A 144,179-nucleotide genomic window follows, 5' to 3' on the forward strand; every position below is an offset into this window, starting at 1 on the left:
ACGTCCGAGCAGCAATATTTCAGCTATATTCAGACAATGAACATGAAATGGATGATAAAATGAACATGAAATGATAAAAAAAAGGATGGGTCACAAGGATAATAGGGTTGACAAATTTTGATTGCCACTAGAAAAAGGGGGGATGGGTAAGGTCGGGCAATTTAGCCTCCTGTGGCGGAGCACAAAGGTTCCTACTCCTATTGAATACCACAGCAGGGTTCTTTAACGTGCGTGGAACGTGGCATCTTTCCCAACACGGTGCACCACTATGGTTTGCGGTCAGGTTTTCCGTATTATAGCCTGACAACCCCAGCATGTAACATACCAGGGGTACCCCGACCTTACCCATCCCCCCCTTTTTCCAGTGGTAATCAAAATTAGTCGACCCTATTATCCTTGTGACCCATCCTTTCTTTTTTTTCATTTCATGTTCATTGTCTGAATATAGCTGAAATATTGCTGCTCGGACGTTAAACCCCAACAAACAAACAAACAATTGACTGCTTTTAGCCAAGTTATGCTTACAGGGCATCTCACCCTTTAAATATCATTTACAAATCACTCAGATCCCAATTATTCAGGCTATTGTAACAATATCCATTGTTCGTCTTTTAATTTAGGTTTTATTTCATATTAAATTTTTAATAAAAAAATGTGTTTTTTTTTTTTATTTAAAATTTCATGAATACAAAAATATCAATAAATGATATATAATAGCAATGTAAAAATTGTTTTAAAAAAAGAACAAGAATAGAAAAAGTACAAAAAAATATTTTTCACGATAACAATTGCTTGTATATTTCGGAAACATCGGTCTCATGTTGTTCAGCTAATTTTTCGGTCTTTAGATGTATGTAATATTGCCGGGAGTGATGTCATAAGCATAAAAATGGCGGGAACAGAGAACCAGAGACTATACGATAGAAAAATACTAATATCTTCCTTTTTTGATCTTTGCAATGTAATACTTTGCATTGTTACCTTTTTCGACTATCTGAATCTACTTAATCCTACTTGTAAAAGTGGCGAACTTACACTTTTAAATGCAGTCAATAATGAATAAAGGAAGAATTTTGCACATGCCTAAAACTGGTTCTGTGTAGAAGCACCATCTGTTCGGAGTGAACATTGGTTACATATTTAGCGTACTCTGAATATGACTTCTCACCACTACTTGTACTAAATATGGCATTCATCTTATGATTTACTGACTACTTATGATTTGCCAACGTCTATACGTATCTTTGACCTGAAAATAAAGGATAATTCTAAAATAAACAATGAAGCTGATGTTAGTATAACTGAATAATGTCATACTGGAAACAACATTTTTTTTATTTTAGTTTTCATTAATTTAACTATTTCAATTATGAACGTATGAAAATATCTTAACCATACAAATCTTGACATACACATAACGAAATGGTTCCTAAAAATATGAACTTTGCTCATTTTTTACAACATTTGTCAAGCATTGTAAAATTATTATTTTAATTGTAACAAACTCTCTGACTTGCTTCTTTGCCAAACCAGATTACTTTGTATCAGTCGCTTTGATACTTTTATCCCATTGCCTTTGATTCGGAAAGATGCCACGTTCCTCGCACGTTAAAGAACACTGCTGTGGTATTCGATAGTAGTAGGAACCTTTGCGCTCCGCCACAGGAGGCTAAATTGCCCGACCTTACCCATCCCCCTTTTTTTCCAGTGGCAATCAAAATTTGTCGACCCTATTATCCTTGTGACCCATCCTTTTTTTTTCATTTCATGTTCATTTTATCATCCATTTCATGTTCATTGTCTGAATATAGCTGAAATATTGCTGCTCGGACGTTAAACCCCAACAATCAATCATTAAAAATCGATTCAAATAATTCCAAACAAAAATTTGAAAAAAAGTTTTTATTTGAAAAAATCATATTTTGGTTTCAATTGACCAGAAAATAAGTTCAGGAATGTTTCTTATTCTGAACAGGATGTACGAAATAGACGGTTTGTGCCAGTTTGAATCATATTGTATAAATCGCTTCCCGGTTTACAAGAGTTATTACTGGAAAGATTGATTGATTGTTGGGGTTTAACGTCCGAGCAGCAATATTTCAGCTATATCCAGAAAATCAACATGAAATGATGATGAAATGAAAAACGGGATGGGACACAAGGACAGTAAGGTCGACAAATTTTGATTGCCACTAGCTAAAGGGAGGGATGGGTAAGGTCGGGCAATTTAGCCTCCTGTGGCTGAGCGCACAGGTTCCTACTCCTATCGAATACCACAGCAGGGTTCTTTAACGTGCGAGAAACGTGGCATCTCTCCCGACACGGTGCACCACTGTGGTTTGCAGTCAGGTTTTCCGTATTATAGCCTGACAACCCCAGCATATAACATGCCAGGGGTACCCCATTCCACCACCTGGAGCACACATCCCAGCTGTTGGCCCCGTGCAGGTCCGGGTGTTAAAAGAATAGGCCTGCAGCAGCGCTAAGCTTGTCGTAAAAGGCGACTAAACAGTGCTCAGAAACCTAGCCGGGGGCTAGGCGCTCTGCCCACAGAGCAACTGGGATGTGTGCCCCAGGTGGTGGAATGGGGTACCCCTGGCGTGTTACATGCTGGGGTTGTCAGGCTATAATACGGAAAATCTGACCGCAAACCATAGTGGTGCACCGTGTTGGGAAAGATGCAACGTTTCTTGCACGTTAAAGAACACTGCTGTGGTATTCGGTAGGAGTAGGAATCTTTGCGCTCCGCCACAGGAGGCTAAATTGCCCGACCTTACCTATCCCCCTTTTTCCAGTGGCAATCAAAATTTGTCGACCCTATTATCCTTGTGACCCATCCCTTTTTTTTCATTTCATGTTCATTTTATCATCCATTTCATGTTCATTGTCTGAATAAAGCTGAAATATTGCTGCTCGGACGTTAAACCCCAACAAACAAACAAACAATCTAACACTGCAATAATCAACCATTCAATCGATAACGCAATTGAAAAATCCAAAAAGTATTTAAAATTATACATTATTAAATAAACCGATGTCGTGAAAGATTGATTGTTGGGGTTTAACGCCCGAGCAGCAATATTTCAGGTATATTCAGGCGATGAACATAAAGTGGATGGCAAAATGTTTGTTTGTTGGGGTTTAACGTCCGAGCAGCAATATTTCAGCTATATTCAGACGATGAACATGAAATTGACGATAAAACGAACATGAAATTGACGATAAAACAAACATGAAATTGACGATGAAATGATGAGGAAATGACAAAGGGATGGGACACAAGGATAATAGGGTCGACAAACCTTGATTGCTACTGGAAATAGGGAGAAGTGGGCAGGGTCGGGCAATTTGGCCTCCTGTGGCGGAGCCCTATGGATCCCTCTCCGGGAAAATACCACAGTAGGGTTTTTTAACGTGCGAGGAACGTGGCATCATTCCCAACACGGTGCACCGCTATGGTTTGCGGTCAGTTTGTTTGTTTGTTTGTTGGGGTTTCACGTCCAAGCAGCAATATTTCAGCTATATTCAGACAATGAACATGAAATGGATGATAAAATGAACATGAAATGAAAAAAAAAAGGATGGGACACAAGGATAATAGGGTCGACAAATTTTTATTGCCACTAGAAAAAGGGGGGATGGGTAAAGTCGGGCAATTTAGCCTCCTGTGGCGGAGCACAAAGGTTCCTACTCCTATCGAATACCACAGCAGGGTTCCTTAACGTGCGAGGAACGTAGCATCTTTCCCAACACGATGCACCACTATGGTTTGCGGTCAGGTTTTCCGTATTATAGCCTGACAACCCCAGCATGTAACACGCCAGGGGTACCCCATTCCACCACCTGGGGCACACATCCCAGTTGCTCTGTGGGCAGAGCGCCTAGCCCCCGGCTAGGTTTTTGAGCACTATTTAGTCGCCTTTTACGACAAGCTTAGCGCTGCTGCAGGCCTATTGACACCCGGACCTGCACGGGGCCTCGTTATATGGATATCTGCCTCAATATTTTTAAAAATATAGTTAAATCATATCGTTTTCATGTTTGATTTTGAACTAGGTTTTGGATATTATCCTACCTTTCTAATATTCAGCGTCTCCTCTCTTTATGTTTGTTTGTTGGGGTTTAATGTCCGAGGAGCAATATTTCAGCTATATTCAGACAATGAACATGAAATGGATGATAAAATGAACATGAAATGAAAAAAAAAGATGGGTCACAAGGATAATAGGGTCGACAAATTTTGATTGCCACTGGAAAAAGGGGCATGGGTAAGGTCGGGCAATTTAGCCTCCTGTGGCGGAGCGCAAAGGTTCCTACTCCTATCGAATACCACAGCAGGGTTCTTTAACGTGCGAGGAACGTGGCATCTTTCCCAACACGGTGCACCACTATGGTTTGCGGTCAGGTTTTCCGTATTATAGCCTGACAACCCCAGCATGTAACACGCCAGGGGTACCCCATTCCACCACCTGGGGCACACATCCCAGTTGCTCTGTGGGCAGAGCGCCTAGCCCCCGGCTAGGTTTCTGAGCACTATTTAGTCGCCTTTTACGACAAGCTTAGCGCTGCTGCAGGCCTATTCTTTTAACACCTGGACCTGCACGGGGCTCTCCTCTCTTTAGCCAACATGTACAACAGAGAATATTATTATACTTAATATTCTTACACAACCGAGTTTGAAATTTGCATTTTTAAATTTACATTTTTCAGAACCTAAAACGGATGCAATAAAATTGAATTCACAATAAGTGTGAATTCTTTTATCTGTTGAAAAATTAACATATGCTGTACGTATTGGTTAATTTTCGTGTGTCTGGATTTAGATGTTACAAAGAGATGTAGATATAGAATGCGTTAAAACTACTGACAAAACTTGTCTTGAACGAATTTAGTTTGGAATGAAGGAAATATTCGTTGTATACAATTTTACCATGGTTAAAAATAGTTTAAACTGTGTCCAAGTGATTATAAAAACTAACTGGTTTAGCTTTCAGGGTTATTCTTTTTATCCTTGTGACCCATCCTTTTTTTTTTTTCATTTCATATTCATTTTATCATCCATTTCATGTTCATTGTCTGAATATAGCTGAAATATTGCTGCTCGGACGTTAAACGCCAACAAACAAACAAATATTCTTTTTACAAAATCTAAAATGTATATTAACATTTTAAATATGTAATTCGACCCGTCCAGGTCCGGGGTCAAAAGAATATGTCTGCAGCAGCGCTAAACTTGTCGAAAAACTGGACCAAATAGTGCTGAGAACCTTAGCCGGGGCCTAGGGCACTCTGCCCACAGAGCAACTGGGATAGGTACCCCTGGCGTGTGACATGCTGGGGTTGTCAATCGGTGCACCGTGTTGGGTTTGTTTGTTTGTTTGTTGGGGTTTGACGTCCGAACAGCAATATTTCAGCTATATTCAGACGATGAACATGAAATTGATGATAAAATGAACATGAAATGGTGATGAAATGAAAAAGGGATCGGACACAAGGACAATGGGGTCGACAAATTTAGATTGCCACTGGAAATAGGGAGATGTGGGTAGGGTCGGGCAATTTAGCCTCCTGTGGCGGTGCCGTATGGTTCCTACTCCGGGAGAATACCACAGTAGGGTTCTTTAACGTGCGAGGAACGTGGCATCTTTCCCAACACGATGCACCACTATAGTTTGCGGTCAGGTTCTCTGTATTATAGCCTGACAAACCCAGCATGCAACACGCCAGGGGTACCCCATTCCACCACCTGGGGCACACATCCCCAGTTGCTCTGTGGGTAGAGCGCCCTAGCCCCCGGCTAGGGTTCTGAGCACTATTTAGTCGCCTTTTACGACAAGCTTAGGGCTGCTGAAGGCCTAATCTTTTAACACCCGGACCTGCACGGGGCAGAATGGTAGAAAATATTTAAATGTCAAGAGGGTGTGATTTGTACTGACAGACTAAACTTATGAAAAATGATCTCATAACAGACGAGCGAAATAATGGTAAAACAGTGCATCCCCTCCTTCTATCGGAAATCAAATTAACTGCAAACTTAAAAATTACTCCTTAGATGCTGTTATTTTAATAATCAGAAATGAGTTGTGGATGCAACTTTTGTAAAACTTTGGAGTAAAATGAAACATTTTTTTCCGTAGAGTTTATTTTAAATCAACAATACAATGACAACTAGTAATGTAAAAATGTGGAATAAGCTATTATTATTTTAGATTTTGCAATGTTAGTACATATAACATCTTTGATTTTTTTTAATGTAAATTTTTCTTTCAATGCCCAGATTCACTGTTTCAGAGACTTTTGAAACATAACCAAACAAAGGGTAATCAAGGGAACCAAGGTTATAGCGGCAATCAAACGAATGTAACCCAGGGACACAGATCAAATAGGGAAAGCACACACACACACCAGAGAACATAAAATAACCAAAATGATTTTTACAAAGCAACAAAGGTTTTGTTTTTATTGTGCTAGTTTAAACATCCTGCTTCGCACTTTCTATTCTCAAAAAGAGTAATCAAGGGAACTAAGGTTATAGCGGCAGTCAAAAGAATGTAATCCAGGGACAAAGACCAGACATGGAAAACAGACATACAAAACAAAGAACATAAAGTAAATAAAAGTATACATACAAAGTAACAAACGTAAATAAGCAACGCGGACTCCACTAAAAACTGGGAGCATGGACCAAGTGCACCGGCAAGGTAAGCGTAAAAAAAAATTATTTTCCGAATGGTAAAGGTCTTATTAAGAACAAATTTTGTACTAAGTTGAAAAAAAAATACATTTGTCGCAATGATACGGCTACAGTCTCATCAACATTTTATGACCACCTGCTGTTTTAATACTGCAGGATTTCAGTGAGTTTTTCTACCATGATAAGAACAGTCTGTCAGCACGTAGAATTATACTGACAAGATATATACAATATATACTATCTATTTTTGTTTACAAAACTGCATTCGAGAAGTAACTAAAGGTAATATAGAGTTAAAACATACCTATACGTTAAACGACCATCAAAGACACTATTACACAGGTATTGGTCGATATCTTCTCCTTTTATAATATTCCAGTTCTCTATTCCCACTATAAGACTGCTCAACCAAGCAACAGCACCGACATTTGCGAGGATATAAATGAATGCATAGAATTCATTTCTGTGACTCTATTTTTTACATCACTGCTATGATTTATTTCAAAAACTTTAATGAGATATTTATCTTTTTTGATTCCCCCCTGTGGATCGCTATCCTTGTCGTGGTAGGGGGGCTTGCGTGCCTCAGTGATCCTAAGAGCTATGCCAGCTGGAGTTTTTTCTCCTGGTAGGGTTACCCATGCTGGAAAGGTCAAAGGTTAGAGGCCAGACTAAAGCGATCCGAACATCGACCGTGGGCCCGGTGTTTAAAATAAAAAGTGGGTTCACCTACTTGTTTGCCGTGAGTTGCAACCCGTGAGTTATTGGTGGGCGAGGAGGTCCTAGTGGATGAAGGTCGTATCTAGACTCCAGTCGTGACGTAACCCCCGTGTCATCGATGGCTGGATGATCGAGGATACGGCTGTATATGCCACTCGGCTCTTAGGTCATCTAAACGGGAGATCGGATGGACCCGGTTCGATCAATCGGCTGGTCACGCCATGCCCTTCATTTGTCCACCTGCTTTACTGATGGCATTTTGTTAAATCCAATGTTTCAAATATTTTCAAAAGCTTACAAATGGCAAATGAAGAAGGCGGTGGCTCATGGGTCAATCGAGTAGTACGCTGTCTATGCGCCATTGATAGATACGCTCTGTTCGAGTATGTCGTCTCTGGAATCCCTGATGCTATCTGCTGGAAATCCGTAGAGTCCTAGCATCGCCCGTGTTGGCACTCGGTGGCTGGTGGGGAACAGAGACGATGAAACTTACTAAAACTTAACATGGCGACAAAAAACAACGGGGAGTCCAATGTTTCCTATTCAAAAAAACGAAAAAGTGATGTCTGCAATTCTTCTGACGAAAGTGATAAAAACTGGCCAAGATTTATTGTAATTTCTGCAAAAGATAAAGACAAAAATGTTAATGACCTTTCTCCTTTTTTAATACAGAAAACTATCAAGGGTGTAGCTGGTGATGTTAAAGATACAAAGAAAATAAGATCAGGAATTTTAATTGAATGCCTCAGACCTGGCCAATCATCAAATTTGTTAAAATTAACCAGGATTGGTGACCTTGATGTGGTTTCATCTGCACACAAGTCACTAAATCAGTCACAGGGTGTCCTTAAATACCGGGGTCGAGACCTCGACGCCTTGACTGATGAAGAGATCTGTGAAAAGATTTACTTCTCGACGTGCAGATGCAACCACACCAATGAGAACAATCCTGTTAACATTTAGTTCCACTTCAGTGCCATCTCATGTCTACATTGGTCCATACAGGACAGCTGTCAGTCTGTATATTCCTAACCCACTTCGGTGTTTTAAATGCCAGAAGTTTGGGCATGGAAAGGGCCAGTGTAGAGGAAAACTGTTTTGTTTCCGATGCTCTGAAGAAGGACACGAGGGAATCGACTGCAGAAAAGATCTGAAATGCAGAAACTGTGAGGAAGCTCACATGTCATCATCTAAAGATTGCCCTCTTTATAAGAAAGAAAAAGATATTTTAAAGATAAAAACTGAAAACAAAATTTCATATAGTGAAGCTCGCCAGAAGTGGTCCCTTTCCAACAATTTTCTTGCATCTGGCAAAACATCTTATGCTAGTGTTGCAAAGCGTGCTTGTCTGTCCTCGACTGTTGAGGTGCAGACGATCATGAGTTGGAAAGAGGATATCAATGGTCTTGCCAAACTGCCCACTGAGGTATCCACCAAAATAATGAAACCATCCAAAAAATTTTTAGAGGAAATTAAAAAGGCCAGAGCTAAGAAATCTCACCAATGTTCCCAGACTCAGTCATCCCAAAATTCCGGATCATCTTCAAAATCATCTCCATCATCACAACAGTCATCGTCTTCCAAATCTCAACAGAAGAATGTCCAACCCCCAAAAAAGTTGGGGAATTTCCGTGTGGAGGACTTGGAGAAATCCAAGTCTAGGCGACAGATTGTGTCGCCTGTGGTGTCGGACTCGGATTCCGAATCTGACATGGAAACAACAGATCATGGACTTTGTCCAGGTGAAAACTGGCTGGGTCCCGACCTTGATCAGATTGACCAAACAGATCCTGTTGCCATGAAAAAATACAAGGAGCAGCGCGCTCAGTCAATTCGAATTGACCTTAATGGTGGCACTCGTACTAGAAGGTCATCGAGTCGTGGTCGCGGATCCAAGTCAGAGAAAATATCCCCCATTCGTCACCCATAAAAATGGCCAAATTACTTCAATGGAATTGTCGAGGTTTAAAGGCTAATATTTTGGAATTAACTCTTCTTGTTCAGTCTATTTTACCAGTTGCATTATGTCTCCAGGAGACTCATTTAAAAGAAACGGATCAAATTTCCGTAAAAGGATATACAATGTATAGTACATTTGCTGAGGCAAATGAACGAGCTGCTGGTGGATCTACCATTTTTATTAGGGACAGAGTAATACATAGTTCAGTTCCTTCAACTACCGATCTACAAGCAGTGGCCGTTCGGTTATCCCTTGATAAAACCATAACCGTTTGTTCCATTTACATTCCCCCAAATTCAATTTTGTGCAGAAATAAATTAGTTGATGTGGTTAAGCAGTTGCCCAAACCATTTATTATTTTGGGTGACTTTAATGCTCATCATCCTTTATGGGGAAGTAATCATACGAATGATAAAGGTAAAAAAGTTGAGGAGCTCCTTCAGCAAGAAGATTTGTGCATATTTAATGACGGATCTTCAACGTTCCTTCATTCAGGCAATGGATCGTATTCTTCTATTGATTTAAGCATTTGTGATCCTCTCGTACTTTCAGAGTTTACATGGCGAGTTCATGATGACTTGTGCGGGAGTGATCATTTTCCAATTATTTTGGAGCATTTATCCTCCAAAACGGAGGAACGTCAACCTCGTTTTAAACTTGAGAAAGCAGATTGGGCTTCATTTGAAGCCCACTGTCTTGAAGAATTACGATTAGAAACGATGAGGGATGTTGAAGATCCCATTTTATTATTTAATGAAAGACTGACATCAATTGCTAATAAAACAATACCTAAAACCTCGACAAATCCAAAAAGGCCTAGTAAACCATGGTTTACTGATGAGTGCGACAAAGCGATCGAAGAACGCAACAAGGCCCATCGCCGGTTTGACAAAAATCCTACACCAGCAAATCTGTCAAACTTCCGAATATTTCGAGCAAAAGCTCGACGTACATGTAAACAAGCCAGACGAACCTCTTGGAAAAATTTTGTTTCTAGTATTAAATCTCACACTCCCCTCAATAAAGTATGGAATTTTATTAGAAAAGTAAAAGGAAAAAATTCGAATTCTTCAGTGAAACACCTTAAAGTTGGTAATACCACTCTAACCACCGAAAAAGATATCGCCAATAAGCTAGCTGAAACATTCGCTAAACATTCATCCTCAACTAACTACAAACCGGATTTTCAAAAAATTAAATCATCTGCAGAAAAGACAAAATTAAACTTCAAGTCAAATAATGCTGAATCCTACAACTCTCAATTTTCTATAGAGGAACTAAAATCGTCACTGGCTAAAGCCCACGATACAGCTAGTGGGCTAGATAATATTCACTATCAACTTTTGAAACATCTTCCTGATCCATCTCTACATACACTTCTTGCGTTAATGAACGAGATATGGACTTCTGGTAACGTTCCGTCCATCTGGAAAACGGCTTCAGTTGTCCCTATTCCAAAACCAGGAAAGGATCATACGGATCCTTCAAATTATCGCCCGATCGCATTGACAAGCTGCGTCTGCAAGACTATGGAACGAATGGTCAATGATCGCCTTGTGTGGTTCCTTGAGAAGCACAACTTACTCACTAATATTCAGTGTGGTTTTAGGCAAGGCAGAAGTACTCTTGACCATTTAGTTCGGTTTGAAACGCTCACCAGAAATGCATTTGCTAAAAAAGAACATGTAGTGTCGGTCTTTTTCGATTTAGAAAAAGCCTATGACACGACGTGGAAATATGGTATTTTAAAAGATATATTTGATATGGGGTTGAAAGGAAGACTTCCTCTGTTCTTGTCTAATTTTTTGTCAGATCGTCATTTTAATGTGAGGGTAAATTCGACTTTTTCTGAGGAGAAGGAACAGGAAATGGGTGTTCCTCAGGGAAGTATTCTTTCTGTCACTCTCTTCAGTATTAAAATTAATAGTTTAGCCCAAGTTTTGAAGGACAATATTGACGGTTCCTTGTATGTAGACGACTTTTTGATCTGCTACAGGGGACAAAATATGAGTAATATTGAAAGGCAGTTACAACTTTGCCTCAAAAGAATTGAGCAATGGGCTTTGGAGAATGGGTTTAAGTTTTCTACATCTAAAACTGTTGGTATGCACTTTTGTCGAAAGCGAAAGCTGCATCCGGACCCAGATCTCTTTCTTTATGGTAATAAAATCAAAATAGTAGAAGAAACAAAATTCCTTGGATTACTTTTTGATAGTAAACTTTCTTTTCTTCCCCATATCAAATTACTTAAATCTAGGTGTCTTAAGGCACTAGATATTTTAAAAATGGTGTCCAGTACCGATTGGGGTGCTGATACCTCAATTTTATTAAATTTATATAGATCTTTGGTTAGGTCTAAACTTGATTATGGATCTATTGTTTATGGTTCCGCCAAAAAATCTTACCTTAAAATTTTAGACGCTGTTCACCACCAGGGGTTGCGACTTTGCCTTGGTGCCTTCAGAACCTCTCCTATTGAGAGCCTTTATGCCGAGGGAAATGAACCATCCCTTGGAGACAGACGTTTGAAATTAGGTCTTCAATATGTAAGTAAACTTATGGCCTACCCAGATAGCCCTGCCTACGACTGTGTCATTAATCCTATTAATGTCGACATTTATCGAAAACATGAAAGCAAAACCCCTCCTTTTGGAATTCGAATAAAACCTCATTTGGAAGCAATTCATCTGGAGACCAATGCAGTGACACCTGTTGTTACTTCAAAATGCCCTCCATGGGAGCTTCCACATCCTTCTTTCATTTTTGATCTGCGTGAATATAAAAAGTCCGATACCAATCCTTTATTTTTACAACAAACATTTTCTGAAATTAAAGCAAATTATCCGGATTTTTCGACGGTGTATACAGACGGCTCAAAAGATGGTGATAGCGTTGCATGTGCTGCTGTCCATGGTGACAGAACTGTAACTGAACGGTTGCCATCGAGCGCTTCCATATTCACAGCTGAAGCTCGAGCCATATTGTTAGCCCTTAAATTGATTACTCAATCTAATTTGTCACAGTTTATTATTTGTTCTGACTCTTTGAGCTGTCTTTTGGCAATTAAGAATCACAAACTGAAAAACACTCTTATTTTACAAATTTTGTATTTTATTCATCGACTTCGGGAATTTGATAAAGAGATTGTTTTTCTCTGGGTACCCAGTCATGTTGGTATTCAGGGGAATTCAGTTGTAGACAGGGTTGCCAAAAAGGCATTAAATGAAATAATAAAGGACGTTAGTTTGCCATACACCGATTTTAAACCTTTAATAAGGAAATATATTTTAAAGATGTGGCAGGACCGTTGGGACGGTCTTGAACACAACAAACTCAATTCCATAAAACCCGATCTAGGCGTTCATCAATCCGGGTCGGGCAATCGCAAAGAGCAAGTGGTCATGACTAGATGCCGCATTGGACATTCTAGATTTACACATGGCCATTTGCTTGTTGGTGATCCTCCACCTGAGTGTATCCCATGTGATTGCCCTTTCTCTATCAAATATGTTCTTCTAGATTGTGTGGATTTTGCCAACATCAGGCAAAATTATTTTGACTGCGCCAATATGTTTGATTTGTTCAAGACCGTTTCATCTGAAAACATCATCGATTTCTTGCGGGACATCAGTTTATTTAATAAAATCTAAATTGGATACCTTCCTTAATTTTTCAATATTTTAAATGTTTTATCGAATTTATGTTTCTATATGTATTTTATGTCTTAGGTTCACCTTTTATGTACCTTTTTATATGTAAATAGCTGCTTCTTTTTAATTTCATTATTTTATGAAGAGACTTTGATCTTAATTTTAATATTTTCCTTGCATTAAATGTTCTTGCCGTGATATGGCCCTGGTCGCCGAAACGGCAATAAACAGCAATAATCAATCAATCAATCAATCAATCTTTTTTGATTTAATCACATGTCAAATGGTATAACTGCATGTAGGTAATTGTCACAGTTGGAAAGCACTTTCCATAGGATTTAAATTTGAAATATCTTTTTATTTAAATATTACTGGACCGAAACTACTCCATGAATTACCAAAGGTATTCACTAGCTTAGTAGTCATACTTTTCCGACTTGAATCATATCAGATTTAGTTCAACTGAATTTGCGCCAAAGGTGTGTTCAATGAATAAACACGTAGCAGCGCTAAGCTTGCTTTAAAAGACAACTAAATTGTACTAAGAACCCTGGCCGAGGGCTAGAACACTATGTTCACAGAGCAACTGGGTGGTATGCCCCAGGTGGTGGAATGGGATAACCCTGGCATGCAATATATTTGGGTCGTCCGGCCATTATACGGATAATATGCCCGCAGACTTTAGTGGGGCGTTATGTCAGGAAAAATGCACCCAAAAGAACCCTTCTGTGGTATTATATCGGAGTAGGAACCATTTGACTCTGCCACAGTAAGCTAAATTGCCCGACCCTACACACCTCTCCCTATTTCTAACATTTTCCCACCCCATTATCCTTGTGTCCAATCCCGCTTTTTATTTCATCATCATTTCATGTTCATTTTATCATCCATTTCATGTTCATCACCCTGATGTAACTGAAGTATTGCTTCTTGGCGTTTAATCCCAACAATCAATCAATCAATCAATCAATCAATCGATCATATCATGTTCATCTTATCACCCATTTCATGTTCGTCGAAGTAATGTTTCCATGTGTAATTTAAGTGTTAGATTTGCCTTTTACGTACCTTTTTATATGTAAATAGCATTTTGTTTTAATTTTAATATTTTATGAAGAGACTTGTATCTCGCTTTTAATATTTTCATATTGTTAATTTTTATTGCTGTGATATGGCCCTGGTCGCCGAAACGGCATTAAAACATAACAATCAATCAATCAATAATCTTCTGAATACAGCTGAAATATTACTGCTCAGGCGTTAAACTCCAATAATCAATCAATTAATCAAACCAGTTAGTCATTTGGGCGCGGACACTTGGCCAATTATGTCCTACTAAGCTGCAAAAGGCCGTTTGAGTTTATGTATCTCATTGTCTGAATCAAAATTGATATCGTCACATTAATCACGTTATCAACCGCCTTGTGCTTTTATAGGATGTATTTAATTTTTATAGATAGTGACACTTTATTCATTGCATTGATTAAGTAGGTTTTGTTTTATAGGATTTCCGACTGATTTTGTTGCAAATTTTTTTTTGTACTTTACGTTATACTGATTCTTCCTACAAGTTGCTTTTTTATGACAATAAAGATTTTATTCCAAGTTCCCATTTTTAAAAGTTGTTATAGTTTTACTATCTGCGGTCATCATCAATGGAACATAGCCTTATTGTAATAAAACCGTTTTCAGCTCGACTATTACCTGTCCGTATTATCACTTTTTGTTCCCTATCTTCCGTTTTCCTTTCAGGTAGAAGAGCTTACCCTACCGGTGCACCTGGTCCAATGACCCTGTTTTAGTCGAGTCCGAGTTGCTTATTTGCTTTTGTTACTTTGTATGTATGATTTTAGTTATTTTATGTTCTTTGTTGTGTATGTCTGTTTTCCATGTCTGGTCTTCGTCCCAGGATTACATTCTTTTGATTGCCGCTATAACCTTGATTCCCTTGATTACCCTTTCAATTAAGCATGTTTGCGAAAAGATAATCTAAACATTTGTGTTGTCTTAACGAGGTGGACATGTGATTAGGTCACAACTCTTACAAAATATTGGAATGTTATATTACATCAATCTCATGTAAGCATCAAAGTAACTCGGACTGATGCCATTCTGTTTCATGTGAAAGCTTGATAGTGTTTGGTGAAATTGAATATGATACAAATATATCACTGATTTCAAGAGTTATGTCCCTTTCCCTAAGTTTTCTTCCTTAATTTAACTGTAAAACATACGCATGCTCTTCAAAAATATAGAGTAAAAAAAAAAACAAAATATTGGAAGCAATATCTTGAACAGTTCTAACATTTTTAACATTTATCAAATTTCTCAAAAATAATTTCATTCTATTAATCTTCCAAAAGCTTTTTAAGGATATTTGTTTGAAGTTATCATATATTTTATACCGGACTTTATTGATTCATATTTATTTCATAAAAAAGTAGTTTGCCTGGCAACACTAAATGCAAATCCACTATTGTCATTATCGAACCGTTACAAACTGTCAATTCAAAACAGCTATTGCAATAAAACATTTGAAGGTAACTACGACAAAGACAACACTAACAAGTATGTACATATACAAAGACAATGAAATGGATTAATCATGTAATATGATAAAAACGCCATGAAATATCCGACGTTGTTTGTGTGTTTCAACGTTAAAATTAAGGTTTTAGCAGTATGCTAATTGGGCGTACTAAAAGCGGTGTAAACAAATTCAGTGGATCAATTATAAATTAGGGTAGAGACCCAATGATGCATCCGAGGTTATCAAATTGTTTTGACATTATAATGAATATTGCATTAAAAGCACGTGTTTCTAAAGACGGTTCCTTATAGCGAGTTATACATGTACTAGCGATATGCGAATTTTGGCAAATTTAAAGCGGTATGTTTAAAAGCGTCAAAATAAAGTTCACGTAGTATTTACTCTGCGTTTAACTACAGTGAAACACTTAGCATCTTTCAAAATTCGAAACGAAAAGTTTTTGGCATACTTTTTGTCTTATAACTGCCAAATTTTACACCCGTCAAAATAAACCACCGAGCGGAACCAGCAGTGTAGCTGCGGTTGAAACATTAAATAATATTGATTACATTTATTGCTGAATATATAGTAATGAAATAGATTAAAAAGGTTTACATGTATTTATATCAAGTAGGCAATAAAGATTTTCACATAAATGTAATTTCTCAATACAGTAAGTTTGATGTTTAGAACGTTTTTCATGTATATCTGATTAAGCATGTATCAAACGTTTAATGACCAATTCGAAGTATTTAAATATTATATAAATAGAATATGTGTTACTTGCTACCACGGCAACTCACCAAATGATCAAAGTGAGGGTAACCAAAATGTGTGTTATGACATACATTTCAAATAGTTTTAAAGACGGCTGCTACTTAAAGCCCTCCTATAAGTGCATATGGTACAAACTTTAACTTACGTTCAATAAAGTCAGATGCCAAATTTGCAATCAATTCATCTTTTAAGAGTCGACATAATTTCCACGAACTCGGACGGACGGAAACATTTATTTCAATATTCCATGTACTCGTTGAGTTTGAGTATGATTTTAGAACCAGTTGTTATCATTTGATAGATCAGTCTCTGTACGTATTGTTGGGGTTTAACGTCCGAGCAGCAATATTTCAGCTATATTCAGACAATGAACATGAAATGAAAAAAAAAGGATGGGTCACAAGGAAAACAGGGTCGGCAAATTTTGATTGCCACTAGAAAAAGGGGGGATGGGTAAGGTCGGGCAATTTAGCCTCCTGTGGCGGAGCGCAAAAGTTCCTACTCCTAACGAATACCACAGCAGGGTTCTTTAACGTGCGAGGAACGTGGCATCTTTCCCAACACGATGCACCACTATGGTTTGCGGTCAGGTTTTCCGTATTATAGCCTGACAAGCCCAGCATATAACATGCCAGGGGTACCCCATTCCACCACCTGGGGCACACATCCCCGTTGCTCTGTGGGCAGATCGTCCTAGCCCCCGGCTAGGGTTCTGAGCACTATTTAGTCGCCTTAAACGACAAGCTTAGCGCTGCTGCAGGCCTATTCTTTTAACACCCGGACTTGCACGGGGCCAAAAAAAAAAAAAAAAAAAAAAAAAAAAAAAAAAAAAAAAGGCCTTTGAAATGTTTTAAGTGGGACTTTGTATTAGACAAGAGTATGGTTTCTGCATTATGTTTGTTATCTTGGGTATCTTGTAAAACATTTGTTGTTTCCCGCCTTTCGCGAATGCGAGGGAGTATATAATTCGGGTTTCTGTCCGTACGTCCGTCCGTCCGAAATTGGTTTCCGGAGCGTATTGATTTTGTGGTCAAAAGTCTTCATGAAACGGATTTTTGAATTGAAATTTGGTTTCCGGAGCGTACATTTTGAACGCCATAGAATTTCACCAACATTGGATAGTTGAAGGTATATTGGGTAGGGAAAACACCTAAAGAATTTGTGGTCAGTAACTTGAAGGTCAAGGTCACACAGACTTGACATAATATAATTTCTAGGCAAAAATTGGTTTCCGTAGCGTAACCTTTCGGACACCTTCATAGAATTACACCAAACTTGCAGAGTTGAAGATCATGGGGACAGAAAGGCACCTATGGAATTAGCCAGTAGATTAAAGGTCACACGGACTTCCAAAAAATATAATTGTGGGGCGAAAATTGGTTTGCGAAGCTTTAACGTTTGCTTGCTTTTATAGAATTTCATCAAACTTGGAGAGTTGAAGGCTTATTGAGTAAGGAAGACACCTATTGATTTTGAGATGAATAGGTTTAAGTTTAAGGTCGCACTGACTTAACAAAATATAATTTTGCATAATTCCATGAAATTGTACTTTTGTTGCGAGGCTGGGGACCTGGAGCACTGCTCTTGTTTAATATGTCTTTTAATATACAGAAAACAATGTGCTTCCAGAATGGGCATATTCATAAGTTTTACTTAAGAATAGTAGGTACCAATTATTACATGTTTTAGCATCTTATTTTAAGTGCCTTGTGGTTTTGGCCTTTAGCTATTCCAAATTTTCACTTTAAATGACTTTAAACACCACATGTGTTTCTTTGTTAAGGTTTTCTACTTAAATTAACTTGAAAGAAATAAAAAGTCTTACCTGAATGAATCTGACGCTTATTTGAATCATAAACAGTTTGTTTCCCGATAGTCTATCAGGGAAATCCATTTCTTACAAATTCTTTAACTGATCTCCAGTTGAGAACTTTAGACTAGGATGTTATCCGTTAGTTTTGTATTGTTGACGCTGTCCGTATTTGTCTTGATGAGTAAGTATAAGGTCCGTATGGAGACTTATTTCTGCCATCAAGATGTTGAGCTGTCGAGATAATTATCAAAACATGTCGACATAATTATTTCGACAAGTCGGCTTAATTTTCTTGGAAAGTCGACTTAATGCCATTTTTATGTCGATTTGTCACGAAAAATATCTCGATAAGTCGACATATTTTTCTCGACAAGTCGACATCAAATATCTCAAATTCTCATCCTGAGGTCGAGATGTTGCTCGTAGCTGCCACCGTGAAGTTGCATTTTCCAGATAATCATGTTAACTTTTCGGGATTAAGAAGTCGGATTGTCGAGATAATGATCTGAAAAAGTCGATTTCAATCTCTATTTTCACAACATGTCTACATAGCTATCTCGACAAGTCGACCAGCTCAATTATTTATTATCAAGTCATGTTTACATAATTTTCTCGACAAGGCGACATACATATTCGAATTTTCGGCAAGATGTTTATCTCGTAATTTTACCACGGTGAAGGCACACGTGCAGTGCTAGTACCGCCATGGATAATCAGGTAGGTGAAAAATGTCATGTCACTCCCTCTCCCTCTCCTGGATATTACTTCTATATTTTTTGTACAAAGCGTGGGGAAGCAGGTCCGAAAATGGTGTTCAAATTAAGGTAGCTAGGAGGACGCCAGAGAAATTCAAATGACATTTATCAAAAATGATTAAAAAAAATGTCAACAATTTTTTATTTTAAAGTAAAATAAAGAAAGGTTACCAGGAGTGTTTGGGTCCGGAAGGGAGGGGGTGCATTACAATAGGTAATATACTAGTACATGTATGTGCCGCAAAACAGGGTCTTGTTTTATCCAAATAATAAACAAGGTCGTTCGTTTAACCTTATGTCATAAGCAGGGTTTCGACTTAAATCATTGATACTTTATTGCAAAAACGGGTTGTTGCTGACGTGAATGACAGTCAGCGTAGATAAAAAAAAATTAAAATGTAAGTACTGTTCATTTTTTTAAAAGTTATCACTATATTTGAACATTCCAACATCTTATCTATAACCTGAATGCATTAATAAAAAAGGTTAAATGGGTGTAATCATGGTTAGTATCAAGATAATTAGATAAATTTAGATTAATTGCAACTCTTGGCTTCATAGATCGCCTCTGATGAGTTTTAAATAGACAACACAGTCATGCGTAGCAAAAAATCCTTTTGCTTACAGTGTCAGTCCCCTTGCTTTGTATACCCTCACTCCAGAACTAATCATGGTAAGGCGGCAAGAGACTTTTAACCTTTTTTATTAATGCATTTAGAACGAGTTCATATTTCTAAAAAAAAATTATGACAAATATATGTGCATATTACAGATATGGGTTCCATAACAACGCATGGAAAGTTTTTATAATTTGCTACTTAGGGAAACCACAAAAATACTTCATATAAATGGTTAAAATGTCCAAAAATACTTCAAGTGATCAAGGGGCCAGTTGGGGGTAACGATTTGCCAATCAAGGCTAAACCAAGTCTTCAAACCCTGCTAACAGTCATCTGGAAATCGTTTTGTTTGTTTTGTAAGTAGGTCATCAGATTGGGAATAACCCCATAGGAATATATCCCAACTGGGATGTTATACAGGTTGGGTGTAATCATGGTAAAGATATCAAAATTGCAACTCTTGGCTTCATATATAGAGGTCTCTGGTGAGTTTAAAATAGACAACACATATGTGTCAGGCGTAGCAAATATTTTGTTGTTGCCTGAAATTTTATTGCAGTTTCGATTTTTAAAGGTAAAAATTGTCAATTTTTAACAGGTTTGTCATATTTTTGCATGATTGAGAAATTTTTTTTTTGCTTTTGCATTTTCTGCCATTACTTCTCAGCTCTTCAAGTTCAGTATCTTAAATTATACATGTTTATTGTAGTTTTGATTTCATGGAACGTCTCAAGGTTTTGTTCTTTTTTCTCATTCAAGGATAAAGTACAGATTCCGCTAAAAATATACAGTCAAAATAGAATGACAAGAAAAGCAGTTGTCGTGCACTCATTTCAAGACTTGATTAACAAATATAAGTACATTTTAGCTCACCTCACGAAGGGGGCCCCGTGCAGGTCCGGGTGTTAAAAGAATAGGCCTGCAGCAGCGCTAAGCTTGTCGTATAAGGCGACTAAATAGTGCTCAGAAACCTAGCCGGGGGCTAGGCGCTCTGCCCACAGAGCAACTGGGATGTGTGCCCCAGGTGGTGGAATGGGGTACCCCTGGCGTGTTATATGCTGGGGTTGTCAGGCTATAATACGGAAAACCTGACCGCAACCATAGTGGTGCACCGTGTTGGGAAAGATGCCACGTTCCTCGCACGTTAAAGAACCCTGCTGTGGTATTCGATAGGAGTAGGAACCTTTGCGCTCCGCCACAGGAGGCTAAATTGCCCGACCTTACCCATCCCCCTTTTTCCAGTGGCAATCAAAATTTGTCGACCCTATTATCCTTGTGACCCACCCTTTTTTTTCATTTCATGTTCATTTAATCATTCATTTCATGTTCGTTGTCTGAATATAGCTGAAATATCGCTGCTCGGACGTTAAACCCCAACAAACAAACAAAAACACGAAGGGGAGGGGGCTTATGTGATACCCCTGGCATTGGCGTCCGCACCCACTTAGAGAAGAATGGTTAAGATCCATACACGCTTACTTGCAAATGCCACATCAATAATATTGGTATGGTAGGTGCACCTAGTGATGCTAAGCACAACGCATGCTTCGGATGCTGGCTGCAACCTATATTTTCTGGATGGATGACCACTTACAGAAGAATGGTTAAAGACTGGCAAGTGGCACATAAATGATACTGGTATGGTAGGTGCATCTAGTGATGCTAAGCACAATGCATGCTTTGGATGCTGGCTGTGATCTATATTTTCTGGATGGATGACCACTTACATTACCAATATTTTACTGCTGAAAAATAGTTACTTTATACTTAATAACAAGGAGAGTTAATCGACATGTTAGGACGCTGCCTGTCAAAAGGAAAGCTTTAAGCACAATGCAGGCTTTGAATGCAGACTGCGATCTCCTTTTTCTTCGTGGATGACCAAATAAAACATTGAAAGGTTTAAGTCCATTCCTGCTTATCAAAAATACTATGTAACAAGGTGAGCAGACAGATTACCTATGTTTTTTTTCATGTATTTATATAGTTCACAAAATCACAACAATTTAGTACCCAATGAAATGGAAATTTTTCATCGATTTGAATGATAAAGTTGTCTAAACCACAAATTTATGCATCCACAAACCTTAAACAGATTTCTCGACTTCTGTTAAAGGGAAATCTGACATATTAGGTATGTGACTGACTAGGTGACTTGAGCCCCCTTCTAGGGTCAAAGGCACAATAACTTCCTGTTAACCATTAGCCTTAGTATTTTTATACCCTGCCACATCAAGTGGTGAGATATTATGTTATATCCTCCGTTTGGTTCGGTGTCTGTCTGTTCATCTGTCCCCCGCACAGTTTCCAGATGATAACTTGAAAACGTGTCAAGGGATTTGAATTGTATTTTGCACAGCTGTAAAGTACAATTAGATAAAGGTCAAGTTTCATTTCCAGGTTAATCTGAGAAATGTTTTTTGAGTTGGGTCACTTTGAAGAACTAAAGTGAATGTATTTTTGAGTGTCTATGTGATAAGTTTAAAGCACCTCAAGGCCTTTAAGGGATTGCCTTATATTTTACACAGCTGTAAAATGCAATAAAATAAAGACCAAGTTAAATTTTCAGCTTAATCTGAAAAATATTTAAAATTTCATGTAATTATTGACTTTGAATTTTGGATTTTACATGGCAGAATATCATATTATGTCCCATTAGATGCCCTATTTTTTCAGGATGTATTTACCTTATTGTAAATATCTTAATAAATTTCTCCGCTGCTACATGAGGGATACTTCCATAATTATTTTCAAAATTTTCAGACTTTAGTTAAGTATAGTTAAGTATAATTCAGATGTTTTTCATAATGTTCCAGTATAGTACAAATAAGTACAATTGAGTACCAAACCTAAATTGTTCTGCAGACTTTATTTTAACATCAACTGCCTGCAAAGAATGAAAAAATATGTTGACCTGGCCAACTCTTTGCAACCTATTTTTTCATACTTTGCAAGGCAGTTGAAGTTGAAATAAACTGAACAATTTTTTGAATAATTTGTATAGAAATATAGAGAAAATATTGCATATTTACACCCAGGGTAACCTATTTTTTGAGACAATTAAATTCCATAACTGCTTTGGATATTAGGTTCCTTTTGGTGCATATCAGATGTTAGGAGTTTTAAATTATAGCGGAAAAAAATGTAAAAATTTTTAAAGTTAGTTTGGCCAAATTTATGAATTAAAAATGAGTAATTCATTTGTACAGTAAGAAATATAAACTGAAATTGGAGAATCTGAAGAAAACATTGATGAAAATGATTTTAAAAATAACTAGTTTGATGATGCTTAATAATGTTTAATCTTTTTCAAATACATGTAGGTTCCACTGGCCAAAAGGCAAAATAATTATTCCAATCAAACAAGATTACCCAGTCTTTTCAAAAGAAACTTTTTAATCTAAAACAAAACAAAAGTTAAGCAGCTTTCATTAAAAGACATTGAAATTTATGTAAATTATATCTTTTGTTTTGTAAGATACATGTAGTATATAAAGGGAACTGAAGGAAGTAATTGAACCAGATGCACAAAAAGATACTGAATGATTTATGTAGTTTTCAATTCAGGCAAAGAAAAATTCATGACTGGTGATGAACCATTAGCAATAGTATTAAACAGTGATGGGGTGGAAATAGACGAGGATTATTTTCTACTGTTAGCAGGAAATACAGAGTTAATGCTCCTGCAAGGAGATGAAAGATGGGTTCCACAATATGTTCCTCATGGTAATTTATTTGCTAGCCAAGTGTTATAATATATATTTTAGATTTGTAATGGGATTTCCTGTGGACACAATTGGTAGATACCTGTACCAATTAAGACATGACAATTATTAAGTGTCCAGCAAAGTTTGTGTTCAACTTTATAATGTTACTCATTGTTTTGTTTATCTCACTATCCAAAACTAGAACTTTGGGCCCATACTTAGACCAGTACATATATATTTTAGGCTTTAAATTTGTTATGGATATATCATGTACATATGCATGTACATTATTCTGTGCTTGGTATCATGTTTTCTTTTGTTAATTTCTCAATGATAATTACAAATCATTTATTTTAAAAACATTTTAAATAGAACCACCAAAATTTTAATGGTAACATGACAACTACATGTAGTTATAATTAGCTCACATGACCCAAAGAATCATGTGAACTATTGCCATCACTTGAGGTCTGTCATCTGTCGCCCCGTGCAGGTCCGGGTGTTAAAAGAATAGGCCTGCAGCAGCGCTAAGCTTGTCGTATAAGGCGACTAAATAGTGCTCAGAACCCTAGCCGGGGGCTAGGACGATCTGCCCACAGAGCAACTGGGATGTGTGCCCCAAGTGGTGGAATGGGGTACCCCTGGCATGTTACATGCTGGGGTTGTCAGGCTATAATACGGAAAACCTGACCGCAAACCATAGTGGTGCACCGTGTTGGGAAAGATGCCACGTTCCTCGCACGTTAAAGAACCCTGCTGTGGTATTCGATAGGAGTAGGAACCTTTGCGCTCCGCCACAGGAGGCTAAATTGCCCGACCTTACCCATCCCCCTTTTTCCAGTGGCAGTCAAAATTTGTCGACCCTATTATCCTTGTGACCCATCCTTTTTTTTTCATTTCATGTTCATTTTATCATCCATTTCATGTTCATTGTCTGAATATAGCTGAAATATTGCTGCTCGGACGTTAAACCCCAACAAACAAACAAACCGTCATCTGTCCATTAACTTTTCTTTACATTAAAGATCTTCTTTTCTAAAACCACAGAAGGAATTCATTTATAACTTGAATACTTCATTATTAGGATGTCTTGTACAAAGTTTTTGAAATATATTGCTTCTGACCAACCAAGATGGCCACCATAGCTAAAGATAGAATATAACTCTTAAAATGCTGATTTGGCTACATTTGTACTTGATTGTCACCAATTGAACCCATCATTTTAGAATAAATATCAATAGAAAGGTTTAACAAAGAAATCCTATATGTGGAATAAGAATTGGGTGAGGCATTAGAATATATATAATGCAGACAAATACAAGTCCAGGAACCATGTGATCATTTGTTTCTCACATTTTTTTGTGTGCACAAAATCTCTGATTTCCATTCAAATTTTTAACTAGTTATTTTTTAAATAGATGATGTTTTTGAGGCAAATTGTACAGTTTGAGTCAGGTGAGCATTTCAAGCTCCTAGGAGCCTCTTGTTATATTTACAGGTGTATGTTCAGAGCAGACTTCTTGTTCCACAAGTACAGATGCAAACAGCTTACTAGAAATTGTTAAGCTTGTAAGGACAAAGAAAAATGGAAAAGAACACTCCATTTCTGTATGTACCTTATACTGTTGAAATTTCTGAATTATTAGCTCACCTACCCAAAGGGTCAGATGAGCTATTGCCATCACTTGGCGACCTTTTTCCACCTGTCATATGTTGTCTATTAACTTTTCTTTAAGAATCTTCTTCTCTGAAACCACTGAAGGGATAGCGTTGAATTTTTGTATGCCACATGTCTATAATGTCCCCTACCAAGTTCGTGAAATTTATGGCTGCTGTGTCTTAAAAAAGAAAAAGGGATCAAAACGTAGTTTTTGGCTTATAGTTCAAAAAGTATAATAGATAGAGGAACACCGAAGCAACTTTTCTTCTTCAGCATAAAAAGCTCTGCAAAATTTAGTGGAAGTTGGAACTCCTTAGAGTTATTGCCCTTTAGTCATAAAAACTCATTGTCTTAAGATCCAGTGAAGGGATTGTTTTGAAACTTTGCTGCAAAATAAAAAAAATAGTGAAATGTATGGCCGACCACCAACCAAGATGGCCAGCATAGCTAAATATAGAACATAGGGGTCAAATGCTTATTTGGCTAAATGTTGCCACCAACCATTGCTTAGAAGTGAAAAATGATATGTTTTAGTAGTAAAATTGATATGCTTAGTTGAATGTCAACGACCAAAACTTTTTCTGAGCAGCCATTTTCAAGATTGCTACCCTTTTCCCTGCCAAATTAATAAGTAAGTCAGATTTTTAAGAAACATGGTATACCAAGTTGAATGCTGATGAAACATTATTTTCTGATTAGCCATTTTCAAGTTGGTCATTTAATTGCATATATTTTCATGTTGCTCATGATTCAATGAAATTTGGTATACATCGAAAACATGGTATGCTAAGTTGAATGGCAGTGACAATATTTTTTTAATTTGACATTTCCCTTCAAATTTTCAACTTGTCATTTTTTCAATAACTGACAATTTTTAGTCAAATTGTGCACTTTGAGTCAGATGAGCGATTCAGGCTTCTAAGGGCCTCTTCTTTAAATCCTAAGATTATTCTATTTTCAGACATAAGGTGCTCTTAGTTTAGAATTTGGCACCCTGTTTGTCATTTTTTTTAATTTTATATTGTGCTCATCTTCCAGTTTACTGGTGCCTTACAACTTCTGACTTGAGCATCTCTGATGAGTGTTTAACATGTTTAAGGAGGTACATGACCCTTGAGCAATTTTTTCTTGTCATTGAATTTTCTTTAAAACTAAATATGTCATGACATGTTTTTGGAATTTTGACTTCCCAACTCATTTTCATAATAAATAACTCCAAGGGTTGGTTGAATTTCATTGAAATGTTGAAGAAAATGGAAAATTTCAATAAAAAAATGGGTGTTAATAAAAATTTTGTCATTGAAATTTTGTTAGTTTTTTACATTGACTAGTACATTGCATTAGAAAAAAAGAGGATGTTTCGTTTTCAAAAGTAATCAAAATTGGCATATTTGGACACAAATTACCTCCCTTAGCAATATTGCAGGAAAATTCAATCAGTTAATGACATTTTTAACCAACTGAAATAAACAGTTACTAGAAAAATTGTTCATTTTCTCCAAGATCAAAACCAAAGTCACAGACACAAAATTAAGAATGTTTTAACAACTATTTTGAAACCTGGAAATCTTTTCTATAATAATTCTTCAATAGTCTGAAGTTTTATTTTGATCAATGTCATGCACCTCCTTATTGGATATAACACAAGACAGTGAAAGTTTTAACTTGTTTATATGAAACTGTTTTGTATTTTGGCATTTTTTTTTCACAAAACTTTGAGAAATGGTTTATTATTGTACAGACTTGGATGTAATTGATTTTCAGTTAATTTCTTCAAAAGGTATAAATTTTCAGGAAGTTAAAGGTAAAGGTGAAGATTGTTGTAACCACCACAATATATTTTGGAAGGTGTGGGGGTACTGTGATCTTGCTCACTGTGGTTCTTTCATTTTCTTTAATATAATTGCCAAATCTGTTGTAAAAAAATTGTATACCTTGTCCTATTTTGTGAAAAAATAAAACTAAAAGAACTACACCTCTTTATGTCATATGTATATTATTCTTATTTGGCTAAATAGGAAGACACCACAAAGAAAAGCTTATGTGAAGATTAGTTTAGGATGGTGTATTATGATGGTTTTCGTTATGTACAGATAAGAAGTCAAAATGGGGATGGAACTAGAGTTGTTGATTTCAGATGGGATAGCACATATGGAGATATACTTCAAAAAGGAAAGTAATTGTTTTTCCCAAATAGTAAGTTAAATAAAAGTTATTAGAAAGCCCTGTGAGCTTCTGTCATCACTTGATACCTCTACTAATTTTTTTCAAAATCTAGAAAACACTTGGTTAAATATACTAAAATTTAGTGCAGCTGTTTTCTATTGTGTCTTTTACAAAATTATTGATTGGTTTCAAAAACATGGGTGTCATAGCTGTGATTAAATGCAGTTTTTGTCACAAAGTGGGTGAAGTGGATTGAACATTAGGTGGCAGGCAGGTGTGGAAAAATATTTTTAACAGATTTCTTACTTTTACTCTGAAGGGGTTGGTTTCCAGTTTGATACACAGCACAAACACGGTGACTTGTACCATTCCTCCTCTTTCCATGTTGGTACACATCTTCTCCTCTTGCAACTAACACGATTTTAAGTGTCCATGCTCGAGTAATGGATTTTTTTCTTTTTAAATTTTTTCCAATAATGTACCTAAATTGTACTATAGTATAGTTAGTTTTTTTTCCGGACCACACATTTCATGATTTTTAACAAAAACGGGGGTATTCCATTTAAGATGACTTTCAATTCTCTAAAACAAATGTATGACAAACCTAAATTTAGTGAGTTTTTATTTTCGTGACTGTAAGGTCATTAGAAATATAGCAAAATATAGCATCTTGCAAAATTACTGGCTACATTAAAACCTATTGTCATAATTGTAAAGGCTTAAATTCATAAGGTAAGTGTTAGGTACATCCAAATTGACTACAAAGCACAAATTGTTCAGAATCAAACTTTTTGACATGACCTCTAAAAGTGTTGGATTAAAAATACATTTTTTAATGTTTTCGCATTATAAATTGAAAACCTTTGGAGATAATAAAAAGCTTTTGCTTGCTTAAATGTCAAGCTAATTCATTTGGTAAAATTGTTTTATGTTTTGGTAGAAATTATTGCCCCCCTGTGGATCGCTATCCTTGTCGTGGTAGGGGGGCTTGCGTGCCTCAGTGATCCTAAGAGCTATGCCAGCTGGAGTTTTTTCTCCTGGTAGGGTTACCCATGCTGGAAAGGTCAAAGGTTAGAGGCCAGACTAAAGCGATCCGAACATCGACCGTGGGCCCGGTGTTTAAAATAAAAAGTGGGTTCACCTACTTGTTTGCCGTGAGTTGCAACCCGTGAGTTATTGGTGGGCGAGGAGGTCCTAGTGGATGAAGGTCGTATCTAGACTCCAGTCGTGACGTAACCCCCGTGTCATCGATGGCTGGATGATCGAGGATACGGCTGTATATGCTACTCGGCTCTTAGGTCATCTAAACGGGAGATCGGATGGACCCGGTTCGATCAATCGGCTGGTCACGCCATGCCCTTCATTTGTCCACCTGCTTTACTGATGGCATTTTGTTAAATCCAATGTTTCTAAGATTTTCAAAAGCTTACAAATGGCAAATGAAGAAGGCGGTGGCTCATGGGTCAATCGAGTAGTACGCTGTCTATGCGCCATTGATAGATACGCTCTGTTCGAGTATGTCGTCTCTGGAATCCCTGATGCTATCTGCTGGAAATCCGTAGAGTCCTAGCATCGCCCGTGTTGGCACTCGGTGGCGGGTGGGGAACAGAGACGATGAAACTTACTAAAACTTAACATGGCGACATAAAACAACGGGGAGTCCAATGTTTCTTCTTCAAAAAAACGAAAAAGTGATGTCTGCAATTCTTCTGACGAAAGTGATAAAAACTGGCCAAGATTTATTGTAATCTCTGCAAAAGATAAAGACAAAAATGTTAATGACCTTTCTCCTTTTTTAATACAGAAAACTATCAAGGGTGTAGCTGGTGATGTTAAAGATACAAAGAAAATAAGATCAGGAATTTTAATTGAATGCCTCAGACCTGGCCAATCATCAAATTTGTTAAAAATTGTTAAAATCAACCAGGATTGGTGACCTTGATGTGGTTTCATCTGCACACAAGTCACTAAATCAGTCACAGGGTGTCCCTAAATACCGGGGTCGAGACCTCGACGCCTTGACTGATGAAGAGATCTGTGAGGAACTGAAATCACAAGGCGTTAAGTCAGTGAAAAGGTTTACTTCTCGACGTGCAGATGCAACCACACCAATGAGAACAATCCTGTTAACATTTAGTTCCACTTCAGTGCCATCTCATGTCTACATTGGTCCATACAGGACAGCTGTCAGTCTGTATATTCCTAACCCACTTCGGTGTTTTAAATGCCAGAAGTTTGGGCATGGAAAGGGCCAGTGTAGAGGAAAACTGTTTTGTTTCCGATGCTCTGAAGAAGGACACGAGGGAATCGACTGCAGAAAAGATATGAAATGCAGAAACTGTGAGGAAGCTCACATGTCATCATCTAAAGATTGCCGTCTTTATAAGAAAGAAAAAAGATATTTTAAAGATAAAAACTGAAAACAAAATTTCATATAGTGAAGCTCGCCAGAAGTGGTCCCTTTCCAACAATTTTCTTGCATCTGGCAAAACATCTTATGCTAGTGTTGCAAAGCGTGTTTGTCTGTCCTCGACTGTTGAGGTGCAGACAATCATGAGTTGGAAAGAGGATATCAGTGGTCTTGCCAAACTGCCCACTGAGGTATTCACCAAAATAATGAAACCATCCAAAAAATGTTTAGAGGAAATTAAAAAGGCCAGAGCTAAGAAATCTCACCAATGTTCCCAGACTCAGTCATCCCAAAATTCCGGATCATCTTCAAAATCATCTCCATCATCACAACAGTCATCGTCTTCCAAATCTCAACAGAAGAATGTCCAACCCCCCAAAAAGTTGGGGAATTTTCGTGTGGAGGACTTGGAGAAATCCAAGTCTAGGCGACAGATTGTGTCGCCTGTGGTGTCGGACTCGGATTCCGAATCTGACATGGAAACAACAGATCATGGACTTTGTCCAGGTGAAAACTGGCTGGGTCCCGACCTTGATCAGATTGACCAAACAGACCCTGTTGCCATGAAAAAATACAAGGAGCAGCGCGCTCAGTCAATTCGAATTGACCTTAATGGTGGCACTCGTACTAGAAGGTCATCGAGTAGTGGTCGCGGATCCAAGTCAGAGAAAATATCCCCCATTCGTCACCCATAAAAATGGCCAAATTACTTCAATGGAATTGTCGAGGTTTAAAGGCTAATATTTTGGAATTAACTCTTCTTGTTCAGTCTATTTTACCAGTTGCATTATGTCTCCAGGAGACTCATTTAAAAGAAACGGATCAAATTTCCGTAAAAGGATATACAATGTATAGTACATTTGCTGAGGCAAATGAACGAGCTGCTGGTGGATCTACCATTTTTATTAGGGACAGAGTAATACATAGTTCAGTTCCTTTAACTACCGATCTACAAGCAGTGGCCGTTCGGTTATCCCTTGATAAAACCATAACCGTTTGTTCCATTTACATTCCCCCAAATTCAATTTTGTGCAGAAATAAATTAGTTGATTTGGTTAAGCAGTTGCCCAAACCATTTATTATTTTGGGTGACTTTAATGCTCATAATCCTTTATGGGGAAGTAATCATACGAATGATAAAGGTAAAAAAGTTGAGGAGCTCCTTCAACAAGAAGATTTGTGCATATTTAATGACGGATCTTCAACGTTCCTTCATTCAGGCAATGGATCGTATTCTTCTATTGATTTAAGCATTTGTGATCCTCTCGTACTTTCAGAGTTTACATGGCAAATTCATGATGACTTGTGCGGGAGTGATCATTTTCCAATTATTTTGGAGCATTTATCCTCGAAAACGGAGGAACGTCAACCTCGTTTTAAACTTGAGAAAGCAGATTGGGCTTCATTTGAAGCCCACTGTCTTGAAGAATTACGATTAGAAACGATGAAGGATGTTGAAGATCCCATTTTATTATTTAATGAAAGACTGACATCAATTGCTAATAAAACAATACCTAAAACCTCTGCAAATCCAAAAAGGCCTAGTAAACCATGGTTTACTGATGAGTGCGACAAAGCGATCGAAGAACGCAACAAGGCCCATCGCCGGTTTGACAAAAATCCTACACCAGCAAATCTGTCAAACTTCCGAATATTTCGAGCAAAAGCTCGACGTACATGTAAACAAGCCAGACGAACCTCTTGGAAAAATTTTGTTTCTAGTATTAAATCTCACACTCCCCTCAATAAAGTATGGAATTTTATTAGAAAAGTACAAGGAAAAAATTCGAATTCTTCAGTGAAACACCTTAAAGTTGGTAATACCACTCTAACCAACGAAAAAGATATCGCCAATAAGCTAGCTGAAACATTCGCTAAACATTCATCCTCAACTAACTACAAACCGGATTTTCAAAAAATTAAATCATCTGCAGAAAAGACAAAATTAAACTTCAAGTCAAATAATGCTGAATCCTACAACTCTCAATTTTCTATAGAGGAACTAAAATCGTCACTGGCTAAAGCCCACGATACCGCTAGTGGGCTAGATAATATTCACTATCAACTTTTGAAACATCTTCCTGATCCATCTCTACATACACTTCTTACGTTAATGAACGAGATATGGACTTCTGGTAACGTTCCGTCCATCTGGAAAACGGCTTCAGTAGTCCCTATTCCAAAACCAGGAAAAGATCATACGGATCCTTCAAATTATCGCCCGATCGCATTGACAAGCTGCGTCTGCAAGACAATAGAACGAATGGTCAATGATCGCCTGGTGTGGTTCCTTGAGAAGCACAACTTACTCACTAATATTCAGTGTGGTTTTAGGCAAGGCAGAAGTACTCTTGACCATTTAGTCCGGTTTGAAACGCTCATCAGAAATGCATTTGCTAAAAATGAACATGTTGTGTCGGTCTTTTTCGATTAAGAAAAAGCCTATGACACGACGTGGAAATATGGTATTTTAAAAGATATATTTGATATGGGGTTGAAAGGAAGACTTCCTCTGTTCTTGTCTAATTTTTTGTCAGATCGTCATTTTAATGTGAGGGTAAATTCGACTTTTTCTGAGGAGAAGGAACAGGAAATGGGAGTTCCTCAGGGAAGTATTCTTTCTGTCACTCTCTTCAGTATTAAAATTAATAGTTTAGCCCAAGTTTTGAAGGACAATATTGACGGTTCCTTGTATGTAGACGACTATTTGATCTGCTACAGGGGACAAAATATGAGTAATATTGAAAGGCAGTTACAACTTTGCCTCAAAAGAATTGAGAAATGGGCTTTGGAGAATCGGTTTAAGTTTTCTACATCTAAAACTGTTGGTATGCACTTTTGTCGAAAGCGAAAGCTGCATCCGGACCCAGATCTCTTTCTTTATGGTAATAAAATCAAAATAGTAGAAGAAACAAAATTCCTTGGATTACTTTTTGATAGTAAACTTTCTTTTCTTCCCCATATCAAATTACTTAAATCTAGGTGTCTTAAGGCACTAGATATTTTAAAAATGGTGTCCAGTACCGATTGGGGTGCTGATACCTCAATTTTATTAAATTTATATAGATCTTTGGTTAGGTCTAAACTTGATTATGGATCTATTGTTTATGGTTCCGCCAAAAAATCTTACCTTAAAATTTTAGACGCTGTTCACCACCAGGGGTTGCGACTTTGCCTTGGTGCCTTCAGAACCTCTCCTATTGAGAGCCTTTATGCCGAAGCAAATGAACCCTCCCTTGGAGACCGACGTTTGAAATTAGGTCTTCAATATGTAAGTAAACGTATGGCCTACCCAGATAGCCCTGCCTACGACTTTGTCATTAATCCTATTTATGTCGACATTTATCGAAAACATGAAAGCAAAACCCCTCCTTTTGAAATTCGAATAAAACCTCATTTGGAAGCAATTCATCTGGAGACCAATGCAGTGACACCTGCTGTTACTTCGAAATGCCCTCCATGGGAGCTTCCACACCCTTCTTTCATTTTTGATCTGCGTGAATATAAAAAGTCCGATACCAATCCTTTATTTTTAGAAGAAAAATTTTCTGAAATTAAAGCAAATTATCCAGTTTTTTTGACGGTGTATACAGATGGCTCAAAAGATGGCGATAGCGTTGCATGTGCTGCTGTCCATGGTGACAGAACTGTAACTGAACGGTTGCCATCAAGCGTTTCCATATTCACAGCTGAAGCTCGAGCCATATTGTTAGCACTTAAATTGATTACTCAATCTAATCTGTCACAGTTTATTATTTGTTCTGACTCTTTGAGCTGTCTTTTGGCAATTAAGAATCACAAACTGAAAAACACTCTTATCTTACAAATTTTATATTTTATTCATCGACTTCGGGAATTCGATATAGTGATTGTTTTTCTCTGGGTACCCAGTCATGTTGGTATTCAGGGGAATTCAGTTGTAGACAGGGTTGCCAAGAAGGCATTAAATGAAATAATAAAGGACGTTAGTTTGCCATACACCGATTTTAAACCTTTAATAAGGAAATATATCTTAAAGATGTGGCAGGACCGATGGGACGGTCTTGAACACAACAAGCTCAATTCCATAAAACCCGATCTAGGCGTTCATCAATCCGGGTCGAGCAATCGCAAAGAGCAAGTGGTCATGACTAGATGCCGCATTGGACATTCTAGATTTACACATGGTCATTTGCTTGTTGGTGATCCTCCACCTGAGTGTATCCCATGTGATTGCCCTTTCTCTATCAAAGATGTTCTTCTAGATTGTGTGGATTTTGCCAACACCAGGCAAAATTATTTTGACTGCGCCAATATGTTTGATTTGTTCAAGACCGTTTCATCTGAAAACATCATCGATTTCTTGCGGGACATCGGTTTATTTAATAAAATCTAAATTGGATACCTTCCTTAGTTTTTCAATATTTTAAATGTTGTATCGAATTTATGTTTCTATATGTATTTTATGTCTTAGGTTCAACTTTTATGTACCTTTTTATATGTAAATAGCTGCTTGTTTTAATTTCATTATTTTATGAAGAGACTGATCTTAATTTTAATATTTTCCTTGCATTAAATGTTCTTGCCGTGATATGGCCCTGGTCGCCGAAACGGCAATAAACAACAACAATCAATCATAGAAATTATTGCTCTTGAAATATCAGGACTGTGCTGTGGAAGTTTTCGCCTTAAAATTTTAAACCAATTTACAAATATATTATTAAAAAAAATGCTCTGCTTGCTCAAATGTTCATTTGGTTGTCATTTACAGTGTCTCTTAAGTCAGGAAAGTGATGCAGGATTTTGGGAGGCTCTTGTTTTTTGGAAGGGTTTAATGATTTCTAATAGCTGTCAATATGTTCTGTAAAATTTTATAAGATTGTAGATTTATCCTGTAGTTTTAGAGATGCTTTGATCTGGAGGGTTAAGTGGACAATTGTCATCACTATTGGTCAAAGCATTTTCAAAACTTGTTCAATGTTGTCTATTACCTTGTCTTTCAAAATATCGTATCTTCAGAGTAATTAAGGCCCCCTGGGCCAATGTTTTGTCTATTTCATGTAAAATAATAAATTAAAAATATGAAAATTGAAAACCTCTTAGAATTATAATTTATATTTAAATTTAATAATAATTTGAATGAAAGGTATTAAACATTTTAGATAATGATAAGATGCTGAATAAGTGTATGTGACACAACCCCTATAAGCAGTGATTTTAAAATTCAGTTTAATACTGTTCATAGGCACAAGCCGCACATTGTTGATTTCTTATTGCAAATAAATGTAAATTGCTAAAGGTTTCATGCACAATGCCAATTTTATGCAGGAATAAAACATATGATTCTGGCTAGCTTTGTTCACATGTCATGTTGCTCACATCTTGTGATACTATCTTCAATTGTTATGGGAAATAACAAGACATTCGGTTGGTAAGGTGTAATGCGAATGATAACATTGGGATAAGATAAAGAGCTACATTATATTTACTTTATATATACTTTATACATTTTGTATTTATTTTTTTCTTGTCAGGATTTTGAATTACCTGACCTGCTAGGAACTGGAATGGACGATGACCCAGTAGTGGTTACAGATAGTAGTTCTGATGATGCCCTACCTGATACTGCCATTTTTAATTCTCCAATTAGCAACCAAGAACAAGGAGCTGACATCCCAGTATTGAATTCCCAAAATAGTCAAGAAGTCCTACCTGGAATTCCTGCATTAAATTCTCCACATATTAATCCAGTAACAGTATCCAGTGATCCTGATCGGACATTACCTTTTAACCAGGACCATAGCTATGGTTCAGAATCTTCACCAGTGGTAACATTTATTTATTAATTTCCTCAAACGAAGTGGGGGGTGTTGGTGACATTGATTTGAACATTTTAAGCTCATCTGACCCAAAGGTTCATGTAAGCTATTGCCATAGCTTGTTGTCTCTTTTGTCTGTCGTCTGTATGTAATCTTCTATAAAACCACTGAAGGGATTGCTTTGAAATTTTGCACACATCGAATTATCTCTAGAATGTTCTCTATCACGATTGCACCAATCATGGCTGCTGACCAACCAACATGGTCGCTGTGGCTATAAGTTGATGGCTTGCATCTTCTCACCTGATTGTCACCAATCCTATTTATCATTTAGGATAGAAACAAATTATTGTCTAATCATTTTAGATAGAAACAAATTATTGTTTTATAATAGAAAGGTTTAACAAAGAAATCTTGGATGCGGTAAGGAACCAGAAAAGTATTAGTGATATTAATCATGAATAATGCAAACAAATACCATGAACATTTGTTTCACGCTTCTTTCATGTTCAAAATTCCCAATGGAGATTTTTAGAAGTTGGCAATTAGTGACAATGGCCATATTCTATCCAAATTTTTAACCAGTGATTTTTAAAATAGCTAGCATTTTTAGGCTTTGATTCATGTGAGCGATTCAGGCTTCTAGGAGCCTCTAGTTATTCTTCTAACCACTAAATTGTTCTTGGTGTCCTCTGAAATGGTTGAAATAATTGCTACTATACTTGGCACCAAAAAAAGACCCACCTGAAGTTGTGCAACATCGACACAGAACCGTTGGTCGTTCGACGTTTCAAAATGGCAATCGACAAAATTTTGAAAAAAAAAATATAAAAAAATTCCTAAAAATCAGCCGCTCAACCAATCAATTCCAAGTTGGTAGAAATATAGAACATAAAGATGATAAAATGTCTAACTAAGGACACATATTAACAAGTCCAGGTGGGCTGCCATTTCAAAATTGCAGACCTAATACATAAAAAGAACTGAAAAAAAATCTTCAAAAATCAGTTGCTCAACTAATAAATTCCAAACTTGGCTGAGTAACAGGACATGGTTTATCTGACTATCTACATATAATATCAACTTACGATCGTTGGCCATTTTTAAATGGTGACCATTTAATATTTTTTAAAGTTTGGAAAAAAAATCTACAATTCAGTGGGTCAACAGAATGATTATAAACTTGGTTGTAGAAATAGGACATGATATACTTGTCTTTTCTATATAATGTCAACTTCTGACCGGTGGCAATTTTCAAAATGACCGACATTAAAACTCTATAAGGTTATTGTACCGCCAGGGGATAGTGATTGGGGTGTCTGTACTTTTGTCAATCCTAGGGGTTACTAAACTCTTATACACAACTCCTCCTACACCACTGCTTTCAATTAAATTTGAAATGAAACTTTAAAGGCTATAATATGATCTGTTATTGCACTGAAATTATGATAAAAATATGATTGCTTACTGGTACAAAAAATGTAATTGATACATTGGTGAAACCATAAAGATATGGGTTAGATACATGTTATATTTAAGATTATTTTTTATTACAGGTTGTGAAGGCTCCACCAATTCCAAAGTGTACTGTTTGTACAGACAGATTTTGTGATTCTTTTCTAAGTTGCGGTCATATAATTTGTTTCATTTGTGCTGCAGAATTGGAGGAGAGGGGGTCAAAATGCCCAGTGTGCCGAAAATTTTTTTTACAAGTATCTAAACTCTTTTATTAAAAGAAAAACAATGATCCGAGATGAGCAAGAAGAAATTGCTTTAAATTAATAACAACTTTTATTTCTACTGGTACTTTTTTTAAATACTGTTTTGTACTTAATTATTGTAGTTACATGTATTAATTATTTTAGGTTGTTTTACAGAAAAGAATCTGTGATAAACATTATTTTACACTTTTAAAGCCTAACTGTGTTATCTTAGTTAATTAACTTAGAAGATGTAAAAACTTCAACAATTATTGTTTGCCAATTTTTTATGTTCCAGAGAAGACTAGTGGTATCAAGTTGTAACCTATATTTGTACATACACATAATTGTATGCTTTTTTTACAGTAGTTTACTAATGCCATAACTTGCATAATTTATCATTTTAAGTCTGAATATTTCTAATCTTTCCCAAAAAAATACAATTCATATTACAATAAACGATAAAAAAATCAATTTTGTTCATTTTGACCCATACTTTAAAGAAATGATTGTGTTTATATACTACTTGTATATGCTCACCTAACCTGCAATGACAAGAAAGGTCATTTGAGCTATTGCTATCATTTGTACACCATCCTCTCCAAATATTGCACAAATCATGATCACTGACCAATGGACATATAGAGAGTGACTACAAATAAAACATGGCTGTCAACACAAAGTTTTTGACTTTTAACTCGAAAAATATTATAGACAGAGGAAAACGTAAGGTAATGTACTCCTTCAGCTTGATAGGCTCTACAAAACTATCCACTGGATGGCCCCTTGAAGGAGTAATTTCCACTTAATTGTCAAAATGGGCAATTTTACAGTTTTTAGCTAACCTGAAGAGTCGAATGAGCTTTTGTCATCATTTGGAGCACGTCTGTCAAAAAACATGGCTGCTGTTGCAAAAAATAGAACATAGGAGTCAAAAAGCAGGTTTTGCAAATAACTCAAAAATGGTTAGGTTTAGCCAAATTCTGGCAAATGGCAATTATGATATCTACCATTAAACAATTTTTTGTAAAAATCTAATAACCAATGTTGGAGTTATTGCCATCTCTACATACACTTCTTGCGTTAATGAACGAGATATGGACTTCTGGTAACGTTCCGTCCATTTGGAAAACGGCTTCAGTAGTCCCTATTCCAAAACCAGGAAAAGATCATACGGATCCTTCAAATTATCGCCCGATCGCATTGACAAGCTGCGTCTGCAAGACAATGGAACGAATGGTCAATGATCGCCTTGTGTGGTTCCTTGAGAAGCACAGCTTACTAATATTCAGTGTGGTTTTAGGCAAGGCAGAAGTACTCTTGACCATTTAGTCCGGTTTGAAACGCTCATCAGAAATGCATTTGCTAAAAATGAACATGTTGTGTCGGTCTTTTTCGATTTAGAAAAAGCCTATGACACGACGTGGAAATATGGTATTTTAAAAGATATATTTGATATGGGGTTGAAAGGAAGACTTCCTCTGTTCTTGTCTAATTTTTTGTCAGATCGTCATTTTAATGTGAGGGTAAATTCGACTTTTTCTGAGGAGAAGGAACAGGAAATGGGAGTTCCTCAGGGAAGTATTCTTTCTGTCACTCTCTTCAGTATTAAAATTAATATTTTAGCCCAAGTTTTGAAGGACAATATTGACGGTTCCTTGTATGTAAACGACTTTTTGATCTGCTACAGGGGATAAAATATGAGTAATATTGAAAGGCAGTTACAACTTTGCCTCAAAAGAATTGAGAAATGGGCTTTGGAGAATGGGTTTAAGTTTTCTACCTCTAAAATTGTTGGTATGCACTTTTGTCTTAAGCGAAAGCTGCATCCGGACCCAGAGCTCTTTCTTTATTGTAGTAAAATCAAAATAGTAGAAGAAACAAAATTCCTTGGATTACTTTTTGATAGTAAACTTTCTTTTCTTCCCCATATCAAATTACTTAAATCTAGGTGTCTTAAGGCACTAGATATTTTAAAAATGGTGTCCAGTACCGATTGGGGTGCTGATACCTCAATTTTATTAAATTTATATAGATCTTTGGTTAGGTCTAAACTTGATTATGGATCTATTGTTTATGGTTCCGCCAAAAAATCTTACCTTAAAATTTTAGACGCTGTTCACCACCAGGGGTTGCGACTTTGCCTTGGTGCCTTCAGAACCTCTCCTATTGAGAGCCTTTATGCCGAAGCAAATGAACCCTCCCTTGGAGACAGACGTTTGAAATTAGGTCTTCAATATGTAAGTAAACTTATGGCCTACCCAGATAGCCCTGCCTACGACTGTGTCATTAATCCTATTTATGTCGACATTTATCGAAAACATGAAAGTAAAACCCCTCCTTTTGGAATTCGAATAAAACCTCATTTGGAAGCAATTCATTTGGAGACCAATGCAGTGACACCGGTTGTTACTTCGAAATGCCCTCCATGGGAGCTTCCACACCCTTCTTTCATTTTTGATCTGCGTGAATATAAAAAGTCCGATACCAATCCTTTATTTTTACAAGAAAAATTTTCTGAAATTAAAGCAAATTATCCAGATTTTTTGACGGTGTATACAGATGGCTCAAAAGATGGCGATAGCGTTGCATGTGCTGCTGTCCATGGTGACAGAACTGTAACTGAACGGTTGCCATCAAGCGCTTCCATATTCACAGCTGAAGCTCGAGCCATATTGTTAGCACTTAAATTGATTACTCAATCTAATCTGTCACAGTTTATTATTTGTTCTGACTCTTTGAGCTGTCTTTTGGCAATTAAGAATCACAAACTGAAAAACACTCTTATCTTACAAATTTTATATTTTATTCATTGACTTCGGGAATTCGATATAGAGATTGTTTTTCTCTGGGTACCCAGTAATGTTGGTATTCAGGGGAATTCAGTTGTAGACAGGGTTGCCAAGAAGGCATTAAATGAAATAATAAAGAACGTTAGTTTGCCATACACCGATTTGAAACCTTTAATAAGGAAATATATTTTAAAGATGTGGCAGGACCGATGGGACGGTCTTGAACACAACAAACTCAATTCCATAAAACCCGATCTAGGCGTTCATCAATCCGGGTCGGGCAATCGCAAAGAGCAAGTGGTCATGACTAGATGCCACATTGGACATTCTAGATTTACACATGGCCATTTGCTTGTTGGTGATCCTCCACCTGAGTGTATCCCATGTGATTGCCCTTTCTCTATCAAAGATGTTCTTCTAGATTGTGTGGATTTTGCCAACATCAGGCAAAATTATTTTGACTGCGCCAATATATTTGATTTGTTCAAGACCGTTTCATCTAAAAACATTATCGATTTCTTGCGGGACATCGGCTTATTTAATAAAATCTAAATTGGATACCTTCCTTGATTTTTCAATAATTTAAATGTTTTATCGAAGTTATGTTTCTATATGTATTTTATGTCTTAGGTTCACCTTTTATGTACCTTTTTATATGTAAATAGCTGTTTGTTTTAATTTCATTATTTTATGAAGAGACTTTGATCTTGCTTTTAATATTTTCCTTGCATTAAATGTTCTTGCCGTGATATGGCCCTGGTCGCCGAAACGGCAATAAACAACAACAATCAATCAATAAATCCACCCCTCCCCTCGACCGAATTACACCCTCCTAAATGCCAAATTGCAACTTGGCCAAAAATGAAAAGCATTATCTCCCAATATTTCTTTTTGTCTTTTACTTATTCCAATATACTTGCCTGGTATCTTATTTAGTAGTTCTTGTGCCCGTTTATATCTTTTTTTCTTATCATTGGTTATTATCTCACTTGTATTATCTCACTTGTTTTAAGCGCAAAAGAAAATCATATGATTTTTTTTTAGTTACCCAACCATTAAAAAATGATGCACTATCCTTGATTGTGATGAATCGGAATAGGATCAGTCCTTTTTTTAAATATGTATCCCTTATTTCTACATGTACTTTTTTATATTGATTATGATTTAGCAATCGACTTCACTTCATAAATTCCACTCAAACGAACAGTAAATAGGGTAAAGAAATTGGATAAGTAAACGAACAGTAAAGAAGGTAAAGAAATTGGATAGGCAAATGAACAGTAAAGAATGTAAAAAAAATGGATAAGCAAACAAACAGTAAAGAGGGTATAGAAATTGGATAGGAAAACGAACAGTAAAGAAGGTAAAGAAATTGGATAGGCAAAAACGAACAGTAAAAAGGGTAAAGAAATTGGATAGGCAAATGAACAGTAAAGAGGGTAAAGAAATTGGATAGGCAAAGGAACACTAAAGAAGGTAAAGAAATTGGACAGGCAAACTTCCGTCCGCAATATAGATGACGCAAGATCGTTATACAATCCTAGTTACGGCGATTTTATACACTGCATCTACCCTAAAAACACTTGAGATAAAGGATACTACAAACACCGTGAAAATCAGCCTCATATCTTTACTTACACCTAGAGATTGATGAAAAAGAAAAACTATTTACCAAAGTATATGACAAAAGCGATGACTTTTCATACCGTAGTGGTAACATTACGTTAGCACCTGCGTATGAAACTTTCATATCGCAACTCACACATAATACCGTTTATGGGATAGGATTTTGTTTCTAAGTACGTGTTATTTTGGTTATTTCATGCTCTCTATGTGTGTGTGCGTTTTCGTCGTCTAGTCTTTATCCCAGCATTTTTTTTACTTCTGCTAAAATCCTGGTTCCCGTGATTAAAAAACACTAATGCAAATGTTTTAGCAGCAAAAGTAGAAACAAATCTAATGCTTGTATTTTATACTTTACTAAACGTAACTATTTGAGCTACGTTGAATATTTTTTTCCATTTTTTTTATTTCAATGAAAATATGAACCTTAGCTCTGATATATTTAGCCCCGTGCAGGTCCGGGTGTTAAAAGAATAGGCCTGCAGCAGCGCTAAGCTTGTCGTATAAGGCGACTAAATAGTGCTCAGAAACCTAGCCGGGGGCTAGGCGCTCTGCCCACAGAGCAACTGGGATGTGTGCCCTTGGTGGTGGAATGGGGTACCCCTGGCGTGTTTCATGCTGGGGTTGTCAGGCTATAATACGGAAAACCTGACCGCAAACCATAGTGATGCACCGTGTTGGAAAAGATGCCACGTTCCTCGCACGTTAAAGAACCCTGCTGTGGTATTCGATAGGTTTGTTTGTTTGTTTGCTTGTTGGAGTTTAACGTCCGAGCAGCAATATTTCAGCTATATTCAGACGATGAACATGAAATTGATGATAAAATGAACATAAAATGATGATGAAATGAAAAAGGGATGGGACACAAGGACAATGGGGTCGACAAATTTTGATTGCCACTGGAAATAGGGAGAGGTGGGTAGAATCAGGCAATTTAGCCTCCTGTGGCGGAGCCCTGTGGTTCCTACTCCGGAAGAATACCACAGTAGGGTTCTTTAACGTGCGAGGAACGTAGCATCTTTCCCAACACGGTGCACCACTATGGTTTGCGGTCAGGTTTTCCGTATTATAGCCTGACAACCCCAGCATGTAACACGCCAGGGGTACACATCCCAGTTGCTCTGGGGGCAGAGCGCCCTAGCTCCCAGCTAGGGTTCTGAGCACTATTTAGTCGCCTTTTACGACAAGCTTAGCGCTAGGAACCTTTGCGCTCCGCCACAGGAGGCTAAATTGCCCGACCTTACATATCTCCCCTTTCTCCAGTGGCAATCAAAATTTGTCGACCCTATTATCCGTGTGTCCCATCCTTTTTTTTTTTCATTTCATGTTCATTTTATCATCCATTTCATGTTCATCGTCTGAATATAGCTGAAATATTGCTGCTAGGACGTGAAACCCCAACAAACAAACAAACAAACTGATATATTTAACCTATTTAGTTTCAGATGATCAATATACTGAATAATATCTTCAATAAAAAAATGGCAAAAAATTATATATATATTCTCACTCAGAATCATGAATTTGTTCGTACGTTTTCTCGTCGACCTGTTCATACCATCTTTCATCGTTTAACACGTAAGAATTAAAGGCAATAATCGCAGTTTTGTGCCGGAAGGTCGAAATCAAACGATTTATTTAGAGGTAGATCATCATCTTCAGCTCTATCAACTTCTGTCTTCTGTTTTGGTCACAAGTTTGTGTCTGATTCACTATCAATTACAATTTAAATACAATAAAAAACAAAACAAAAAAACCCCGTTATTTTAAAATGTTCAAGCATTGACATTCCACTCTGCATTAATTATCAATCTTTAAAGAATATAATTAAACAAGGAAAGAATTAACCTCATTAATAACCTCTTTCAATCACGTGATTCAATTACAGTTACAATATGTCTTGAGCGTCAATCATAACCAACTACAATTACACTGTGTTTTGAGCGTAAACTTCACAATTAATTTATAAAGTATACAAAGTAATAATGTATGTATGTTCAAAAGAAACAAATAAGAAAATAAAGGTGAACGTACCTTTTGTTTGAACTTTTCTTTTGCCCTAAAATAATATTGTTTTAGTGGTATGTGTTTCGTATTCTGTTACTTTTTTTAAACTCAGCAAATCCATTCTGCGTTTATTTAGAGGTATTTTGTTTGATTTGTTTTTTTTTTTTTTTGGTTTGTTAGGTTTGATTCAATTAGATTTAGAACTGTAGTCTATGTTTCTATGTGATAATAATCAATATTAAATTGTGTGTTTTTAAAAAGTAGGATTTGTGTCTTAGTTTCAATAATTACTCAGGGTTGATATAGAATCCCACATTTACGAAAATGTGTATGCTTGCGAATTAGACACAACAACCCTATTAATACTTTAATATAATTATTATCTGTTATAAGCTAACTTTCAAATACAGTACTTGGATTGCGTAAATTCCCACAGGTATCTGGCCTGTTCTACCATAGCGTGTATTCGGTGTAAATTATCTTAGGGGAGTTTTATTGATCGTGGATTGACAACATCATGCAGATATTCTCGTGAATGATATCAATTGAATTTCAATTATTGTTTGTTTGATGTCTATATAAAAAGTCTCATGAAACAAACTAATCTGATTAAATTTAAGACTTGTCAATTGTTCTATTAGGTCACTACATGCAGTGACTGAAAAGATGCAATAGATGAATCTGATTTTGAATTGGCAAAAAAAATCACACCAAGTCATCAATTGTGGTTGGTATTTAAACAATACTCGAGGATAGTTAAATAGTATACATTAAAGTTTCGAGGATAGAACTGTTTTATCACATTGTCATACATTTGCATAGTATATTATATTTTTACTCTCATTTATATCAGACATGAAAAATTAAATATATGAAAGGGCGAAAGGAAGAAATAAATTATAATTTCTCCAAAAAATACAAATATCGGAAAAGTGCAAGGAATTCATTTGAGAGTGAACTGTTGAAAGTTTTGGAAAATGTGCATGTATAATTGTAGCGCTATTTTCATGCATAAAATGTATATATTGTACACATAGTCAAACGAAAATTGTATTACCACTACGCCCGGTTTAAAAATATTCGTAATTGTTAATGTAAAACGTAAACAAAATTCAAGAAAATTATACAGTAAGAATTCATATATATATATATATATATATATATATATACACGTCTCAGTATGTGACGACTATCGAACTCGTACCGCTGTGACATCTATGGCAACACCGCCTGCACGAGTGGTCTAGGGGCGCTGGACTTTGTGCAGGCAGTGTTGCCATAATGTCACAGCGGTACGAGTTCGAGTCCCGCGTCGGGAACGACCAAAAATTTGCATCGCAAATTTGACAGTTCTAACATCGTTGGGAATTTTTCAGACCCTTCTGTAAGTTTGCGTTATCTTCCCTGTATCAATTTGATCCGATGGAGCAATGTAGCGAATAGAGTCGTCACATTCTGAGACGTTTGTATAATATTGATTTGTTGTGACATGCATCATTAATTTGATCCTCTATCCTACATAATAACACCCAGAACTATCGTGTACTAAGTTAGAGCCCTAGATAAATCCTACGAGGAGGAATGACCCGGCCAGCGAAAGCTATATTTTTATATAGCTTAGCTGGTTGAGTGGTCTAGGGCACTGGACTTGGTGCAGGCGGTGTTGCCATAGATGTCACAGCGGTACGAGTTCGAGTCCCGCGGAGGGAATAACCAAAAAATTGCATCGCAAATTTGACAGTTCTAACATCGTTGGGAATTTTTCAGACCTTTCTATACGTTTACATATCTTCCCTGTATCAATTTGATCCGATGGAGCAGTGTAGCGAATAGAGTCGTCACATTTACCAAATATTTACATATAAACCAAACTAAAACCTGCTAAAACCTGTAATATATTCGGATTTTCCAAAGTACCATTCATCATGTTCGATGCACGATTCACGATAGAATGGAAAGTTAACACGTTCCAAGAACTGTACATTATCCACTAGTGATACCACATGCAGTAGTCATCATTCCCGATGTGAAATAAAGAGATATGGATGTGAGATGCTTCGTGAAAATAAAAATATCTTCTAGTCTGAATAGTTACCACGTCTATTCTGACATATACAACATACTACTATATTGCATAATACAAATGTCAAACCCACGACAATCACCAGCAACCATAAAGGTGGAAGAGGTATCAAAGTTCCCTTCTGGTACTGGGAAGAGCTAACTACAAAAAATATGCAATTTAAATTAGAAAACGATCTTAACTGTTTGGTTTTTTTTCGATGATATGCCTGAACCTTGTGCAAAAATGTTAATCATAGGTGAATATAAATTTATAAAAGGATGATCGGGTCGGTATCGAACCCACGACCTCCCACACTCGAGGTAAGCACGCTACCCTGAGACCATAATATGATGCGATATGCGAAAATACACACTTTACAAATGAATGTGCTGTGTAAATAATAAACAATTTGTTATATCGTTTGTGATAAAGTGACGTTGAAGACAAATATTAACATGAAACTGCAAAGTCGTTAGTTTTTTTTGTCTGTTGGGGTTTAACGTCCGAGCAGCAATATTTCAGCTATATTCAGACGATGAACATGAAATGGATGATAAAATGAACATGAAATGAAAAAAAGGATGGGTCACAAGGATAATAGGGTCGACAAATTTTGATTGCCACTGGAAAAAGGGGGTGGGTAAGGTCGGGCAATTTAGCCTCCTGTGGCGGAGCGCAAAGGTTCCTACTCCTATCGAATACCACAGCAGGGTTCTTAAACGTGCGAGGAACGTGGCATCTTTCCTAACACGGTGCACCACTATGGTTTGCGGTCAGGTTTTCCGTATTATAGCCTGACAACTCCAGCATGTAACACGCCAGGGGTACCCCATTCCTACACCTAGGGCACACATCCCAGTTGCTCTGTGGGCAGAGCGCCCTAGCCCCCGGCTAAGGTTCTGAGCACTATTTAGTCGCCTTTTACGACAAGCTTAGCGCTGCTGCAGGCCTATTTTTTTAACACCCGGACCTGCACGGGCTGAAAAATGTAGTTTATTGCAGCTTTGGACTTATAAAGAAACCTCTTCTCTTCTGACTCAACACAAAAACCTTGTATTCTAGATTTCACTTATTGATTCTACAATACAAACGACGATAATACTGTCAAAAATTATTTTACCAGGACACTTTAATGTATTACAATCGCGTCTCTCAGTGTCGGCACCACTACAGTTAGAACCATTAAACTGAGGCTCTGGTGAATCACACATTCTTGTTCTGTTCTGGATACCTCCAGCACATGTTACGCTACACAGGTTCCAACTAGACCATTTAGACCAGCCTCCATGAACTGTTTAAATAAGCGTATGTGTCAGTATGAATACAGATATTAGATTGATCGATGTCTTTTAAATCTTTTTTGGCATCCAGGGCATGTTACGGCAAGAAAACGTTACAACATTGGAACGTACATAAAAAGTAGACGGTTCTGAACTTGAAAAAAATGCATATAGCTGAACACTTAATATTGTAAACATTTGATTGGTTGATTAATCGATGGAGTTTTACACCAGAGCAGAAATATTTTATATATATCCAGGCGATGAACATGAAATGGATGAAAACATGATTATCTTCATATATTTGTCAAGCCAAAGTGGACAAAAATGAATATTTTGTAATATTAGAAAACACTCATTTTGTCCACTTTAGCTTGCCATACATATATATATTTCATACTTTTGGGTAAGTATCAGCAACTCTATCGAACAAAGGAAATGTTGCAAATGTCAAGTACCTGGACAGCTTTTTAAAAAGCAGTCTTTTTGTTCTTCTCCACTTCCTCTACATTTTCGTCCCCCAAAGAGAGACGGAGGGTTGTTACGATATCTTTCCCGTCGTGATAAACTGGGACCACACGTAGTACTACACTCTGTCCAGTGGGTCCAGTGACCAAAAAGGCCATTCACTGTTCATACATGTTTGTTTGTTGGGGTTTAACGTCCGAGCAGCAATATTTCAGCTATATTCAGACGATGAACATGAAATGGATGATAAAATGAACATAAAATGAAAAAAAAGGATGGGACACAAGGACAATAGGGTCGACAAATTTTGATTGCCACTGGGAAAAGGGGGATGGGTAAGGTCGGGCAATTTAGCCTCCTGTGGCGGAGCGCAAAGGTTCCTACTCCTATCGAATACCACAGCAGGGTTCTTTAACGTGCGAGGAACATGGCATCTTTCCCAACACGGTGCACCACTATGGTTTGCGGTCAGGTTTTCCGTATTATAGCCTGACAACACCAGCATGTAACACGCCAGGGGTACCCCATTCCACCACCTGGGGCACACATCCCAGTTGCTCTGTGGGCAGAGCGCCTAGCCCCCGGCTAGGTTTCTGAGCACTATTTAGTCGCCTTATACGACAAGCTTAGCGCTGCTGCAGGCCTATTCTTTTAACACCCGGACCTGCATGGAGCCACTGTTCATACAAAAAAAAAAAAAAAAAATGGTTAGTTTAAAAAAAAATGGTTAGTTTAATTTTATAGGGACTATACTACATGACAATGTCAATTAAATGTAATATAATTAAGACTGTTCTCCAAATTGGAAAGATATTAAAAATACAAAGTGCAAATACGTATATGAAAGTGACATTGTACCAGTCAACTATTGATACATGATGAAAAGATTTTTGAAAACTGTGTAACTTACTACGTATCACTCAATATATAAACATGTAGTATAATATATTTAAGGTTTAATTGTCCCTAATGGAGCTTTGAATTTACGGTTACAAACCAATCACCCTTGATCACAGAAATAGTAGGTTTTGACCTTTTTTAGGTTACATTGCTAAAAATGTAGGGTGTTATGTGATCTCAAAAAAGGTTTCAATATTGGTTGTATATGATTTAATACATCAAGCGGTTCCAAAGCGGAAGAATACAAATTGTGGCGGGTAAATTGAAGAACAGAATGACGTCATAATCTAATTAAATCATGGAAAGGGATTACCAGAATAATGAACAGAATGACGTCATATTCTAATGAAATCATGGAAAGGGATTACCAGGATCATGTATTGGAAAAAGTGAATAACCAAATTATGATCACGAGTGCCAAAGAAAGCATTAATTTAACGCAGTTCCGCGCACGAGTTAAAACTTAATGCGTTCTTGACAGGAGTAATTCTATTTTGATCATACATTGTTTTTTTGTGAAAAATGAACGTGAGCAAACATTGGACAGACGTAAACGATTAAAAAGCAACCAATTCAATATTATAGATAGGTAAAAAAAATGCAGCTATTTTAAAATGACGGAAAACAATTGTTGGGGTTGTGAACAGCGGATTGATATACATGTTGTGACGTTTTGTAATGTTTTGGCGGGAAAAAGTATTAGAGTGAAATTACCAACATATTCCAGTGTGAATTATAGATTATTTTTACATAGGGAACATTCGATAAGTCACTGCTATCTACATTAACAAGTAATTGATTAGATGAAACTTTCTGTTTTGTTTCGATTACTGCAAGATAGAATTATCATTGTACATGTAAGACAAAATACATATTTTTTTACAAGGCATAGGTTTTAATATTATGATGATGTAACTTAGCCCACATTGCAGACAACACGGGTGAAAAACAAATGCGAATATGGAAACTGTACTTGTTTGATTCCATAAAGGAACAAAAAAAAGAAGAGCCTGTGCCAATATTTTGCCTTTCATTATTGTTTTAGATCGATGTACCTGGACATTTTGGTTTATCACAATGACGTATGTCTGTAGATTCACTAGGGCAAAAAACACCTCCAGATGATGGTAATGGGTCATCACAGGATCTTTTCCTAGTCATGAAACCTGAACTACACGTCACACTACAGTTATTCCACATCTCCCAAGAGCTTCAACCACCATTTACTTAAACGGTCATGAAATATACAGTTGTTTTTTCGATAGAACAAAGAGTAAAATCAAAATATATTAACGAGAAATGCACGAAATATATGAAGAATTTTCTAGAAAATGATATTATCATAGTTCAAAACCTCTGTAAGGCACCGACCATTTTTATACTGAGGGGTCTTGGATTATTTCAAATTTAAGTCCCGTGCAGGTCCGGGTGTTAAAGGAATAGGCCTACAGCAGCGTTAAGCTTGTCGTAAAAGGCAACTAAGTAATGCTCAGAAACCTAGCCAGGGGCTAGGTGCTCTGCCCACAAAGCAACTGGGATGTGTGCCCCAGGTGGTGGAATGGGGTCTTTGTTTGTTGTTGGGGTTTAACGTCCGAGCAGCAATATTTCAGCTATATTCAGACAATGAACATGAAATGGATGATAAAATGAACATGAAATGAAAAAAAAGGATGGGTCACAAGGATAATAGGGTCGACAAATTTTCATTGCCACTGGAAAAAGGGGGGATGGGTAAGGTCGGGCAATTTAGCCTCCAGTGTACTCCTGGCATGTTACATGCAGGGGTTGTCAGGCTACGATACGGAAAACCTGACCGCAAACCATAGTGGTGCACCGTGTTGGGAAATATGTCGTGTTCCTCTTTCCCAACACGGTGCACCACTATGGATTGCGATCAGGTTTTCCGTATCGTAGCCTGACAACCCCTGCATGTAACATGCCAGGAGTACCCCATTCCAACTACACACTATTTTGACATTTTTTCCACAACCTACGAATTTGAACCGAAGCTTTTGACAATGGCATACACAAATGTTTCCATTTTGATGTAGGAATATATACCTGGACATTCTACTGAGTTCCAATTACGGATGTCAGTCATGTCGCCCGTACATATAGATCCATTATAGGATAGTACCGGAAAATAACATGTCCGTGTTCTAACTTGAATACCACCGACACAAGTAGCATTACATCTCGCCCAAGACGACCATTTTGACCATCCACCATCAACTAAAAAAGTCATTTATCATGTTATCGAATGTATGAAAAAGCATTCTAAATATAGGAGGAAAGTATCAATTGAAATATTAAATATTTATATTTCAAAATAATATAGATTTTCGAATGTAAAATTCTTCAGTTGTTCTATTTTAATTTTTCATGATTAATCCAATTAATGCAAAATTTCTGCAATCTTATAATATGTAAACAGACAAGTCTAAATCTTCCGACATAGGTTTAAACATATCGACAATAGAAATGAAGAGCATCTACTTAAACTATATATAATTTTAAGTACCATTCTGTGTTAGAATTAGGCAAGGGGTGGCACATCGGAATTCTCAATTTGGTCTTTTTTGCCTCAAAATATTCAAATACATCTAGAAAACAAGTATTAAGCTGTTTAAATTTATCCTGAAGCATTGGTGACGTAGATATTTTTTGACTGCTTATATAAGGAAAATCTTCGGGTAAATCTTTCCGCCATTTTCCATAGTGCTTTTCAACTAAATTAAAAGACCTATCAATATCTTAAAACGTAAACATTACAAACATTTTGACAGTAAATTCTTGAGGTTATAAGGTATAAATAATTGGATAATGTAATCAATAATCTGGGTTTTTTTCTTAATGTGCCACACCTTATTCACATTTTGCCTGATTCTTATATGGAGGAGTACGTAAATAGTTATTGTAATGTTAGTTGGGGTTTAACGTCCGAGCAGCAATATTTCAGCTATATTCAGACGATGAACATGAAATGGATGATAGAATGAAATGATGATGAAATGAAAAAGGGATGGGACACAAGGACAATGGGGTCGACACATTTTGATTGCCACTGGAAATAGGGAGAGGTGGGTATTGTTTGTTTGTTTTGTTTGTTGGGGTTTAACGTCCGAGCAGCAATATTTCAGCTATATTCAGACGATGAACATGAAATTGTTGATAAAATGAACATGAAATGATGATGAAATGAAAAATGGATGGGACACAAGGACAATGGGGTCAACAACTTTTGATTGCCACTGGAAATAGGGAGAGGTGGGTAAGGTCGGGTAATTTAGCCTCCTGTGGCGGAGCCCTATGGTTCCTTCTCCGGCAGAATACCACAGCAGGGTTCTTTAACGTGCGAGGAACGTGGCATCTTTCCTAACACGGTGCACCACTATGGTTTGCGGTCAGATTTTCCGTATTATAGCCTGACAACCCCAGCATGTAACACGCCAGGGGTACCCCATTCCTACACCTAGGGCACACATCCCAGTTGCTCTGTGGGCAGAGCGCCCTAGCCCCCGGCTAAGGTTCTGAGCACTATTTAGTCGCCTTTTACGACAAGCTTAGCGCTGCTGCAGGCCTATTCTTTTAACACCCGGACCTGCACGGGGCGGGAGAGGTTGGTAGGGTCGGGCAATTTAGCCTCCTGTGGCGGAGCCCTACGGTCCTACTCCGGGAGAATACCACAGTAAGGTTCTTTAACGTGCGAGGAACGTGGGATTTTTCTCAACACGGTGCACCATTATGGTCTGCGGTCAGGTTTCTAAGCACTATTTAGTCGCCTTTTACGACATGCTTAGCGCTGCTACAGGCCTATTCTTTTGACACCCGGACCTGCACGGGACGAAAATATATGATCAGGCAAAATGTAATTAGATATTTCTCGTAACAAATATGAAGAAATGTATAAAAGATACAAACATATTGAAATGAAAAAAAAGTTTGCGACAAATATGATAGTCAACAAACTCACTTGTGCACAAGGTTAATATAATTTACCTGGACATTTTCCCATGGTACATACAATCAACTCTTCTGAAGATCCGTCACAAGTATTTCCTCCGAAAAGTAGGACCGGATCATTGTATTTTCTCTCACGTCTTGTTCTTCCATTATCACATGAAGTACTACAGTCCGCCCAAACAGACCAAGAACTCCACGATCCATTTACTATATGTACATTACTACAATTTAATTTTACCAACCCAAACTTCAGTAATTATTTATAATTAATTCAATATTCAAATACATAATAATTAATCGTAAAAAAACTAATCTTTAAATATAAAGACCACCTACCACTTTATTACGCCATTTTATTTATATTTCAGTATTGCGATATATCCTCCGTTCGATGTGTTCATTTTCCTACTTATTCGTAAATTTAACATGCTAAGTAACTTGGGTGCTTCCTAAGGTATGAAAGCAGACTAACTGAATCTTTAAAAACCTGGACATTCAAATGAATTACATCCGCGAAGTTCAGTGTCATTTCCAACAAACTCAACCCCATTAAACGCTGGTTCTGGAAAGACACAATCCCTTGTTCTGTTACGGATACCACCACCACACGTTACATTACATGTACTCCATTCTGCCCAGAAAGACCATCCACCATCAACTTATTTATCAAATAAAAAACAAACAGAATTTTATTTAACCAAGCGGGATTGGCATGTATGCGAAAAAACTGCTACCTGATCCGCATGTTTGTGTACGGATAAAAATCCCCATATCAGTTCTAGACAGAATACAATATGAACGTTATTACCAAAGTGGGTTTTAATTGGTAAAGAAGTGTCAGAGGAGAATAGTATTATTGATACTGGCGGATAAAATTTACAAGAGCTAACATTGCTTTGAGCTAATAATAAAGGACGATGTGACCCCTTTTACCTCGAAAACATTTAAGATAAATTCGAAATTTGATTGATAAACAGGGCAGGAATTTTGAATAAGGAAATAAAAAGAGGCTATTCCGAATCGCTCATTTAGTCTATAAAAAGTTGTATACTAGTAAAACTAAGTATGGTCCAAATATTGCACAGATAATATTTATCATAGAACTGAAAATGTAAATATTAATTATGGTCTTTCTCATATAACTGAATAAAATGCTAAAAGTGCAAAAAATCATTAAAATATACAATCAACCGATATTTTACAAATTTACACCAATCATAATCTGTACCTACTTTACATATATATGTAATTCGAAGAAGTGTCAACAGACTTCTCATAAATTTGCATAAGTAAAAGATATTGGAACACTGAACATTTAATCAGTCAATTTTAATCATCAATCTGCTTTCGTTTTCTTAATAATAGGCAAAAACTGTCAAATAGGTAAAATTACAAAAAAGGGCAATAACTCCAAAATTAGTAAATCTATTATTTTGAAATGTTTAGGTTTGTTTGTTTGTTTGTTGGGGTTTAACGTCCGAGCAGCAATATTTCAGCTATATTCAGACAATTAACATGAAATGGATGATAAAATGAACATGAAATGAAAAAAAGAAAGGATGGGTCACAAGGATAGTAGGGTCGACAAATTTTCATTGCCACTGGAAAAAGGGGGGATGGGTAAGGTCGGGCAATTTAGCCTCCAGTGTACTCCTGGCATGTTACATGCAGGGGTTGTCAGGCTACGATACGGAAAACCTGACCGCAAACCATAGTGGTGCACCGTGTTGGGAAATATGTCGTGTTCCTCTTTCCCAACACGGTGCACCACTATGGATTGCGATCAGGTTTTCCGTATCGTAGCCTGACAACCCCTGCATGTAACATGCCAGGAGTACCCCATTCCAACTACACACTATTTTGACATTTTTTCCACAACCTACGAATTTGAACCGAAGCTTTTGACAATGGCATACACAAATGTTTCCATTTTGATGTAGGAATATATACCTGGACATTCTACTGAGTTACAGTTACGGATGTCAGTCATGTCGCCCGTACATATAGATCCATAATAGGATAGTACCGGAAAATAACATGTCCGTGTTCTAACTTGAATACCACCGACACAAGTAGCATTACATCTCGCCCAAGACGACCATTTTGACCATCCACCATCAACTAAAAAAGTCATTTATCATGTTATCGAATGTATGAAAAAGCATTCTAAATATAGGAGGAAAGTATCAATTGAAATATTAAATATTTATATTTCAAAATAATATAGATTTTCGAATGTAAAATTCTTCAGTTGTTCTATTTTAATTTTTCATGATTAATCCAATTAATGCAAAATTTCTGCAATCTTATAATATGTAAACAGACAAGTCTAAATCTTCCGACATAGGTTTAAACATATCGACAATAGAAATGAAGAGCATCTACTTAAACTATATATAATTTTAAGTACCATTCTGTGTTAGAATTAGGCAAGGGGTGGCACATCGGAATTCTCAATTTGGTCTTTTTTGCCTCAAAATATTCAAATACATCTAGAAAACAAGTATTAAGCTGTTTAAATTTATCCTGAAGCATTGGTGACGTAGATATTTTTTGACTGCTTATATAAGGAAAATCTTCGGGTAAATCTTTCCGCCATTTTCCATAGTGCTTTTCAACTAAATTAAAAGACCTATCAATATCTTAAAACGTAAACATTACAAACATTTTGACAGTAAATTCTTGAGGTTATAAGGTATAAATAATTGGATAATGTAATCAATAATCTGGGTTTTTTTCTTAATGTGCCACACCTTATTCACATTTTGCCTGATTCTTATATGGAGGAGTACGTAAATAGTTATTGTAATGTTAGCTGGGGTTTAACGTCCGAGCAGCAATATTTCAGCTATATTCAGACGATGAACATGAAATGGATGATAGAATGAAATGATGATGAAATGAAAAAGGGATGGGACACAAGGACAATGGGGTCGACACATTTTGATTGCCACTGGAAATAGGGAGAGGTGGGTATTGTTTGTTTGTTTTGTTTGTTGGGGTTTAACGTCCGAGCAGCAATATTTCAGCTATATTCAGACGATGAACATGAAATTGTTGATAAAATGAACATGAAATGATGATGAAATGAAAAATGGATGGGACACAAGGACAATGGGGTCAACAACTTTTGATTGCCACTGGAAATAGGGAGAGGTGGGTAAGGTCGGGTAATTTAGCCTCCTGTGGCGGAGCCCTATGGTTCCTTCTCCGGCAGAATACCACAGCAGGGTTCTTTAACGTGCGAGGAACGTGGCATCTTTCCTAACACGGTGCACCACTATGGTTTGCGGTCAGATTTTCCGTATTATAGCCTGACAACCCCAGCATGTAACACGCCAGGGGTACCCCATTCCTACACCTAGGGCACACATCCCAGTTGCTCTGTGGGCAGAGCGCCCTAGCCCCCGGCTAAGGTTCTGAGCACTATTTAGTCGCCTTTTACGACAAGCTTAGCGCTGCTGCAGGCCTATTCTTTTAACACCCGGACCTGCACGGGGCGGGAGAGGTTGGTAGGGTCGGGCAATTTAGCCTCCTGTGGCGGAGCCCTACGGTCCTACTCCGGGAGAATACCACAGTAAGGTTCTTTAACGTGCGAGGAACGTGGGATTTTTCTCAACACGGTGCACCATTATGGTCTGCGGTCAGGTTTCTAAGCACTATTTAGTCGCCTTTTACGACATGCTTAGCGCTGCTACAGGCCTATTCTTTTGACACCCGGACCTGCACGGGACGAAAATATATGATCAGGCAAAATGTAATTAGATATTTCTCGTAACAAATATGAAGAAATGTATAAAAGATACAAACATATTGAAATGAAAAAAAAGTTTGCGACAAATATGATAGTCAACAAACTCACTTGTGCACAAGGTTAATATAATTTACCTGGACATTTTCCCATGGTACATACAATCAACTCTTCTGAAGATCCGTCACAAGTATTTCCTCCGAAAAGTAGGACCGGATCATTGTATTTTCTCTCACGTCTTGTTCTTCCATTATCACATGAAGTACTACAGTCCGCCCAAACAGACCAAGAACTCCACGATCCATTTACTATATGTACATTACTACAATTTAATTTTACCAACCCAAACTTCAGTAATTATTTATAATTAATTCAATATTCAAATACATAATAATTAATCGTAAAAAAACTAATCTTTAAATATAAAGACCACCTACCACTTTATTACGCCATTTTATTTATATTTCAGTATTGCGATATATCCTCCGTTCGATGTGTTCATTTTCCTACTTATTCGTAAATTTAACATGCTAAGTAACTTGGGTGCTTCCTAAGGTATGAAAGCAGACTAACTGAATCTTTAAAAACCTGGACATTCAAATGAATTACATCCGCGAAGTTCAGTGTCATTTCCAACAAACTCAACCCCATTAAACGCTGGTTCTGGAAAGACACAATCCCTTGTTCTGTTACGGATACCACCACCACACGTTACATTACATGTACTCCATTCTGCCCAGAAAGACCATCCACCATCAACTTATTTATCAAATAAAAAACAAACAGAATTTTATTTAACCAAGCGGGATTGGCATGTATGCGAAAAAACTGCTACCTGATCCGCATGTTTGTGTACGGATAAAAATCCCCATATCAGTTCTAGACAGAATACAATATGAACGTTATTACCAAAGTGGGTTTTAATTGGTAAAGAAGTGTCAGAGGAGAATAGTATTATTGATACTGGCGGATAAAATTTACAAGAGCTAACATTGCTTTGAGCTAATAATAAAGGACGATGTGACCCCTTTTACCTCGAAAACATTTAAGATAAATTCGAAATTTGATTGATAAACAGGGCAGGAATTTTGAATAAGGAAATAAAAAGAGGCTATTCCGAATCGCTCATTTAGTCTATAAAAAGTTGTATACTAGTAAAACTAAGTATGGTCCAAATATTGCACAGATAATATTTATCATAGAACTGAAAATGTAAATATTAATTATGGTCTTTCTCATATAACTGAATAAAATGCTAAAAGTGCAAAAAATCATTAAAATATACAATCAACCGATATTTTACAAATTTACACCAATCATAATCTGTACCTACTTTACATATATATGTAATTCGAAGAAGTGTCAACAGACTTCTCATAAATTTGCATAAGTAAAAGATATTGGAACACTGAACATTTAATCAGTCAATTTTAATCATCAATCTGCTTTCGTTTTCTTAATAATAGGCAAAAACTGTCAAATAGGTAAAATTACAAAAAAGGGCAATAACTCCAAAATTAGTAAATCTATTATTTTGAAATGTTTAGGTTTGTTTGTTTGTTTGTTGGGGTTTAACGTCCGAGCAGCAATATTTCAGCTATATTCAGACAATGAACATGAAATGGATGATAAAATGAACATGAAATGAAAAAAAGAAAGGATGGGTCACAAGGATAGTAGGGTCGACAAATTTTCATTGCCACTGGAAAAAGGGGGGATGGGTAAGGTCGGGCAATTTAGCCTCCAGTGTACTCCTGGCATGTTACATGCAGGGGTTGTCAGGCTACGATACGGAAAACCTGACCGCAAACCATAGTGGTGCACCGTGTTGGGAAATATGTCGTGTTCCTCTTTCCCAACACGGTGCACCACTATGGATTGCGATCAGGTTTTCCGTATCGTAGCCTGACAACCCCTGCATGTAACATGCCAGGAGTACCCCATTCCAACTACACACTATTTTGACATTTTTTCCACAACCTACGAATTTGAACCGAAGCTTTTGACAATGGCATACACAAATGTTTCCATTTTGATGTAGGAATATATACCTGGACATTCTACTGAGTTACAGTTACGGATGTCAGTCATGTCGCCCGTACATATAGATCCATAATAGGATAGTACCGGAAAATAACATGTCCGTGTTCTAACTTGAATACCACCGACACAAGTAGCATTACATCTCGCCCAAGACGACCATTTTGACCATCCACCATCAACTAAAAAAGTCATTTATCATGTTATCGAATGTATGAAAAAGCATTCTAAATATAGGAGGAAAGTATCAATTGAAATATTAAATATTTATATTTCAAAATAATATAGATTTTCGAATGTAAAATTCTTCAGTTGTTCTATTTTAATTTTTCATGATTAATCCAATTAATGCAAAATTTCTGCAATCTTATAATATGTAAACAGACAAGTCTAAATCTTCCGACATAGGTTTAAACATATCGACAATAGAAATGAAGAGCATCTACTTAAACTATATATAATTTTAAGTACCATTCTGTGTTAGAATTAGGCAAGGGGTGGCACATCGGAATTCTCAATTTGGTCTTTTTTGCCTCAAAATATTCAAATACATCTAGAAAACAAGTATTAAGCTGTTTAAATTTATCCTGAAGCATTGGTGACGTAGATATTTTTTGACTGCTTATATAAGGAAAATCTTCGGGTAAATCTTTCCGCCATTTTCCATAGTGCTTTTCAACTAAATTAAAAGACCTATCAATATCTTAAAACGTAAACATTACAAACATTTTGACAGTAAATTCTTGAGGTTATAAGGTATAAATAATTGGATAATGTAATCAATAATCTGGGTTTTTTTCTTAATGTGCCACACCTTATTCACATTTTGCCTGATTCTTATATGGAGGAGTACGTAAATAGTTATTGTAATGTTAGTTGGGGTTTAACGTCCGAGCAGCAATATTTCAGCTATATTCAGACGATGAACATGAAATGGATGATAGAATGAAATGATGATGAAATGAAAAAGGGATGGGACACAAGGACAATGGGGTCGACACATTTTGATTGCCACTGGAAATAGGGAGAGGTGGGTATTGTTTGTTTGTTTTGTTTGTTGGGGTTTAACGTCCGAGCAGCAATATTTCAGCTATATTCAGACGATGAACATGAAATTGTTGATAAAATGAACATGAAATGATGATGAAATGAAAAATGGATGGGACACAAGGACAATGGGGTCAACAACTTTTGATTGCCACTGGAAATAGGGAGAGGTGGGTAAGGTCGGGTAATTTAGCCTCCTGTGGCGGAGCCCTATGGTTCCTTCTCCGGCAGAATACCACAGCAGGGTTCTTTAACGTGCGAGGAACGTGGCATCTTTCCTAACACGGTGCACCACTATGGTTTGCGGTCAGATTTTCCGTATTATAGCCTGACAACCCCAGCATGTAACACGCCAGGGGTACCCCATTCCTACACCTAGGGCACACATCCCAGTTGCTCTGTGGGCAGAGCGCCCTAGCCCCCGGCTAAGGTTCTGAGCACTATTTAGTCGCCTTTTACGACAAGCTTAGCGCTGCTGCAGGCCTATTCTTTTAACACCCGGACCTGCACGGGGCGGGAGAGGTTGGTAGGGTCGGGCAATTTAGCCTCCTGTGGCGGAGCCCTACGGTCCTACTCCGGGAGAATACCACAGTAAGGTTCTTTAACGTGCGAGGAACGTGGGATTTTTCTCAACACGGTGCACCATTATGGTCTGCGGTCAGGTTTCTAAGCACTATTTAGTCGCCTTTTACGACATGCTTAGCGCTGCTACAGGCCTATTCTTTTGACACCCGGACCTGCACGGGACGAAAATATATGATCAGGCAAAATGTAATTAGATATTTCTCGTAACAAATATGAAGAAATGTATAAAAGATACAAACATATTGAAATGAAAAAAAAGTTTGCGACAAATATGATAGTCAACAAACTCACTTGTGCACAAGGTTAATATAATTTACCTGGACATTTTCCCATGGTACATACAATCAACTCTTCTGAAGATCCGTCACAAGTATTTCCTCCGAAAAGTAGGACCGGATCATTGTATTTTCTCTCACGTCTTGTTCTTCCATTATCACATGAAGTACTACAGTCCGCCCAAACAGACCAAGAACTCCACGATCCATTTACTATATGTACATTACTACAATTTAATTTTACCAACCCAAACTTCAGTAATTATTTATAATTAATTCAATATTCAAATACATAATAATTAATCGTAAAAAAACTAATCTTTAAATATAAAGACCACCTACCACTTTATTACGCCATTTTATTTATATTTCAGTATTGCGATATATCCTCCGTTCGATGTGTTCATTTTCCTACTTATTCGTAAATTTAACATGCTAAGTAACTTGGGTGCTTCCTAAGGTATGAAAGCAGACTAACTGAATCTTTAAAAACCTGGACATTCAAATGAATTACATCCGCGAAGTTCAGTGTCATTTCCAACAAACTCAACCCCATTAAACGCTGGTTCTGGAAAGACACAATCCCTTGTTCTGTTACGGATACCACCACCACACGTTACATTACATGTACTCCATTCTGCCCAGAAAGACCATCCACCATCAACTTATTTATCAAATAAAAAACAAACAGAATTTTATTTAACCAAGCGGGATTGGCATGTATGCGAAAAAACTGCTACCTGATCCGCATGTTTGTGTACGGATAAAAATCCCCATATCAGTTCTAGACAGAATACAATATGAACGTTATTACCAAAGTGGGTTTTAATTGGTAAAGAAGTGTCAGAGGAGAATAGTATTATTGATACTGGCGGATAAAATTTACAAGAGCTAACATTGCTTTGAGCTAATAATAAAGGACGATGTGACCCCTTTTACCTCGAAAACATTTAAGATAAATTCGAAATTTGATTGATAAACAGGGCAGGAATTTTGAATAAGGAAATAAAAAGAGGCTATTCCGAATCGCTCATTTAGTCTATAAAAAGTTGTATACTAGTAAAACTAAGTATGGTCCAAATATTGCACAGATAATATTTATCATAGAACTGAAAATGTAAATATTAATTATGGTCTTTCTCATATAACTGAATAAAATGCTAAAAGTGCAAAAAATCATTAAAATATACAATCAACCGATATTTTACAAATTTACACCAATCATAATCTGTACCTACTTTACATATATATGTAATTCGAAGAAGTGTCAACAGACTTCTCATAAATTTGCATAAGTAAAAGATATTGGAACACTGAACATTTAATCAGTCAATTTTAATCATCAATCTGCTTTCGTTTTCTTAATAATAGGCAAAAACTGTCAAATAGGTAAAATTACAAAAAAGGGCAATAACTCCAAAATTAGTAAATCTATTATTTTGAAATGTTTAGGTTTGTTTGTTTGTTTGTTGGGGTTTAACGTCCGAGCAGCAATATTTCAGCTATATTCAGACAATGAACATGAAATGGATGATAAAATGAACATGAAATGAAAAAAAGAAAGGATGGGTCACAAGGATAGTAGGGTCGACAAATTTTCATTGCCACTGGAAAAAGGGGGGATGGGTAAGGTCGGGCAATTTAGCCTCCAGTGTACTCCTGGCATGTTACATGCAGGGGTTGTCAGGCTACGATACGGAAAACCTGACCGCAAACCATAGTGGTGCACCGTGTTGGGAAATATGTCGTGTTCCTCTTTCCCAACACGGTGCACCACTATGGATTGCGATCAGGTTTTCCGTATCGTAGCCTGACAACCCCTGCATGTAACATGCCAGGAGTACCCCATTCCAACTACACACTATTTTGACATTTTTTCCACAACCTACGAATTTGAACCGAAGCTTTTGACAATGGCATACACAAATGTTTCCATTTTGATGTAGGAATATATACCTGGACATTCTACTGAGTTACAGTTACGGATGTCAGTCATGTCGCCCGTACATATAGATCCATAATAGGATAGTACCGGAAAATAACATGTCCGTGTTCTAACTTGAATACCACCGACACAAGTAGCATTACATCTCGCCCAAGACGACCATTTTGACCATCCACCATCAACTAAAAAAGTCATTTATCATGTTATCGAATGTATGAAAAAGCATTCTAAATATAGGAGGAAAGTATCAATTGAAATATTAAATATTTATATTTCAAAATAATATAGATTTTCGAATGTAAAATTCTTCAGTTGTTCTATTTTAATTTTTCATGATTAATCCAATTAATGCAAAATTTCTGCAATCTTATAATATGTAAACAGACAAGTCTAAATCTTCCGACATAGGTTTAAACATATCGACAATAGAAATGAAGAGCATCTACTTAAACTATATATAATTTTAAGTACCATTCTGTGTTAGAATTAGGCAAGGGGTGGCACATCGGAATTCTCAATTTGGTCTTTTTTGCCTCAAAATATTCAAATACATCTAGAAAACAAGTATTAAGCTGTTTAAATTTATCCTGAAGCATTGGTGACGTAGATATTTTTTGACTGCTTATATAAGGAAAATCTTCGGGTAAATCTTTCCGCCATTTTCCATAGTGCTTTTCAACTAAATTAAAAGACCTATCAATATCTTAAAACGTAAACATTACAAACATTTTGACAGTAAATTCTTGAGGTTATAAGGTATAAATAATTGGATAATGTAATCAATAATCTGGGTTTTTTTCTTAATGTGCCACACCTTATTCACATTTTGCCTGATTCTTATATGGAGGAGTACGTAAATAGTTATTGTAATGTTAGTTGGGGTTTAACGTCCGAGCAGCAATATTTCAGCTATATTCAGACGATGAACATGAAATGGATGATAGAATGAAATGATGATGAAATGAAAAAGAGATGGGACACAAGGACAATGGGGTCGACACATTTTGATTGCCACTGGAAATAGGGAGAGGTGGGTATTGTTTGTTTGTTTTGTTTGTTGGGGTTTAACGTCCGAGCAGCAATATTTCAGCTATATTCAGACGATGAACATGAAATTGTTGATAAAATGAACATGAAATGATGATGAAATGAAAAATGGATGGGACACAAGGACAATGGGGTCAACAACTTTTGATTGCCACTGGAAATAGGGAGAGGTGGGTAAGGTCGGGTAATTTAGCCTCCTGTGGCGGAGCCCTATGGTTCCTTCTCCGGCAGAATACCACAGCAGGGTTCTTTAACGTGCGAGGAACGTGGCATCTTTCCTAACACGGTGCACCACTATGGTTTGCGGTCAGATTTTCCGTATTATAGCCTGACAACCCCAGCATGTAACACGCCAGGGGTACCCCATTCCTACACCTAGGGCACACATCCCAGTTGCTCTGTGGGCAGAGCGCCCTAGCCCCCGGCTAAGGTTCTGAGCACTATTTAGTCGCCTTTTACGACAAGCTTAGCGCTGCTGCAGGCCTATTCTTTTAACACCCGGACCTGCACGGGGCGGGAGAGGTTGGTAGGGTCGGGCAATTTAGCCTCCTGTGGCGGAGCCCTACGGTCCTACTCCGGGAGAATACCACAGTAAGGTTCTTTAACGTGCGAGGAACGTGGGATTTTTCTCAACACGGTGCACCATTATGGTCTGCGGTCAGGTTTCTAAGCACTATTTAGTCGCCTTTTACGACATGCTTAGCGCTGCTACAGGCCTATTCTTTTGACACCCGGACCTGCACGGGACGAAAATATATGATCAGGCAAAATGTAATTAGATATTTCTCGTAACAAATATGAAGAAATGTATAAAAGATACAAACATATTGAAATGAAAAAAAAGTTTGCGACAAATATGATAGTCAACAAACTCACTTGTGCACAAGGTTAATATAATTTACCTGGACATTTTCCCATGGTACATACAATCAACTCTTCTGAAGATCCGTCACAAGTATTTCCTCCGAAAAGTAGGACCGGATCATTGTATTTTCTCTCACGTCTTGTTCTTCCATTATCACATGAAGTACTACAGTCCGCCCAAACAGACCAAGAACTCCACGATCCATTTACTATATGTACATTACTACAATTTAATTTTACCAACCCAAACTTCAGTAATTATTTATAATTAATTCAATATTCAAATACATAATAATTAATCGTAAAAAAACTAATCTTTAAATATAAAGACCACCTACCACTTTATTACGCCATTTTATTTATATTTCAGTATTGCGATATATCCTCCGTTCGATGTGTTCATTTTCCTACTTATTCGTAAATTTAACATGCTAAGTAACTTGGGTGCTTCCTAAGGTATGAAAGCAGACTAACTGAATCTTTAAAAACCTGGACATTCAAATGAATTACATCCGCGAAGTTCAGTGTCATTTCCAACAAACTCAACCCCATTAAACGCTGGTTCTGGAAAGACACAATCCCTTGTTCTGTTACGGATACCACCACCACACGTTACATTACATGTACTCCATTCTGCCCAGAAAGACCATCCACCATCAACTTATTTATCAAATAAAAAACAAACAGAATTTTATTTAACCAAGCGGGATTGGCATGTATGCGAAAAAACTGCTACCTGATCCGCATGTTTGTGTACGGATAAAAATCCCCATATCAGTTCTAGACAGAATACAATATGAACGTTATTACCAAAGTGGGTTTTAATTGGTAAAGAAGTGTCAGAGGAGAATAGTATTATTGATACTGGCGGATAAAATTTACAAGAGCTAACATTGCTTTGAGCTAATAATAAAGGACGATGTGACCCCTTTTACCTCGAAAACATTTAAGATAAATTCGAAATTTGATTGATAAACAGGGCAGGAATTTTGAATAAGGAAATAAAAAGAGGCTATTCCGAATCGCTCATTTAGTCTATAAAAAGTTGTATACTAGTAAAACTAAGTATGGTCCAAATATTGCACAGATAATATTTATCATAGAACTGAAAATGTAAATATTAATTATGGTCTTTCTCATATAACTGAATAAAATGCTAAAAGTGCAAAAAATCATTAAAATATACAATCAACCGATATTTTACAAATTTACACCAATCATAATCTGTACCTACTTTACATATATATGTAATTCGAAGAAGTGTCAACAGACTTCTCATAAATTTGCATAAGTAAAAGATATTGGAACACTGAACATTTAATCAGTCAATTTTAATCATCAATCTGCTTTCGTTTTCTTAATAATAGGCAAAAACTGTCAAATAGGTAAAATTACAAAAAAGGGCAATAACTCCAAAATTAGTAAATCTATTATTTTGAAATGTTTAGGTTTGTTTGTTTGTTTGTTGGGGTTTAACGTCCGAGCAGCAATATTTCAGCTATATTCAGACAATGAACATGAAATGGATGATAAAATGAACATGAAATGAAAAAAAGAAAGGATGGGTCACAAGGATAGTAGGGTCGACAAATTTTCATTGCCACTGGAAAAAGGGGGGATGGGTAAGGTCGGGCAATTTAGCCTCCAGTGTACTCCTGGCATGTTACATGCAGGGGTTGTCAGGCTACGATACGGAAAACCTGACCGCAAACCATAGTGGTGCACCGTGTTGGGAAATATGTCGTGTTCCTCTTTCCCAACACGGTGCACCACTATGGATTGCGATCAGGTTTTCCGTATCGTAGCCTGACAACCCCTGCATGTAACATGCCAGGAGTACCCCATTCCAACTACACACTATTTTGACATTTTTTCCACAACCTACGAATTTGAACCGAAGCTTTTGACAATGGCATACACAAATGTTTCCATTTTGATGTAGGAATATATACCTGGACATTCTACTGAGTTACAGTTACGGATGTCAGTCATGTCGCCCGTACATATAGATCCATAATAGGATAGTACCGGAAAATAACATGTCCGTGTTCTAACTTGAATACCACCGACACAAGTAGCATTACATCTCGCCCAAGACGACCATTTTGACCATCCACCATCAACTAAAAAAGTCATTTATCATGTTATCGAATGTATGAAAAAGCATTCTAAATATAGGGGGAAAGTATCAATTGAAATATTAAATATTTATATTTCAAAATAATATAGATTTTCGAATGTAAAATTCTTCAGTTGTTCTATTTTAATTTTTCATGATTAATCCAATTAATGCAAAATTTCTGCAATCTTATAATATGTAAACAGACAAGTCTAAATCTTCCGACATAGGTTTAAACATATCGACAAAAGAAATGAAGAGCATCTACTTAAACTATATATAATTTTAAGTACCATTCTGTGTTAGAATTAGGCAAGGGGTGGCACATCGTAATTCTCAATTTGGTCTTTTTTGCCTCAAAATATTCAAATACATCTAGAAAACAAGTATTAAGCTGTTTAAATTTATCCTGAAGCATTGGTGACGTAGATATTTTTTGACTGCTTATATAAGGAAAATCTTCGGGTAAATCTTTCCGCCATTTTCCATAGTGCTTTTCAACTAAATTAAAAGACCTATCAATATCTTAAAACGTAAACATTACAAACATTTTGACAGTAAATTCTTGAGGTTATAAGGTATAAATAATTGGATAATGTAATCAATAATCTGGGTTTTTTTCTTAATGTGCCACACCTTATTCACATTTTGCCTGATTCTTATATGGAGGAGTACGTAAATAGTTATTGTTATGTTAGTTGGGGTTTAACGTCCAAGCAGCAATATTTCAGCTATATTCAGACGATGAACATGAAATGGATGATAGAATGAACATGAAATGATGATGAAATGAAAAAGGGATGGGACACAAGGACAATGGGGTCGACACATTTTGATTGCCACTGGAAATAGGGAGAGGTGGGTATTGTTTGTTTGTTTTGTTTGTTGGGGTTTAACGTCCGAGCAGCAATATTTCAGCTATATTCAGACGATGAACATGAAATTGATGATAAAATGAACATGAAATGATGATGAAATGAAAAATGGATGGGACACAAGGACAATGGGGTCGACAACTTTTGATTGCCACTGGAAATAGGGAGAGGTGGGTAAGGTCGGGTAATTTAGCCTCCTGTGGCGGAGCCCTATGGTTCCTTCTCCGGCAGAATACCACAGCAGGGTTCTTTAACGTGCGAGGAACGTGGCATCTTTCCTAACACGGTGCACCACTATGGTTTGCGGTCAGGTTTTCCGTATTATAGCCTGACAACCCCAGCATGTAACACGCCAGGGGTACCCCATTCCACCACCTAGGGCACACATCCCAGTTGCTCTGTGGGCAGAGCGCCCTAGCCCCCGGCTAAGGTTCTGAGCACTATTTAGTCGCCTTTTACGACAAGCTTAGCGCTGCTGCAGGCCTATTCTTTTAACACCCGGACCTGCACGGGGCGGGAGAGGTTGGTAGGGTCGGGCAATTTAGCCTCTTGTGGCGGAGCCCTACGGTCCTACTCCGGGAGAATACCACAGTAAGGTTCTTTAACGTGCGAGGAACGTGGGATTTTTCTCAACACGGTGCACCATTATGGTCTGCGGTCAGGTTTCTAAGCACTATTTAGTCGCCTTTTACGACATGCTTAGCGCTGCTACAGGCCTATTCTTTTGACACCCGGACCTGCACGGGACGAAAATATATGATCAGGCAAAATGTAATTAGATATTTCACGTAACAAATATGAAGAAATGTATAAAAGATACAAACATATTGAAATGAAAAAAAAAGTTTGCGACAAATATGATAGTCAACAAACTCACTTGTGCACAAGGTTAATATAATTTACCTGGACATTTTCCCATGGTACATACAATCAACTCTTCTGAAGATCCGTCACAAGTATTTCCTCCGAAAAGTAGGACCGGATCATTGTATTTTCTCTCACGTCTTGTTCTTCCATTATCACATGAAGTACTACAGTCCGCCCAAACAGACCAAGAACTCCACGATCCATTTACTATATGTACATTACTATAATTTAATTTTACCAACCCAAACTTCAGTAATTATTTATAATTAATTCAATATTCAAATACATAATAATTAATCGTAAAAAAACTAATCTTTAAATATAAAGACCACCTACCACTTTATTACGCCATTTTATTTATATTTCAGTATTGCGATATATCCTCCGTTCGATGTGTTCATTTTCCTACTTATTCGTAAATTTAACATGCTAAGTAACTTGGGTGCTTCCTAAGGTATGAAAGCAGACTAACTGAATCTTTAAAAACCTGGACATTCAAATGAATTACATCCGCGAAGTTCAGTGTCATTTCCAACAAACTCAACCCCATTAAACGCTGGTTCTGGAAAGACACAATCCCTTGTTCTGTTACGGATACCACCACCACACGTTACATTACATGTACTCCATTCTGCCCAGAAAGACCATCCACCATCAACTTATTTATCAAATAAAAAACAAACAGAATTTTATTTAACCAAGCGGGATTGGCATGTATGCGAAAAAACTGCTACCTGATCCGCATGTTTGTGTACGGATAAAAATCCCCATATCAGTTCTAGACAGAATACAATATGAACGTTATTACCAAAGTGGGTTTTAATTGGTAAAGAAGTGTCAGAGGAGAATAGTATTATTGATACTGGCGGATAAAATTTACAAGAGCTAACATTGCTTTGAGCTAATAATAAAGGACGATGTGACCCCTTTTACCTCGAAAACATTTAAGATAAATTCGAAATTTGATTGATAAACAGGGCAGGAATTTTGAATAAGGAAATAAAAAGAGGCTATTCCGAATCGCTCATTTAGTCGATAAAAAGTTGTATACTAGTAAAACTAAGTATGGTCCAAATATTGCACAGATAATATTTATCATAGAACTGAAAATGTAAATATTAATTATGGTCTTTCTCATATAACTGAATAAAATGCTAAAAGTGCAAAAAATCATTAAAATATACAATCAACCGATATTTTACAAATTTACACCAATCATAATCTGTACCTACTTTACATATATATGTAATTCGAAGAAGTGTCAACAGACTTCTCATAAATTTGCATAAGTAAAAGATATTGGAACACTGAACATTTAATCAGTCAATTTTAATCATCAATCTGCTTTCGTTTTCTTAATAATAGGCAAAAACTGTCAAATAGGTAAAATTACAAAAAAAGGCAATAACTCCAAAATTAGTAAATCTATTATTTTGAAATGTTTAGGTTTGTTTGTTTGTTTGTTGGGGTTTAACGTCCGAGCAGCAATATTTCAGCTATATTCAGACAATGAACATGAAATGGATGATAAAATGAACATGAAATGAAAAAAAAGAAAGGATGGGTCACAAGGATAATAGGGTCGATTTTTGATTTTGATTGAAGAAGGGATGGGACACAAGGATAATGGGGTCGACAAATTTTGATTGCCACTGGAAAAAGGGGGGATGGGTAAGGTCGGGCAATTTAGCCTCCTATGGCGGAGCGCAAAGGTTCCTACTCCTATCGAATACCACAGCAGGGTTCTTTAACGTGCGAGGAAAGTGGCATCTTTCCTAACACGGTGCACCACTATGGTTTGCGGTCAGGTTTTCCGTATTATAGCCTGACAACTCCAGCATGTAACATGCCAGGGGTACCCCATTCCACCACCTGGGGCACACATCCCAGTTGCTCTGTGGGCATAATATAATATTTCAAGAATTACACTTCAAATTTGGATGTCAAGAGCCTTCGGAATTTAATATGAAGGAAGTGTGAAATACAATCGTAACATACATGATGCACTGTGATACTGATATACTCTACTGCACATCATGATATTTATTTTTACGACTATTAATATTGGGTATTTTCGGATAACATTGCCTTAAAAATGCCAATCAATTATACGTAGGTATTATTGAACATGTTGGTATATTCACAAAAAAAAAACAAAAAAAAAATTCATATTCTACAGAACAGTATTGCAACTTCTTGATGGCGCTTGATAATGGAAACGAAACGATTACTTTTTAAATGAGTGGATTTTGACATAAGTTCTCCATTCTTATGTGTGTTTTAATTTGGAAAGCATTCAGTATCAATCGCAGGTGCTTTGGATTTGAACTTTTGTGTTTATGAAGAATGTTTTCTCAATTACTAGTTCGATTGATTGATTGTTTTCTAATGCCGTATCGGAAAACAGGGCCATATCACGGCAAGAACACTGAACAAAATGAAAATATTAAAAGCAAGATCAAAGTATCTTAATAAAATAATGAAATTAAAACAAAAATCTATTTACATATCAAAAGGTACGAAAAGGTAAATCTAAGACATAAAATATACGTACAAACATTACTTCGATAAAATATTAAAAAACTGAAAAATTAAGGAATGTATCAAAATTTAGGTTTTATTAAATAAACCGTTGTCCCGTAAGAAATCGATGTTTTTAATTGGTTGATTTAATTTAATGTGAATGTAATGAAAAATGGGATGGGACACAAGGATAATGGGGTCGACAAATTTTGATTTCCACTGGAAATAGGGAGAGGTGGGTAGGGTCGGGTAAGTTAGCCTCCTGTGGCGCCCTAAGGGTCCTACTCCGGGAGAATACCACAGCAAGGTTCTTTAACGTGCGAGGAACGTGGCATCTTTCCAAATACGGGGCACCACTATGGTTTGCGGCCAGCTTGTACGTATTATAGCCTGACAACCCCAGCATGTAACACGCCAGGGGTACCCCATTCCACCACCTGGGGCACACAACCCAGTTGCTCTGTCGGCAGAGCGCCTAGCCCCCGGATAGGGTTCTGAGCAGTATTTAGTCGCCTTTTACGATAAGCTTAGCGCTGCACCATGCCTATTCTTTTGACACCCGGACCTGTTAGGGACTCCTTGTTTTCCATCGAATTTTCATCTCATCAGCCATTTCATTTTCAATTTTCATCAGCCCCGTGCAGGTCCGGGTGTTAAAAGAATAGGCCTGCAGCAGCGCTAAGCTTGTCGTATAAGGCGAATGAATAGTGCTCTGAAACCTAGCCGGGGGCTAGGCGCTCTGCCCACAGAGCAACTGGAATGGGGTACCCCCTGGCGTGTTACATGCTGGGGTTGTCAGGCTATAATACGGAAACCTGACCGCAAACCATAGTGGAGCACGGTGTTGGGAAAGATGCCACGTTCCTCGCACGTTAAAGAACTCTGCTGTGGTATTTAGTAGGAGTAGGAAACTTTGCGCTCCGCCACAGGAGGCTAAATTGCCCGACCTTACCCATCCCCCTTTTTCCAGTGGCAATCAAAATTTGTCGACCCTATTATCCTTGTGACCCATCCTTTCTTTTTTTTTTCCATTTCATGTTCATTTTATCATCCATTTCATGTTCATTGTCTGAATATAGCTGAAATATTGAAATATTGCTGCTCGGACGTTAAACCCCAACAAACAATAACAAACAAACAATTTTCATCATCAGATGTAAACTTATTTCATAATTGGCAAGGTCTACTATATGGAGAAGGCAATTACTTTGGTTAATTTTGTTGTTGTTTGTTGGGATTTAACGTCCGAGCAGCAATATTTCAGCTATATTCAGACGATAAAAAGGATGATAAAATGAACATGAAATGATGATGAAATAAAAAAAAAGGATGGGACACAAGGATAATAGGGTCGACAAATCTCGACTGCCACTAGAAAAAGGGGGAGGATGGGTAGGATCGGGCAATTCAGCCTCCTTGCACCCGGACCTGCACGGGGCCCCAAGTTAAAATAAGACATAAACATGTTATAAAGTTTTGATTTTAATATATCATGAACGTAATATTCTTTGAGACGTAACGTAATGTATGAATAAAAATATCATAGCCATAACGTTCTTTGAGACGTACCGTTTTCTACTTTATTTAATAACAGTATATCTATTTGAAATCATGGATCACATGAATATATCACTGAAATATTGCTGCTTGGGCGTTAAACATCAAGCAATCAATCAATTTTTCGTCATAATATTAATATGTAAAAGTATTCAATAAATAATTGTCAAGGTATAAAATATGGAGATTGATTGATTATTGGGGTTTAACGCCCGAGCAGCAATATTTCAGCAAAATTCAGGCGATGAACATGATATGACGATAAAATGAAACCCAGTCAAACCAATTGCTCTGTGGGCAGAGCGTCCTATGCCCCTGATACGATTCTGAGCACCATTTAGTCGCTTTTTACGACAAGCTTAGCGCTGCTGCAGGCCTATTCTTTTGGCACCCGGATCTCAGAGGGGCAATATATGGAGAGGACGGGTACTTTGGTTCATGGTATGAGGAATAAGTTATCTTGTGATTAAGTTCGAAACTTCGTTGTGTTACCTGTTTATTTTGGGCATACTCATTTAAAAGTTTTGAATTTATTGTTTGATTTTAAAGTATAGCCGTAACGTTCTATAGAATGTTACGTTTTCTTCTTTATTCAATAACAGTATTTGTATTTGAAATCATGAATAGCATGAAATCTGCTGTTGTTATTTAAACGTTTTATAAGTATTTTCAACAAAGAGAAAATTGGCTTTCAAAACACCTGACACCAGGCATTTATAAGTATTTAAATTTCAGTTGTGACTTAATCGGACATTTTTATATTTATCACGGCTTACCAACAACAAAAAGGGACCGAGGACAAATCAGTCAAAGATTCAAATGAAGGTAATTTATTCAATTTCTTCATATTGTATGTAAAGGGGCAAAATACATATCTTGCTAAAATGCCTCGAGCGGGTCCGGGGCAGCGCTAAGCCTGTCGTAAAAGGCGACTAAATAGTACTCAGAACCTAGGTAGTGGAATGTTTGTTTGTTTGTTGGGGTTTAACGTCCGAGCAGCAATATTTCAGCTATATTCAGACGATGAACGAGAACATGTTTGTTTGTTTGTTTGTTTGTTGGGGTTTAACGTCCGAGCAGCAATATTTCAGCTATATTCAGACGATGAACATGAAATTGATGTTAAAATGAACATGAAACGATGATGAAATGAAAAAGGGATGGGACACAAGGACAATAGTTCGACAAATTTTGATTGCCACTGGAAATGGGGAGAGATGGGTAGGGTCGGGCAATTTAGCCTCCTGTGGCGGAGCCCTATGGTTCCTACTCCGGGAGAATACCCCAGTAGGGTTCTTTAACGTGCGAGGAACGTGGCATCTTTCCCAACACGGTGCACCACTATGGTTGGCAGTCAGGCTTTCCGTATTATAGCCTGACAACCCCAGCATGTAACACGCCAGGGGTATCCCATTCCACCACCTGGGACACGCATCCCAGTTGCTCTGTGGGCAGAGCGCTCTAGCCCCTGGCTAGGGTTCTGAGCACTATTTAGTCGCCTTTTACGACAAGCTTAGTGCAGGCCTATTCTTTTAACACCGGACCTGCACGGGGGGTAGTGGAATGGGGTACCCCAGTCATGCTACGTGTTGGGGTTATCAGGCCATACGCAGGACAGTTAAGGCACTTCAAGAGTATTTTCTACTACTGTGGAAGTACTTTATGTCGTGGATACCAATTTTCATGGATAAAGGATGAAACACAAGTTCGTGGATTCTTGAATAAGTGGTTTTGAGGTTTTCAGTATACACATCGATTGGATACTCCTTTTCGTTGGGAACCAAATTTCGTGGATCGGCCTACCCACGAAAAGCACGAAAACTGGTACCCCTAGAACAAAAGTAATTTCACAGTATATAACATAAAATACTACATGTCATAATCAATGTTTACGTCAACGTCTGCAGGCGATTACAATTTTTCATTAAAAAGACGTCTATCGGAAATGCTATCTAGATATACTTGAAGAGAAAAGACAATAATTAAGGGTTTAAATCATCACTTTAGATTTCAGCTTTAACATTCTTTAGACGTTTGCTTATTTCACATTTCTTACGATTTTAGTAGGCCCGGCTTATTTTTTTTTTTAGTATAATTGTTTACTCAGTGTTTCATTATTATGTGAATATTACTCGCACGCCCATAATAGTTTAAACAACATTTATTTGTTTGTTTGTTGGGGTTTAACGTCCAAGCAGCAATATTTCGGCTCTATTCAGACTGATCAACATGAAATGGATGATAAAATGAACATGAAATGATGATGAAATGAAAAAGGGACGGGACACAAGGACAATGGCTCGACACATTTTGATTGCCACTGGAAATAGGGGGAGGTGGGTAGGGTCGGGCAATTTAGCCTCCTGTGGCAGAGCCCTATGGTTCCTACTCCGGGAGAATACCACAATAGGGTTCTTTAACTTGCGAGGAACGTGGCATCTTTCCCAACACGGTGCACCACTATGGTTTGCGGTCAGGTTTTCCGTATTATAGCCTGACAACCCCAGCATGTAACACGCCAGGGGTATCCAATTCCACCACCTGGGACACGCATCCCAGTTGCTCTGTGGGCAGAGCGCTCTAGCCCCCGGAATAAATATTGGAATCTTTTCAAAGTATAAATCGACATCACTACCGTAGGTATATACGGATTTCCATAGTTTCATTTTAGTTGCCGAAAGCGCCTTAGAAACTTAAAAAAAACGGTTTTTCTATTATTTCAATCACTTCAAAGCGAAAAGTAAGATTTTGTCATAAAAGAATAAAATGTATTCCCACTGTACATGCATACATTATTTTAAAGTATCATTATAGTTTGTGCATGCGTTTTGTATCGTAAGAAATATGAGGGAGACGGATGATGGTGAAAGAATATTATTTTTGCAGGACATAAAAATACCATTCCATTTGAACAATTCTCTTGTATTGTTCCACCATGATAGTTGTCTAAACTACGACATAAACCAAGCTTAAAAAACACAGCAGTCTGATAAAAAGGTAGAGTTTAAAGAAATACTCATACATTTAGTCGCGGATTTCAAATTAACAAGTTGTAGACAGTGTGAATGAAATCAATGTATGCATTCATCCGATTCATGATTTTATAGTAAGTTAATTTTGGGTTTCAATGTCAACGCAGTCATTAATCACATTTAAAAAGAATGAACACTGTAATAATTTAGTTCGTAGTGATCAAGTGAACTGTTGAATATTGTAGAACGATGCGTAATTTCTTAAAGATTGATGATAAATGGGTGGAATTTCGAATCACCTTTTGATGTAGAATAAAATCAACTATAATCAGAACTTGCAACGCACGTTAAAGAACCTTGCTGTGGTATTCGATAGGAGTAGGAACCTTTGCGCTCCGCCACAGGAGGTTGAATTGCCCGACCTTACCCATCCCCCTTTTTCTAGTGGCAATCAAAATTTGTCGATCCTCTTATCCTTGTGTCCCATCCTTTTTTTTCATTTCATGTTGTAGTAGGTAGTGCTATTTAAATAGCTAGTTAATTCACTTGGCTACAGGACTAATTCTTTAGCCGAATCGGTTGGTTGCTGGCTTGTCATCGAGCGGTCTAGGGTTCGATCATCGGTGGAGGCCTAACATTTTGTGAGTCAAATCATGCTCTCCCGTTAGCAATGATATATGTGTTGTGAAGGAGATGCATTTTATTGCATTTACACGACTGTATTAATAATTTTATGGATGTTTTAAATGTTGTTTAGCCCCGTGCAGGTCCGGGTGTCAAAAGAATAGACCTGCAGCAGCGCTAAGCTTGTCGTAAAAGGCGCTCAGAACCCTAGACGGGGGCTAGGGCGCTCTGCCCAAAGAGCAACTGGGATGTGTGCCCCAGGTGGTGGAATGGGATACCCCTGGCATGTTACATGCTGGGGTTGTCAGGCTATAATACGGAAAACCTGACCGCAAACCATAGTGGTGCACCGTGTTGGGAAAGATGCCACGTTCCTCGCACGTTAAAGACCCCTACTGTGGTATTCTCCCGAAGTAGGAACCATAGGGCTCCGCCACAGGAGGCTAAATTGCCCGACTGTACCCATCTCTCCCTTTTTCCAGTGGCAATCAAATTTTTTGACCCATTGTCCTTGTGTCCCACCCCTTTTTTATTTCATCATTTCATGTTCATCGTCTGAATATAGCTGAAACATTGCTGCTCGGACGTTAAACCCCAACAAACAAACAAACGACTGTTTAAGTGATAGACAGTTCATAATAGTAGGAGGGTAAGGACTGTTATGTACTGCCATGTCCTGCACCAAATAATAGCATTTTATAGTTCTTGCATAGTAATTTGACAGGAATTCACTGCTCAAGTCAGTGGGAAAATCACTGTTCCTGGGACAGACAGTACTTATTTTTGTTCATAGTGTAAGCGAGTTCCCTTTAATATTGTGAGAAATTTCAATTTTGTCCCCCGCGACGCGTAGCGTGGGGACAAAGGAAATACCGGGCGTCCGTCTGTCTCTCCGCAGTTTTTGCACATTTTCTTGTAATGATTTCACCAAATAAGTTTGTTTTTTGTATGTGGCCTTATTAAGAAAAGTTACAGATTACGGTTGAATGATTTTTTACAGAAGTTACGGCGCTTGAAAATTTCAATGAATTTAAAGTTTTCCACATTTTTGGTTTACCAATTGATTTTTGGTTTTTTAATGATTTTTACAGGAGTTACGGCCGTTACGTTTCAGTAAATTTAATGTTTTCCGCACTTTTTTAACGCGATGGACATTAGAATGCTGTTCATTTTGAAATCTTGCGTGATCGTCAAACATTTTCCAATGGCATTTGATCCAAATCAGCATGGTGAAACCAATTCTATTTTAAGGTATAAACATTTTAAAAATAATTTCATCTACTAGTATACTGTTGTTCATGCGTATAGAAAGTCTATTTAGCAGCTAAAAAATCTTTCGTGTGCAAGGGCGTCATCCAAGACTAAAATAGGGTAAATCCGAACCAGTGTTCTTCCTAAACACTAGTGTCTATGTGGAGTGCAGAGATTTCATCTAGACTAGTTATTAATTTTTCTTCTTTTATTTGATTTTAGATGGAATAAAGACTAAAAGACAAGGACACTGCAATGAACAGTATAAACGAGGTATGAAGAAAAATATTTTTCAAAAATCAATATTATGTTATATTTCCATTTTGTAATAAAATTCTCTTGCAACCCTGGTCGCCAAAAAGGTAAATTAGACAATTATAGTATTGTTGATTGATTGTTGGGGGTTTAACGTCCGAGCAGCAATATTTCAGCCATATTTAGACAATGAACATGAAATGGATGATAAAATGAACATGAAATGAAAAAAAGGACGGGTCACAAGGGTAATAGGGTCGACAAATTTTGATTGCCACTGGGAAAAGGGGGATGGGTAAGGTCGGGCAATTTAGCATCTTTCCCAACACGGGGCACCACTATGGTTTGCAGTCAGGTTTCTGTATTATAGCCTGACAACCCCAGCATGTAACACACCAGGGGTACCCCATTCCACAACCTGGGGCACACAACCCAGTTCCTCTGTGGCCAGAGCGCCCTAGCCCCCGGTTAAGGTTCTGAGCACTATTTAGTCGCCTTTTCCGGCAAGCTTAGCGCTGCTGCAGGCAGATTCGTTTGACATCCGTACCTGCACGGGGCCATAGAATTGTTGCCAGTGTGTGGAAAAATACAACAAAATTGAGGTCCGCCGTTTTTTGTTGTAACAGAATGCTTCGTTATGACTTAACTTTTCGTTAACATTGCGTCACTTTGTCCATATCTGTAAAAAGTACAACATAGACCAGACCATGACGATTGAGCTAATACAAATTTGTTTGTTTGTTGGGGTTAACGCCCGAGCAGCAATATTTCAGCTATATTCAGGCGATGAACATGAAGTAGATGACGAAATGAAAAATGGGATGGGACACATGGATAATGGGGTCGACTAATTTTGATTGCCACTGGAAATAAGGAGAGGTGGGTAGGGTCGGGCAATTTAGCCTCTTGTGGCGGAGCGCTTTGGTTCCTACTCCGGGAGAATACCACAGCAGGGTTTTTTTTAACGTGCGAGGAACGTGGCATCTTTCCCAACACGATTCACCACTAGGGTTTGCGGTCAGGTTTTCCGTATCATAGCCTGACAATCCCAGCATGTAATTAATTAACTGCAAATTATTGCGATTTTTCCTGGCCTCCACGTATATGTCCCTAACCAAATGATTAACTTTTTGTAGGTGCGGTTGTCAAAAGAATAGACCTGTAGCAGCGTTAAGCTTGCCGTAAAACTTCTTAATAGTGCTCAGGAACCTGGTCCGTGCTAGCCCGCTCTGCCTACAGAGCAAATGGGTTCCGTGCCCCATGTGGTGGAATGGGGTACCCCTGGCGTGTTACATGCTGGGATTGTCAGGCTATAATACGGAAAAACTGACCGCAAACCATAGTGGTGCACCGTGTTGGGAAAGATGCCACGTTCCTCGCACGTTAAAGAACCCTGTTGTGGTATTCAATAGGAGTAGGAACCTTTGCGCTCCGCCACAGGAGGATAGATTGCCCGACCAAACCCATCCCTCCTTTTTTCTAGTGGCAATTGAAATTTGTCGACCCTATTATCCTTGTGTCCCATTCTTCTTCTCATTTCTTCGTCATCATTTCATGTTCATCGCCTTAATATAGCTGATATATTGCTGCTCGGGCGTTGAACCCCAACCATCAATCGGTCATAGTTTTCGACGGATTTCTATGCATATGCAAAATACCATAAGAAACGTTCAAACCAATTTGTGTTCTACTCTGTCCAGCTGTATTACTAAAACCTGGTAAGAATTTACCTTGGGGTATTTTGTACAGCACTGAAGTCAGGATTTTTGTTCCATAAAAAAACAAGGCCGCCAATACAACGAAAAATGAACATACGGGTTTTTCGCTTATATCTCATAAACTGTTTGTTTCAGCCAAATTCTGACACAATAAAAGTGTTATTCATGATAAGATCTATCTGTGGTCAGATTATTGCTTTAATCTGTAACACCAACTTTAAGTTATTATCCTTTTTACTCCTATTTTAATGTTGTTTCTTCAAATATTTTCTCCTCTAATACAACTGGACCAATTAGAACTAATATTGGTATAAATGTTTCTCATGGTATTATGCATAGAACTGATCCGTCAAAAAACATGACCACCGTTACAAAAAAAAAAGAATACAGGGGTAGTTTTTCGCACATATCTCCAAAACCGTTAGGTTTAGCCTAATTCTTGCAAAGGTAAAAGTGTTCAGCATAAGATCTATTTGTGGTCAAATTTTCATTTTGATCTGTTAAGCCATGTTGGTTTGTTTGTTTGTTGGGTTTAACGTCCGAGCAGCAATATTTCAGCTATATTCTGACGATGAACATGAAATTGATGAAAAAAGAACATGAAATGATGATAAAATGAAAAAGGGATGGGACACAAGGACAATGGGGTCGACAAATTTTGATTGCCACTGGAAATAGGGAGAGATGGGTAGGGTCGGGCAATTTAGCCTCCTGTGGCGGAGCCCTATGGTCCTTACTCCGGGAGAATACCACAGTAGGGTTCTTTAACGTGCGAGGAACGTGGCATCTTTCCCAACACGGTGCAACACTATGCCATGTTGGAGTTATTGCCAAATTCCAACATAGGGTATAAGCGGAGAAAAGGTTATGAAAATTTAACTGGTACTATTAACAGATTAAGGAAGTTTTTTATAGCATAGATGTTTTAGTAGAATGTTTATACATTAGTAATCGAAATTTATTACCTATTTATCAGGAACTGCTACAAGCGGCTGTATTTGGAAATGTTAATGAAATAAAAAAACTGATTGAAAGAGGAGCTGATGTGAATTATGCAGAGAAAGAAACGGTAGGATATCAGATAGCGTCATTGAACATTATAGTACATTGATTTTTGATGTTTAACATCCAAGCAGCAATATTTTAGCTATATTTGGACGATGAATTGGACACAAGGACAACAGGGCCGATAAATTATGGAGAGGTGGGGGTTCGATCAATTTAACCTCCTTTGGCGGAACGCAAAGGTTCCTTCTTTTTTTCGAGTACTACAACAGGGTTCTTTAACGTGTGAGAAACGTTATATCGAAGTTTAGTTTCTATGTTTATTTTATATCTTAAATTTACCTTTTTACTTATCTTTTTATATATTTGTTTGTTGCGGTTTAACGTCCGAGCAGCAATATTTCAGCTATATTCAGACAATGAACATGAAATGGATGATAAAATGAACGTGAAATGAAGAAAACAAGGATGGGTCACAAGGATAATAGGGTCGACAAATTTTGATTGCCACTGGAAAAAGGGGGATGGGTAAGGTCGGGCAATTTAGCCTCCTATGGCGAAGCGCAAAGGTTCCTACTCCTATCGAATACCACAGCAGGGTTCTTTAACGTGCGAGGAACGTGGCATCTTTCCCAACACGGTGCACCACTATGGTTTGCGGTCAGGTTTTCTGTATTATAGCCTGACAACCCAAGCATGCAAGACGCCAGGGGTACCCCATTCCACCACCTGGGGCACACATCCCAGTTGCTCTGTGGGCAGAGCGCCTAGCCCCCGGCTAGGTTTCTGAGCACTATTTAGTCGCCTTATACGACAAGCTTAGCGCTGCTGCAGGCCTATTCTTTTAACACCCGGACCTGCACGGGTCATCTTTTTATATATAAAGAGCATTTTGTTTTAATTTATTTTTTTGTATTAAGAGACTTCGATCTTGTTTTTATTATTTTCAGATTGTTAAATGTTCTTACCGTGATATAACCCAGGTCGCCAGAATGGCATTAAAAAGCAACAATCGATCAGTCAATTTTTCTCAACACGGTGCGCCACTTTGATTTGCGGTGAGGTTTTCTGTATTACGGACTGACAACCCCAGTATATCAGATTATGAAAGACTTCCAACACGCACTGATAATGAAATTAAGGAAGACATTGATTTGTGACCTGGAATTCTCCATCCCACAACATTTCCGAATTTAAAGCATTTCATTCTCAAGTTCCCCGTGCGGGTACGGGTGTCAAAAGAATAGGCCCGCAGCTGTGCTTACCTTGTAAAAAGCGACTAAATAGTGCTCAGAACCCTGGCCGGGGTTTAGGGTGTTCTGCCCACAGAGCAACTGGGTTGCGAGTCCCAGGTGATTGAATGGGGTAACCCAGGAATGTTACTTTTTGGGGTCGTCAGGCCATTATACGGAAAACCTGACCGCAAACCATAGAGGTGCAACGTGTTTGAAAGATGTCACGTTCTTCGCACGCTAAAGACCCCATCTGTGGTATTCTATCGGAGTAGGAACCGCCACAGGAGGCTAAATTGCCCGACCCAACCCACCTCTCCCTTTCCCCATTATCTTTGTGTCCCATCTCATTTTTTATTTCGTCACATTTCATGACCATTTTATTATCCATTTCATGTTCACCGCCTGTATATAGCTGAAGTATTGCTGCTCGGTCGTTAAACCCCTACAGTCAATCAATCGATCATTCTTAAGTTCATATATTAATGCAAGTACCACGTTGATAGCTGGCATGTCAGCTAACTGCTGTTTAGGTGTTTTTAATAGAGCAAAAATTTTTCCGCACTCTTCGCGGCTATCCTAAATCAGGAATTTTTGGCCTCTGTATGTCTTGTGTCGTTTTCATCTTCAGTTATGTCTCTTGAGCATAAAGGGCAAGATGCAGCCTGTTCTGTGGTGTGAGGGTTTCCTCATCGTTGATGACTAATGGGTGGCCTTGGGCTGACACAATCATTCTTCCATTCAATATGAGCACCATTAATAACTGATGTTAAAAAATTCTGACAGATGTTTCGGAATATGTCGACACGGAACAACTGGCTTGTGTTCCCCACATGGTGGAATGGGTAATCCCTGGCATGCTACATGCTGGGGTCGTCAGGCCATGATACGGAAAACATGACAGGCAAACCAAAGTGGAGCAACATAATAAGAAATATGCCACGTTCCTCGCGTACAATAGAATCGTCCTCCGGTATTCTATATGATACATTCCTGATAATTATATACTTTATTAACATTAAGTAAAAGTGTTCTGTTTGAGATTATTTGAATCGTAGTGTGGACCAATCGACGTTGATGACGTTATAGTACCACGCTAGGTAATACAACATAACTTGGATTGCTTAATGAGAACGAATCAAAGAGAAAGCTGGGTACATTAAAATATTGAAAGAGTAATCAAGGGAGCCTAGATTCTAATGGAAATCAAAAGAATGGAGTCCAGGAACAAAGACCACAAAATAACCATGATAACTCGGACTCCCAACAACAACAACAACTGGGAGCATGGACCAGGTGTACCGGTAGGGTAGGTGTCCTCTGCTTTTGGTCACAAAACGTCCAATCTAGGGTAGACGAAAGAGGATAGAAAAACGACGATACGTTAAACAAGTCAGTTTTCTAATGCAGATAGATACACCGTATCGATCAATGAGTTCATGATGTCGACTATAACATTTATGCAGCATCATAATCATTTTCCAGAAATAATGCGATACATAAAGTCTGCGTAGTTACGGCAAGCTCGGACATAACGTATGAGTTGTATTATGAAAACTCAATACGCAATTGCTAAAGGGATATTGCCACAACTGAAGTCAAAGTTGAAAACAAAGAAAAATGTCATCGCGTTTGTCGTATAGCTTGGTCAATAGTTGTTTTTTTAGATCTGTAAGTGTAGGACGAAATATGAAATATGAGGCTAAAATCACATGATCTAATTGATTGATTGATTGTTAGGGTTTAACGCCCGAGCCGCGATGAACATGAAAGGGATGATAAAATGAACATGAAATGATGATGAAATGAAAAAAAGGATAATAGAGTCAAAACATTTTGATTGCCACAAAATGAGAGGAATGAGTAGGGTCGGGGAAATTTAGCCTCCTGTTGCGGAGCGCAAAGGTTCCATCCAACAGGGTTCTTTAACGTGCGAGGAACGTGGCATCTTTTCCAACACGGTGCACCACTATTGAAAAACCATGAAACTACGAAAACTACGAAAAACCTGACCGCAAACCATAGTGGTGCACCGTGTTGGGAAAGATGCCACGTTCCTCGCACGTTAAAGAACCCTACTTTGGTATTCTCCCGGAGTAGGAACCATAGGGTTCCGCCACAGGAGGCTAAATTGCCCGACCCTACCCATCTCCCTCTATTTCCAGTGGCAATCAAAATTTGTCGACCCCATTGTCCCTGTGTCCCATCCCTTTTTCATTTCATCATGTTCATTTTGTCATTAATTCCATGTTCATCGTCTGAATATAGCTGAAATATTGCTGCTCGGACGTTAAACCCCAACAAACAAACAAACAAAACGATACATGAAAAGATAAAATTACAATAAATGAATTCATGCAAAAGGACTCAATTGATAATGATAAACAAAGACCTGGACTTGAGTTATCAACAAAATAAATAACTGATCGTGTGATTTTTCATTTCCAGGGAGACAGACCACTACACAAGGCAGCAGATAATGGTCGTGTATCTATTACATTGTGTTTACTTGATTTTAGGGCTTCTGTAAATGCACACAACGATTATGTAAGTTGCATATGTTTATGATACCTATTCAATACGAAAGTTAAGTCTTTACTTAGTGATTTATATAGAAAAATAAACGGGTATGATTTGTGCATATTTTTTGTTAATACAGACACAAGGACAATGGGATCGACAAATTTTGATTGCCACTGGAAATAGGGAGAGGTGGGTAGGGTCGGGCAATTTAGCCTCCTGCGGCGGAGTCCTATGGTTCCTTCTTCGGGAGAATACCACAGTAGGGTTCTTTAACGTGCGAGGAACGTGGCATCTTTCCCAAAACAGTGCACCACTATGGTTTGCGGTAAGGTTATTCGTATTATAGCCTGACAACCCCTGCATGTAACACACCAGGGGTACCCCATTCCACCTGGGGCACACATCCCAGTTGCTCTGTGGGCAGAGCACCCTAGCCCCCTCGCCTTTTACGACAATTACGTCATTGACCAATACCGACATTTTCGAAATGATTCGTTTACTACAGTAGGAGTTATGGCTCCTGAAACAATTCTTAATTTTTCCACATTTATATGTGCAATTTTGAAAATCTTCTTCTCTAAAACCATTTAAGATTAGTTAATGGAAATAGAGAATATTAATTCTTTAGTGAATTGTGCCCGAAATGACTTGTGTTTTTTAATCCATTAAAAATGTTTATGGCTGCCTACACTAAAAATGGAACAAAGGGGTCAGAAGAGTTTTTTTTTTAAATAATTCAAAAACTGCTGCCTTCAGCAAAATTCTGGTTCAGGTCATAAAATGCTAGTAAAAGCATTTCCTGCATTTGACTATTCAGTTAATTTTATCTTAGCCTGTCTCATTGCCATTTTTCGGATAAACAAATGGTAAACCAGGTGAACGATTCAGACTCTTTTAAGCCTCTAGTTATCCATTTATAATGCTTCTATAATATATGATAAATGTTGATTTTCCAATTGTTCTTATCTAAATTTCTGGCACAAAATCCCATGCTGAGTAAGTCACAGTATTGTGACATTATGTTTAAACAACAAAATTATAAATCATTTTGAAATATTCTGTAAACAAGAACCTACATGTTCATGTTTAGAAGAGTAATCATGGAAACCAAGATTCTAGCGGAAATCAGAAGAATGTAATCCTGGGACATTTTGATAAGAAGATGTGCATTTCAGTAAAACAGTAGTTAAAAAAAAGGAAATGGGATATATTGTCAAGAGTTGATCAACAAAAGCAAGAAATATTATTTTTGGGTCTGATGGAATTCTCTCAAAATACAAAAATTAATAAAAACAATTTAGTATCAGTCATATGACATCTGTCCTCATTAACACTCATCAAATCAAAAGTTGATATGTTATTTGACCATGAGGTCAAAAGTCAAGTTCAAATGTCAACCAATCTAGTACGAGGCGCCTCGCCTTGAGAAAACATAACCCCATACCAAATATCAGATGTCCAAGTAAAAAGACAAAAGAAAATTATGGCCTGGCCAAAATTTTTTATGTCATTTGACCTTGGAGTCTTGTTTTGTTTGTTGGGGTTTAACGTCCGAGCAGCAGTATTTCAGTTATATTCAGACGATGAACATGAAATTGGTGATAAAATGAACATGAAATGATGATGAAATGAAAAAGGGATGGGACACAAGGACAATGGGGTCAAGAATTTTGATTGCCACTGGAAATAGAGGGAGAGGTGGGTAGGGTGGAGCAATTTAGCCTCCTGTGGCGGAGCCCTATTATTCCTACTCCGGGAGAATACCACAGTAGGGTTCTTTAATGTGCGAGGAGCGTGGCATCTTTCCTAACACGGTGCACCACTACGGTTTGCGGTCAGGTTTTCCGCATTATAGCCTGATAACCCCAGCATGTAACACGCCAGGGGTACCCCATTCCTTCACCTGGGGCACACATCCCAGTTGCTCTGTTGGCAAAGTACACTAGCCCCCGGCTTGGATTCTGAGCACTATTTAGTCGCCTTTTACAAGCTTAGCGCTGCTGCAGGCCTATTCTTTTAACACCCGGACCTGCACGGGCTACCTTGGAGTCAAATGTACTTAGATATCTGACCTGTTTGACATATTAGTAAATCATATCAAGTTAGAGTGAAATGTTTTAGATTGGATGACTTTTGACCTTGGAGCCAAGGTCAGATATCTAAGTACAAAGACCAAAAAGTAATGGCACAGACAAAATTGTGTATCGTATTTTGCCAAAATTTGTATGTTATTTGACCTTGAGTTTAAAGGTCAAGGTCAAAGGTCACTCACTCTGGTACGCGACACTCCACCCTGAGAGGATATACCAACATACCAAATATTAGAAGTCTAGATCAAAAGACAACAAAGTTATGGTCTGGTCAAAGTTTGTATGAAAAAAATTAAGAAGAAAAGTCCTTACAGGGGGTGATTTAAGGTCCAAATGAGCAGAAAACAAAGATATGCTACATATTTTTATTTTTGATATGTTTCAGTGGAGAGCATCTACTACACATCCATGAATACATTTAATTAATATCTTCTTGCTCTTGTTAGCAAAATGGGTCTGAAGATAGCGTATTTTCGTATATTTCAAATTGCCAAAAATTAAGAATTTTGGTTGCTATGGTAACCAGATCTTAACCAATCAGATTGCTTTGTACTTTTTTGTAAATTGTTTTCCATAAGACACACTTCATTAATTTAATTATTTAGTTTGGTAAATTTCCACCATTAGATACAAAAAATATACAATCAAATTGTTATGTTTTTGTGATTATTAGGCCCTAAATTAGTGGTTGCTAAGGAGTGGTTGTTGCTATGGTAACGGTGAAAACATTTTTCATTTTTTCCATTTTATTCATTGTTTTTCTTATATATCCAACTGATTTAAAGTCAATTTTGATAAAATATCTGACATCAATAAATCACTTTCAGTGAAAATTGCATGATTCTTAAAAACATTTACACTCACAGACATTGTTTTTTTTTTTTTTTTTTTTTGTCTTGGGTATATTGATATCGTTGTTGTAACTCATCAGACAAATAATGATTCCTTTGCCATGGAAAATTCTGATAAAAAGGGCTCTTGTAACAGTAGTATAATGAAGAAAAAAGAAACAGCAACCTGTTTGAAAAGGCAGGTGTATGATCGATTTTGAAGCTCACAAAGATGACTCTTGAATTTTATAAACAATATAACACAGATAAATTATTAAAATGTCACCTTTGCTATTAAAATCTGATATATTGCATTATTTATATGTGATAAGTATTGTTATATTTATAAACCACTGGATTATTGAGACTGTAGGTTGATGAAATGTTTCCGAGGGTTTTCAACTACCCATTAGTCTGACTCTACACGCATGAATTATATTATAAATTATAACTTAAACTTACTGATAACAATGATATATCATTATTTCCATGGTAGAACGTCTGGATTAGATTCCCATTTCGATTTATTGGGTTGTGACTATATATTCTTATGTAATTGGTTCTATTTCTTCTGCCGAGAGGTTAATCCTTAAAATACGTGTCCGCATAACAAAATTTTGAAAATGAATATTAAAATATGTATGTATTTTTTAATGAATAAAAAGAAGTTTAACGTTATATAGTTAACCTATATATTATTTTATTAACAGAGCAAGACAAACTGACAAACAATTAACGATCGACAAAAGTGTTTGTGTTCTATTCTCATTAACTGAGTAGACACTCGAACTGAATGTGTCATTTTATTTACTGAGTTAGCGGTAAACGGTCGTTAAATGGAGTGTAATGTATTTTACAGAGATTAACACCTCTCCACAATGCAGCATATCATGGTTTCGACTCTATTGTTTCCGTTTTATTGGATAAAGGGGCAAAGATCAATGCAAAAGACAAGAATGTAAGTCTCATAAATACGCAAAAGTATTATTTGAATTAAGGAGGTGGACTTAGAGTAAGGGACATAAATCATGAATTCAGTGATATGTTTGTATCATATTCAATTTCAACAAAGCCTGTCAAGCTTTTATTTGAAACAAAATGAAATAAGTCGATTGATTGATTGTTGGGGTTTAACATGAAAGGGATGCACCTGCAGGCCTATTCTTTTGACACCCGGATCTGCACGGTTCTGAAATAAGTCGAGGTTATTCTGATGCTTACATGAGGTTGATGTTAAATGCCGACTACAAACGTTCCAACGATTTTTATGAATTCTGTCCCATACCCTAGGTCTACCTCCTTAATTGTCATATAATCTGAATGTAGAATCCATGTCGAACATTCTTAATGTTAAGGACATGTAAACATTACTTGTTAGTCTTACGGGAAGAATTGACGTAAGATTTAAAAGAAAATTTCAATTGTTTAAATATGCTGATTCTAACTCTTCTAAAGAATCATTGAATCTATGGCGATATACAGACCGTTATATATATAAATAAAAGCATGATTCGACTATTACCCAATTTTACTGACTTGCAAAACGACGGGTACCTCTGTCGGACGATTCGCTGATAACATTTTCGGATTCAAGTTATAACTGCTTTAGATTGTTTAATGCTTTCTGGTTTTCCTTATCTTAAATTTCCATATGTTATTGTAAATTATTTTGTTATCTATTACAATGGGAAAAAAATCATAAGAGAAAATCAAATGTTTTCGTTGGAAATTATAATCACAAACGTCGCTATTTCACAATATCAGATCTGTGAATTCGTTTTTCGCACCACCTTTCTGTTTTGCTATGACTTTTCAGTTCCCATTGAAATCAGGATGTTTATGAAATGGGAGTAAATCATTAGTGTGTTAAATGAAGTGAACCTTATTGTTTTTGAATTATTAAACTCGAAAAGAGTGCTTTTTTTCCATGTTAAAATAATATAACCTGAAAAGAAACCAACTTGAACAAGAGTGAAGTTATAACAAAAAAGTTAAAATACTTCACTATGTAGTATAATGGATTAATGCTATGTTTCAAATCGATGATTTTTTTTTAATTGAAAATTATCATTTTCCTACATGATATTTTATATGATTTTATTTATATCAAGTCATGTCATGTATTTTCTGAAAGGGTTCCAGACCTTTACACCTAGCAGCACTAAATAACAACGATCTTACAGCTTCGCTTCTATTAAATAAAGGGGCGTCGGTTAATTCCAAAGACAATTGTGTGAGTGTGCTTTAAGTGGATAGTGTCCAAATACTTTTTTTTTCGTGAATCCCTTATGTGTACATACATAATTTGTTGACATTGTCGTGAAGAATATCTTCAATTTATTTTTCTTAAATGCGTCAATTCATAGATTCAATGTAAACATGAAATTGTTAACAATACAATACTAGTAACACTTAGTTGGATATGTACTCGCATAGTTTTCTTTATATATTCGATAACATATTAGACAAACTGTTGAAAATGTCTGAAATCTTTGTTATAAAAATAGAATCATATGGTGTATTAATTGCAGGGAGAAACACCAATGCATAAGGCAGTAGAAAGATGTTACAAGTCAATGGTTTCCTGTCTTCTAGAAAATAATTCCTCTTTAAATTCACGTACCCAGAAGGTTAGTAGTGTTAAGTGAAGTGCCTTATGTTTGTTTGTTTGTTTGTTGGGGTTTAACGTCAGGCCTTCCCTATCATAGCCTGACAACCCCTGCATGAAGTGCCTTATACTTATCACTATATTTCAATCAAATTATGCTGTTATATTATGTTGCCCCGTGCAGGTCCGGGTGTCAAAAGAATAGACCTGCGCTAAACTTGTCGTATAAGGCGACTAAATAGTGCTCAGAACCCTAGCCGGGGCTAGGGCGCTCTGCCCACAGAGCAACTGGGATGTGTGCCCCAGATGGTGGAATGGGGTACCCCTGGCGTGTAACATGCTGGGGTTGTCAGGCTATAATACGGAAAACCTGACCACAAACCATAGTGGTGCAACGTGTTGGGGAAAGATGCCACGTTCCTCGCACGTTAAAGAACCCTATTGTGGTATTCTCCCGGATATTTCTGTCATATAAGTATGCATAGTTATCAATTAAACCTGACCATATATATTCTTTTACATCTTTACACTTTTAACATAATATAACAGTTTTGTTTGTTTGTTGGGGTTTAACGTCCAAGCAGCAATATTTCAGCTATATTCAGACGATAAACATGAAATTGATAAAATGAACATGAAATGATGAAATGAAAAAGGGATGGGACACAAGGACAATGGGGTCGACAAATTTTGATTGCCACTGCAAAATGGGGAGAGACGGGTAGGGTCGGGCAATTTAGTCCCCTGTTGCGGAGCCCTATGATTCCTACTCCGGGAGAATACCACAGTAGGGTTCTTTAACGTGCGAGAAACGTGGCATCTTTCCCAACACGGTGCACCACTATGGTTTGCAGTCAGGTTTTCCGTATTATAGCCTGACAACCCTAGCATGTAACACGCCAGGGGTACCCCATTCCACCACCTGGGGCACACATCCAAGTTGCTCTGTGGGCATAGCGCCCTAGCCCCCGGCTATAGTTCTGAGCACTGTTTAGTCGCCTTTTACGACAAGCAACCCGTGCAGGTCCGGGTGTTAAAAGAATAGGCCTGCAGCAGCGCTAAACTTGTCGTATAAGGCGACTAAATAGTGCTCAGAAACCTAGCCGGGGGCTAGGCGCTCTGCCCACAGAGCAACTGAGATGTGTGCCCCAGGTGGTGGAATGGGGTACCCCTGGCGTGTTACATGCTGGGGTTGTCAGGCTATAATACGGAAAACCTGACCGCAAACCATAGTGGTGCACCGTGTTGGGAAAGATGCCACGTTCCTCGCACGTTAAAGAACCCTGCTGTGGTATTCGATAGGAGAAGGAACCTTTGCGCTCCGCCACAGGAGGCTAAATTGCCCGACCTTACCCATTCCCCCTTTTTCCAGTGGCAATCAAAATTTGTCGACCCTATTGTCCCTGTGACCCATCCTTTTTTTTTTTTTCATTTCATGATCATTTTGTCATCCATTTCATGTTCATTGTCTGAATATAGCTGAAATATTGCTGCTCGGACGTTAAACCCCAACAAACAACAAACAAATTTTACGACAAGCTTAACGCTGCTGCAGGCCTATTTTAACACCCGGACCTGCACCGGACAAACACCGGACAATTTTTGTAGCATTTGTCATTTAAGATGTTAGTAGCACTTAGAATTACATTCCTATTCAAATCACCATCAAACACTTCTTTAGGCTTCCAATCTTTTTTTTTTTGTAAAACTAAATATATATCACTGATGATCCTTTATGGGGTATTTTACGATGATTTGTTCTTTGTAATAGTAATTATTTTGAAATATCAAATGATTGCCCGTTCGGGTTTAACGTCCAAGCAGCAATATTTCAGCTATATTCAGTCGATGAACATGAAATGGATGATAAAATAAAAAAAAAGGGATGGGATATAAGGATAATAGAGTAGAGCATTTCTGATTGCTACTAGAAGAAGGGGGTGGGGTAGGTAAGGTCAGGCAATTTAGCCTCCTATGGCGGAGCGCAAAGGTTCCTTCTCCGATAGAATATCACAGCAGGGTTCTTTAACGTATGAGGAAAGGAACGTGACATCTTTCCCAAGACGGCGCACCACTATGGTTTGCGGTCAGGTTTTCCGTATTATAGCCTGACATGCACCACGCCAGGGGTACCACATTCCACCACTTGGTGCACATAACCCAGTTGCCCTGTGGGCAGAGCGTCCTATTTAGTCGCCTTTTACGACAAGCTTAGCGCTGCTGTAGGCCTATTCTTTTGACACCCGAACCTGCACGGAGCAGTAAAATGAATATTTTTGAAAAAAAAAATAGAAGTATCGGAAGTACGATTTTTTCCATGAATATTGTTCTTCTAGAGATGTGTAAAGAATGGGAAGTATTTTTCTTTTTGACATTTTGATCTTGGACATAAGGTGGGTTTATAAATATGATACAAGGACTTCGGTTGCTTCCTTAGGAATATGTTTTGTCCTACAGACATGAAAAGAAGTAATATTATATGCACAGATATTAGAGGTCTTCATTTTACATTGCTACTTTTTCGCATAAACCCCAACAATCAATCAATCTTTTTCGCATAGATTTAGATTTGTCTTGTTTTCTTTATCTATTTGTCTACTTGTTTTTATTTCATTTGATTTCTTTTTTTTTTGCCCAATGCGGGTCCGGGTGTCAACAGAATGGGCCCGCAGCAGCGCTAGGCTTGTCGTGAAAGGGGTCATCAGGCCATAATACGGAAAACCTGACCGCAAACCATAGTGGTACAACGTGTTGGGGAAAATGACACGTTCTTCGCATGTTAAAGAATCCTTCTGTGGTATTCTCCGGGAATAAGAACCAGTCCGCTCCGGAACAGGAGGCCAAATTGCCCGACCCTACCCACGTCTCCCTATTTCCAGTCAATCAAAATTTGTCGACCCCTTAATAGTTGTGGCCCTTGCCAATTTTCATTTCATGATCATTTTATCATCCATTTCATGTTCATCGCCTTGATATAGCTGAAATATTGCTGCATGGGCGTTAAACCTCAACAATCAATCATTATTTGTTTGTTTTTTTTATTATTTCTTGATTGATTGTTATATTTTAATGCCGTTTCGGCGACTAGGGCCATATCACGGCAAGAACATTTAATGAAATGAAAATATTAAAAGCAAGATAAGTCTCTTCATAAAATAATTAAAACAAACAGCTATTTACATAGAAAAATGTACATAAAAGGTGAACCTAAGACATAAAATACATATAGAAACATAACTTCGATAAAACATTTGCCCCGTGCAGGTCCGGGTGTCAAAAGAATAGGCCTGCAGCAGCGCTAAGCTTGTCGTATAAGGCGACTAAATAGTGCTCAGAAACCAAGCCGGGGGCTAGGTGCTCTGCCTACAGAGCAACTGGGATGGGTACCCTTGGTGTGTTACATGCCGGGGTTGTCAGGTTATAATACGGAAAACCTGACCGCAAACCATAGTGGTGCACCGTTTTGGGAAAGATGCCACGTTCCTCGCACGTTAAAGAACCCTGCTGTGGTATTCGATAGGAGTAGGAACCTTTGCGCTCCGCCACAGGAGGCTAAATTGCCCGACCTTACCCACCCCCCCTTTTTCCGGTGGCAATCAAAATTTGTCGACACTATTATCCTTGTGACCCATCCTTTTTTTTCATTTCATGTTCATTTTATCAATGTTTTTTTATTTTAAACAATCAGTACAAATCTCATTATTTTTTTTTCTTCAGGGAGACACACCTCTACACACTGCAGCCAGGACCGGTGATAAATCTATTGTTTCAAACTTACTTTCAAAAGGTGCTCCCCTAAATGAAAAGAACGAATCTGTGAGTTTTACTTTTATTTTACTCCATTCTGTGAGTTTTAGGGGAATAAACTTGTTGAATATAAATAAAATATACAACACTTAACGTTGACTTAAAAACATTAATTATAATTTCAACATCATTTATCATAACTGCAACTTTAAAAATGTTGATGTAAATTAGGGTTTTCTTAAATCATATTCGAACTAGGGTTACAAACGATCTCTTTACATCTCACACTTTTGAAAAGATTGTTTGTTGTTTGTTGGGGTTTAACGTCCGAGCAGCAATATTCCAGCTATATTCAGACGATGAACATGATATTGATGATAAAATGAACATGAAGTAATGATAAAATGAAAAAGGGATGGGACACAACGGCAATGGGGCGACAAATTTTGATTGCCACTGGAAATAGGGAGAGATGGGTAGGGTCGGGCAATTTAGCCTCCTGTGGCGGAGCCCTATGGTTCCTACTCCGGGAGAATACCACAGTAGGGTTCTTTAACGTGCGAAGAACGTAACATCTTTCCCAAAACGGTGCACCACTATGGTTTGCGGTCAGGTTTTCCGTATTATAGCCTGACAACCCCAGCATGTAACACGCCAGGTTGTACCTCATTCCACCATTTGAGGCACACATCCCAGTTGCTCTGTCGGCAGAGCGCCCTAGCCCTCGGCTAGGGTTCTGAGCACTATTTAGTCGCCTTTTACGATAAACTTAGCGCTGCTGCAGGCCTATTCTTTTGACACCCGGACCTGCAAGGGGCCTTTTGGAAAAGAATGATATTATTGAGAGAAACCGTTAAATGTTATACTGTATAAGTATTATTATTCGTGGGGGTAAGAACTTTCTTGGGTTTTGTAAACCAAGAAATTTGGTTCCAAACAACTAGGAAATTTCCAATACCAATGTATGATGCAGTTATAAAATCCACGAAATCAAGAATCTACGAATTGATATTTTCCAATATTTCAATATTTTCCAAACTTTTTGTATCGCACTAGAACTATTAACAAATAGGCTTCTGGAACAGGGTTATGTTGCTACAAGATTGAAGTCAATCACTACAGAAGATTTATGGTCGTCATCATGAACTCATGCATCGTTATGGTCTATCCATCTGCACCATGAAAACTGATTTATTCAACGGGTTATTGTTTTCCTTTCCTCGTTTGTCTACCCCGGACTTGACTTTTTATGAGCAACTCGGCGGGTGTTTCTAGAAAAGCAGAGCCCCGTGCAGGTCCGGGTGTTAAAAGAATAGGCCTGCAGCAGCGCTAAGCTTGTCGTATAAGGCGACTAAATAATGCTCAGAACCCTAGCCGGGGGCTATCGCGCTCTGCCAACAGAGCAACTGGGATGTGTGCCCCAGGTGGTGGAATGGGGTACCCCTGGCGTGTTACTTGCTGGGGCTGTCAGGCTATAATACGGACAACCTGACCGCAAACCATAGTGGTGCACCATGTTGGGAAAGATGCCACGTTCCTCGCACGTTAAAAAACCCTACTGTGGTATTCTCCCGGAGTAGGAACCACAGGGCTCCGCCACAGGAGGCTAAATTGCCCGACCCTACCCACCTCTCCTTATTTCCAGTGGTAATCAAAATTTGTCTTTTTGTTTATTTGTTGCGGTTTAACGTCCGAGCAGCAATATTTCAGCTATATTCAGACAATGAACATGAAATGGATGATAAATGAACATGAAATGAAAAAAAAAGGATGGGTCACAAGGATAATAGGGTCGACAAATTTTGATTGCCACTGGAAAAAGGGAGGATGGGTAAGGTCGGGCAATTCAACCTCCTGTGGCGGAGCGCAAAGGTTTCTACTCCTATCGAATACCACAGCAGGGTTCTTTAGCGAGGAACGTGGCATCTTTACCAACACGGTGCACCACTATGGTTTGCGGTCAGGTTTTCCGTATTATAGCCTGACAACCCCAGCATGTAACACGCCAGGGGTACCCCATTCCACCGCCCCGTGCAGGTCCGGGTGTCAAAAGAATAGACCTACAGCAGCACTAAGCTTGTCGTAAAAGGCGACTAAAAAGTGCTCGGAAACCTAGCCGGGGGCTAGGCGCTCTGCCCACAGAGCAACTGGGATGTGTGCCCCAGGTGGTGGAATGGGGTACCCCTGGCATGTTACATGCTGGGGTTGTCAGGCTATAATACGGAAAACCTGACCGCAAACCATAGTGGTGCACCGTGTTGGGAAAGATGCCACGTTCCTCGCACGTTAAAGAACCCTGCTGTGGTATTCGTTTGTTTGTTTTGTTTGTTTGTTTGTAGGGGTTTAACGTCCGAGCAGCAATATTTCAGCTATATTCAGACAATGAACATGAAATGAATGATAAAATGAACATGAAATGAAAAAAAAAGGATGGGTCACAAGGATAATAGGGTCGACAAATTTTGATTGCTTCTGGAAAAAGGGGGATGGGTAAGGTCGGGCTATTTAGCCTCCTGTGGCGGAGCGCAAAGGTTCCTACTCCTATCGAATACCACAGCAGGGTTCTTTAACGTGCGAGGAACGTGGTATCTTTCCCAACACGGTGCACCACCATGGTTTGCGGTCAGGTTTTCCGTATTATAGCCTGACAACCCCAGCATGTAACACGCCAGATGTACCCCATTCCTCCACCTGGGGCACACATCCCAGTTGCTCTGTGGGCAGAGCGCCTAGCCCTCGGCTAGGTTTCTGAGCACTATTAAGTCGCCTTTCACAAGCTTAGCGCTGTGCAGGCCTATTCTTTTAATACCCGGACCTGCACGGGGCGCTGTGGTATTCGATAGGAGTAGGAACATTTGCGCTCCGCCACAGGAGGCTAAATTGCCCGACCTTACTCATCTCCCCTTTTTCTAGTGGCAATCAAAGTTTGTCGACCCTGTTGTCCTTGTGACCTATCCTTTTTTTTATCATTTCATGTTCATTTTATCATCCATTTCATGTTCATTGTCTGAATATAGCTGAAATATTGCTGCTCGGACGTTAAACCCCAAGAAACGAACAAACAATATAATTTGTTACATGTTGTTGAACAATCACTTCTAATATAAGTTTGGTACAAGTTCAATATACCTAGAAAAAAAATGTGCTCTGACGCCTTTGCCTACCTTTTTTTCATACAACATTAAAAACTCTTGCCACAGGATGAGAACTTATAAACCATTGCACCTTGCAGTCAGTACCAAGCTCCACAAAAACGTAAAAAAATACTTGTCTGATGAAATTCTTAACTGTTTATTATGCAATCAATTTCAAAGACGTGCACTGGCATGGCAGTTAAACATTTTCCCAAGTCTCAAGCATATTTTAAATCATTTGACGCTGGGCCATAAAGTTAAAAATAGATATACCATCGGGTACCTTTTCATCATGTTAACTTTATTGAGATTTAAAATCCTATGCACTTATATGTTTACTGAAATATGGCTAAAAAAGGCCAACATGTAAATGTTTTTTATATTTGTATTCTTGCTATATAACATAAAAAATATTTTTTGTTTTTTATACTTTTTGTTACATTAATGACATTAAGTTAAAGAAACTTGTTCATAAAGCACTTACAAAATTGTGGATGTTGTTAATTATTTTTTTTTAAATATTTTGTTCTGTCGGCTGTTACAGGGAGAAACACCCTTGCACATAGCTGCCCGGGAGAATGAAGAGTCTGTCGTGATACTTTTACTTTCATGTGAACCTCTACTAAACGAACAGAATAAATCGGTAAAAATGATCTTACAACCTTCATTCATTTATTTGCATTAACGTTATATTCATGTTTTGTTGTTGTTTTTTTTCCAATTCAATTTAACCATAGGAAACAAAGATCCCCGCTTTGTTTATTGTTGAAAAAGGTATATTTGTATTATGGTGAATGTATGTGGTAAGATTTATTAAATATAATAAGATTTGGATTTGAAATATGGGTGATAACAAAATTACCGAACACTAATCCGTTTCACAATCAAGTAAAGTCCAAAATAAATCTGGCAAAATAGATATTATACCACCGGAGGAGCTGGTAGCGCAATGATCTTGACTTGATACAGCGCATTTCAAACGAAACGGTGTTAAATATAGGTTTTAACCCAGACAACTAAATAACAGATGATGACAACATTTTTGTTAACGTTATAAGTTTTCAACAAGTTTGTTTAGTGGAAATGGCGCTATTATTTCACAATTATTTGCTTGGTCTTGCAATTGATTGATTGTTGGGGTTTAACGCCCGAGCACCAATATTTTAGTTATATCCAGGTGATAAAATGAACATGAAATAATGATGGGATTGGGCAAAAGAATGATAGGGTCGATGCGTTTCGATTGCCACTGGAAATGGAGAGGTGGGTAGGATCGGGCAATTTAGCCTCATGTGGCAGAGCCCCATTTCCTAATCCCAGAGAATAACACAGAATAAGAGCGTAAAAATCCCGTGCTTATGATATGCAACAAGCAAACGTTCCTACTCCGAGAGAATACAACTGCAGGGTTCTTTAACGTGCAAGGAACGTGGCATTGCAGATAAGTCTGAACCATTTTTTTCATATAATAGGGTAAGGCTAATCTCCAAAAACTAAAGGGCCGTCTGAGTTGTCCCTAGGCGCAATGTGTTCAAATTTAAAAGAACACTCGATAGGTTATACTCAAGTTATGGTAAACAAACGGACGCCATTATAGTGAAGACAGGTACATTTGTGGTTGATATTTAGCTGCCCCTATGCAGAATATTTCATCTTCAGTTAGTTGGGGGTTTAACGTCCGAGCAGCAATGTTTCAGCTATATTCAGACAATGAACATGAAATTGATGATAAAATGAACATGAAATGATGGAATGAAAAAGGGGTGGGACACAAGGACAAAGGGGTCGACAAATTTCGATTGCCACTGGAAATGGGGAGAGGCGGGCAGGGTCGGGCAATTTAGCCTCCTGTGGCGGAGCCCTATGGTTCCTACTCCGGGAGAATACCACAGTAGGGTTCTTTAACGTGCGAGGAACGTGGCATCTTTCCCAACACGGTGCACCACTATGGTTAGCGGTCAGGTTTTCCGTATTATAGCCTGACAACCTGACAACATCTTCAGATTGCAAGTTTCTTTTCGTTATTTTTACTAAGTATCAATACATTTACTAACGACGAATCAGGGTGGTTCCATTATACATGAAGCAGATCGTGTTTTTTTTTCTGTTTAATATTTGTATTTGTTGTTGTTTTTTTTTATTTTGCAATTGAATAAAATAAGATTTGAATGTGTCATGGAACTCCATTTAGAAGTTCCTGAATAAAAGATGCTCCACTCCCTCCCTCGATCAACCAATCAACGGGAAACCCAAAAAGGGTTTGTTTGTTTGTTGGGGTTTAACCTCCGACTCCGAGCAGCAATATTTCAGCTACATTCAGACAATGAACATGAAATGGATGATAAAATGAACATGAAATGAAAAAAAAAGGATGGGTCACAAGGATCGACAAATTTTGATTGCCACTGGAAAAAGAGGGGATGGGTAAGGCCGGGCAATTTAGCCTCCAGTGGCGGAGCGCAAAGGTTCCTACTCCTATCGAATACCACAGCAGGGTTCTTTAACGTGCGAGGAACGTGGCATCTTTCCCAACACAGTGCACCACCATGGTTTGCGGTCAGGTTTTCCGTATTATAGCCTGACAACCCCAGCATGTAACACGCCAGGGGTACCCCATTCCACCACCTGAGGCACACATCCCAGTTGCTCTGTGGGCAGAGAGCCTAACCGCCGGCTAGGTTTCTGAGCACTATTTAGTCGCCTTATACGACAAGCTTAGCGCTGCTGCAGGCCTATTCTTTTAACACCCGGACCTGCACTGGGCCCCAAAAAGGGACTAAGATGGAAAAACAAAGAAAGAAGGTGCACAAAAGCATCATGTGGTAAAAATTGTATGTAAGTTTCCTCAAATTCCATTCAGCTGTTACGGTCTGATAGACGAACGGGCGGACAGCATGTTCACATTTCAAGCTGGTTGTGTAATAAGGGTCAGCATTTTAGGCAATGTCCAATCTTAGTAAAGTATTTGATGTAGTGTAAATAAAATACCACAAAAGAGGTGAAGAAATGGGACCCATTTTAACAAAATTGTAAATGACAGTTAAAAATTAAATGGGAGTCCGGAAGTTAAAAATAATACGACCGCAGTAGCCCTAAGCTTGTGGTAAAGGCGACTTAATGCTCAAAACACTCTTCCTACAGAGCAACTGAGTTGTTTTATCCAAGGTGGTTGAATGGGGTACGCTTAGCATACCTCATGCTGGAGTTGTCAGGCTATAATGCGGAAAACATCATTGCAAACCATAGTGATTTAACGTGATGGGAAAGATGCTACGTCCCTCACATGTGAAAGAACCCAGTTGTGGTATTCGATAGGAGTAAGAACCTTTGCGCTTCGCAACAGGAGGTTAAATTGCCCGACCCTACCCATCCCTCCCTTTTCTTGTGGCGTGTTACATGCTGGGGTTGTCAGGCTATAATACGGAAAACCTGACCGCAAACCATAGTGGTGCACCGTGTTGGGAAAGATGCCACGTTCCTCGCACGTTAAAGAACCCTACTGTGGTATTCTCCCGAAGTAGGAACCATAGGGCTCCGCCACAGGAGGCTAAATTGCCCAACCCTACCCATCTCTCCCTATTTCCGGTGGCAATCAAAATTTGTGGACCCTACTGTCCTTTTGTCCCATCCCTTTTTTCATTTCATCATCATTTCATGTTCATTTTATCATCAATTCCATGCTCGGACGTTAGACTCCAACAATCAATCAATCAATTTTTGGCAATCAAAATTCGTCGACCATATTATCCTTGTGCCATATCCCCTTTTCTCATTTCATCTCCATCATTTCACGTTCATTTTATCATCCATTCATGTTCCTCGCCTGAATATAGCTGAAATATTGCTGCTCGGGCGTTAAAACCCTATAATCAATATCAATCAATCAAAAGAAAATTACCACTTAATGGAAGATATACGCATCAATGAACCAATTTAAAATATTTATTCAATACTTGAATATCCGAGTTTAAAAAGAGCGGATTTGCTTAAGGGTGTCATCTTTGCTCAAGTAATTGAACCCTTGTTTGGAATTGTCGTCATTTAATATCAGTGTCACTTGGAAACTTGCATACTGTAAGTCATTCTAATGTTCTAGTGACGTAATTCTTTCAATTAGAATTTCCTGCCTTACCGTAAGTCTACTACTGAAATAGTATATTTTGTGTTTGTATGTTTTCTGAGATTTCATCAATTTAAAACATGTTTTACCTATATTATCAATATATACGTAGCGTAGACTAATTGTCCGGGTGTTAAAAGAATAGGCCTGCAACAGCGCTAAGCTTGTCGTAAAAGGCGACTAAATAGTGCTCAGAACCTTAGCCGGGGGCTAGGGCGCTCTGCCCACAGAGCAACTAGGATGTGTGCCCCAGGTGGTGGAATGGGGTACCACTGGCGTGTTACATGCTGGGGTTGTCAGGCTATAATACGGAAAACCTGACCGCAAACCATAGTGGTGCAAGGTGTTGGGAATGATGCCACGTTCCTCGCACGTTTAAGAACCCTACTGTGGTATTCTCCCGGAGTAGGAACCATAGGGCTCCGCCACAGTAGGCTAAATTGCCCAACCCTACCCATCTCTCCCTATTTCCGGTGGCAATCAGTATGTCGACCCCACTGTCCTGATGTCCCATCCCTTTTTCATTTCATCATCATTTCGTGTTTATTTTATCATCAATTGCATGTTCATCGTCTGAATATAGCTGAAATATTGCTGCTCGGACGTTAAACGCCAACAAACAAACTGGACTAATTGTATAATACTTTTCATTTCAGGGAGACACCCCTCTACACATTGCAGTCAAAGAAGGGTGTGAATCTACTGTTTCACATTTAATCTCCAAAGGAGCTTTACTAAATGTCAAGAACGAATCTGTAACTATCATAAAACCATTTTTCTATATTCAATGAGCTTTTTTAAAATAAGCGTATGACCATTGAAACCAATGAAAAATTTAGGCGTATATTTTTTTAAAAACAATATATGCAAAAATAAATTATAAAGGATTTACTAAAGATTAGCACCGTTTGGGATGAAAAAAAAACAATTATCAAGAGGAACGATTATATAATCATATGCATCAATGCTAGCAAAGGGAAATGCGTTACTAAAATTATTCACAATTGTTTGTTGAACTTTACCTTGGATATTTTTCGTAATGAAAATTATGGTAGACATAAAAGACAAGGAAATTTTTGTACTTTAAAAAAAAGTGTTGTCAGGCAGTAGTGCAAATATGTCAAAGTGTCAGAATTTTATTTAGAATTTAAAATGATATGCATTAGAGTGTGAACGGGAAACGACACGAAAAAAATTGTTTTATTTGAGTACAGACATAGACATTAAAATTAACTTAAACATTCAATCAAAATTGTAGACATTGGATGCATTATAAATTAAATCATGAATTTAAGTTAATTTTTTTTTCAATCAGTAGCATTCCGTTAACGAAACTTGTGCCAAAGTAAGTTTATTAGTTGTATATTTCTTTTTGTCGGATGTTTCAGGGAGAAACACCTTTGCACATAGCTGCCTGCGAGAAAAATGAAGCAGTGGTCTTACTTTTACTTTCAGCTCGGCCTCTAATAAACGAACAGAATAAATCGGTATTTATGAAAATGATTTTACGTTTTTCTAACTCTCATTAGTATCGTTACATTTAACGTTATATTTCAACTTTCTCTTTCTTCATTGTCATTCAGTGAAAACCTTGATTTGTTTATCGTACTGAAAGATGTTAAGTGGTGTAGACAATCAGTTAAATTAATTCATAAATTCTAAAATGATGACCAATATGTCAGTAAAGTACTTCACATGTTATTTGATTTGATGTCTATGCTGTCAGTAATACGAAATCGCAAAATAGACAAAAAAATTTGCTTCTTAGCTTCAACTCAACAACAACTCCGTGCAGGTCCGGGTGTGAAAAGAACAGGCTTGCAGCAGCGCTAAGCTTGTCGTTAAAGGCGACTAAATAGTGCTCATAACCCTAGCCGGGGGCTAGGCGCTCTGCCCACAGAGCTACTGGGATGTGTGCGCCAGGTGGTGGAATGGGGTACCCCAGGCGTGTTACATGCTGGGGTTGTCAGGCTATAATACGGAAAACCTGACCGCAAACCATAGTGGTGCACCGTATTGGGAAAACATGCCACGTTCATCGCACGTTAAAGAACCCTACTGTGGTATCCTCCCGGAGTAGGAACCATAGGGCTCCGCCACAGGAGGCTAAATTGCCCGACCCTACCCACCTCTCTCTATTTCCATTGGCAATCAAAATTTGTCGACCTCATTGTCCTTGTGTCCCATCCTTTTTTCATTTCATCATCATTTCGTGTTCATTTTATCATCAATTTCATGTTCATTGTCTGAATATAGCTGAAATATTACTAGTCAGACGTTAAACCCCACAAACAAACAAGCCCCGTGCAGGTCCGGATATTAAAAGAATAGGCCTGCAGCAGCGCTAAGCTTGTATAAGACGACTAAATAGTGCTCATAACCCTAGCCGGGGGCTAGGCGCTCTGCCCACAGAGCTACTGGGATGTGTGCGCCAGGTGGTGGAATGGGGTACCCCAGGCGTGTTACATGCTGGGGTTGTCAGGCTATAATACGGAAAACCTGACTGCAAACCATAGTGGTGCACCGTATTGGGAAAGATGCCACGTTCATCGCACGTTAAAGAACCCTACTGTGGTATTCTCCCGGAGTAGGAACCATAGGGCTCTGCCACAGGAGGCTAAATTGCCCGACCCTACCCACCTCTCTCTATTTCCATTGGCAATCAAAATTTGTCGACCTCATTGTCCTTGTGTCCCATCCCTTTTTCATTTCATCATCATTTCGTGTTCATTTTATCATCAATTTCATGTTCATTGTCTGAATATAGCTGAAATATTACTAGTCAGACGTTAAACCCCACAAACAAACAAGCCCCGTGCAGGTCCGGATATTAAAAGAATAGGCCTGCAGCAGCGCTAAGCTTGTATAAGACGACTAAATAGTGCTCAGAAACCTAACCGGGGGCTAGGGCGCTTTGCCCACAGAGCAACTGCGGTGTGTGCCCCACGTGGTGGAATGGGGCACCCCTGGCGTGTTACATGCTGGGGTTGTCAGGCTATAATACGGTAAACCTGACCGCAAACCATAGCGTTTTTTTTCATTTCATGTTCATTTTATCATCCATTTCATGTTCATTGTCTGAATATAGCTGAAATATCTTTCCCAACACGGTGCACCATTATGGTTTGCGGTCAGGTTTTCCGTATTATAGCCTGACAACCCCAGCATGTAACATGCCAGGGGTACCCTATTCCACCACGTAGGCCTGCAGTAGCCCTAATTCGGTAGGAGTAGGATTTGTTTGTTTGTTTGTTGGGGTTTAACGTCCGAGCAGCAATATTCAGACAATGAACATGAAATGGATGATAAAATGAACATGAAATGAAAAACAAAGGGTGGGCCACAAGGACAATAGGGTCGACAAATCTTGACTGCCACTGGAAAAAGACCCCGAGCCTCCTGTGGCGGAGCGCAAAGGTTCCTACTCCTATGGAATACCACAGCAGGGTTCTTTAACGTGCGAGGAACGTGGCATCTTTCCCAACACGGTGCACCACTATGGTTTGCGGTCAGGTTTTCCGTATTAAGGCCTGACAACCCCAGCGGTACCCCATTCCACCATCTGGGGCACACATCCCAGTTGCTCTGTGGGCAGAGCGCCCAGCCCCTGGCTAGGTTTCTGAGCACTATTTAGTCGCCTTTTACGACAAGCTTAGCGCTGCTGCAGGCCTATTCTTTTGACACCCGGGCCTGCACGGGTGTGAAACCCCAACAATCAATCAAAATCATTTTATACGAAGACAGTTTTATTCAATTAGCGACAGTATATCACTAGTACATCCGCGATCAATACATTTCATTTTGATCGCTTTATGTGAATGGTTGTGACGGAAAATCAGGAAAATAGAGTTGTCATCTTGTGAATATTTCACCATTTCTATAGCTTAAGAATCAAGCTTTACTGTTACGCTTTTTAAAATTCGTTTACTCTTTATTTTAGGGATTAACGCCCCTCCATTTAGCTGCTATGTCTGGTTCTAAGTCTATCACTGTTGCCTTGCTTAAAAATGGTGCGATAATGGACATGAAGGATTTAATGGTAAGAAGGATTATGTATAATATGTATTAAAAACAAAATTAAATATTTTTTTTAAAACTGAATTTTCTAAATATAATCAACATTCACTACAGGATGGAAAAAATGAATATAATTTCGGATAACCAATATCCTACCTCAGCACTACCAAAATACGATTCTGTTATACATATATAATGTTCATACTCTATATTTACTTACGAGGAAGTATCACTCGGTTCATGAAAGCATTTTTTTATACAGCCTAGTTGATCAAGTAGTCTAGAGCGTCTAACTTTTCATCGTCTGCATTCTTGCATTTATTCCCGAGTTTGAAATGTACCTTAAGACTCCAAACTCGAACTTTTTTGACATATATTGCAATCCCACCTGCACTAAGTCAAACTCGCTACACCACTCGGCAAACATTCGCTGGTTGGGTCATTACTCCTTGTAGGTTCAATAAAAACAAATAAATACTGTACATATATTTACATCTCAAAAGGTTACAACTATTCACTACACTGTTCTATCGGATCATTTTAAAACAGGGAAGTTTGTTTGTTTGTTTGTTGGGGTTTAACGTCCGAGCAGCAATATTTCAGCTATGTTCAGACGATGAACATGAAATTGATGAGGAAATGAACATGAAATGATAATAAAATGAAAAAAGGATGGGACACAAGGACAATGGAGTCGACAAATTTTGATTGCCACTGGAAATAGGGATAGGTGGGTAGGTCCGGTTGTTAAAAGAAGTCCTGCAGCAGCGCTAAGCTTGTCGTATAAGGCGACTAAATAGTGCTCAGAAACCTAGCCGGGTGCTAGACGCTTTGCCCAGAGCAACTGGGATGTGTGCCCCAGGTGGTGGAATGGGGTACCCCTGGCGTGTTACATGCTGGGGTTGTCAGGTTATAATACGGAAAACCTGACCGCAAACCATAGTGGTGCACCGTGTTGGGAAAGATGCCACGTTCCTCGCACGTTAAAGAACCCTGCTGTGGTATTCTCCCGAAGTAGGAACCATAGGGCTCCGCCACAGGAGGCTAAATTGCCCGACCTTACCCATCCCCCTTTTTCCAGTGGCAATCAAAATTTGTCGATCCTATCACCCTTGTGACCCATCTTTTTTTTCATTCATGTTCATTTTATCATCCATTTCATGTTCATTGTCTGAATATAGCTGAAATATTGCTGCTCGGACGTTAAACCCCAACAAACAAACAAACAAGCAATTTAGCCTCCTGTGGCGGAGCGCAAAGGGTCCTACTCCGGGAGAATACCACAGTAGGGTTCTTCAACGTGCGAGGAACGTGGCATCTTTCCCAATACGGTGCACCACTATGGTTTGCGGTCAGATTATCCGTATTATAGCCTGACAACCCCAGCATGTAACACGCCAGGAGTACCCCATTCCAGTTGCTCTGTGGACAGAGCGCCATAGCCCCCGGCTAGGGTTCTGAGCACTATTTAGTCGCCTTTTACGACAAGCTTAGCGCTGCTGCAGGCATGTTCTTTTAAGAAACAATGTTTCAACGTTCCAGGTCCCGAAAATCTGGAATAAATCCTGTAAGAATTCATTTATTTTTTAGGGAATGACACCCCTAGATCTGGCAGACGATTACAAACATCAAAATGTATCTAAACTTTATAAGGTACTTTATATTATGTCAGTTTACCATACATTTCTTTCGCTGCACATTTTTAGGTGGTAAATGATGTTTTTTTTTCATAAGAAACTTGCTCGTATCATACATTAGACCCAGAGTTGTTATTATAATGAAAAAAAAAACCAGCTTGTATCATACATTAATACATTAAATCGACAGTAATTATTATAAAGAAAAAAAGAACAATACTATTTATAAAGAGTGAATCACTGGAAACTTTAACAGCTTGCATTTTTATTTTACAGAAAATACTGGCATCAGGTAAAATATTTCTTTTCGTTATTTGAATTATGTATAGGTCTTGTTGATTTTACATGAAAATTGAGGTTAAGTACCAAGAAAGGTTTTAAATGTTTTTCTTAATTACTTGTGTACTGTCGATAAATTAAGGCCACTAACTTAAACATTTGACGGTAGTTCTAATAGCCTGAATTTCATTTGTAATTTTATACATGTTTGTATACATTTATTTGTAGATTGTCTTTGTAATATATATAACGATATTAACAATGTTAATTACCAATCATAATGTGTAACTTTAGGTTTACCAAAAGAACTATTGTACCTGTCCACAAATGACGGCGCTACATTCACCTCAAGCCTAAAATCAGGCTTTTATTTGTCATTCGTCGGGAAAATTATGTGTGTAGGGTGCGAAGCGGTAGGAAAAACTGCTATCATATCCGTGTTGAGAGGAAAAAAACCTAGTAAAGTGAGGAAATCAACCGAGGGTATAGATTTACATATTTATAGAGCAGCAGTAGATAAAGAAAACAGAACATGGGTTTTAGAAGGTATTATATACTGAGTATTACATGTCAAAATCTGTATCACGTGCATATGCTGTATCAACCCGTGACTCCTATATCACCCCAAGGGCCACTGATTTTAACATGTCATGTTCATATATTATAGCCCCGTGCAGGTCCGGTTGTTAAAAGAATAGGCCTGCAGTAGCCTAATTCGGTAGGAGTAGGATTTGTTTGTTTGTTTGTTGGGGTTTAACGTCCGAGCAGCAATATTCAGACAATGAACATGAAATGGATGATAAAATGAACATGAAATGAAAAACAAAGGGTGGGCCACAAGGACAATAGGGTCGACAAATCTTGACTGCCACTGGAAAAAGACCCCGAGCCTCCTGTGGCGGAGCGCAAAGGTTCCTACTCCTATGGAATACCACAGCAGGGTTCTTTAACGTGCGAGGAACGTGGCATCTTTCCCAACACGGTGCACCACTATGGTTTGCGGTCAGGTTTTCCGTATTAAGGCCTGACAACCCCAGCGGTACCCCATTCCACCACCTGGGGCACACATCCCAGTTGCTCTGTGGGCAGAGCACCCTAGCCCCCGTCAAGATTTCTGAGCACTATTTAGTCGCCTTTTACGACAAGCTTAGCGCTGCTGCAGGCCTATTCTTTTGACACCCGGACCTGCATGGGGCGGTGGGAGTAGGAACCTTGCGCTCCGCAACAGAAGGCTAAATTGCCTGACCATACCCATTACTCCCTTTTTCTAATGGCTATCGGAATTTGTCGACCCCATTATCCTTACGTCCCATCCCATCAGGATCATCATTTCATGTTCATTTTGTCATCCTTTTCATGTTCATCACCTGATTACAGCTGCTCGGGGGTTAAACCTTAACAATCAATCAATCATTATATTATATACTTTAACCATATTTTAGGTATGGTCTGTGAAGGGGTGCGCTGTAAGGTATGCGACAGTGCTATAGGTATGATATAGGGTAGTCGATATATGGTTTAAACAAATACTTATAATGCATATACGCCTCGTGCAGGTCCGGGTGTTAAAAGAATAGGCCTGCAGAAGCGCTAAGCTTGTCGTATAAGGCGACCAAATAGTGCTCAGAAACCTAGCCGGCGGCTAGGCGCTCTGCCCACAGAGCAACTGGGATGTGTGCCCCAGGTGGTGGAATGGGGTACATTTTTCATAGGCCTTAAAGTAGGACTTTGACCATATTTTGGTGGATAAGAGTTGCAGTATACATTTGTTTTCTCACAAGTAGTAAGTAATTGGAGCGGCGTTTGTGTTCTATTCCATATAAAATCAGGCTTTCTAATCGATGAATGTTGTTGAGCCTCGTTTTGAGTGTTTGGAAAATTGTACTACGTGTTTTAAAAGGTAGGAAGAATATTAAATTATTCCAGTCTTATTACAATAATTTTATTGATTTATGCAAGATATTGGGTTTCCTGAAAATCGTATTTCAGGTTATCTCAGCCCAAGTGCTATTAATCTGTCAATTAATGCTGTGTGTCCTGATAATTGAACTGGATAAGATTCAGCAGTCAGTAATATTTTAAGAGCAAAAATTATCTCTCTTTCCAATTCGATATTTTCAAGCGCTTGATGCTGAAGATTTGGCCTTTAAAGATCTAGTGAGCATGCCACAACTAGTCCATCGAGACTTAGACGCTCTAGATGAAATTGAAGATGTTTATGATCGAGACGAATGTACTGAGGTTGTGACACCTACCAAAAGACAGAGTAGTTGGCAATTCGACGATAGCACGGTACGAAAGGAATACGATTGTCCAACTGACAACAAAGAAGATAACCAGAAATCGAAACTGCAATGGTTAAAGCAGAAATTGGGTATTGAGAAAGCCGAAATACGTACGATCGATGATTTACAAAAAGAAGCCGTTCGGCGAGGAAAGAAGGGTCTACTGAGCAGATCCGTGGCCCCCATCAATATGATGGATTTCGGTGGGCAGTCAGCATTCTACTCGACCCACCAATCCTTTCTTACATATAGAGGCATCTATATTTTAGTTCTAGACGGAAGTAGACGCTTTGATGATGTGATTGATACTGAATCATTCATTCCAGGGCGCTTTGACAGACCAACCTCACGAGGTAAGTGTAAGTTGGCAGTTCCAATTTCGTGGGTCAGTTTATAAATATATAAAAACCGTATGAATAAGAATAAATATTGACGGTATGAGGTCATAAACCGTTGTAACTTATATGAACAAAACATTAGATCCTGTCTGACTTCGTTGAAACCTTAAAAAGCATGTACTAAGAAAAGTATTTGTGAATAAATGAAAGAACAGCGTTCCAATGTCCCCCGTGTAAAAAAATGCGGAAAACTTTAAATTTACGGAAATTTTCTATGTTTGTTTCTTTGTTGGCGAGGAACATGAAATGGATGATAAAATGAACATGAAAAGGCTTGTTTGTTGGGGTTTAACATCCTAGCAGGAATATTTTAGCTATATTCAGACGATGAACATGAAATTGATGATAAAATGAACACGAAATGATCATAAAAAGGGATGGGACACAAGGACAATGGGGGCGACAAATTTTGATTGCCACTGAAAATAGGGAGAGGTGGGTAGGGTCGGGATATTTAGCCTCCTGTGGCGGAGCTCTATGGTTCCTACTCCGGGAGAATACTACAGTAGGGTTTTTTAACGTGCAGGAACACGGTGCACCACTATGGTTTGCGGTCTGGTTTTCCGTATTATAGCCTGACAACCCCAGCATGTAACACGCCAGGGGTACCCCATTCCACCACCTGGGGCACACATCCCAGTTGCTCTGTGGGCAGAGCGCCCTTTGTTTGTTTGTTTGTTGGGGTTTAACGTCCGAGCAGCAATATTCAGACGATGAACATGAAATTGATGATAAAATGTACATGAAATGATTAAATGAAACAGGGATGGGACACAAGGACAATGGGGTCGACAAATTTTGAATGCCACTGGAAATAGGGAGAGGTGGGTAGGGTCGGGCAATTTAGCCTCCTGTGGCGGAGCCCTATGGTTCCCACTCCGGGAGAATACCACAGTAGGGTTCTTTAACGTGCGAGGAACGTGGCTAGGGTTCTGAGCACTATTTAGTCGCCTTTTACGACAAGCTTAGCGCTGCTGCAGGCCTATTCTTTTAACACCCAGACCTGCATGGGGCCGCCCAGCATTACCATGGCCCCTCGCAACGCGTCTCGGAGGACTATTAAAACGGGATTAAAAACTTTGTTTGTAATGATTTATGCAAATCAACGACGAGACAAAGGTTTTCTGTTTAACAAGTTAAAAGTGTATTCATTTTTGGAGGACTTGGTTATCAATACGAACAAACCAATAATTATTAATTGACAGTGAACCTAGTGCATGTTAGGGAAGTCAACTATCTTGTAACATTGCAAAATTTGGTTTTATTCCAGAATTTACGCTCTTCTGGGTTAGCTCAATAGTATCCTTCGCAAAAGGAAGTTCAGGCAATTTTCCAAAAATACTGGTTGTACTCACCCATAAAGACAAAGTTCCAGAGGTAATCTTGTTTCTGTATATCAACATTAAAATCGGCGATAACAAATTCATGAAAATATGTCATTAGAAATAAAATAATCGACTAATTATGTTTTTTATCGTGGTCATTGGTCATGTGCAGCTTTAATATATAGCGTTTTTTTTTGTCAACATCCTCTATTTTTGCATAAAGGAAACTGAAAGTATATAGTTAAATCTTCAGCTAATAAATAGCAATTATAAATATATTAAATATTGGCCACATGTTAAGGACCATGAATGTTAACAGAATGTGTATTTTTTTTTTATTTTTGGAAGTTTACTAATTATTCATCATCCGAAATACTGTTTTAAAAGACAAGTAAAAATTCAGAAATATTATTTCAATCGATACTAAATTCTTGAAGCCAATAAGATGTTAGATATTCTACAAATAAAACAAAAGCTATTAGCAAGTAAAGAAGGTTTTGATATAGTTCTGTGTATTGGTTTAAGGAGGTAGACCTATGGTATGTTTGTTTGTTTGTTGGGATTTAACGTCCGAGCAGCAATATCTCAGCTATATTCAGACAATGAACATGAAACGGATGATAAAATGAACATGAAATGAAAAAAAAGGATGGGTCACAAGAATAATAGGGTCGACAAATTTTGATTGCCACTGAAAAAAGGGGGATGGGTAAGGTCGGGCAATTTAGCCTCCTGTGGCGGAGTGCAAAGGTTCCTTCTCCTATCGAATACCACAGCAGGGTTCTTTAACGTGCGAGGAACGTGGCATCTTTCCCAACACGGTGCACCACTATGGTTTGCGATCAGGTTTTCCGTATTATAGCCTGACAACCCCAGCATGTAACACGCCAGGGGTACCCCATTCCACCACCTGGGGCACACATCCCAGTTGCTCTGTGGGCAGAGCGCCTAGCCCCCGGCTAGGGTTCTGAGCACTATTTAGTCGCCTTTTAGACAAGCTTAGAGCTGCTGCAGACCTATTCTTTTAACACCCGCGACCTATGGTAAGGGACAAAACTCTTATAAATCATTGAAACGTGTGTATTCAGCATTTAGATCATTCTCGTGTAAGGATCAACTGATTGATTGATTGATTGTTGTTTAATGCCGTTTCGGCGACCAGGGCTACATCACGGCAAGAACATTTAATGTAAGGAAAATATTAAAAGCAAGATCAAAGTCTCTTCCTGAAATAATGAAATTAAAACAAACAATTATTTACATATAAAAATGTACATAAAAGGCAAACGTTAGACATAAAATACATATAGAAACATAACTTCGATAAAAGAAGTGCCCCTTCCCCTAGGTCTGTATATACAATAATATGTAGCAAACATCATATGAACATTCGTCTGATATTTTTGTTAGAAAGCTATTGATGTTTTATGAATCATTTTAAAGGGTGAGACAGATCGAAAGGTGCGGACCATCTTAAGCGAAATTGAAAAGATGTTTCAGAACACGCCTGCAATCAACCATTTGGTCCTAAAATACGAGATATTCCTCAATGCAATGGATCCAAAAGACCCAAATTACGAAAAGTTACAACAAGTTCTCGTTGAATTGTTCTACAGTCAGCCATCCTGGGGTGAAAAACTACCTAAATCATGGATTTACCTCAAAATGATGATTAACAGAGCCGTAGAGAAGGGTGACGCAATTATGTCGATGGAAAAAATGAGAAGTATAAACCAGAACAACCCAGTACAGAGCCTATCGGAAAATGAACTACAGCTTTTTCTTAAGATCAACCATTCGCAAGGGGAAATCATCTACTTTCCTTTACCAGACCTTAGTGAGCAGATAGTCATATCACCAAAGTTTTTGGTGGATGCTCTACGATCTTTGATAACAGATAAGCGGTTCTGCAAAGGTGACCGACTGAAAACCCTTAAAACCGTTCACCAGCATGGGTTTGTGAAGAGAGGAGACATTTATGACATTTGGAAGGGCTATACGAAATTCATGCAATACAAGCAATACCTCCTGTCACTTATGGGACACCTTGATATTTTAGCCACACCCAGAATGTACAATGAATTTGGAGATTTGATAAAGTCAGATTCCTTCTACGTGCCTAGTCTTGTCAAAAGTGTAAATGATACATGCTATCTTGAACGAAGTTTCGAAGCCAGATCACTTGGCTTATCATTTAAATTTCACAGCAGCATACTGCCACCTGCTATTGGGTACAGGATAATTGCATCCTGTGTTGACCTGTATGAAGTACAAAGGTACAACGACAAGATGTTATTGTTTTCCGGAATGGTAATTGTCAAGGTAAAAAAGAATCTGGATCTTGTTGTTATTCTTAGATCTGATAGAGTAGACATCGCTCTGTTACATAGCACGTCCAGGCTTTACATACTTCGAGACACCGCTAATGGGGTATTGGAATGCCTAACGGACATCTTAACCGGTATCTTAGAAAGCTACAAGTTAACGTCATCAGAGGGAGAAATCAAACAAGATGTACCTTTCCATATAGAATTTCCTTGTTATGAGGTTTCATCACCATGCTACACCAACGAAAGTTCCTGCGAATTCGCCTGCATGCATGGGCACAAACTTACAAAAGAAATCAGATGTAGATGGTTTGTTGATAGGGTATGTCTTACAATTTGTTTCCAAAGAGAAATAACCAATTTTTTTTTAACGAAAGGTTGAACGCTTTACTAGGATAAAAAATGTAAAATGAAATTAAGGAATAGATTTAGATTTATCGGTGATTATTATTTTTTTTAAATGTGCCTATTTATATTAGGACAGTAAATGCTATCATCATGTACGAACCATTTCATACATCATGTTCTACTTTAAGTTCAAATAAAAAAAAAACACGGTAAAATATTAATGATATTAAATATGAAATGAACAGCATCGTTAATGGTACATAATTCATGTTTTCTTTTTATCAACAGAAAGAAGTGCATAGTTTCGAATGTGAAGGTAATACACATTATGTTGATCTTTTGGTTCAGTATTTTTTATGTAAAAAAAAACGCCTAAAATCATTCGAACTTTCAGCATAATGCCAGATTGCTAATGAAGTATTATTTTCAAACAATAAAACTGAAAATAAAATAGTAACTAGCAAACTCGCAAAGAAAATAAATCGTCTATGTAGTTATGGAGTTGCCCCGTGCAGGTCCGGCTGTTAAAAGAATAGGCCTGCAGCAGCGCTAACCTTGTCGTAAAAAGCGACTAAATAGTGCTCAGAACCCTAGCCAGGGGCCAGAGCGCTCTGCCCACAGAGCAACTGGGATGTGTGCCCCAGGTGGTGGAATGGGGTACCCCTGGCGTGTAACATGCTGGGGTTGTCAGGCTATAATACGGAAAACCTGACCGCAAACCATAGTGGTGCACCGTGTTGGGAAAGATGCCACGTTCCTCGCACGTTAAAGAACCCTACTGTGATATTCTCCCGGAGTAGGAACCATAGGGCTCCGCCACAGGAGGCTAAATTGCCCGACCCTACCCAACTCTCCCTATTTCCAGTGGCAATCAAAATTTGTCTACCCCATTGTCCTTGTGTCCCATCCCTTTTTCATTTTATCATCAATTTCATGTTCATCGTCTGAATATAGCTGAAATATTGCTGCTCGGACGTTAAACCCAAACAAACAAAGTTATGGAGTTTATATAAGCAAAGTACACCAATATCATTATGAAGGAACGTTATGTTCCGCAATTTTCTAATGTAAGAAAGTTTTATAAGAATTTAGAACAAATACAGACCCATCGAATTTTTTTAAGCACATCTGACATTCGGTCAGACACAAGGTGATGACTTGTCTGACCGAAAAAAACTCTGAACAATTTATCGACACGCTAACATTTTTGATTGGGGGTGGGAATCTCAAAGTACATTTTATTATCAAGCTGATTTTAAAACTACTGGGTATGGGCTCTTGAATTTGCTAATTTGTCACCATTATTCATTTTGGCTAGAGTGTATATGATGAGTCTTCATAAACGAAACATGTGTACTTTGTTTTGAGTTCTTTGTATTATATATTGTTGATTTTTTAAATTTGAAATAAAGTATTGTTATTAAATTATAAAATCTATTCTCAATCTCTGGCATAAAACATAATCATTTCAAAATTCAACATTTCATCTTGATAGTCAAAACATTCACTGTCTTCATAATCATCATCATTGTCAAATGAAAATTTGTTTTATCAGACGTTCAATTATTAATCTTTATCAATTTCGATGTAAAAGAAATATACTTTATTATTTTTTTCATTATTATTTTGACAATATAATGACCGCATGTTTCACATGTAAACGAGTAGCGAGACAACGGCAGGGACGATATATCAAAGGACGAAATGACGTGTAGCGAATGAACCGGAAGTTACATATTGTTTACAATCAAATTGATTGACTATCTCGCTAGACTGTAGACTAATTTACGTAATTATTAAAACGTTCTAGTTTTATTATTCACAAAAACCACTTCAGTCTTGAGAAAATCTTCTTTAACGTAAGAAAAAAACATCGGACACCCGGGCCGACAAGCAACGTGTATTTACCGGACCCGGGACAATTTTACCGGACAGGTCCGACGGTCCGGCAGGTTTCGATGGGTCTGCAAATAATCAAACGGCATGTAATTATATTTTTACGTTGAAGATTTATATCTATATTTTAGACTTGACTGTTGGGGATCTTACTGCAAAGCCAACAGAACTTCATCTTGCAAATCTTGCTCTACACTTTACCCGGGAGGACATGTACTCTCTTGTTATAACTCTAGGACTAAAGAAAACTGACATTGATGCCATTGAATTTGATTGTGGGAGCAATCTCTTGAATGTGAAATTTCTTTGTTTGAGAACATGGAAACTGAAGACAAATGGGACCATTGGAGACATTATAAAGGCTATCAAAGATCTACGCCTGAATGTCCAAGTGGCTTGTATGGTATGTCAAACGACAATTTAAAAAAAATGAATGAAAAACCAATGTCTGAAAGAATACTGTTAACAGAAATTTAACTTTTTAAAATTTTAAATTAATTAAGTAATCAGCTACTATCGGCTTCACCAAACAATAATCAAACTGCGTTTTTTGTTTATTTTGTTTTGTTTTGTTAATTCTATTAACCTATCGACATAATTGCTTTATTTTCTTTAGATGACAAGAAATAAGCCTTTACGTGAGTATTGCTACATTTATGTTTAATATCAATATCTCGATAACTTATGTCAGTTGTCATAAAGTAAAACCGAAATATATGTTATCGTCAAAATAGGTTTTTTTTTTCTTTAATTCTTTTTACTATTTGCAATTAAGTGTTTTTTTTTCCTGAGATGTGAAAATGTAAACCATACAGATTTGTATGTGTATTTTATAATTAATTGAAACCAAATAATACAGTCAATCTATTATGTTTGAATAAGCCATTAGATATGATGTAACAAAAGTTTCAGTCGATTATTAAAGTATGAATTTAAACAGTACTGTAAATTTAGATATACAAGAAGTTTAGTATTATACAGATGTTTCCATAGTAATAATAGTTCCAATAGAACTATTCATGTGTAGCGCTTTTGGCAATTTATTTTAGATGTCCCAGATGAATGGTTGATACATGAACCTACAGATCAAATGCTGGATGCCATTGCAAGTGAAGTAATCTACGAAAGTTTGTTATTGTCAGTTCAACTTGGTCATAAGGCTTCCTTCTGGCTTGACATGATTCAGCAACGATACAAAATAGTACATATCAATAGAGAAGTGTTGGGCAAATGGAGAGAGAAACATTTTGCTCAAAACGGTATCAGAGATCTTGCGCAGGCGATGAACAATGTTGGTCTAAACATAACTGCTTTTTTCACAGACGTATAATGAACTTCTTTTAAACTGTACGCTAATGACTTATTTGTGTATTATTTTGTAGGGCTAGGGCGCTCTGCCCACAGGTCAACTGGGTTGTGTACCCCTGGCGTGATACATGCTGGGGTTGTCACGCTATAATACGGCTATAAAACCTGACCGCAAACCATAGTGGTGCACCGTGTTGGGAAAGATGTCACGCCCTAGTCCCCGACTAATGTTCTGAGCACTATTTAATCGCATTTTATGACAAGCTTAGCGCTGCTGCAGGCCTATTCTTTTGAGACCCGGACCTGCACGGGGCCAAGTGGTCAAGTAATGTGGTTGGATTTTCATTTATTATGTGGATGTGAGGATGAAATTTATAGTTATTGCTATCAGATAAATTTGTATTTGTTGTATGTATTCGAAGAGAAATAGGAAAATAATATTATTCTTATTTTTGCAGTCTTTTGTACTTGGCTTTGTAAGGTTACATCAAGTTTTATTCTTATATCAATTTTATTATAGAGTGCTTTGTTAGATATTAAATTGTATATTAACAGTGAGACCTTTCTTTGTGACTTAGAAATTGGTTGACAGGTTCAAAAAGATTAAAACTACATTTTAACTTGATATGTAGGGACTGTCAAGGAGTTTCGTTTAGACTGATTTTGAATTATTCAGAGGTGTGTTTTTTTTTAAAGTTTCACTGTATGTACACGTGTACACATGCTGTACATGTAGACGCTGTTTGTAATGTACATGCATAATTGAGCTAGAGATGGAGCTGTACTTATAATTTACATACCATTAGTAGTCTGAAGAAGTGATATTGAATACGTTAGTTCGATTGATCTTATGGTGAAATATATTTTACTATGAAAACTGTTATCTTCAACATGTTATAGTTTTCCTTTCGTATACCCCGGACTTGACTTTTTATGAGCAACTCTGCAGGTGTTTCTAGAAAACCAGAGGACGCACCCTACCAGTGCACCTGGTCTTTGCGCCCATTTTTTTTTAGTGGAGTCCGACGAGTTGTTCATTAACTTTTGTTACTTTATCTATATTATTTTAGTTACTTTATGTTCTTTGTCGTGTTTGTCTGTTATTCATTGTCCCTGGATTAACTCTTACAAAGTTTGACATTTTTGTATTCATTAAATAAAATTATATGCACTTATCATTTCATTTGTAACTCTATGTATTTCAATCTTTTCATTTTAGTCTTCATTTAAAAATGATAGAAGGGGACTGCAAAAAAAGACGTAGAAAAGGCGACACACGTATACTCGTAAATTTTTTGCTTACTGGCGAAGAGGAAACTTAAGAAAATTTAATTACATGACAAAATGTTGTGAAAATAAGAACCGAAAAATGCTGTTAAATTTCACCATCTCCCCCACCCTTACGTGTTATCTTACATATGATGCCTTTATTTCGACAACACTCATATCGTTTAAAACAAATCTGTCTACTTGCTGAAGTTTCACTCAACTGAAAAAAAAATTGTACATTTATCTTGTTATGCTTTAAATATGATACTAAGATAAAACTATATAAAAAGAGAAAGCGATACATTCTTTTATTTAAACATAGTGATTTACATCATGCACAAAATACTAAAACGCCCCGTCGGGCAGGTGTTAAAAGAAGCAGCGTCAGGCTTGTCAAGCCTTAGGCTAGGGCGCTTTATTCACAGAGCAACAGTGTTGGGAAAAATGCCACGTTCCTCGTAGTTAAATAACACTGCAGTCTTATTCGACAGGAGAATGAGCCTCGGCTTGGCTATAGGAGGCTAAATTGTCCGACCTTACCCGGCTCTCCTTATTTCCAGTGGCAATCAAAATTCGTCGACCATATTATTCTTGTGTTCCATCCCAAAGCTTGTCGTAAAGGCGACTAAATTGCCCGACCTTACCCATCCCTCCCTTTTGCTAGTGGCAATCAAAATTTGTCGACCCTACTGTCCTTGTGTCCCATCCCGTTTTTCATTTCATCATCATTTCATGTTCATTTTATCGTCCGTTTCATGTTCATCGTCTGAATATAGCTGAAATATTGCTGCTCGGACGTTAAACCCCAACAATCAATCAATCAATCAATCGGAGTGCCCCGTTCAGGTCCCAGTGTCTAAAGAATAGGCATGCAGTAGAGCTAAGCTTGTAGAAGGCCAATAAATACTGCTCAGAACCTTGTCCGGGGGCTAGCGCGCTCCGCCCACAGAGCAACTGGGTTGTGAGTCCCAGGTGGTGGAATGGGGTAACCCTGGCATATTACATTCTGGGGTCGTCAGGCCATAATACGGGAAAAATGACCGCAAACCATAGTGCTGCAACGTCTTGGAAAAGATGCCGCGTTCCTCGAACCCTACTGTGGTATTCTCCCGAATCCATAGAGCTCCTCCACAGGAGACTAAATTGCCCGACTCTACCCACCTCCCCCTATTTCCAGCCCCCTGCAGGTCCGGGTGTTTGAAAAATAGGCCTGCAGCAGCGCTAAGCTTGCCGTAAAAGGCGACTAAATAGTGCTCAGAACCCTAGCCGGGGGCTTGGGCGCTCTGCCCACAGAGCAACTGGGATGTGTGCCCCAGGTGGTGGAATGGGGGTACCCCTGGCGAATTACATGCTGGAGTTGTCAGGTTATAATACGGAAAACCTGACCTGCAAACCATAGTGGTGTACCAGGTTGGGAAAGATGCCACGTTCCTCGCACGTTAAAGAACCCTACTGTGGTATTCTTCCGGAGTAGGAACCATAGGGCTCCGCCACAGGAGGCTAAATTGCCCGACCCTACCTATCTCTCCCTATTTCCAGTGGCAATCAAAATTTGTCGACCCCATTGTCTTTGTGTCCCATCCCTTTTTCATTTCATCATTTCATGTTCATTTTATCATCAATTTCATGTTCATCGTGCCCCGTGCAGATCCGGGTATTAAAAGAATAGGCCTGCAGCAGCGTAGGCCTGCAGCAGCGCTAAGCTTGTCGTAAAAGGCGACTAAATAGTGATCAGAAACCTAGCCGGGGACTAGGCGCTCTGCCCACAGAGCAAATGGGATGTGTGCCCCAGGTGGTGGAATGGGGTACCCCTGGCATGTTACATGCTGAGGTTGTCAGGCTATAATACGGAAAACCTGACCGCAAACCATAGTGGTGCACCGTGTTGGGAAAGATGCCACGTTCCTCGCACGTTAAAGAACCCTGCTGTGGTATTCGATAGGAGTAGGAACCTTTGCGCTCCGCCACAGGAGGCTAAATTGCCCTACCTTGCCCATACTCCCTTTTTCCAGTGGCAGTCAAGATTTGTCGACCCTGTTGTCCTTGTGGCCCATCCTTTTTTTTTCATCTCGTGTTCATTTTGTCATCCATTTCATGTTCATTGTCTGAATATAGTTGAAATATTGCTGCTCGGACGTTCAACCCCAACAAACAAACAAACAAACTACACTTAGTATGACGTAGGTATCAAGGAAAATTCCACAAAACATAGGTACCAATAATATTCCGTCATGCAATTATGTAAAATACTACTGCTAGTTTTTTGCAGGTCTTTTGTAGGTACACAGCCAAAAGGAACACTTTTGAGAATAATTTGCTTTGATGAATTATTAAAAAAATGACTGATTGATTGTTGTTGTTTATTGCCGTTTCGGCGACCAGGGCAAGAACATTTAATGCAAGGAAAATATTAAAAGCAAGATCAAAGTCTTTTCATAAAATAATGAAATTAAAACAAACAGCTATGTACATAAAAAGTGAACCTAAGACACAGCCAAAAGGAACACTTTTGAGAATCACTTGCTTTGATGAATTATAAAAAAAATACATTGGGATAAAAATGAGACACCTTCGTTAGAGAAGAGCATATTCAAATAATCAGTAATTTTTAAAGCCTGGGTTGAGTTTCATAAAAATCACAATTGATATTTCTCTCAAATCATTAGTCAATCCATATGTCGACCAATCAAATCTTTTGAAATATAGTTGTGGGCAGTTTCATGATAATAATGTCAATTATACCATTTTTCATTTCGTCATATCGATGTGACAGAAACATTTTCAAATCTACTGCAGCTTGATCTTTGATTATTTGTCTTTCTGATTCAGTCGCAGTAAACCATCCTATTCCTGCTTCGATAGCTCCTCTGATATAATCAAAAATATTTGATCAGTTAAAGTTTATTGAAATTTTCAGTTTCCTGTATCGTTGTTTGAAAATTAAACCCATTTTAAATATACAAATATAAAAATAAGTCATATATTTACGTTCTTCCTTAAATTTAAAATATTAATGTAGTGTTAAATTTTTAATTAGCTTTGCTTGGCTGATGTGGACAAAAGACCGAAAAAGTTCTCGAAATGTCCAAGTGATTTCATCCAAAATAAAAGTACGTAAATATAGATTAATCTTTAGTTGTGTCTTCGATCGAGATGGTTTTTGTTTGTTTGTTTGTTGGGGTTTTACGTCCAAGCAGCAATGTTTAAGGCCCCGTGCGGGTCCGGGTGTTAAAAGGCCTGCAGCAGCGCCAGGCTTGTCGTAAAAGACGACTAAATAGTGCTCAGAACCCTAGCCGGGGGCTAGGGCGCTCTGCCCATAGAGCAACTGGGATGTGTGCCCCAGGTGGTGGAATGGGTTACATGCTGGGGTTGTCGGGCTTATAATACGGAAAACCTGACCGCAAACCATAGTGGTGCACCGTGTTGGGAAAAATGCCACGTTCCTCGCACGTTAAAGAACCCTACTGTGGTATTCTCCCGGAGTAGGAGTAGGAACCTTAGGGCTCCGCCACAGGAGGCCAAATTGCCCGACCCTACCCACCTCTCCCTTTTTCCGGTGGCAATCAAAATTTGTCGACACTATTGTCCTTGTGTCCCATCCCTTTTTCATTTCATCATCATGTCATGTTCATTTTATCATCAGTTTCATGTCCATCGTCTGAATATAGCTGAAATACTGCTCCTTGGACGTTAAACCCCAACAAACAAACAAACATCAAACGCACCATAGGAACTTTTGCTTTAACACACGATAGGATCGTTCGTTTATTTTTATACTTTGATTATTTCATTGATTCATCTGTTCTCTTGTTCATTTTGTCATCCATTTGATGTTCATCGTCTGAATATAGCTGAAATATTGCTGCTCGGACGTTAAACTCCGACAATCAATCATTTTCATCGTTCGTCTATTTTGCGTTTAAACGCACGCTAGGGGCTTCTGCATATCGTATGTTAAAACGCACGGTAGGAGTTTTCGTTTGTCGTGCGTTTAGATGCACGCTGGAAGGGTTCTCTTATCGTGCGTTTAAACGATCGATAGGAGCGTTCGTTTAAACACACGATAAGAGCGTTTGTTTAAAAGAACGATAGATAGATGCGTTCGTTTTTTGTGCATTTGGTGAGCGTTTAGAGTGTTTAGGTATCTTGCGTGTGGGAAACCTAAACAACTCAAGGAGTTACACGTCTACATGTATGTCTCTGTACGTACATGTATATGTATGTATGTATGCATTTATTTGCTCTTCGGTTTTTGTTTGTTTGTTCGGGTTAAACGTCCGAGTAGCAATATTTCAGCTATATTCAGACGATGAACATGAAATGGTGATAAAATGAAAAAGGGATGGGACACAAGGACAATGGGGTCGACAAATTTAGATTGCCCCTGGAAATTGGGAGAGGTGGGTAGGGTCGGGCAATTTAGCCTCCTGTGGCGGAGCGCAAAGGTTCCTACTCCTATCGAATACCACAGCAGCGTCCTTTAACGTGCGAGGAACGTGACATCTTTTCCAACACGGTGCACCACTATGGTTTGCGGTCAGGTTTTCCGTATTATAGCCTGACAACCCCAGCATGTAACATCCCAGGGCTACCCCATTCCACCACCTGGGGCACACATCCCAGTTGCTCCGTGGGCAGAGCGCCTAACCCCCAGCTAGGTTTCTGAGCAGTATTTAGTCGCCTTTTCCGACAAGCCTGGCGCTGCTGCAAGCCTATTCTTTTAACAACCGGACCTGCACGGGGCAATGTTAGCTTGCATGTATATATGCATGTGTGTATTTGAATATATGTATTTACGTATGTATGTAGATGATCATTTCTGTATGTATGTATAGATGTAGTTTGTATGAATGTATGAATCAACGGAAACAAGAGTCTGGAGGAAATCAAAATAATGTAATTCAGGTACAAAAAAAAGCAAGAGAAGGAAAACACACAAACACAACATAGAAGATAAAGTAACTGAAATAATATATACAAAGTAACAGAAGTAAATTTTTTCCGACCAACTTCTGTAAATACTGGGTTCATGGGCAGCGGTTTGATAAGCAACGTCTGCTTTTCTAGAAACATCCGCAGTTGTGCATCAAAAGTTAAGTCCGGGGAAGACAAAAATATGTATGTATATTTCCATACATGGATGCACTAAGTGTAAACGAAATGAGGAAGAAATGAAATGTATTTATCGTATCTTGGTGCAAGGTAGGGATGTGTTCTTACTATAATGTGTTCGGCTGGACCCTGATCGGAGAGACATGTTTCATCAATCCCAGTGAAGTTATCGTAAAAGAATTATCTGTTTGTAAGTGTTATTATTGTTTCTCATTAAATGTTTTCCGGGGTCAAGTTACTCATTCCTATAGTATGCTGCAGAATAGTATAACTGGATCTGGCAATGAGCAACGATTTTGCTCGAAATAAATGAAACAATTTTCAAACCGTCCCGTGGTTTCCACTTGAGGAAACATGGAGGCCCAACGGGAAAATTTCCTTTCATAGTCAGTTAGCCGTCACAGTGTAAAAGCCCCGTGCAGGTCCGGGTGTTAAAAGAATAGGCCTGCAGCAGCGCTAAGCTTGTCGTAAAAGGCGACTAAATAGTGCTCAGAAACCTAGCCGGGGGCTAGGCGCTCTGCCCACAGAGCAACTGGGATGTGTGCCCCAGGTGGTGGAATGGGGTACCCCTGGCGTGTTACATGCTGGGGTTGTCAGGCTATAATACGGAAAACCTGATCGCAAACCATAGTGGTGCACCGTGTTGGGAAAGATGCCACGTTCCTCGCACGTTAAAGAACCCTGCTGTGGTATTCGATAGGAGTAGGAACCTTTGCGCTCCGCCACAGGAGGCTAAATTGCCCGACCTTACCCATCCCCCCTTTTTCCAGTGGCAGTTGTCGACCCTATTATCCTTGTGTCCCATCCTTTTTTTCATTTCATGTTCATTTAATCATCCATTTCATGTTCATCGTCTGAATATAGCTGAAATATTGCTGCTCGGACGTTAAACCCCAACAAACAAACAAACAAACCCTATTTCCAGTGGCAATCAAAATTTGTCGACCCCTTTGACCTTGTGTCCCATCCCTTTTTCATTGTATCATCAATTTCATATTCATTGTCTGAATATAGCTGAAATATTGCTATTCGGACGTTAAACCCCAGCAAACAAGCACAGTGTAAAAGTGTGACCTGACAAATGCATAGTATTGAACTTCCTGAAGTTGAAAAAACTAGCTGGCAAGCTTTCTACACGACATTTGAAAAATTTGCAGATGCTACAAATTGGTTGATAAATAATTGATTGTTGAGGTTTAACGTCCGAACAGCAATATTTCAGCTATCTTCAGACGATGAACATGAAGTGGATGATAAATGAGCACAGAAATCAACTTTGCTGGTGTTTGGAAGAATAGCAAGTGATTTTTTTGCAATGCTCGCAGATAGCGACCAAGATTACATGGCTCTTATTCAGAAGTTTGAAAGGCGTTTCGGGTATTAGTATTTGCAAGAAACTTTGCGAATGCAGTTTCTCAGTGCTCGATAGAAAGCAGTGGAGAAAATTGATGATTGGGCAGACCGTGTGCTCTCATTGAACGCCAGGAACAGCAGAACTTGGAAGCCGAGGGAACTTAGTTCAAACTAAAGGGCTTGATCGGAACAAATAAAACTACGAATTTTATATGCTTTTGTAAGTATTAAAATAACCCTTTCAGTCTGCGTGAGGTTGGGTTTACTACTGTTGTGACCCCGTGCAGGTCCGGGTGTCAAAAGAATAGGCCTGCAGCAGCGCTAAGCTTGTCGTAAAAGGCGACAAAATAGTGCTAAGAAACCTAGCCGGGGGCTAGGCGCTCTGCCCACAGAGCAACTGGGATGTGTGCCCCAGGTGGTGGAATGGGGTACCCCTGGCATGTTACATGCTGGGGTTGTCGGGCTATAATACGGAAAACAAATAGGAGTAGGAAACTTTGCGCTCCGCCACAGGAGGCTAAATTGCCCGACCTTACCCATCCCCCCTTTTTCTAGTGGCAATCAAAATTTGTCGACCTTATTATCCTTGTGTCCGCATGTTAAAAGAATAGGCCGCCTGCGGCAGCGTTAACCTTGTCGTAAAAGGCGACTGAATAGTGCTCAGAACCCTAGCCGGGGGCTAGGGCGCTTTGCCCACAGAGCAACTGGGATGTGTGCCCAAGGGGGTTGAATAGGGTACCCCTGGCGTGTTACATGCTGGGGTTGTCAGGATATAATACGAAAAACCTGACCTCAAACCATAGTGGTGCATCGTGTTGGGAAAGATAACACGTTCCTTGCACGTTAAAGAACCCTACAGTGGTATTCTCCCGGAGTAGGAACCATAGGGCTCCGCCACAAGAGGCTAAATTGCCGACCCTATCCACCACTCCCTATTTCCAGTGGCAATCAAAACTTCTCGACCCCATTGTACTTGTGTCCCATCCGTTTTTCATTTCATCATCATTTCATGTTCATCGTCTGAATATAGCTGAAATATTGATGCTCGGACGTTAAACCCCAACAAACAAACCAAATTCGTAAAATCCGTCATGAATGGAAACAAAGTTAACTACTACAAAATATATTTTTAATACAAGTAAAAAAGAATAATAAACAGTCAAGTTTTTAGGAATTAAAGAATATGATAATTGGCTATAATAATGACTAATATAAATTTAAAGTATACCACACCTTTTACACATAGGATTCTTTTCGGTCATCTGGCAACATCATATAGACATATATTTTACAGTTGTCTCTTAGCGTTTTAAAAAGTCAAAATGATGTGTCATAACGCAATTTGAAATATTCTTACTTTTGTTACTTTGTATGTATGATTTTAGTTACTTTATGTTCTTTGTTGTGGATGTCTGTTCCATATCTGGTCTTTGTCCCTGGATTAAATTCTTTTGATTACCAATATAACCTTGCTTGCCTTGATTACTCTTTGACATTAAAATCTGTAAAATTAATTTTAAAAAGTTCTTTCAGGGGAGATAACTAGCAGGGAAAACCCCATTGAAATATAATGGGGATTTTTTGTAGTTTTCTTTCTTAATATTACTGAAAAAAAAAAGATTTAGGTGACTCCCATTTGTATTTGTGTAATATGAATTAATTTCAGTTGTGTTCTTTATATAAATTATATCTTACAGTTTTTTTTAATAATTGCGCAAAACTGAAAAATCTTTTTACTTAAAATATTAAGTATGATCTACCCTAATAAATTCAAGTATCTGAACCGAAAAGGTTCTTATCCAATTTTCTGAACTATGACCTCCGTGACATGATATATATGTAAAGTAACGCCTTTACATCGGGCAATATAATTGCGAAGTACTTCTTTAACTGTTTTTTCTATGTAGATATCATCTCTATCTAGCGACAATCCAGATTTCAGCATTCTTTTAACCAACGGTGCCAGTGATAAAACAGATGTATCTGTAACAATAAAATAATTCCGGATATCAGAGCTTATCTTTACAACATACAAATATCACATTCAAAACAATGCCTTTGGAAAAAAGGAATTCATTTAGTCTCTACGTATATTTAAGATAGGGACACACTTATAAGATTAAGACTATGTTACTAATTGGTTGATTATTTTCCATTAATATGTTGAATATCCTTTGATCCATTAGGAAGACTATTAGTTTTACGTTAATTCCTCCCTATTCCACATTACAATAGTCAATTTTCTATAACTATGGACTTCTAATCAATCAAAGCAGATTAATACTAAAAAATTGTAATTTACTCTGTTTACCTTTTGATATTTTTTATTAGTTTTAGTTTCAAAATCTGGGTTTTACTTGCATGACGTCCATGGTGGGTTTAAATTATAAGTAAAGGAACAGAGATCGTGTCGAATAAAATATAAAAGTGCAAAATGAACAACTTTGTAAAAGAAAAAGATTGCTGTATATCTTGGATTGTACGTCGTATCTTTAAGAACTGATTTTAACAGTAATACGGGAAAATTAATTTCAATATATCATTTCTATATTTGTTTGTTTGTTGGGGTTTAACGTCCGAGCAGCAATATTTCGGCTGTATTCAGACGATGGACATGAAATTGATGATAAAATGAAATGGAAAAGGGATGGGACACAAGGACAATGGGGTCGACAAATTTTGACTGCCACAGGAAATAGGGAGAGGTGGGTAGGGTCGGGCAATTTAGCCTCCTCTGGCGGAGCCCTATGTTTCCTACTGCGGGAGAATATCACAATAGGGTTCTTTAACGTGCGAAGAATGTGGCATCTTTCCCCACACGGTGCACTACTATGGTTTGCGGTCAGGTTTTCCGTATTATAGCCTACACAGCATATAACACTCCAGGGGTACCCCATTCCACCACCTGGGGCACACATCCCAGTTGCTCTTTTGGCAGAGCGCCCCAGCCCCCGGCTAGGGTTGTGAGCACTATTTAGTCGCCTTTTACAAGTTTAGCTCTGCTGCAGGCCTATTCTTTTAACACCCAGACCTGCACGGGGCTCATTTTTATGAATTATATTGGGCCATGTATTATTGTTCCTAAGTTACACTAATGAATTATATTATGTCCACATATCGATAAAATAGATTGTGTACGCATGTGTATAATGTTCTATCAATTGGTAGTGTTAAGAATGCAGACAAAGTAATCAAACACACTCAGTAGTGTAGCTTCGGAAAATTGCAAGGATACATGGCCCAATAGTTTTGATTCATTTTAACTTAACCAACTGCTTACATATGGTATATCAGCATTTTTCAGCCCCGTGCAGGTCCGGGGGTTAAAAGAATAGGCCTGCAGCAGTGCTAAGCTTGTCGTAAAAGGCGACTAAATAGTGCTCACAACCCTAGCTTGGGGCTAGGGCCCTCTGCCAACAGCAACTGGGATGTGTGCCCCAGGTGGTGGAATGGGGTACCCCTGGCGTGTTACATGCTGGGGTTGTCAGGCTATGATACGGAAAACCTGACCGCAAACCATAGTGGTGCACCGTGTTGGGAAAGATGCCACGTTCCTCGCACGTTAAAGAACCCTACTGTCGTATTCTCCCGGAGTAGGAACCATAGGGCTCCGCCACAGGAGGCTAAATTGCCCGACCCTACCCACCTCTCCCTATTTCCAGTGGCAATCAAAATTTGTCGACCCCATTGTACTTGTGTCCCATCCCTTTTTCATTTCATCATCATTTCATGTTCATTTTATTATCAATTTCATGTTCATCGTCTGAATATAGCTGAAATATTGCTGCTCGGACGTTAAACCCCAACAAACAAACAAACAAACAGCATTTTTCAAAATTTGTAGAGCTCGTAGTCTCGCCAATCTCAAAACCTTATAACCAATTTTCTCAAGTATTATTTCCCTTCCTTGGTAACAAAGGCGTGTCAATCTTGTTCAGATTTTTGATGCTAGAGCCTACTTGTCGCATATGGAGAGCTATAATCATAAGGGTACTATTACTAACCATTGTTTGCAGACATTGGAATTTCAACTGTATTTACATCAATAAGCTTTAGTTTGTAAGAACACGTTTTGTCAAGAAATTGTGCTCGAATTTCATCTTCGTTTCTGAAGTAAGCTAGGAAATTGATCTTTCGAAGTTCTTCCTAAAAATATGTAATCATCCATTTAATTGTATTCAATCACAGATAAAACGAATATACCAACACAGATATAGACAAAATATATAATAGTAAGAACAAATCACAAACAAGAATAAGAAGTATTAGAATTCTTGTTTTTCTGATCACCTAAATTAATCTGGAAATTTGTGTACCAAAGTTTTTACATCAATTCTAAACAACAGTTATCAATGGAAATAATGTTTCAGTGGAAATCAATAGAATACATTCCCAGGATCATAACAGGGACGAAAGACACAAACACACAAAAAACATAAATAATCAAAAAAACAAGTACATAGAAGCAAATGTATTTAAGCAGCCTAGACTGAAAACTTGAAGTGATGCAACAATGTTACAGCTAAATCAGATGGTGCATTTGTGTAACATATTGTGTATAATTTTACCTTAGTGATCAGCCCTTGTTGGTGCATATCAAGAAATGAATATTCAAATGCGTCCATGTGTTCTTTTCCAGGATTAATAAATCGAATTATAAGATATCCATCTAAAACAGAATACAAAACGTTTGTCTCTTTCTTCATCACACATTCTAAATATAGTATGCATAGCTTTTGTTTTCCATGCTAATTTTCGCGGGAGATGATGGAGCTTAATTTAACTTATTACCGCAATGTTTTTTTACGTTTAATATAGAATTAAACACTGTTTTTTTTTTTCAGAATTTATATGAGTAAGAAAAAAAAAAACAGTATTTAATCCTGATAATTCCAATTCTTAACTATCCGAAATACATTAACAGTTTTGTTTGTTTGTTGGGGTTTAACGTCCGAGCAGCAATATTTCAGCTATATTCAGACAATGAACATGAAATGGATGATAAAATGAACATGAAATGAAAAAAAAGGATGCTACTATTCAGATTGATTGATTGTTGGGGTTTAACGTCCGAGCAGCAATATTTCAGCCATATTCAGACGATGAACATGAAATGGATGATAAAATGAAAAAAAGGGATAGGACACAAGGATAATAGGCTCGACAAATTTTGATTGCCACTAGAAAAAGGAAGAGATGGGTAAGGTCGGGCAATTCAGCAAAGTTTCCTACTCCTATCGAATACCACAGCAGGGTTCTTTAAAGTGCAAGGAACGTGGCATCTTTCCCAACACGGTGTTTCACTATTGTTTGCGGTCAGGTTTTCCGTATTGTAGCCTGACAACCCCAGCATGTAACACACCAGGGATACCATTCCACCACTTGGGACACACATCCGAGTTGCTCTGTGGGCAGAACGCTAGCCCCGGCTATGTTTCAGGCCCGTGTCTGGGTGTCAAAATAGGCCTGCAGTAGCACTAAGCTCATCGTAAAAAGCGACTAAATAGTGCTCAGAAACATGGTAGGGGCGCTAGGGGGCTCTGTCCACAGAGCATCTGGGTCGCGTGTCCCAGGTGGTGGAATGGGGAACCCTGGCATGTAACATGCTGGGGTCGTCAGGCCGCAACCACAGTGATGCATCGTGTTGGGAAAGATGCCACGTTCCTCGCACGTTAACGAACCCTTCTGTGGTATTCTTTTGGAGTATGAACCATTGGGCTCCAACACAGGAGGCTAAATTACCCGACGTTACCCATCCCTCTTTTTCTAGTGGCAATCAAAATTTGTCGACACGAGTGTCAAAAGACGAGGCCAGAAGCAGCGCTAAGCTTGTCGTAAAAGACGATTAAATAGTACTCGGAAACCTAGTTGGGGGCTAGGCGCTCTGCCCACAGAGCAACTGGGATGTGTGCCTCAGGTGGTGGAATAGAGTACCCCTGGTATGTTACATGCTGGGGTTGTCAGGCTATAATACGAAAAATCTGACCGCAAATCTTTGTGGTGTACCGTATTGGGAAAGATGTCACGTTCCTCGCACGTAATAGAACCCTGTTGTGGTATTCAATAGGAGTAGGAACCTTTGCGCTCCGCCACGGGAGGCTAAATTGCCCGACCTTACCCACCTTTTTTCTAGTGGCAATCAAAATTTGTCGACCCTATTACCCTTGTGTCCCATCCTTTTTTATCAATGAAATATTGCTGCTAGGACGTTAAACCCCAAAGAACAAACACACATCTTTCCCAACATTGTGCACCACTATGGTTTGCGACCAGGTTTTCCGTATTATAGCTTAACAGTCCCAGCATGTAACACGCCAGGGTTACCCCATTCCACCACCTGGGGCACACATCCCAGTTGCTGTGTGGGAAGAGCGCCTAGCCCCCGGCTGGGTTTCTGAGCACTATTTAGTCGCCTTTTACGACAAGCTTAGCGCTGCTGCGGGCCTATTCTTTTAACGCCAGGACCTGCACGGGGCGACACATATGAGAATCATTTGGTCTCATGAATTATGAAAAGATACATTGGGATAAAATTAGACACCCTGGTACCAATAATACTAAAACATATTCAATTCATCTTTATTTTGTGAAAGCTGGGTCGAGGTTTATAAAGAATCTCAAATTGATATTTCACTCAAATCATTGGCCAACCGATATTTCGATCAATCAAATCTCTTAAAGTTGTTCGCAGTTTCATAATAATAATGTCAATTATACCATTTTTCATTTCGTCATATCGATGTGACAGAAAGATTTTCAAATCTACTGCAGCTTGATCCTGTATTATTTGTCTTTCTGATTCAGTCGCAGTAAACCATCCTACTCCAGCTTCGATAGCTCCTCTGATATATTCAAAAGTATTTATCAATTAAAGTTAACAGAAATTCTCAGTTTCCTGTATCATTTGAAAATAAAACGGATTCTTTTAATATACAAATATAAAAAATAAGTCGTATCTGTACGTACTCAAAATATTAATGAAGTGTTAAATGGTTTATTGGCTTTGCTTGGCTTATGTGCACAATAGACCGAGAAAGTTCTCCCTACCATGTCAAAAGATTCAAAATAAAAGTAAGTACATATAGATTCGTCTTCAGTTATATTTTCAATCGATATTGTAAAATAAAGAATTTGAATATGCGGGAATAAAAACGTAAGAATCTTAATTTTACCAATAGTGGAAAAGTAAATTAAAGGAAGTATTAGCTGATGGAGAAACGGTTTCTCCATTACATTTATAGAAAAACTTAAAAATGTGAAATGATGGGAGCCTCTCGCAAAAAAGTCAGTCAGAAAGTTAAAAAGTCTCATGGAAGTTTGTCTACTGGATTAGAATAGGAGAAAACATTCTTACTTTGATACTAAACATAATGCATAGCTGCTTAATCCCAAATCTATACTTTCTTTTGGAAGGCATCGCTCATACATGTTACACGCACTCATCAACACGTGTATATCCATCCCTTTTGTCTTCAAACCTATAATATATCAAAACATGAATACTCCTTTTATCAACTTAAAACTTTTTTTTATAAAATATTGACACACGTTACAGGAAATGTACAATAATTGATTGATTGTTTGGGTTTAACTTCCGATCAGCAATATTTCAGCTATATTCAGGCGATGAACAAAAATGATGATATGAAAAATGGGTTGGGACACAAGGATAATAGGGTCGATACATTTTGATTGCCACTAGAAAATGGGAGGGATGGGTAGGGTCGTGCAATTTAGCCTCCTGTGCCCGAGCGCAAAGGTTCTTACTCCTATCGAATACCACGCCCCGTGGAGGTCCGGGTGTCAAAAGAATAGGCCTGCAGCAGCGCTTAGCTTCTCGTAAAAGGCGATTAAATAGTGCTCAGAACCCTAGCCGGGGGCTACGGCGCTCTGCTCTTAGAACAACTGAGTTGTGTGCCCCAGGTGGTGGAATGGGGTACCCTAGCATGTTACTTGCTGGGATTGTCAGGCTATAACACGGAAAACCTGACCGCAAACCAGTGTTGCACCATGTTGGGAAAGATGTCACGTTCCTCGCACGTTCAAGGCATCTTTCCCAACACGGTGCACCAATAAGAGTTGCGGCGCGATTTTCTGTATTATGGCCTGACAACCACGGCATGTAACACGCCAGGGATACACAAACCCAGTTGGTCTGTGGGCAGAGCGCCCTGGCCCCTGGCCAGGGTTTTCTGAGCACTATTTAGTCGCCTTTTACGACAAGCTTAGTGCAGGCCTATTCGTTTGACCCCCGGACCTGACGAGGCTACAATAGTTGAAGCATAAACGTTATGTGTATTTTATTGGCCAAGATGAAACCAACTCAAAGAATATATTAAAGAAATATGCAGCCAAATGTGCCATATACAATTACTATATATTGCTTGACTCCTGTGATTGATTGATTGTTGTTGTTTAATGCCGTTTCGGCGACCAGGGCCATATCACGGCAAGAACATTTAATGTAAGGAAAATATTAAAAGCAAGATCAAAGTCTCTTCATAAAATAATGAAATTAAAACAAACAGCTATTTACATATAAAAAAGTACATAAAAGGTAAACCTAAGACATAAAATACATATAGAAACACAACTTCGATGAAACATTTAAAATATTGAAAAATCAAGGAAGGTATCAAATTAAGATTTTATTAAATAAACCGATGTCCCACAAGAAATTGATCAAATTTTTTAGATGAAACGGTCTTGAACAAATCAAACATATTGGCGCAAATAATTTTGCCTGGTGTTGGCAAAATCCACACAATCTAGAAGAACATGTTTGATAGAGAAAAGGGCAATCACATGGGATACACTCAGGTGGAGGATCACCAACAAGCAAATGGTCATGTGTAAATCTAGTCATGACCAGTTGCTCTTTGCGATTGCCCGATACGGATTGATGAACGCCTAGATCAGGTTTTATTGAATGGAGTTTGTTGTGTTCAAGACCGTCCCATCGGTCCTGCCACATGTTTAAAATATATTTCCTTATTAAAGGTTTAAAATCGGTGTATGGCAAACTAACGTCCTTTATTATTTTATTTAATGCCTTCTTGGCAACCCAGTCTACAACTGAATACCAACATGACTGGGTACCCAGAGAAAAATAATCTCTATATCAAATTCCCGGAGTCGATGAATAAAATATAAAATTTGTAAGATAAGAGTGTTTTTCAGTTTGTGATTCTTAATTGCCAAAAGACAGCTCAAAGAGTCAGAACAAATAATAAACTGTGACAGGTTAGATTGAGTAATCAATTTATGTGCTAACAAGATGGCTCGAGCTTCAGCTGTGAATATGGAAGCGCTCGATGGCAACCGTTCAGTTACAGTTCTGTCACCATGGACAGCAGCACATGCGACGCTATCGCCATCTTTTGAGCCATCTGTATACACCGTCGAAAAATCTGGATAATTTGCTTTAATTTCAGAAAATTTTTGTTGTAAAAATAAAGGATTGGTATCGGACTTTTTATATTCACGCAGAACAAAAATGAAGAAAAGGTGTGGAAACTTCCATGGAGGGCATTTCGAAGTAACAACAGGTGTCACTGCATTGGTATCCAGATGAAATGCTTCCAAATGAGGTTTTATTCGAATTCCAAAAGGAGGGGTTTTGCTTTCGTGTTTTCGATAAATGTCGACATCAATAGGATTAATGACACAGTCGTAGGCAGGGCTATCTGGGTAGGCCATAAGTTCACTTACATATTGAAGACCTAATTTCAAACGTCTGTCTCCAAGAGATGGTTCATTTGCCTCGGCATAAAGGCTCTCAATAGGAGGCTAGGGCGCCCTGCCCACAGAGCAACTGGGATGTGTACCCCAGGTGGTGGAATTGGGTACCCCTGGCGTGGTACATGCTGGGGTTGTCAGGCTATAATACGGAAAACCTGACCGGAAACCATAGTGGTGCACCGTGTTGGGAAAGATGCCACGTTCCTCGCAAGTTAATGAACCCTACTGTGGTATTCTCCGGGAGTAGGAACCACAGGGCTCCGCCACAGGAGGCTAAATTGCCTGACCCTACCCACATCTCCCTATTTCCAGTAGCAATCAAAATTTGTCGACCCCATTGTCCTTGTGTCCCATCCCTTTTTCATTTCATCATCATTTCATGTTCATTCTATCATCAATTTCATGTTCATCGTCTGAATATAGCTGAAATATTGCTGCTCGGACAAACAAACTCAATAGGAGAGGTTCTGAAGATACTAAGGCAAAGTCGCAACTCCTGGTGGTGAACAGCATCTAAAATTTTAAGGGTAGAGTTTTTGGTGGAACCATCAACAATAGATCCATAATCAGACGATTAATATTGAAGTATCAGCACCCCAATCGGTACTGGACACCATTTTTAAAATATCTAGTGCCTTAAGACACCTAGATTTAAGTAATTTGATATGGGGAAGAAAAGAAAGTTTACTATTGAAAAGTAAACCAAGGAATTTTGTTTCTACTATTTTGATTTCATTACCATAAAGAAAGAGATCTGGGTCCGGATGCAGCTTTCGCTTTCGACAAAAGTACATACAAACAGTTTTAGATGTACAAAACTCTAAAGCCCATTTCTCAATTCTTTTGAGGAAAAGTTGTAACTGCCTTTCAATATTACTCATATTTTGTCCCTTGCAGCAGATTCAAAAGTCGTCTACATACAAGGCACCGTCAATATTGTCCTTCAAAACTTGGGCTTAACTATTAATTTTAATACTGAAGAGAGTGACAAAAAGAATACTTCCCTGAGGAACTCCCATTTCCTATTCCTTCTCAGAAAAAGTCGAATTTACTCTTACATTAAAATGACGATCTGACAAAAAATTAGACAAGAACGGAGGAAGTCTTCCTTTCAACCCCATATCAAATATATCTTTTAAAATACCATATCTCCACGTCGTGTCATAGGCTTTTTCTAAATCGAAAAGGAACGACACAACATGTTCATTTTTAGCAAATGCATTTCTGATGAACGTTTCAAACCGGACTAAATGGACAAGAGTACTTCTGCCTTGCCTAAAACCACACTGAATATTAGTGAGTAAGTTGTGCTTCTCAAGGAACCACACAAGGCGATCATTGACCATTCGTTCCATTGTCTTGCAGACGCAGCTTGTCAATGCGATCGGGCGATAATTTGAAGTATGATCCTTTCCTGGTTTTGGGATAGGGGCAACTGAAGCCGTTTTCCAGATGGACGGAACGTTACCAAAAGTCCATACCTCGTTCATTAACGCAATAAGTGTATGTCGAGATGGATCAGGAAGATGTTTCAAAAGTTGATAGTGAATATTATCTAGCCCACTAGCTGTATCGTGGGCTTTAGCCAGTGACGAATTTAGTTCCTCTACAGAAAATTGAGAGTTGTAGGATTCAGCATTATTTGACTTTAAGTTTAATTTTGTCTTTTCTGCAGATGATTTAATTTTTTGAAAATCCGGTTTGTAGTTAGTTGAGGATGAATGTTTAGCGAAAGTTTCGGCTAGCTTATTGGCGATATCTTTTTCGGTGGTTAGAGTGGTATTACCAACTTTAAGGTGTTTCACTGAAGAATTCGAAGTTTTTCTTTTACTTTTCTATTAAAATTCCCTACTTTATTGAGGGGAGTGTGAGATTTAATACTAGAAACAAAATTTTTCCAAGAGGTTCGTCTGGCTTGTTCACATGTACGTCGAGTTTTTGCTCGAAATATTCGGAAGTTTGACAGATTTGCTGGTGTAGGATTTTTGTCAAACCGGCGATGGGCGTTCTTCGATCGCTTTATCGCACTCATCAGTAAACCATGGTTTACTAGGCCTTTTTGGAATTGTCGAGGTTTTAGGTAACTTTATGGTATCCATATGATAATTCTATGAAAATTAACTTCTGATGATTATCATATGCCAATTCTGGCCTGAAAACTAATCGTAACTGAAATATGTGATTATTTATTATGCTCGATTCATTTGATTATCATATATTGCAAGTGATATGATTTTCATGTATGGCACATTTGATTGCATAGACGACTCATATAATTATATTAGTCTTTATTTTTGTTCCGGCTAATTATTGTCATTTCAAGCTGAACAAATTAATTAGGCCGTCTGAATTCATTATTTAATAGAAAATAGAAAACTTAACTTACCCTTGACCTTTTCAACTACTACATTAAAATTGGTTCTTGGTAGGTCATTAAACAGAAACGTCAAGTCTCTTGAAAATCCTCGATTCTTTAAGAAATCTGGAAATTAGGTGCATGATATAAGTGTTAAAATTTATAGATAATCTACATTCAGGGTATAGAGATACGTTAAATACAAAGGAAGTGTAATACTGAGAAAGTGACAGTTTCATACCGCCATCTATAGTGTTGAAATATATTTTGGTGAGAACTGGTCTAAGCCATTATTATTTGCATTCGATATATACGGATCTTTCACCAATGTTTTAACAAATTATACCTTCCGATTGTGTTGACAAAGTTTCAATTTATTAATACTATGATAAGTGAGTAACACAAGTACAGTTTCTGCGAAAGTCGTCGCAATTCACTGAAATCAAGTCCGGGTGTCAAAAGAATAGGCATGCAGCAGCGCTAAGCTTGTCGTTAAAGGCGACTAAATAGTGCTCAGGAACCTAGCGGGGGCTAGGCGCTCTGCCCACAGAGCAACTGGGATGGGTACTCCTGGCGTAATACATGCTGGGGTTGTCAGGCTATAATACGGAAAACCTGACCGGAAACCATAGTGGTGTACCGTGTCGGGAAAGATGCCACGTTCCTTGCACGTTAAAGAACCCTGCTGTGGTATTCAATAGAAGTAGGAACCTTTGCACTCCGTTACAGGGGGTTAAATTCCCCGACCTTACCCATCCCTCCCTTTTTCTTGTGGCAGTCAAAATTTTTCGACCCTATTATCCTTGCATCCCATCCCTTTTTTTCATTTTGATTGCCACTGGAAAAAGACAAAACGAAGAACATAAAATAACTAAAATAATACACTGCCTTTCTAGAAATACCCGCCGATTTGTTCGTTAAACGTTAAGTCAGGCGTAGACGAAAGAGGAAATGAAAGCGAAGATACGACGTTGAACAATTCAGTTTTCATGGTGTAGATGTCACACCTTTGCGCTCCGAGACAGGAGGCTAAATTGCTCTACCCTAACCACCTCTCCTTATTTCCAGTGGCGCCCCGTGCAGGTCCGGCTGTCAAAAGAATAGGCATAGAAATTTGTCGACCCTATTATCCTTGTGACCTTTTTTTTTCATTTCATGTTCATTTTATCATCCATTTCATGTTCATTGTCTGAATATAGCTGAAATATTGCTGCTCGGACGTTAAACCCCAACAAGCCAACAAACGTTTTGTTTGTCTGTTTTTCATGTCTGGTCTTTGTCCCTGGATAAAATTCTTTTGATATCCGCTAGAATCTTGGTTTCCTTGATTACATAGAGACGACATATAGCAAAACATTACTCAAACAATGAACCAATCAAAATACAAGAAGTTTACATGGAGTATGTTAATATTAAATGTTACTGTTCGTATAACATCTTCTATAATAATAATTACAACAACCAAAAAAAAAACAAAAACAAAAAACAAATTTCAAAACCGTTAAAAAGAAACTTAATGAATAGAAATGATACTTCACCTATTATTTTATTGAGCAATGGGAGAACGTGTCCACCATCACTGGTTCCAAAACCAGCTACGACCAACCCTGTGGACTTCCCGTTCGTCAGATTTTCTGCAATTTTAAAACGTTTATGAGATACGACAGTTGTAAAGTTTATTGAGGTTACTTGACTTACTTGACAAGTTTCTTTACTCTTTGGATGGGCAAAGGCCACCAACAATCATCTTCCGCCTGATTCTATTATAGGCACTACGAACAAGTTCATGCTAATAGTAGCCTATTGATGACCTCCTCCAGGAGTTTTTAGATCTGCTTTTTTTTAAATTTCACTGCGGATTCCATTGAGAGGACTCTTTAGTGAAAAGGTGATGGAAGTTTGTTAGCATTCTGCCAGAGGTCAGAGTTAAAAATAAGATTTGGCCGGAAAATTTACAAATAATTTCTCTCTACAGATATGTTTCAATAAACGCTTGGATCTTCTTGTCGTTCTCCCCTAGGTTTTTTTAACCTAAGTAAATATTACACAACTCGTATCCGTCATATTTAAAGTGTTAGTTCCTATTTTTTTCCAAATTGTGTATATGCATTTGGAACACTATACTGACCATTAAAACCAACTCTTAAATCTCAAATATTTATAATAAGTATGAAATTGGCATCGAAATATCAGTTTGTTTGTTTGTTGGAGTTTAACGTCCGAGCAGCAATATTTCAGCTATATTCAGACAATGAACATGAAATGGATGATAAAATGAACATGAAATGATAAAAAAAGGATGGGTCACAAGGATAATAGGGTTGACAAATTTTGATTGCCACTAGAAAAAGGGGGGGGATGGGTAAGGTCGGGCAATTTAGCCTCCTGTGGCGGAGCACAAAGGTTCCTACTCCTATCGAATACCACAGCAGGGTTCTTTAACGTGCGTGGAACGTGGCATCTTTCCCAACACGGTGCACCACTATGGTTTGCGGTCAGGTTTTCCGTATTATAGCCTGACAACCCCAGCATGTAACATACCAGGGGTACCCCGACCTTACCCATCCCCCCTTTTTCCAGTGGTAATCAAAATTAGTCGACCCTATTATCCTTGTGACCCATCCTTTCTTTTTTTCATTTCATGTTCATTTTATCATCCATTACATGTTCATTGTCTGAATATAGCTGAAATATTGCTGCTCGGACGTTAAACCCCAACAAACAAACAAACAATTGACTGCTTTTAGCCAAGTTATGCTTACAGGGCATCTCACCCTTTAAATATCATTTACAAATCACTCAGATCCCAATTATTCAGGCTATTGTAACAATATCCATTGTTCGTCTTTTAATTTAGGTTTTATTTCATATTAAATTTTTAATAAAAAAATGTGTTTTTTTTTTTATTTAAAATTTCATGAATACAAAAATATCAATAAATGATATATAATAGCAATGTAAAAATTGTTTTAAAAAAAGAACAAGAATAGAAAAAGTACAAAAAAATATTTTTCACGATAACAATTGCTTGTATATTTCGGAAACATCGGTCTCATGTTGTTCAGCTAATTTTTCGGTCTTTAGATGTATGTAATATTGCCGGGAGTTTAACCGGAGTTATTTCCCCTTTTGAATGCTTGTGATGTCATAAGCATAAAAATGGCGGGAACAGAGAACCAGAGACTATACGATAGAAAAATACTAATATCTTCCTTTTTTGATCTTTGCAATGTAATACTTTGCATTGTTACCTTTTTCGACTATCTGAATCTACTTAATCCTACTTGTAAAAGTGGCGAACTTACACTTTTAAATGCAGTCAATAATGAATAAAGGAAGAATTTTGCACATGCCTAAAACTGGTTCTGTGTGGAAGCACCATCTGTTCGGAGTGAACATTGGTTACATATTTAGCGTACTCTGAATATGACTTCTCACCACTACTTGTACTAAATATGGCATTCATCTTATGATTTACTGACTACTTATGATTTGCCAACGTCTATACGTATCTTTGACCTGAAAATAAAGGATAATTCTAAAATAAACAATGAAGCTGATGTTAGTATAACTGAATAATGTCATACTGGAAACAACAACAATTTTTTTATTTTAGTTTTCATTAATTTAACTATTTCAATTATGAACGTATGAAAATATCTTAACCATACAAATCTTGACATACACATAACGAAATGGTTCCTAAAAATATGAACTTTGCTCATTTTTTACAACATTTGTCAAGCATTGTAAAATTATTATTTTAATTGTAACAAACTCTCTGACTTGTTTCTTTGCCAAACCAGATTACTTTGTATCAGTCGCTTTGATACTTTTATCCCATTGCCTTCGATTCGGAAAGATGCCACGTTCCTCGCACGTTAAAGAACACTGCTGTGGTATTCGATAGTAGTAGGAACCTTTGCGCTCCGCCACAGGAGGCTAAATTGCCCGACCTTACCCATCCCCCTTTTTTTCCAGTGGCAATCAAAATTTGTCGACCCTATTATCCTTGTGACCCATCCTTTTTTTTTTCATTTCATGTTCATTTTATCATCCATTTCATGTTCATTGTCTGAATATAGCTGAAATATTGCTGCTCGGACGTTAAACCCCAACAATCAATCATTAAAAATCGATTCAAATAATTCCAAACAAAAATTTGAAAAAAAGTTTTTATTTGAAAAAATCATATTTTGGTTTCAATTGACCAGAAAATAAGTTCAGGAATGTTTCTTATTCTGAACAGGATGTACGAAATAGATGGTTTGTGCCAGTTTGAATCATATTGTATAAATCGCTTCCCGGTTTACAAGAGTTATTACTGGAAAGATTGATTGATTTTTGGGGTTTAACGTCCGAGCAGCAATATTTCAGCTATATCCAGAAAATGAACATGAAATGATGATGAAATGAAAAACGGGATGGGACACAAGGACAGTAGGGTCGACAAATTTTGATTGCCACTAGCTAAAGGGAGAGATGGGTAAGGTCGGGTAATTTAGCCTCCTGTGGCTGAGCGCACAGGTTCCTACTCCTATCGAATACCACAGCAGGGTTCTTTAACGTGCGAGAAACGTGGCATCTCTCCCGACACGGTGCACCACTGTGGTTTGCAGTCAGGTTTTCCGTATTATAGCCTGACAACCCCAGCATATAACATGCCAGGGGTACCCCATTCCACCACCTGGAGCACACATCCCAGCTGTTGGCCCCGTGCAGGTCCGGGTGTTAAAAGAATAGGCCTGCAGCAGCGCTAAGCTTGTCGTAAAAGGCGACTAAACAGTGCTCAGAAACCTAGCCGGGGGCTAGGCGCTCTGCCCACAGAGCAACTGGGATGTGTGCCCCAGGTGGTGGAATGGGGTACCCCTGGCGTGTTACATGCTGGGGTTGTCAGGCTATAATACGGAAAATCTGACCGCAAACCATAGTGGTGCACCGTGTTGGGAAAGATGCAACGTTTCTTGCACGTTAAAGAACCCTGCTGTGATATTCGGTAGGAGTAGGAATCTTTGCGCTCCGCCACAGGAGGCTAAATTGCCCGACCTTACCTATCCCCCTTTTTCCAGTGGCAATCAAAATTTGTCGACCCTATTATCCTTGTGACCCATCCTTTTTTTTTTCATTTCATATTCATTTTATCATCCATTTCATGTTCATTGTCTGAATATAGCTGAAATATTGCTGCTCGGACGTTAAACGCCAACAAACAAACAAATATTCCTTTTTACAAAATCTAAAATGTATATTAACATTTTAAATATGTAATTCGACCCGTCCAGGTCCGGGGTCAAAAGAATATGTCTGCAGCAGCGCTAAACTTGTCGAAAAACTGGACCAAATAGTGCTGAGAACCTTAGCCGGGGCCTAGGGCACTCTGCCCACAGAGCAACTGGGATAGGTACCCCTGGCGTGTGACATGCTGGGGTTGTCAATCGGTGCACCGTGTTGGGTTTGTTTGTTTGTTTGTTGGGGTTTGACGTCCGAACAGCAATATTTCAGCTATATTCAGACGATGAACATTAAAATGAACATGAAATGGTGATGAAATGAAAAAGGGATCGGACACAAGGACAATGGGGTCGACAAATTTAGATTGCCACTGGAAATAGGGAGATGTGGGTAGGGTCGGGCAATTTAGCCTCCTGTGGCGGTGCCGTATGGTTCCTACTCCGGGAGAATACCACAGTAGGGTTCTTTAACGTGCGAGGAACGTGGCATCTTTCCCAACACGATGCACCACTATAGTTTGCGGTCAGGTTCTCTGTATTATAGCCTGACAACCCCAGCATGCAACACGCCAGGGGTACCCCATTCCACCACCTGGGGCACACATCCCCAGTTGCTCTGTGGGTAGAGCGCCCTAGCCCCCGGCTAGGGTTCTGAGCACTATTTAGTCGCCTTTTACGACAAGCTTAGGGCTGCTGAAGGCCTAATCTTTTAACACCCGGACCTGCACGGGGCAGAATGGTAGAAAATATTTAAATGTCAAGAGGGTGTGATTTGTACTGACAGACTAAACTTATGAAAAATGATCTCATAACAGACGAGCGAAATAATGGTAAAACAGTGCATCCCCTCCTTCTATCGGAAATCAAATTAACTGCAAACTTAAAAATTACTCCTTAGATGCTGTTATTTTAATAATCAGAAATGAGTTGTGGATGCAACTTTTGTAAAACTTTGGAGTAAAATGAAACATTTTTTTTCCGTAGAGTTTATTTTAAATCAACAATACAATGACAACTAGTAATGTAAAAATGTGGAATAAGCTATTATTATTTTAGATTTTGCAATGTTAGTACATATAACATCTTTGATTTTTTTTAATGTAAATTTTTCTTTCAATGCCCAGATTCACTGTTTCAGAGACTTTTGAAACATAACCAAACAAAGGGTAATCAAGGGAACCAAGGTTATAGCGGCAATCAAACGAATGTAACCCAGGGACACAGATCAAATAGGGAAAGCACACACACACCAGAGAACATAAAATAACCAAAATGATTTTTACAAAGCAACAAAGGTTTTGTTTTTATTGTGCTAGTTTAAACATCCTGCTTCGCACTTTCTATTCTCAAAAAGAGTAATCAAGGGAACTAAGGTTATAGCGGCAGTCAAAAGAATGTAATCCAGGGACAAAGACCAGACATGGAAAACAGACATACAAAACAAAGAACATAAAGTAAATAAAAGTATACATACAAAGTAACAAACGTAAATAAGCAACGCGGACTCCACTAAAAACTGGGAGCATGGACCAAGTGCACCGGCAAGGTAAGCGTCAAAAAAAATTATTTTCCGAATGGTAAAGGTCTTATTAAGAACAAATTTTGTACTAAATTGAAAAAAAAATACATTTGTCGCAATGATACGGCTACAGTCTCATCAACATTTTATGACCACCTGCTGTTTTAATACTGCAGGATTTCAGTGAGTTTTTCTACCATGATAAGAACAGTCTGTCAGCACGTAGAATTATACTGACAAGATATATACAATATATACTATCTATTTTTGTTTACAAAACTGCATTCGAGAAGTAACTAAAGGTAATATAGAGTTAAAACATACCTATACGTTAAACGACCATCAAAGACACTATTACACAGGTATTGGTCGATATCTTCTCCTTTTATAATATTCCAGTTCTCTATTCCCACTATAAGACTGATCAACCAAGCAACAGCACCGACATTTGCGAGGATATAAATGAATGCATAAAATTCATTTCTGTGACTCTATTTTTTACATCACTGCTATGATTTATTTCAAATACTTTAATGAGATATTTATCTTTTTTAGGTCCTAGTGGATGAAGGTCGTATCTAGACTCCAGTCGTGACGTAACCCCCGTGTCATCGATGGCTGGATGATCGAGGATACGGCTGTATATGCCACTCGGCTCTTAGGTCATCTAAACGGGAGATCGGATGGACCCGGTTCGATCAATCGGCTGGTCACGCCATGCCCTTCATTTGTCCACCTGCTTTACTGATGGCATTTTGTTAAATCCAATGTTTCAAATATTTTCAAAAGCTTACAAATGGCAAATGAAGAAGGCGGTGGCTCATGGGTCAATCGAGTAGCACGCTGTCTATGCGCCATTGATAGATACGCTCTGTTCGAGTATGTCGTCTCTGGAATCCCTGATGCTATCTGCTGGAAATCCGTAGAGTCCTAGCATCGCCCGTGTTGGCACTCGGTGGCTGGTGGGGAACAGAGACGATGAAACTTACTAAAACTTAACATGGCGACAAAAAACAACGGGGAGTCCAATGTTTCCTATTCAAAAAAACGAAAAAGTGATGTCTGCAATTCTTCTGACGAAAGTGATAAAAACTGGCCAAGATTTATTGTAATTTCTGCAAAAGATAAAGACAAAAATGTTAATGACCTTTCTCCTTTTTTAATACAGAAAACTATCAAGGGTGTAGCTGGTGATGTTAAAGATACAAAGAAAATAAGATCAGGAATTTTAATTGAATGCCTCAGACCTGGCCAATCATCAAATTTGTTAAAATTAACCAGGATTGGTGACCTTGATGTGGTTTCATCTGCACACAAGTCACTAAATCAGTCACAGGGTGTCCTTAAATACCGGGGTCGAGACCTCGACGCCTTGACTGATGAAGAGATCTGTGAGGAACTGAAATCACAAGGCGTTAAGTCAGTGAAAAGATTTACTTCTCGACGTGCAGATGCAACCACACCAATGAGAACAATCCTGTTAACATTTAGTTCCACTTCAGTGCCATCTCATGTCTACATTGGTCCATACAGGACAGCTGTCAGTCTGTATATTCCTAACCCACTTCGGTGTTTTAAATGCCAGAAGTTTGGGCATGGAAAGGGCCAGTGTAGAGGAAAACTGTTTTGTTTCCGATGCTCTGAAGAAGGACACGAGGGAATCGACTGCAGAAAAGATCTGAAATGCAGAAACTGTGAGGAAGCTCACATGTCATCATCTAAAGATTGCCCTCTTTATAAGAAAGAAAAAGATATTTTAAAGATAAAAACTGAAAACAAAATTTCATATAGTGAAGCTCGCCAGAAGTGGTCCCTTTCCAACAATTTTCTTGCATCTGGCAAAACATCTTATGCTAGTGTTGCAAAGCGTGCTTGTCTGTCCTCGACTGTTGAGGTGCAGACGATCATGAGTTGGAAAGAGGATATCAATGGTCTTGCCAAACTGCCCACTGAGGTATCCACCAAAATAATGAAACCATCCAAAAAATGTTTAGAGGAAATTAAAAAGGCCAGAGCTAAGAAATCTCACCAATGTTCCAAGACTCAGTCATCCCAAAATTCCGGATCATCTTCAAAATCATCTCCATCATCACAACAGTCATCGTCTTCCAAATCT

The 144,179-nt window shown here is 38.2% G+C and overlaps 3 protein-coding genes across 11 annotated transcripts; 2 read left to right on the forward strand and 1 right to left on the reverse strand.

Moving 5' to 3' along the window:
* The first annotated feature begins 21,437 nt into the window (after positions 1-21,437).
* LOC148596693 (uncharacterized) lies at positions 21,438-37,410 on the forward strand. 2 transcript variants are annotated; one of them, XM_088563826.1, is made up of 5 exons: positions 21,438-23,245; positions 24,725-24,834; positions 26,980-27,082; positions 34,976-35,269; positions 36,817-37,410. In XM_088563826.1, exons 3-5 carry the CDS (start codon positions 26,993-26,995, stop codon positions 36,991-36,993), a joined length of 561 nt encoding a protein of 186 aa, XP_088419952.1. In that variant the 5' UTR covers positions 21,438-23,245; positions 24,725-24,834; positions 26,980-26,992; the 3' UTR covers positions 36,994-37,410. The 2 variants fall into 2 exon arrangements, with proteins under 2 accessions (XP_088419952.1, XP_088419951.1); XM_088563825.1 differs by having other exon boundaries at positions 21,439-23,245; positions 26,905-27,082.
* Positions 37,411-46,505: 9,095 nt separating this feature from the next.
* On the reverse strand, positions 46,506-69,508 carry LOC148596694 (coadhesin-like). The gene is made up of 13 exons (XM_088564305.1): positions 69,472-69,508; positions 67,961-68,131; positions 67,912-67,922; positions 67,510-67,720; positions 65,498-65,735; positions 63,651-63,835; positions 61,713-61,883; positions 60,250-60,420; positions 59,799-59,969; positions 57,861-58,031; positions 56,398-56,568; positions 54,009-54,179; positions 46,506-46,738 (listed from the first exon to the last, which is right to left on the reverse strand). Exons 1-13 carry the CDS (start codon positions 69,506-69,508, stop codon positions 46,506-46,508), a joined length of 2,112 nt encoding a protein of 703 aa, XP_088420431.1.
* Positions 69,509-72,234: 2,726 nt separating this feature from the next.
* On the forward strand, positions 72,235-116,660 carry LOC148596695 (uncharacterized). 8 transcript variants are annotated; one of them, XM_088563805.1, is made up of 22 exons: positions 72,235-72,378; positions 76,623-76,673; positions 79,350-79,442; positions 83,059-83,157; positions 86,913-87,011; positions 88,188-88,286; positions 88,585-88,683; positions 92,379-92,477; positions 96,087-96,185; positions 100,319-100,417; positions 101,051-101,149; positions 103,603-103,701; positions 105,270-105,332; positions 105,593-105,608; positions 105,890-106,141; positions 107,718-108,233; positions 109,549-109,655; positions 111,047-112,252; positions 112,567-112,594; positions 114,306-114,577; positions 114,791-114,812; positions 115,224-116,660. In XM_088563805.1, the coding sequence occupies exons 2-22, from the start codon at positions 76,656-76,658 to the stop codon at positions 115,502-115,504; spliced, it is 3,765 nt and encodes a 1,254-aa protein (XP_088419931.1). In that variant the 5' UTR covers positions 72,235-72,378; positions 76,623-76,655; the 3' UTR covers positions 115,505-116,660. The 8 variants fall into 8 exon arrangements, with proteins under 8 accessions (XP_088419931.1, XP_088419938.1, XP_088419934.1 ...); XM_088563812.1 differs by lacking the exon at positions 107,718-108,233; XM_088563808.1 differs by lacking the exon at positions 96,087-96,185.
* The last annotated feature ends 27,519 nt before the right edge of the window (positions 116,661-144,179 follow it).

The sequence above is a fragment of the Perna viridis genome, chromosome 15, assembly GCF_037379345.1.
Source record: "Perna viridis isolate PV_CMFRI_1.1 ecotype Kerala chromosome 15, ASM3737934v1, whole genome shotgun sequence".
NCBI lineage: Eukaryota > Metazoa > Mollusca > Bivalvia > Mytilida > Mytilidae > Perna > Perna viridis.

What these genes read in the sequence shown, in the direction of transcription:
- LOC148596694 (XM_088564305.1), bottom strand. Translation starts at nt 69,508, where the DNA reads ATGTGCAGTAGAGTATATCAGTATCACAGTGCATCAT. An exon ending in TAACTCAGTAGAATGTCCAG is followed by an intron (nt 56,569 to 57,860) that starts GTATATATTCCT and finishes TTGATAAATAAG; the next exon opens with TTGATGGTGGATGGTCTTTC. An exon ending in TAACTCAGTAGAATGTCCAG is followed by an intron (nt 46,739 to 54,008) that starts GTATATATTCCT and finishes TTATTTAAACAG; the next exon opens with TTCATGGAGGCTGGTCTAAA.
- LOC148596693 (XM_088563826.1), top strand. Translation starts at nt 26,993, where the DNA reads ATGGGGATGGAACTAGAGTTGTTGATTTCAGATGGGATAGCACATATG. An exon ending in GTAATTGTTTTTCCCAAATA is followed by an intron (nt 27,083 to 34,975) that starts GTAAGTTAAATA and finishes TTTTCTTGTCAG; the next exon opens with GATTTTGAATTACCTGACCT. An exon ending in GTTCAGAATCTTCACCAGTG is followed by an intron (nt 35,270 to 36,816) that starts GTAACATTTATT and finishes TTTTTATTACAG; the next exon opens with GTTGTGAAGGCTCCACCAAT.
- LOC148596695 (XM_088563805.1), top strand. An exon ending in TGGACATGAAGGATTTAATG is followed by an intron (nt 103,702 to 105,269) that starts GTAAGAAGGATT and finishes TTTATTTTTTAG; the next exon opens with GGAATGACACCCCTAGATCT. An exon ending in GACAAGAAATAAGCCTTTAC is followed by an intron (nt 114,813 to 115,223) that starts GTGAGTATTGCT and finishes AATTTATTTTAG; the next exon opens with ATGTCCCAGATGAATGGTTG.